The sequence below is a fragment of the Oncorhynchus keta genome, chromosome 5 (genome assembly GCF_023373465.1).
Source record: "Oncorhynchus keta strain PuntledgeMale-10-30-2019 chromosome 5, Oket_V2, whole genome shotgun sequence".
NCBI lineage: Eukaryota > Metazoa > Chordata > Actinopteri > Salmoniformes > Salmonidae > Oncorhynchus > Oncorhynchus keta.
This window is the reverse complement of record NC_068425.1, coordinates 20,163,449-20,307,627: the sequence shown is the minus strand read 5'-3', so window position 1 is coordinate 20,307,627 and position 144,179 is coordinate 20,163,449. Positions and strand designations below refer to the sequence as shown.

Sequence of the window (144,179 nt, the reverse complement as noted above, 5' to 3'; positions counted from 1 at the left end):
TCCAAGTTGTACAAAGGTCCACAAGGGGCTTTAGTTGTAGCCTAGTTTGTATAGATTGAACGCAACACAGCGGTTAAGAGAACCACATCTCTGTTTAACTTGACTGGAAGACAAATTCCTGTTTGTGATGTAGTTCATAGAGTTTCACTGTAATATACACACAGACAGATGGGTGCATGGTGAGTGAACAGACTGAAAAAAGAAAACACCTGCTTAGCACATGGCATTAGGGAGACCTGACATGGCTATCCCCAGAGCACGGTGGTGGGGCAGGCGGTTAAGGGCTGAGACTCAGCGATGCTGGTCCAAAGGCTCCCTAGAGAGAGTAGAGAGGCAGGAGGACAGGTCAGCCACTGTGGACAGAGTAGAGGGTGAGTCGGCTCAATAGGCCAAAAACAACACGCTCCAGCAGAGCCACCACCCAATCAGACACTGAATCAATAAGAGAGAGAGGAGCGAAGACCCTGGTTCACTAAGCATGAGTGTAAGGACATATGTGTGTGTTGAGGGGTGGTGAAGTGGGGTGTTAGACTGCAAGTCTAAGGAAGATAAGAGTCTATTTCTGGCCTGGCGTATGGGTCAGTAGTCAGCTCCCAACGGCTGGGGCTGGCATGATTGACAATGGCTAGCTACAAACCAATGCGCGACATTGGCTGGGAATAAGGAAGTAATTGCAAGTAATTGGTGTGTGGTTGAGGGATACATGATATGCTTCCTTGTACATATTTGTCACATGGTATAGGAACACAGAATGCAGAACACACACTACATAATGTAGAATATTCACTGCACACACCAAAGCTTCTCTGTATGTTTACAAATGTATTTTATATGTAGTTTATACGTGTTTATGTGAAAATAAAAGCTTAGAATGAAAATATGGTAGATCATTTCATTGTGCCCCTACTCTCTTCTTTTAAATTAGCTAATGAGGGAAAGTTCCTGTTGTGTATGTTTTATTAGTTCAATTACTTGCAGTGTTCTGCTATTTAACGGAAACTATTGTGTTCTTCAGCTCTCATCATTTCAACAACAACATCTGTTTGCTACACAGACTTGTCTTTTAATGCTTTGGCTTTATTCAATTAATGTAGAAGAGAAAACTCTTCCCCACATTAATTTACCATAACTAAGAGAGCTATCTGATGAGAATCAGCAAATCCAAATGAACTTTCCCAAGCCCAGCTAGACTTATATCATCCCTTATAAACCAGTCCCGCTGAAGGCTGGAAAAAGAGAGGCGTTGATAGGACTGGTTTATATGATACTACTCCATAGCATCCATAGTGCTACACAACACTTCATACACAAAGAGTCATGCACAGAGCATCACTGTAAGTTATGTATTGAATGTGTCTTCTATATGGAGACAATGTTCCAGTCCAAGCCCTTAAAACGTATTGTACTATGAGAGAATAAACTAACCTATCATACACAACCTCTTGGGCAGCATCTCTGTAACACGAAGGCAAGGTATCTGACATATGGGTGCATTTTTGACCCAACTCACGACTCTTGACTGTAAGTTCCCCACCTCTTGACATAAGGTAAATAGTGGGAATTCTTGTGGGTTAGAATGGAGGACCTTGGGGTTTTGTGGGTTTCTCTGAGGATGGTCTATCTGTGAGGTCTGGATCACTGATATCCTGGTCTAAGATAAGAGCTGGGCTGGGGCGATGCTTTCTTCCCTCCTGGATACAGGCAGCTGTTGGATGGGAAGTCTGTTGCCATGGTGAAGTGAAGCTGCTGATGCCTTACACTGCAAAGAGGCAGCAGGCTGGACTCTCTCTCTCTCTCTCTCTGTGTTTTCTTTTTTTACAGGTGACTAGCAGGAGAGTTTCTTTCTCTCTAAATTCTATTTCTCACTAATTAGCCGATGGAGGGAAAAAAGACATTATGTTCCTCAGGATCAGTTACGTGTGTGCTGATGTTTCTCCATCTTGCAATCTCTAACAGAGACACTACCTGGGTAGAGAGATATAAAGTACAAGAAGACTTGTGGTTTGTTGCAGAGCTAAATGAGAAGTGGGGTAGAAAAGCAGGAGATGTGCCCTATGGATTTATTGTCCTGCTGAAATGATCCCTTATTACTCTGTGACTGGAGTGGCCTCATCAAGTCTGCCTTTGTTGTATAATGCTCTATTCAGTCTTTCCCCAGCGCACACTGATTTACATTATTATTCTGTAATTGAACAGACAAACTGATTGATTGCAGCATACTTAACAGCCACACATTAACTTCCTCGGCGGTACTGTATTGGGGGCAGCGGCAGCCACAATCAGAACCCCACAATGAAAACTGGGGTTGATGAAAAAGTTAATTTCTACAAGTAGTCAACAAATCTCCAGTGGATATTAGTACTGTTGTTTAGAGCTATGGTCCACCGCAAAACTCAGCCCACTGTCCTTGTTACACAATATTTCATGTTTTTGGTGGTGTGTACATAACATTGGGGGAAAACACAATCACACGCCTGTGCACACACACACAGAGGGGCCCGGTTCCACGAGGGGGCCAAAGGGGGCTTAGCCCCCTCAGTTGAAAATTGTGTCACCTCATGTCTCTATATAAAAATAGCAAAAAAGTTCAAATGACTGAGTGTCATGTTGGCGCCAAATCTGTATCAGCACAATGAACAGAGCACGCCGCAGTGTGTGTAGGGGGCTATGGAAAGCCACTGGGTGGTTAGGTATGACTCCTTTGGGTTTCCATAAAAAGCGTGAAAAAACGCTTCTCATCTCTGGGTAGGCTATGTGAATAACGTGATGCGCCTGCGCGTGATTTATAAGGGTGGGGCCAGATTTACCGTTGAAGCAGCTTCACTCAATTCTGCCTCATGCCCCACCACTACAGAGTTTAGCTACTTAGCTAGCTGTAAAAAGCGTTAGTGTCATTAGGCTTAGTTTATTTAGCTAGCTCAAACTAGATAATCTGCCACGATGGATATCAGAAATGGGTTTCGCCAAAGTTTCCAAACAAAGCCAAAAGGAGAAGGAGAGCGATGAGCAGCAGCATCAAACCACCGAGGCCGCCACCAAGCCCAGCAGAGATGATGCTTCCGAGCTTCAAATAGCTCCGCATGCAGAGTCTTACCCACCCTTCCACAAGCGCCTCCAGGATAGTGCCTCCACAACCCCTCCACCTCCAACTGTTCCTGATGATCTTGGAACAGAGGAGACAGCCCAGACTAGCCTAGAATCCTACCCTAGCCATAAGATTTAGGTCTAAAAAACTTTAATCTAATAGCAACTGGTTCATAGAAAGAGTTTTTGTAATACTCAATTACTGCAGAATTGAATATAATCCCAATGCAAGAACCCAAATGACGCCCATGGGTATAGCTACATGTCGGTGTGTTTCATCATAGAACTACATTCTATTATGGTTTTCATGGTTGTAAATTAAACTGTACGTATTGGGAAAGTGTTTATGGTAGGCTGGCATTGCTTAATTGATTACCTGGGTCGAATTTGATCCACAAAAGTGTATTGTGCCATATCACAACATGTCGCTGTACAGTCGGGGCCAAAAGTTTTGAGAATGACACAAATATTAATTTCCTCAAAGTTTGCTGCTTCAGTGTCTTTAGATATTTTTTGTCAGATGTTACTATGGAATACTGAAATATAATTACAAGCATTTCATAAGTGTCAAAGGCTTTTATTGACAATTACATGAAGTTGAGGCAAAGAGTCAATATTAGCAGTGTTGACCCTTCTTTTTTAAGACCTCTGCAATCTGCCCTGGCATGCTGTCAATTAACTTCTGGGCCACATCCTGACTGATGGCAGCCTATTCTTGCATAATCAATGCTTGGAGTTTGTCAGAATTTCAGTTTTTTTTGTTTGTCCACCCGCCTCTTGTGGATTTACCACAAGTTCTCAATGGGATTAATGTCTGGGGAGTTTCCTGGCCATGGACCCAAAATATAATGTTTTGTTCCCCGAGCCACTTAGTTATCACTTTTGCCTTATGGCAAGGTGCTCCATCATGCTGGAAAAAGGCATTGTTCGTCACCAAACTGTTCCTGGATGGTTGGGAGTGTCACGACTTCCGCAGAAGTTGGTGCCTCTCCTTGTTCGGGCTCCTTGTTCACCGGCTTTCTAGCTGCCACCGATCTACGTTTCTTTTTCCATTTGTTTTGTCTTGATTGTACACACCTGGTTCCCATTATGTTATAATTTATTCACTATTTAACCCTCTAGTTCCCACATTGTTTTGTGCGTGTTTGTTCTTTGTTTAGTGTTTAAGAATTCTGTGAGCTGGTGTGTTTTCCCAGCTTGTTTCTTTTCGAGTAAAGTACGTATTTTACTCAGTTCTGTGTCCTGCGCCTGACTCCGTCCTAACCGCTGCACATTGACACTTGACAGGGAGAAGTTGCTCTCTGAGGATGTTTTGGTACCATTCTTTATTCATGGCTGTGTTCTTAGGCAAAATTGTGAGTGAACCCACTCCCTTGGCTGAGAAGCAACCCCACACATGAATGGTCTCAGGAAGCTTTACTGTTAGCATAACACAGGACTGATGGTAGCGCTCACCTTGTCTTTTCTGGACAAGCTTTTTTCCGGATGCCCCAAACAATCGGATAGGGGATTCATCAGAGAAAATGACTTTACCCCCGTCCTCAGCAGTCCAATCCCTGTACCTTTAGCAGAATATCAGTCTGTCCCTGATGTTTTTCCTGGAGAGAAGTGTCTTCTTTGCTGCCCTTGTTGACACCAGGCCATCCTCCAAAAGTCTTCGCCTCACTGTGCATGCAGATGCACTCATACCTGCCTGCTGCCATTCCTGAGCAAGCTCTTTACTAGTGGTGCCCCGATCCCGCAGCTGAATCAACTTTAGGAGACGGTTCTGGCGCTTGCTGGACTTTCTTGGGCGCCCTGAAGCCTTCTTCACAACAATTGAACCGCTCTCCTTGATGTTCTTGATGATCCAATAAATGGTTGATTTAGGTGCAATCTTGCTGGCGGCAGTATCCTTGCCTGTGAAGCCCTTTTTGTGCACAGCAATGATGGCGGCACGTGTTTGCTTGCAGGTAACCATGTTTGACAGAGGAAGAACAATGATACCAAGCACCACCCTCCTTTTGAAGCTTCCAGTCTGTTATTTGAACTCAATCAGCATGACAGAGTGATCTCCAGCCTTGTCTTCGTCAACACTCACACCTGTGTTAATGAGAGAATGACTGACATGATGTCAGCTGGTCCTTTTGTGGCAGGGCTGAAATGCAGTGGAATTGTTTTTTGGGGATTCAGTTCATTTGCATGGCAAAGAGGGACTTTGCAATTAATTGCAATTCATCTGATCACTCTTCATAACATTCTGGAGTATATGCAAATTGCCATCCTACAAACTGAGGCAGCAGACTTTATGAAAATGAATATTTGTGTCATTCTAAACTTTTGGCCACAACTGTACTCGCCATGTCTGAAGCGGGCCTATAGGCATATTTATTTGGCAAGACAACTGTGCATGTCTGCATCTCACAGTAATAGGCTGTGGGCTGTTTTGGTTATCTGGATCTCCATTCACCTTTTCTTTACTGTGTTTGTTTACTGTTAATGTAACTAACCTAATTATAGATTGTGTCTTTATCCATCTGATATTATGTTAATGTCACTAGTCTATTTATAGATTGTGTCTTTATCCATCTGATATTTAGTTTACTGTTAATGTAACTAGTCTAATTATAGATTGTGTCTTGTCTTTATCCATCTGATATTATGTTAATGTAACTAGTCTAATTATAGATTGTGTCATGTCTTTATCCATCTGATATTATGTTAATGTAACTAGTCTAATTATAGATTCTGTCATGTCTTTATCCATCTGATATTTAGTTTACTGTTAATGTAACTAACCTAATTATAGATTGTGTCATGTCTTTATCCATCTGATATTTAGTTTACTGTTAATGTAACTAGTCTAATTATAGATTGTGTCATGTCTTTATCCATCTGATATTATGTTAATGTAACTAGTCTAATTATAGATTGTGTCATGTCTTTATCCATCTGATATTTAGTTTACTGTTAATGTAACTAGTCTAATTATAGATTGTGTCATGTCTTTATCCATCCGATATTATGTTAATGTAACTAGTTTAATTATAGATTGTGTCATGTCTTTATCCATCTGATATTATGTTAATGTAACTAGTCTAATTATAGATTGTGTCTTGTCTTTAACCATCTGATATTTAGTTTACTGTTAATGTAACTAGTCTAATTATAGATTGTGTCATGTCTTCTTTATCCATCTGATATTATGTTAATGTAACTAACCTAATTATAGATTGTGTCATGTCTTCTTTATCCATCTGATATTATGTTAATGTAACTAGTCTAGTTATAGATTGTGTCATGTCTTTATCCATCTGATATTTAGTTTACTGTTAATGTAACTAGTCTAATTATAGATTGTGTCATGCCTTTATCCATTTGATATTATGTTAATGTGACTAGTCTAATTATAGATTGTGTCATGTCTTTATCCATCTGATATTATGTTAATGTAACTAGTCTAATTATAGATTGTGTCATTGTGTCATGGCTTTATCCATGTGATATTATGTTAATGTAACTAGTCTAATTATAGATTGTGTCATGTCTTTATCCATCTGATATTATGTCAATGTAACTAGTCTAATTATAGATTGTGTCATGTCTTTATCCATCTGATATTATGTTAATGTAACTAGTCTAATTATAGATTGTGTCATGCCTTTATCCATCTGATATTTATTTTACTGTTAATGTAATTAGTCTAATTATAGATTGCGTCATGTCTTTATCCATCTGATATTATGTTAATGTAACTAGTCTAATTATAGATTGTGTCATGTCTTTATCCATCTGATATTTAGTTTACTGTTAATGTAACTAGTCTAATTATAGATTGTGTCATGTCTTTATCCATCTGATATTTAGTTTACTGTTAATGTAACTAGTCTAATTATAGATTGTGTCATGGCTTTATCCATCTGATATTATGTTAATGTGACTAGTCTAATTATAAATTGTGTCATGTCTTTATCCATCTGATATTATGTTAATAGTCTAGTTATAGATTGTGTCATGTCTTTATCCATCTGATATTATGTTAATGTAACTAGTCTAATTATAGATTGTGTCATGTCTTTATCCATCTGATATTTAGTTTACTGTTAATGTAACTAGTCTAATTATAGATTGTGTCATGCCTTTATCCATCTGATATTATGTTAATGTAACTAGTCTAATTATAGATTGTGTCATGGCTTTATCCATGTGATATTATGTTAATGTAACTAGTCTTATTATAGATTGTGTCATGTCTTTATCCATCTGATATTATGTCAATGTAACTAGTCTAATTATAGATTGTGTCATGTCTTTATCCATCTGATATTATGTTAATGTAACTAGTCTAATTATAGATTGTGTCATGTCTTTATCCATCTGATATTTAGTTTACTGTTAATGTAACTAGTCTAATTATAGATTGTGTCATGTCTTTATCCATCTGATATTTAGTTTACTGTTAATGTAACTAGTCTAATTATAGATTGTGTCATGTCTTTATCCATCTGATATTATGTTAATGTAACTAGTCTAATTATAGATTGTGTCATGCCTTTATCCATCTGATATATATTTTACTGTTAATGTAATTAGTCTAATTATAGATTGCGTCATGTCTTTATCCATCTGATATTATGTTAATGTAACTAGTCTAATTATAGATTGTGTCATGTCTTTATCCATCTGATATTATGTTAAGGTAACTAGTCTAATTATAGATTGTGTCATGTCTTTATCCATGTGATATTATGTTAATGTAACTAGTCTAATTATAGATTGCGTCATGTCTTTATCCATCTGATATTATGTTAATGTGACTAGTCTAATTATAGATTGTGCCATGCCTTTATCCATCTGATATTATGTTAATGTAACTAGTCTAATTATAGATTGTGTCTTGTCTTTATCCATCTGATATTATGTTAATGTAATTAGTCTAATTATAGATTGCGTGATGTCTTTATCCATCTGATATTTAGTTTACTGTTAATGTAACTAACCTAATTATAGATTGTGTCATGTCTTTATCCATCTGATATTATGTTAATGTAACTAGTCTAATTATAGATTGTGTCATGTCTTTATCCATCTGATATTTAGTTTACTGTTAATGTAACTAGTCTAATTATAGATTGTGTCTTTATCCATCTGATATTATGTTAATGTAACTAGTCTAATTATAGATTGTGTCATGTCTTTATCCATCTGATATTATGTTAATGTAACTAGTCTAATTATAGATTGTGTCATGTCTTTATCCATCTGATATGATGTTAATGTAACTAGTCTAATTATAGATTGTGCCGTGTCTTTATCCATCTGATATTTAGTTTACTGTTAATGTAACTAGTCTAATTATAGATTGTGTGATGTCTTTATCCATCTGATATTTAGTTTACTGTTAATGTAACTAGTCTAATTATAGATTGTGTCATGTCTTTATCCATCTGATATTATGTTAATGTAACTAGTCTAATTATAGATTGTGTCATGTCTTTATCCATCTGATATTATGTTAATGTAACTAGTCTAATTATAGATTGTGTCTTGTCTTTATCCATCTGATATTATGTTAATGTAATTAGTCTAATTATAGATTGTGTCATGTCTTTATCCATCTGATATTATGTTAATGTAACTAGTCTAATTATAGATTGTGTCATGTCTTTATCCATCTGATATTATGTTTACTGTTAATGTAACTAGTCTAATTATAGATTGTGTCATGTCTTTATCCATCTGATATTATGTTAATGTAACTAGTCTAATTATAGATTGCGTCATGTCTTTATCCATCTGATATTATGTTAATGTGACTAGTCTAATTATAGATTGTGTCATGCCTTTATCCATCTGATATTATGTTAATGTAACTAGTCTAATTATAGATTGTGTCTTTATCCATCTGATATTATGTTAATGTAACTAGTCTAATTATAGATTGTGTCATGTCTTTATCCATCTGATATTATGTTAATGTAACTAGTCTAATTATAGATTGTGTCATGTCTTTATCCATCTGATATTTATTTTATGTTAATGTAACTAGTCTAATTATAGATTGTGTCATGTCTTTATCCATCTGATATTATGTTTACTGTTAATGTAACTAGTCTAATTATAGATTGTGTCTTTATCCATCTGATATTATGTTAATGTAACTAGTCTAATTATAGATTGTGTCATGTCTTTATCCATCTGATATTATGTTAATGTAACTAGTCTAATTATAGATTGTGTCATGTCTTTATCCATCTGATATTATGTTAATGTAACTAGTCTAATTATAGATTGTGTCTTGTCTTTATCCATCTGATATTATGTTAATGTAACTAGTCTAATTATAGATTGTGTCATGTCTTTATCCATCTGATATTATGTTAATGTAACTAGTCTAATTATAGATTGTGTCATGTCTTTATCCATCTGATATTATGTTAATGTAACTAGTCTAATTATAGATTGTGTCATGTCTTTATCCATCTGATATTATGTTAATGTAATTAGTCTAATTATAGATTGCGTGATGTCTTTATCCATCTGATATTTAGTTTACTGTTAATGTAACTAACCTAATTATAGATTGTGTCATGTCTTTATCCATCTGATATTATGTTAATGTAACTAGTCTAATTATAGATTGTGTCATGTCTTTATCCATCTGATATTTAGTTTACTGTTAATGTAACTAGTCTAATTATAGATTGTGTCTTTATCCATCTGATATTATGTTAATGTAACTAGTCTAATTATAGATTGTGTCATGTCTTTATCCATCTGATATTATGTTAATGTAACTAGTCTAATTATAGATTGTGTCTTGTCTTTATCCATCTGATATTATGTTAATGTAATTAGTCTAATTATAGATTGTGTCATGTCTTTATCCATCTGATATTTAGTTTACTGTTAATTTAACTAGTCTAATTATAGATTGTGTCATGCCTTTATCCATCTGATATTATGTTAATGTAACTAGTCTAATTATAGATTGTGTCATGTCTTTATCCATCTGATATTTAGTTTACTGTTAATGTAACTAGTCTAATTATAGATTGTGTGATGTCTTTATCCATCTGATATTTAGTTTACTATTAATGTAACTAGTCTAATTATAGATTGTGTCATGTCTTTATCCATCTGATATTATGTTAATGTAACTAGTCTAATTATAGATTGTGTCATGTCTTTATCCATCTGATATTTAGTTTACTGTTAATGTAACTAGTCTAATTATAGATTGTGTGATGTCTTTATCCATCTGATATTTAGTTTACTGTTAATGTAACTAGTCTAATTATAGATTGTGTCATGTCTTTATCCATCTGATATTATGTTAATGTAACTAGTCTAATTATAGATTGTGTCATGTCTTTATCCATCTGATATTTAGTTTACTGTTAATGTAACTAGTCTAATTATAGATTGTGTCTTTATCCATCTGATATTATGTTAATGTAACTAGTCTAATTATAGATTGTGTCATGTCTTTATCCATCTGATATTATGTTAATGTAACTAGTCTAATTATAGATTGTGTCTTGTCTTTATCCATCTGATATTATGTTAATGTAATTAGTCTAATTATAGATTGTGTCATGTCTTTATCCATCTGATATTATGTTAATGTGACTAGTCTAATTATAGATTGTGCCATGCCTTTATCCATCTGATATTATGTTAATGTAACTAGTCTAATTATAGATTGTGTCATGTCTTTATCCATCTGATATTATGTTAATGTAACTAGTCTAATTATAGATTGTGTCTTGTCTTTATCCATCTGATATTATGTTAATGTAATTAGTCTAATTATAGATTGCGTGATGTCTTTATCCATCTGATATTTAGTTTACTGTTAATGTAACTAACCTAATTATAGATTGTGTCATGTCTTTATCCATCTGATATTATGTTAATGTAACTAGTCTAATTATAGATTGTGTCATGTCTTTATCCATCTGATATTTAGTTTACTGTTAATGTAACTAGTCTAATTATAGATTGTGTCTTTATCCATCTGATATTATGTTAATGTAACTAGTCTAATTATAGATTGTGTCATGTCTTTATCCATCTGATATTATGTTAATGTAACTAGTCTAATTATAGATTGTGTCATGTCTTTATCCATCTGATATTATGTTAATGTAACTAGTCTAATTATAGATTGTGTCATGTCTTTATCCATCTGATATTTAGTTTACTGTTAATGTAACTAGTCTAATTATAGATTGTGTGATGTCTTTATCCATCTGATATTTAGTTTACTGTTAATGTAACTAGTCTAATTATAGATTGTGTCATGTCTTTATCCATCTGATATTATGTTAATGTAACTAGTCTAATTATAGATTGTGCCGTGTCTTTATCCATCTGATATTTAGTTTACTGTTAATGTAACTAGTCTAATTATAGATTGTGTGATGTCTTTATCCATCTGATATTTAGTTTACTGTTAATGTAACTAGTCTAATTATAGATTGTGTCATGTCTTTATCCATCTGATATTATGTTAATGTAACTAGTCTAATTATAGATTGTGTCATGTCTTTATCCATCTGATATTTAGTTTACTGTTAATGTAACTAGTCTAATTATAGATTGTGTCTTTATCCATCTGATATTATGTTAATGTAACTAGTCTAATTATAGATTGTGTCATGTCTTTATCCATCTGATATTATGTTAATGTAACTAGTCTAATTATAGATTGTGTCATGTCTTTATCCATCTGATATTATGTTAATGTAACTAGTCTAATTATAGATTGTGTCATGTCTTTATCCATCTGATATTATGTTAATGTGACTAGTCTAATTATAGATTGTGTCTTGTCTTTATCCATCTGATATTATGTTAATGTAATTAGTCTAATTATAGATTGCGTGATGTCTTTATCCATCTGATATTTAGTTTACTGTTAATGTAACTAACCTAATTATAGATTGTGTCATGTCTTTATCCATCTGATATTATGTTAATGTAACTAGTCTAATTATAGATTGTGTCATGTCTTTATCCATCTGATATTTAGTTTACTGTTAATGTAACTAGTCTAATTATAGATTGTGTCTTTATCCATCTGATATTATGTTAATGTAACTAGTCTAATTATAGATTGTGTCATGTCTTTATCCATCTGATATTATGTTAATGTAACTAGTCTAATTATAGATTGTGTCTTGTCTTTATCCATCTGATATTATGTTAATGTAATTAGTCTAATTATAGATTGTGTCATGTCTTTATCCATCTGATATTTAGTTTACTGTTAATTTAACTAGTCTAATTATAGATTGTGTCATGCCTTTATCCATCTGATATTATGTTAATGTAACTAGTCTAATTATAGATTGTGTCATGTCTTTATCCATCTGATATTTAGTTTACTGTTAATGTAACTAGTCTAATTATAGATTGTGTGATGTCTTTATCCATCTGATATTTAGTTTACTATTAATGTAACTAGTCTAATTATAGATTGTGTCATGTCTTTATCCATCTGATATTATGTTAATGTAACTAGTCTAATTATAGATTGTGTCATGTCTTTATCCATCTGATATTTAGTTTACTGTTAATGTAACTAGTCTAATTATAGATTGTGTGATGTCTTTATCCATCTGATATTTAGTTTACTGTTAATGTAACTAGTCTAATTATAGATTGTGTCATGTCTTTATCCATCTGATATTATGTTAATGTAACTAGTCTAATTATAGATTGTGTCATGTCTTTATCCATCTGATATTTAGTTTACTGTTAATGTAACTAGTCTAATTATAGATTGTGTCTTTATCCATCTGATATTATGTTAATGTAACTAGTCTAATTATAGATTGTGTCATGTCTTTATCCATCTGATATTATGTTAATGTAACTAGTCTAATTATAGATTGTGTCTTGTCTTTATCCATCTGATATTATGTTAATGTAATTAGTCTAATTATAGATTGTGTCATGTCTTTATCCATCTGATATTATGTTAATGTGACTAGTCTAATTATAGATTGTGCCATGCCTTTATCCATCTGATATTATGTTAATGTAACTAGTCTAATTATAGATTGTGTCATGTCTTTATCCATCTGATATTATGTTAATGTAACTAGTCTAATTATAGATTGTGTCTTGTCTTTATCCATCTGATATTATGTTAATGTAATTAGTCTAATTATAGATTGCGTGATGTCTTTATCCATCTGATATTTAGTTTACTGTTAATGTAACTAACCTAATTATAGATTGTGTCATGTCTTTATCCATCTGATATTATGTTAATGTAACTAGTCTAATTATAGATTGTGTCATGTCTTTATCCATCTGATATTTAGTTTACTGTTAATGTAACTAGTCTAATTATAGATTGTGTCTTTATCCATCTGATATTATGTTAATGTAACTAGTCTAATTATAGATTGTGTCATGTCTTTATCCATCTGATATTATGTTAATGTAACTAGTCTAATTATAGATTGTGTCATGTCTTTATCCATCTGATATTATGTTAATGTAACTAGTCTAATTATAGATTGTGCCGTGTCTTTATCCATCTGATATTTAGTTTACTGTTAATGTAACTAGTCTAATTATAGATTGTGTGATGTCTTTATCCATCTGATATTTAGTTTACTGTTAATGTAACTAGTCTAATTATAGATTGTGTCATGTCTTTATCCATCTGATATTATGTTAATGTAACTAGTCTAATTATAGATTGTGTCATGTCTTTATCCATCTGATATTTAGTTTACTGTTAATGTAACTAGTCTAATTATAGATTGTGTGATGTCTTTATCCATCTGATATTTAGTTTACTGTTAATGTAACTAGTCTAATTATAGATTGTGTCATGTCTTTATCCATCTGATATTATGTTAATGTAACTAGTCTAATTATAGATTGTGTCATGTCTTTATCCATCTGATATTTAGTTTACTGTTAATGTAACTAGTCTAATTATAGATTGTGTCTTTATCCATCTGATATTATGTTAATGTAACTAGTCTAATTATAGATTGTGTCATGTCTTTATCCATCTGATATTATGTTAATGTAACTAGTCTAATTATAGATTGTGTCTTGTCTTTATCCATCTGATATTATGTTAATGTAATTAGTCTAATTATAGATTGTGTCATGTCTTTATCCATCTGATATTATGTTAATGTAACTAGTCTAATTATAGATTGTGTCATGTCTTTATCCATCTGATATTATGTTTACTGTTAATGTAACTAGTCTAATTATAGATTGCGTCATGTCTTTATCCATCTGATATTATGTTAATGTGACTAGTCTAATTATAGATTGTGTCATGCCTTTATCCATCTGATATTATGTTAATGTAACTAGTCTAATTATAGATTGTGTCTTTATCCATCTGATATTATGTTAATGTAACTAGTCTAATTATAGATTGTGTCATGTCTTTATCCATCTGATATTATGTTAATGTAATTAGTCTAATTATAGATTGTGTCTTGTCTTTATCCATCTGATATTTATTTTACTGTTAATGTAACTAGTCTAATTATAGATTGTGTCATGTCTTTATCCATCTGATATTATGTTTACTGTTAATGTAACTAGTCTAATTATAGATTGTGTCTTTATCCATCTGATATTATGTTAATGTAACTAGTCTAATTATAGATTGTGTCATGTCTTTATCCATCTGATATTATGTTAATGTAACTAGTCTAATTATAGATTGTGTCATGTCTTTATCCATCTGATATTATGTTAATGTAACTAGTCTAATTATAGATTGTGTCTTGTCTTTATCCATCTGATATTATGTTAATGTAACTAGTCTAATTATAGATTGTGTCATGTCTTTATCCATCTGATATTATGTTAATGTAACTAGTCTAATTATAGATTGTGTCATGTCTTTATCCATCTGATATTATGTTAATGTGACTAGTCTAATTATAGATTGTGTCTTGTCTTTATCCATCTGATATTATGTTAATGTAATTAGTCTAATTATAGATTGCGTGATGTCTTTATCCATCTGATATTTAGTTTACTGTTAATGTAACTAACCTAATTATAGATTGTGTCATGTCTTTATCCATCTGATATTATGTTAATGTAACTAGTCTAATTATAGATTGTGTCATGTCTTTATCCATCTGATATTTAGTTTACTGTTAATGTAACTAGTCTAATTATAGATTGTGTCTTTATCCATCTGATATTATGTTAATGTAACTAGTCTAATTATAGATTGTGTCATGTCTTTATCCATCTGATATTATGTTAATGTAACTAGTCTAATTATAGATTGTGTCATGTCTTTATCCATTTGATATTATGTTAATGTAACTAGTCTAATTATAGATTGTGTCTTGTCTTTATCCATCTGATATTATGTTAATGTAATTAGTCTAATTATAGATTGTGTCATGTCTTTATCCATCTGATATTTAGTTTACTGTTAATTTAACTAGTCTAATTATAGATTGTGTCATGCCTTTATCCATCTGATATTATGTTAATGTAACTAGTCTAATTATAGATTGTGTCATGTCTTTATCCATCTGATATTTAGTTTACTGTTAATGTAACTAGTCTAATTATAGATTGTGTGATGTCTTTATCCATCTGATATTTAGTTTACTATTAATGTAACTAGTCTAATTATAGATTGTGTCATGTCTTTATCCATCTGATATTATGTTAATGTAACTAGTCTAATTATAGATTGTGTCATGTCTTTATCCATCTGATATTTAGTTTACTGTTAATGTAACTAGTCTAATTATAGATTGTGTGATGTCTTTATCCATCTGATATTTAGTTTACTGTTAATGTAACTAGTCTAATTATAGATTGTGTCATGTCTTTATCCATCTGATATTATGTTAATGTAACTAGTCTAATTATAGATTGTGTCATGTCTTTATCCATCTGATATTTAGTTTACTGTTAATGTAACTAGTCTAATTATAGATTGTGTCTTTATCCATCTGATATTATGTTAATGTAACTAGTCTAATTATAGATTGTGTCATGTCTTTATCCATCTGATATTATGTTAATGTAACTAGTCTAATTATAGATTGTGTCTTGTCTTTATCCATCTGATATTATGTTAATGTAATTAGTCTAATTATAGATTGTGTCATGTCTTTATCCATCTGATATTATGTTAATGTAACTAGTCTAATTATAGATTGTGTCTTGTCTTTATCCATCTGATATTATGTTAATGTAATTAGTCTAATTATAGATTGTGTCATGTCTTTATCCATCTGATATTATGTTAATGTAACTAGTCTAATTATAGATTGTGTCTTGTCTTTATCCATCTGATATTATGTTAATGTAACTAGTCTAATTATAGATTGTGTCATGTCTTTATCCATCTGATATTATGTTAATGTAACTAGTCTAATTATAGATTGTGTCATGTCTTTATCCATCTGATATTATGTTAATGTAACTAGTCTAATTATAGATTGTGTGATGTCTTTATCCATCTGATATTTAGTTTACTGTTAATGTAACTAGTCTAATTATAGATTGTGTCTTGTCTTTATCCATCTGATATTTAGTTTACTGTTAATGTAACTAGTCTAATTATAGATTGTGTCATGTCTTTATCCATCTGATATTTAGTTTACTGTTTACATTTACATTTAAGTCATTTAGCAGACGCTCTTATCCAGAGCGACTTACTGTAACTATTCTAATTATAGATTGTGTGATGTCTTTATCCATCTGATATTTAGTTTACTGTTAATGTAACTAGTCTAATTATAGATTGTGTCTTTATCCATCTGATATTATGTTAATGTAACTAGTCTAATTATAGATTGTGTCATGTCTTTATCCATCTGATATTTAGTTTACTGTTAATGTAACTAGTCTAATTATAGATTGTGTCTTTATCCATCTGATATTATGTTAATGTAACTAGTCTAATTATAGATTGTGTCATGCCTTTATCCATCTGATATTTATTTTACTGTTAATGTAATTAGTCTAATTATAGATTGCGTCATGTCTTTATCCATCTGATATTATGTTAATGTAACTAGTCTAATTATAGATTGTGTCATGTCTTTATCCATCTGATATTATGTTAAGGTAACTAGTCTAATTATAGATTGTGTCATGTCTTTATCCATGTGATATTATGTTAAAGTAACTAGTCTAATTATAGATTGCGTCATGTCTTTATCCATCTGATATTATGTTAATGTGACTAGTCTAATTATAGATTGTGCCATGCCTTTATCCATCTGATATTATGTTAATGTAACTAGTCTAATTATAGATTGTGTCATGTCTTTATCCATCTGATATTATGTTAATGTAACTAGTCTAATTATAGATTGTGTCTTGTCTTTATCCATCTGATATTATGTTAATGTAATTAGTCTAATTATAGATTGCGTCATGTCTTTATCCATCTGATATTATGTTAATGTAACTAGTCTAATTATAGATTGTGTCTTGTCTTTATCCATCTGATATTATGTTAATGTAATTAGTCTAATTATAGATTGTGTCATGTCTTTATCCATCTGATATTATGTTAATGTAACTAGTCTAATTATAGATTGTGTCATGTCTTTATCCATCTGATATTATGTTAATGATAATTATAGATTGTGTCATGTCTTTATCCATCTGATATTATGTTAATGTAACTAGTCTAATTATAGATTGTGTCATGTCTTTATCCATCTGATATTATGTTAATGTAACTAGTCTAATTATAGATTGTGTCATGTCTTTATCCATCTGATATTATGTTAATGTAACTAGTCTAATTATAGATTGTGTCATGTCTTTATCCATCTGATATTATGTTAATGTAACTAGTCTAATTATAGATTGTGTGATGTCTTTATCCATCTGATATTTAGTTTACTGTTAATGTAACTAGTCTAATTATAGATTGTGTCATGTCTTTATCCATCTGATATTTAGTTTACTGTTAATGTAACTAGTCTAATTATAGATTGTGTCATGTCTTTATCCATCTGATATTTAGTTTACTGTTAATGTAACTCCAGAGTCTAATTATAGATTGTGTGATGTCTTTATCCATCTGATATTTAGTTTACTGTTAATGTAACTAGTCTAATTATAGATTGTGTCTTTATCCATCTGATATTATGTTAATGTAACTAGTCTAATTATAGATTGTGTCATGTCTTTATCCATCTGATATTTAGTTTACTGTTAATGTAACTAGTCTAATTATAGATTGTGTCTTTATCCATCTGATATTATGTTAATGTAACTAGTCTAATTATAGATTGTGTCATGCCTTTATCCATCTGATATTTATTTTACTGTTAATGTAATTAGTCTAATTATAGATTGCGTCATGTCTTTATCCATCTGATATTATGTTAATGTAACTAGTCTAATTATAGATTGTGTCATGTCTTTATCCATCTGATATTATGTTAAGGTAACTAGTCTAATTATAGATTGTGTCATGTCTTTATCCATGTGATATTATGTTAAAGTAACTAGTCTAATTATAGATTGCGTCATGTCTTTATCCATCTGATATTATGTTAATGTGACTAGTCTAATTATAGATTGTGCCATGCCTTTATCCATCTGATATTATGTTAATGTAACTAGTCTAATTATAGATTGTGTCATGTCTTTATCCATCTGATATTATGTTAATGTAACTAGTCTAATTATAGATTGTGTCTTGTCTTTATCCATCTGATATTATGTTAATGTAATTTAGTCTAATTATAGATTGCGTGATGTCTTTATCCATCTGATATTTAGTTTACTGTTAATGTAACTAACCTAATTATAGATTGTGTCATGTCTTTATCCATCTGATATTATGTTAATGTAACTAGTCTAATTATAGATTGTGTCATGTCTTTATCCATCTGATATTTAGTTTACTGTTAATGTAACTAGTCTAATTATAGATTGTGTCTTTATCCATCTGATATTATGTTAATGTAACTAGTCTAATTATAGATTGTGTCATGTCTTTATCCATCTGATATTATGTTAATGTAACTAGTCTAATTATAGATTGTGTCATGTCTTTATCCATCTGATATTATGTTAATGTAATTAGTCTAATTATAGATTGCGTGATGTCTTTATCCATCTGATATTTAGTTTACTGTTAATGTAACTAACCTAATTATAGATTGTGTCATGTCTTTATCCATCTGATATTATGTTAATGTAACTAGTCTAATTATAGATTGTGTCATGTCTTTATCCATCTGATATTTAGTTTACTGTTAATGTAACTAGTCTAATTATAGATTGTGTCTTTATCCATCTGATATTATGTTAATGTAACTAGTCTAATTATAGATTGTGTCATGTCTTTATCCATCTGATATTATGTTAATGTAACTAGTCTAATTATAGATTGTGCCGTGTCTTTATCCATCTGATATTTAGTTTACTGTTAATGTAACTAGTCTAATTATAGATTGTGTGATGTCTTTATCCATCTGATATTTAGTTTACTGTTAATGTAACTAGTCTAATTATAGATTGTGTCATGTCTTTATCCATCTGATATTATGTTAATGTAACTAGTCTAATTATAGATTGTGTCATGTCTTTATCCATCTGATATTTAGTTTACTGTTAATGTAACTAGTCTAATTATAGATTGTGTCTTTATCCATCTGATATTATGTTAATGTAACTAGTCTAATTATAGATTGTGTCATGTCTTTATCCATCTGATATTATGTTAATGTAACTAGTCTAATTATAGATTGTGTCATGTCTTTATCCATCTGATATTATGTTAATGTTTAGTCTAATTATAGATTGTGTCATGTCTTTATCCATCTTATTATGTTGTAACTAGTCTAATTATAGATTGTGTCATGTCTTTATCCATCTGATATTATGTTTACTGTTAATGTAACTAGTCTAATTATAGATTGTGTCATGTCTTTATCCATCTGATATTATGTTAATGTGACTAGTCTAATTATAGATTGTGTCATGCCTTTATCCATCTGATATTATGTTAATGTACCTAGTCTAATTATAGATTGTGTCTTTATCCATCTGATATTATGTTAATGTAACTAGTCTAATTATAGATTGTGTCATGTCTTTATCCATCTGATATTATGTTAATGTAACTAGTCTAATTATAGATTGTGTCATGTCTTTATCCATCTGATATTATGTTTACTGTTAATGTAACTAGTCTAATTATAGATTGCGTCATGTCTTTATCCATCTGATATTATGTTAATGTGACTAGTCTAATTATAGATTGTGTCATGCCTTTATCCATCTGATATTATGTTAATGTGACTAGTCTAATTATAGATTGTGTCATGCCTTTATCCATCTGATATTATGTTAATGTAACTAGTCTAATTATAGATTGTGTCTTTATCCATCTGATATTATGTTAATGTAATTAGTCTAATTATAGATTGTGTCATGTCTTTATCCATCTGATATTATGTTTACTGTTAATGTAACTAGTCTAATTATAGATTGTGTCTTTATCCATCTGATATTATGTTAATGTAACTAGTCTAATTATAGATTGTGTCATGTCTTTATCCATCTGATATTATGTTAATGTAACTAGTCTAATTATAGATTGTGTCATGTCTTTATCCATCTGATATTATGTTAATGTAACTAGTCTAATTATAGATTGTGTCATGTCTTTATCCATCTGATATTATGTTAATGTAACTAGTCTAATTATAGATTGTGTCATGTCTTTATCCATCTGATATTATGTTAATGTAACTAGTCTAATTATAGATTGTGTCATGTCTTTATCCATCTGATATTATGTTAATGTAACTAGTCTAATTATAGATGTCTTTATCCATCTAGTCTAATTATAGATTGTGTCATGTCTTTATCCATCTGATATTTAGTTTACTGTTAATGTAACTAACCTAATTATAGATTGTGTCATGTCTTTATCCATCTGATATTATGTTAATGTAACTAGTCTAATTATAGATTGTGTCATGTCTTTATCCATCTGATATTTAGTTTACTTTTAATGTAACTAGTCTAATTATAGATTGTGTCTTTATCCATCTGATATTATGTTAATGTAACTAGTCTAATTATAGATTGTGTCATGTCTTTATCCATCTGATATTATGTTAATGTAATTAGTCTAATTATAGATTGTGTCATGTCTTTATCCATCTGATATTTAGTTTACTGTTAATTTAACTAGTCTAATTATAGATTGTGTCATGCCTTTATCCATCTGATATTATGTTAATGTAACTAGTCTAATTATAGATTGTGTCATGTCTTTATCCATCTGATATTTAGTTTACTGTTAATGTAACTAGTCTAATTATAGATTGTGTGATGTCTTTATCCATCTGATATTTAGTTTACTGTTAATGTAACTAGTCTAATTATAGATTGTGTCATGTCTTTATCCATCTGATATTATGTTAATGTAACTAGTCTAATTATAGATTGTGTCATGTCTTTATCCATCTGATATTTAGTTTACTGTTAATGTAACTAGTCTAATTATAGATTGTGTCATGTCTTTATCCATCTGATATTTAGTTTACTGTTAATGTAACTAGTCTAATTATAGATTGTGTCATGTCTTTATCCATCTGATATTATGTTAATGTAACTAGTCTAATTATAGATTGTGTCATGTCTTTATCCATCTGATATTTAGTTTACTGTTAATGTAACTAGTCTAATTATAGATTGTGTCTTTATCCATCTGATATTATGTTAATGTAACTAGTCTAATTATAGATTGTGTCATGTCTTTATCCATCTGATATTATGTTAATGTAACTAGTCTAATTATAGATTGTGTCATGTCTTTATCCATCTGATATTATGTTAATGTAACTAGTCTAATTATAGATTGTGTCATGTCTTTATCCATCTGATATTATGTTAATGTAACTAGTCTAATTATAGATTGTGTCATGTCTTTATCCATCTGATATTATGTTAATGTAATTAGTCTAATTATAGATTGTGTCATGTCTTTATCCATCTGATATTATGTTAATGTAACTAGTCTAATTATAGATTGTGTCTTGTCTTTATCCATCTGATATTATGTTAATGTAACTAGTCTAATTATAGATTGTGTCATGTCTTTATCCATCTGATATTATGTTAATGTAACTAGTCTAATTATAGATTGTGTCATGTCTTTATCCATCTGATATTATGTTAATGTAACTAGTCTAATTATAGATTGTGTCATGCCTTTATCCATCTGATATTATGTTAATGTGACTAGTCTAATTATAGATTGTGTCATGCCTTTATCCATCTGATATTATGTTAATGTAACTAGTCTAATTATAGATTGTGTCTTTATCCATCTGATATTATGTTAATGTAATTAGTCTAATTATAGATTGTGTCATGTCTTTATCCATCTGATATTATGTTTACTGTTAATGTAACTAGTCTAATTATAGATTGTGTCTTTATCCATCTGATATTATGTTAATGTAACTAGTCTAATTATAGATTGTGTCATGTCTTTATCCATCTGATATTATGTTAATGTAACTAGTCTAATTATAGATTGTGTCATGTCTTTATCCATCTGATATTATGTTAATGTAACTAGTCTAATTATAGATTGTGTCTTGTCTTTATCCATCTGATATTATGTTAATGTAACTAGTCTAATTATAGATTGTGTCATGTCTTTATCCATCTGATATTATGTTAATGTAACTAGTCTAATTATAGATTGTGTCATGTCTTTATCCATCTGATATTATGTTAATGTAACTAGTCTAATTATAGATTGTGTCATGTCTTTATCCATCTGATATTATGTTAATGTAATTAGTCTAATTATAGACGTGATGTCTTTATCCATCTGATATTTAGTTTACTGTTAATGTAACTAACCTAATTATAGATTGTGTCATGTCTTTATCCATCTGATATTATGTTAATGTAACTAGTCTAATTATAGATTGTGTCATGTCTTTATCCATCTGATATTTAGTTTACTGTTAATGTAACTAGTCTAATTATAGATTGTGTCTTTATCCATCTGATATTATGTTAATGTAACTAGTCTAATTATAGATTGTGTCATGTCTTTATCCATCTGATATTATGTTAATGTAACTAGTCTAATTATAGATTGTGTCATGTCTTTATCCATCTGATATTATGTTAATGTAATTAGTCTAATTATAGATTGTGTCATGTCTTTATCCATCTGATATTTAGTTTACTGTTAATGTAACTAGTCTAATTATAGATTGTGTCATGTCTTTATCCATCTGATATTATGTTAATGTAACTAGTCTAATTATAGATTGTGTCATGTCTTTATCCATCTGATATTTAGTTTACTGTTAATGTAACTAGTCTAATTATAGATTGTGTGATGTCTTTATCCATCTGATATTTAGTTTACTATTAATGTAACTAGTCTAATTATAGATTGTGTCATGTCTTTATCCATCTGATATTATGTTAATGTAACTAGTCTAATTATAGATTGTGTCATGTCTTTATCCATCTGATATTTAGTTTACTGTTAATGTAACTAGTCTAATTATAGATTGTGTGATGTCTTTATCCATCTGATATTTAGTTTACTGTTAATGTAACTAGTCTAATTATAGATTGTGTCATGTCTTTATCCATCTGATATTATGTTAATGTAACTAGTCTAATTATAGATTGTGTCATGTCTTTATCCATCTGATATTTAGTTTACTGTTAATGTAACTAGTCTAATTATAGATTGTGTCTTTATCCATCTGATATTATGTTAATGTAACTAGTCTAATTATAGATTGTGTCATGTCTTTATCCATCTGATATTATGTTAATGTAACTAGTCTAATTATAGATTGTGTCATGTCTTTATCCATCTGATATTATGTTAATGTAACTAGTCTAATTATAGATTGTGTCATGTCTTTATCCATCTGATATTATGTTAATGTAACTAGTCTAATTATAGATTGTGTCATGTCTTTATCCATCTGATATTATGTTAATGTAACTAGTCTAATTATAGATTGTGTCATGTCTTTATCCATCTGATATTATGTTAATGTAACTAGTCTAATTATAGATTGTGTCATGTCTTTATCCATCTGATATTATGTTAATGTAACTAGTCTAATTATAGATTGTGTCATGTCTTTATCCATCTGATATTATGTTAATGTAACTAGTCTAATTATAGATTGTGTCATGTCTTTATCCATCTGATATTATGTTAATTTAACTAGTCTAATTATAGATTGTGTCATGTCTTTATCCATCTGATATTTAGTTTACTGTTAATGTAACTAGTCTAATTATAGATTGTGTGATGTCTTTATCCATCTGATATTTAGTTTACTGTTAATGTAACTAGTCTAATTATAGATTGTGTCATGTCTTTATCCATCTGATATTTAGTTTACTGTTAATGTAACTTACTGTAACTATTCTAATTATAGATTGTGTCATGTCTTTATCCATCTGATATTTAGTTTACTGTTAATGTAACTAGTCTAATTATAGATTGTGTCTTTATCCATCTGAAATTATGTTAATGTAACTAGTCTAATTATAGATTGTGTCATGTCTTTATCCATCTGATATTTAGTTTACTGTTAATGTAACTAGTCTAATTATAGATTGTGTCATGTCTTTATCCATCTGATATTTAGTTTACTGTTAATGTAACTAGTCTAATTATAGATTGTGTGATGTCTTTATCCATCTGATATTATGTTAATGTAACTAGTCTAATTATAGATTGTGTCATGTCTTTATCCATCTGATATTTAGTTTACTGTTTACATTTACATTTAAGTCATTTAGCAGACGCTCTTATCCAGAGCGACTTACTGTAACTATTCTAATTATAGATTGTGTGATGTCTTTATCCATCTGATATTTAGTTTACTGTTAATGTAACTAGTCTAATTATAGATTGTGTCTTTATCCATCTGATATTATGTTAATGTAACTAGTCTAATTATAGATTGTGTCATGTCTTTATCCATCTGATATTTAGTTTACTGTTAATGTAACTAGTCTAATTATAGATTGTGTCATGTCTTTATCCATCTGATATTATGTTAATGTAACTAGTCTAATTATAGATTGTGTGATGTCTTTATCCATCTGATATTTAGTTTACTGTTAATGTAACTAACCTAATTATAGATTGTGTCATGTCTTTATCCATCTGATATTTAGTTTACTGTTAATGTAACTAGTCTAATTATAGATTGTGTGATGTCTTTATCCATCTGATATTTAGTTTACTGTTAATGTAACTAGTCTAATTATAGATTGTGTCATGTCTTTATCCATCTGATATTTAGTTTACTGTTAATGTAACTAGTCTAATTATAGATTGTGTGATGTCTTTATCCATCTGATATTTAGTTTACTGTTAATGTAACTAGTCTAATTATAGATTGTGTCATGTCTTTATCCATCTGATATTATGTTAATGTAACTAGTCTAATTATAGATTGTGTCATGTCTTTATCCATCTGATATTATGTTAATGTAACTAGTCTAATTATAGATTGTGTCATGTCTTTATCCATCTGTTATTTAGTTTACTGTTAATGTAACTAGTCTAATTATAGATTGTGTCATGTCTTTATCCATCTGTTATTTAGTTTACTGTTAATGTAACTAGTCTAATTATAGATTGTGTGATGTCTTTATCCATCTGATATTTAGTTTACTGTTAATGTAACTAGTCTAATTATAGATTGTGTCATGTCTTTATCCATCTGATATTATGTTAATGTAACTAGTCTAATTATAGATTGTGTCATGTCTTTATCCATCTGATATTTAGTTTACTGTTAATGTAACTAGTCTAATTATAGATTGTGTCATGTCTTTATCCATCTGATATTATGTTAATGTAACTAGTCTAATTATAGATTGTGTCATGTCTTTATCCATCTGATATTATGTTAATGTAACTAGTCTAATTATAGATTGTGTCATGTCTTTATCCATCTGATATTATGTTAATGTAACTAGTCTAATTATAGATTGTGTCATGTCTTTATCCATCTGATATTATGTTAATGTAACTAGTCTAATTATAGATTGTGTCTGTCTTTATCCATCTGAGTTTATGTTAATGTAACTAGTCTAATTATAGATTGTGTCATGTCTTTATCCATCTGATATTTAGTTTACTGTTAATGTAACTAGTCTAATTATAGATTGTGTCATGTCTTTATCCATCTGATATTATGTTAATGTAACTAGTCTAATTATAGATTGTGTCATGTCTTTATCCATCTGATATTATGTTAATGTAATTAGTCTAATTATAGATTGTGTCATGTCTTTATCCATCTGTTATTTAGTTTACTGTTAATGTAACTAGTCTAATTATAGATTGTGTCATGTCTTTATCCATCTGATATTTAGTTTACTGTTAATGTAACTAGTCTAATTATAGATTGTGTCATGTCTTTATCCATCTGATATTTAGTTTACTGTTAATGTAACTAGTCTAATTATAGATTGTGTCATGTCTTTATCCATCTGATATTATGTTAATGTAACTAGTCTAATTATAGATTGTGTCATGTCTTTATCCATCTGATATTATGTTTAATGTAACTAGTCTAATTATAGATTGTGTCATGTCTTTATCCATCTGATATTATGTTAATGTAACTAGTCTAATTATAGATTGTGTCATGTCTTTATCCATCTGATATTATGTTAATGTAACTAGTCTAATTATAGATTGTGTCATGTCTTTATCCATCTGATATTATGTTAATGTAACTAGTCTAATTATAGATTGTGTCATGTCTTTATCCATCTGATATTTAGTTTACTGTTAATGTAACTAGTCTAATTATAGATTGTGTCATGTCTTTATCCATCTGATATTTATTACTGTTAATGTAACTAGTCTAATTATAGATTGTGTGATGTCTTTATCCATCTGATATTTAGTTTACTGTTAATGTAACTAGTCTAATTATAGATTGTGTCATGTCTTTATCCATCTGATATTATGTTAATGTAACTAGTCTAATTATAGATTGTGTCATGTCTTTATCCATCTGATATTATGTTAATGTAACTAGTCTAATTATAGATTGTGTCATGTCTTTATCCATCTGATATTTAGTTTACTGTTAATGTAACTAGTCTAATTATAGATTGTGTCATGTCTTTATCCATCTGATATTTAGTTTACTGTTAATGTAACTAGTCTAATTATAGATTGTGTCATGTCTTTATCCATCTGATATTATGTTAATGTAACTAGTCTAATTATAGATTGTGTCATGTCTTTATCCATCTGATATTATGTTAATGTAACTAGTCTAATTATAGATTGTGTCATGTCTTTATCCATCTGATATTATGTTAATGTAACTAGTCTAATTATAGATTGTGTCATGTCTTTATCCATCTGATATTATGTTAATGTAACTAACCTAATTATAGATTGTGTCATGTCTTTATCCATCTGATATTTAGTTTACTGTTAATGTAACTAGTCTAATTATAGATTGTGTGATGTCTTTATCCATCTGATATTTAGTTTACTGTTAATGTAACTAACCTAATTATAGATTGTGTCATGTCTTTATCCATCTGATATTATGTTAATGTAACTAGTCTAATTATAGATTGTGTCATGTCTTTATCCATCTGATATTATGTTAATGTAACTAGTCTAATTATAGATTGTGTCATGTCTTTATCCATCTGATATTATGTTAATGTAATTAGTCTAATTATAGATTGTGTCATGTCTTTATCCATCTGTTATTTAGTTTACTGTTAATGTAACTAGTCTAATTATAGATTGTGTCATGTCTTTATCCATCTGATATTTAGTTTACTGTTAATGTAACTAGTCTAATTATAGATTGTGTCATGTCTTTATCCATCTGATATTTAGTTTACTGTTAATGTAACTAGTCTAATTATAGATTGTGTCATGTCTTTATCCATCTGATATTATGTTAATGTAACTAGTCTAATTATAGATTGTGTCATGTCTTTATCCATCTGATATTATTTTAATGTAACTAGTCTAATTATAGATTGTGTCATGCCTTTATCCATCTGATATTATGTTAATGTAACTAGTCTAATTATAGATTGTGTCATGTCTTTATCCATCTGATATTATGTTAATGTAACTAGTCTAATTATAGATTGTGTCATGTCTTTATCCATCTGATATTATGTTAATGTAACTAGTCTAATTATAGATTGTGTCATGTCTTTATCCATCTGATATTTAGTTTATGTTAATGTAACTAGTCTAATTATAGATTGTGTCATGTCTTTATCCATCTGATATTTATGTTAATGTAACTAGTCTAATTATAGATTGTGTCATGTCTTTATCCATCTGATATTATGTTAATGTAACTAGTCTAATTATAGATTGTGTCATGTCTTTATCCATCTGATATTATGTTAATTTAACTAGTCTAATTATAGATTGTGTCATGTCTTTATCCATCTGATATTTAGTTTACTGTTAATGTAACTAGTCTAATTATAGATTGTGTCATGTCTTTATCCATCTGATATTTAGTTTACTGTTAATGTAACTAGTCTAATTATAGATTGTGTCATGTCTTTATCCATCTGATATTATGTTAATGTAACTAGTCTAATTATAGATTGTGTCATGTCTTTATCCATCTGATATTTAGTTTACTGTTAATGTAACTAGTCTAATTATAGATTGTGTCATGTCTTTATCCATCTGATATTATGTTAATGTAACTAGTCTAATTATAGATTGTGTCATGTCTTTATCCATCTGATATTATGTTAATGTAACTAGTCTAATTATAGATTGTGTCATGTCTTTATCCATCTGATATTATGTTAATGTAACTAGTCTAATTATAGATTGTGTCATGTCTTTATCCATCTGATATTTAGTTTACTGTTAATGTAACTAGTCTAATTATAGATTGTGTCATGTCTTTATCCATCTGATATTATGTTAATGTAACTAGTCTAATTATAGATTGTGTCATGTCTTTATCCATCTGATATTATGTTAATGTAACTAGTCTAATTATAGATTGTGTCATGTCTTTATCCATCTGATATTATGTTAATGTAACTAGTCTAATTATAGATTGTGTCATGTCTTTATCCATCTGATATTTAGTTTACTGTTAATGTAACTAGTCTAATTATAGATTGTGTCATGTCTTTATCCATCTGATATTTAGTTTACTGTTAATGTAACTAGTCTAATTATAGATTGTGTCATGTCTTTATCCATCTGATATTATGTTAATGTAACTAGTCTAATTATAGATTGTGTCATGTCTTTATCCATCTGATATTATGTTAATGTAACTAGTCTAATTATAGATTGTGTCAAGTCTTTATCCATCTGATATTATGTTAATGTAACTAGTCTAATTATAGATTGTGTCATGTCTTTATCCATCTGATATTATAGTTTAATGTAACTAGTCTAATTATAGATTGTGTCATGTCTTTATCCATCTGATATTTAGTTTACTGTTAATGTAACTAGTCTAATTATAGATTGTGTGATGTCTTTATCCATCTGATATTTAGTTTACTGTTAATGTAACTAGTCTAATTATAGATTGTGTCATGTCTTTATCCATCTGATATTATGTTAATGTAACTAGTCTAATTATAGATTGTGTCATGTCTTTATCCATCTGATATTTAGTTTACTGTTAATGTAACTAGTCTAATTATAGATTGTGTCATGTCTTTATCCATCTGATATTATGTTAATGTAACTAGTCTAATTATAGATTGTGTCATGTCTTTATCCATCTGATATTATGTTAATGTAACTAGTCTAATTATAGATTGTGTCATGTCTTTATCCATCTGATATTATTGTTAATGTAACTAGTCTAATTATAGATTGTGTCATGCCTTTATCCATCTGATATTATGTTAATGTAACTAGTCTAATTATAGATTGTGTCATGTCTTTATCCATCTGATATTATGTTAATGTAACTAGTCTAATTATAGATTGTGTCATGTCTTTATCCATCTGATATTATGTTAATGTAACTAGTCTAATTATAGATTGTGTCATGTCTTTATCCATCTGATATTTAGTTTACTGTTAATGTAACTAGTCTAATTATAGATTGTGTCATGTCTTTATCCATCTGATATTTAGTTTACTGTTAATGTAACTAGTCTAATTATAGATTGTGTCATGTCTTTATCCATCTGATATTATGTTAATGTAACTAGTCTAATTATAGATTGTGTCATGTCTTTATCCATCTGATATTATGTTAATGTAACTAGTCTAATTATAGATTGTGTCAAGTCTTTATCCATCTGATATTATGTTAATGTAACTAACCTAATTATAGATTGTGTCATGTCTTTATCCATCTGATATTTAGTTTACTGTTAATGTAACTAGTCTAATTATAGATTGTGTCATGTCTTTATCCATCTGATATTTAGTTTACTGTTAATGTAACTAGTCTAATTATAGATTGTGTCATGTCTTTATCCATCTGATATTATGTTAATGTAACTAGTCTAATTATAGATTGTGTCATGTCTTTATCCATCTGATATTTAGTTTATGTTAATGTAACTAGTCTAATTATAGATTGTGTCATGTCTTTATCCATCTGATATTATGTTAATGTAACTAGTCTAATTATAGATTGTGTCATGTCTTTATCCATCTGATATTATGTTAATGTAACTAGTCTAATTATAGATTGTGTCATGTCTTTATCCATCTGATATTATGTTAATGTAACTAGTCTAATTATAGATTGTGTCATGTCTTTATCCATCTGATATTTAGTTTACTGTTAATGTAACTAGTCTAATTATAGATTGTGTCATGTCTTTATCCATCTGATATTATGTTAATGTAACTAGTCTAATTATAGATTGTGTCATGTCTTTATCCATCTGATATTATGTTAATGTAACTAGTCTAATTATAGAGTCTTTATCCATCTGATATTATGTTAATGTAACTAACCTAATTATAGATTGTGTCATGTCTTTATCCATCTGATATTTAGTTTACTGTTAATGTAACTAGTCTAATTATAGATTGTGTCATGTCTTTATCCATCTGATATTATGTTAATGTAACTAGTCTAATTATAGATTGTGTCATGTCTTTATCCATCTGATATTATGTTAATGTAACTAGTCTAATTATAGATTGTGTCATGTCTTTATCCATCTGATATTATGTTAATGTAACTAGTCTAATTATAGATTGTGTCATGTCTTTATCCATCTGATATTTAGTTTACTGTTAATGTAACTAGTCTAATTATAGATTGTGTCATGTCTTTATCCATCTGATATTTAGTTTACTGTTAATGTAACTAGTCTAATTATAGATTGTGTCATGTCTTTATCCATCTGATATTTAGTTTACTGTTAATGTAACTAGTCTAATTATAGATTGTGTGATGTCTTTATCCATCTGATATTTAGTTTACTGTTAATGTAACTAACCTAATTATAGATTGTGTCATGTCTTTATCCATCTGATATTATGTTAATGTAACTAGTCTAATTATAGATTGTGTCATGTCTTTATCCATCTGATATTATGTTAATGTAACTAACCTAATTATAGATTGTGTCATGTCTTTATCCATCTGATATTTAGTTTACTGTTAATGTAACTAGTCTAATTATAGATTGTGTCATGTCTTTATCCATCTGATATTTAGTTTACTGTTAATGTAACTAGTCTAATTATAGATTGTGTGATGTCTTTATCCATCTGATATTTAGTTTACTGTTAATGTAACTAACCTAATTATAGATTGTGTCATGTCTTTATCCATCTGATATTATGTTAATGTAACTAGTCTAATTATAGATTGTGTCATGTCTTTATCCATCTGATATTATGTTAATGTAACTAGTCTAATTATAGATTGTGTCATGTCTTTATCCATCTGATATTTAGTTTACTGTTAATGTAACTAGTCTAATTATAGATTGTGTCATGTCTTTATCCATCTGATATTTAGTTTACTGTTAATGTAACTAGTCTAATTATAGATTGTGTCATGTCTTTATCCATCTGATATTTAGTTTACTGTTAATGTAACTAGTCTAATTATAGATTGTGTGATGTCTTTATCCATCTTATATTTAGTTTACTGTTAATGTAACTAACCTAATTATAGATTGTGTCATGTCTTTATCCATCTGATATTATGTTAATGTAACTAGTCTAATTATAGATTGTGTCATGTCTTTATCCATCTGATATTATGTTAATGTAACTAGTCTAATTATAGATTGTGTCATGTCTTTATCCATCTGATATTATGTTAATGTAATTAGTCTAATTATAGATTGTGTCATGTCTTTATCCATCTGTTATTTAGTTTACTGTTAATGTAACTAGTCTAATTATAGATTGTGTCATGTCTTTATCCATCTGATATTTAGTTTACTGTTAATGTAACTAGTCTAATTATAGATTGTGTCATGTCTTTATCCATCTGATATTATGTTAATGTAACTAGTCTAATTATAGATTGTGTGATGTCTTTATCCATCTGATATTTAGTTTACTGTTAATGTAACTAGTCTAATTATAGATTGTGTCATGTCTTTATCCATCTGATATTATGTTAATGTAACTAGTCTAATTATAGATTGTGTCATGTCTTTATCCATCTGATATTATGTTAATGTAACTAGTCTAATTATAGATTGTGTCATGTCTTTATCCATCTGATATTATTTTAATGTAACTAGTCTAATTATAGATTGTGTCATGCCTTTATCCATCTGATATTATGTTAATGTAACTAGTCTAATTATAGATTGTGTCATGTCTTTATCCATCTGATATTATGTTAATGTAACTAGTCTAATTATAGATTGTGTCATGTCTTTATCCATCTGATATTATGTTAATGTAACTAGTCTAATTATAGATTGTGTCATGTCTTTATCCATCTGATATTTAGTTTACTGTTAATGTAACTAGTCTAATTATAGATTGTGTCATGTCTTTATCCATCTGATATTTAGTTTACTGTTAATGTAACTAGTCTAATTATAGATTGTGTCATGTCTTTATCCATCTGATATTATGTTAATGTAACTAGTCTAATTATAGATTGTGTCATGTCTTTATCCATCTGATATTATGTTAATGTAACTAGTCTAATTATAGATTGTGTCATGTCTTTATCCATCTGATATTTAGTTTACTGTTAATGTAACTAGTCTAATTATAGATTGTGTCATGTCTTTATCCATCTGATATTTAGTTTACTGTTAATGTAACTAGTCTAATTATAGATTGTGTCATGTCTTTATCCATCTGATATTATGTTAATGTAACTAGTCTAATTATAGATTGTGTGATGTCTTTATCCATCTGATATTTAGTTTACTGTTAATGTAACTAGTCTAATTATAGATTGTGTCATGTCTTTATCCATCTGATATTATGTTAATGTAACTAGTCTAATTATAGATTGTGTCATGTCTTTATCCATCTGATATTATGTTAATGTAACTAGTCTAATTATAGATTGTGTCATGTCTTTATCCATCTGATATTATTTTAATGTAACTAGTCTAATTATAGATTGTGTCATGCCTTTATCCATCTGATATTATGTTAATGTAATTAGTCTAATTATAGATTGTGTCATGTCTTTATCCATCTGATATTTAGTTTACTGTTAATGTAACTAGTCTAATTATAGATTGTGTCATGTCTTTATCCATCTGATATTTAGTTTACTGTTAATGTAACTAGTCTAATTATAGATTGTGTCATGTCTTTATCCATCTGATATTATGTTAATGTAACTAGTCTAATTATAGATTGTGTCATGTCTTTATCCATCTGATATTATGTTAATGTAACTAGTCTAATTATAGATTGTGTCATGTCTTTATCCATCTGATATTTAGTTTACTGTTAATGTAACTAGTCTAATTATAGATTGTGTCATGTCTTTATCCATCTGATATTTAGTTTACTGTTAATGTAACTAGTCTAATTATAGATTGTGTCATGTCTTTATCCATCTGATATTATGTTAATGTAACTAGTCTAATTATAGATTGTGTCATGTCTTTATCCATCTGATATTTAGTTTACTGTTAATGTAACTAGTCTAATTATAGATTGTGTCATGTCTTTATCCATCTGATATTATGTTAATGTAACTAGTCTAATTATAGATTGTGTCATGTCTTTATCCATCTGATATTATGTTAATGTAACTAGTCTAATTATAGATTGTGTCATGTCTTTATCCATCTGATATTATGTTAATGTAACTAGTCTAATTATAGATTGTGTCATGTCTTTATCCATCTGATATTTAGTTTACTGTTAATGTAACTAGTCTAATTATAGATTGTGTCATGTCTTTATCCATCTGATATTATGTTAATGTAACTAGTCTAATTATAGATTGTGTCATGTCTTTATCCATCTGATATTATGTTAATGTAACTAGTCTAATTATAGATTGTGTCAAGTCTTTATCCATCTGATATTATGTTAATGTAACTAACCTAATTATAGATTGTGTCATGTCTTTATCCATCTGATATTTAGTTTACTGTTAATGTAACTAGTCTAATTATAGATTGTGTCATGTCTTTATCCATCTGATATTTAGTTTACTGTTAATGTAACTAGTCTAATTATAGATTGTGTGATGTCTTTATCCATCTGATATTTAGTTTACTGTTAATGTAACTAGTCTAATTATAGATTGTGTCATGTCTTTATCCATCTGATATTATGTTAATGTAATTAGTCTAATTATAGATTGTGTCATGTCTTTATCCATCTGTTATTTAGTTTACTGTTAATGTAACTAGTCTAATTATAGATTGTGTCATGTCTTTATCCATCTGATATTTAGTTTACTGTTAATGTAACTAGTCTAATTATAGATTGTGTCATGTCTTTATCCATCTGATATTATGTTAATGTAACTAGTCTAATTATAGATTGTGTCATGTCTTTATCCATCTGATATTATGTTAATGTAACTAGTCTAATTATAGATTGTGTCATGTCTTTATCCATCTGATATTATTTTAATGTAACTAGTCTAATTATAGATTGTGTCATGCCTTTATCCATCTGATATTATGTTAATGTAACTAGTCTAATTATAGATTGTGTCATGTCTTTATCCATCTGATATTATGTTAATGTAACTAGTCTAATTATAGATTGTGTCATGTCTTTATCCATCTGATATTATGTTAATGTAACTAGTCTAATTATAGATTGTGTCATGTCTTTATCCATCTGATATTTAGTTTACTGTTAATGTAACTAGTCTAATTATAGATTGTGTCATGTCTTTATCCATCTGATATTATGTTAATGTAACTAGTCTAATTATAGATTGTGTCATGTCTTTATCCATCTGATATTATGTTAATGTAACTAGTCTAATTATAGATTGTGTCATGTCTTTATCCATCTGATATTTAGTTTACTGTTAATGTAACTAGTCTAATTATAGATTGTGTCATGTCTTTATCCATCTGATATTTAGTTTACTGTTAATGTAACTAGTCTAATTATAGATTGTGTCATGTCTTTATCCATCTGATATTATGTTAATGTAACTAGTCTAATTATAGATTGTGTGATGTCTTTATCCATCTGATATTTAGTTTACTGTTAATGTAACTAGTCTAATTATAGATTGTGTCATGTCTTTATCAATCTGATATTATGTTAATGTAACTAGTCTAATTATAGATTGTGTCATGTCTTTATCCATCTGATATTATGTTAATGTAACTAGTCTAATTATAGATTGTGTCATGTCTTTATCCATCTGATATTATTTTAATGTAACTAGTCTAATTATAGATTGTGTCATGCCTTTATCCATCTGATATTATGTTAATGTAATTAGTCTAATTATAGATTGTGTCATGTCTTTATCCATCTGATATTATGTTAATGTACCTAGTCTAATTATAGATTGTGTCTTGTCTTTATCCATCTGATATTTAGTTTACTGTTAATGTAACTAGTCTAATTATAGATTGTGTCATGTCTTTATCCATCTGATATTATGTTAATGTAACTAGTCTAATTATAGATTGTGTGATGTCTTTATCCATCTGATATTTAGTTTACTGTTAATGTAACTAGTCTAATTATAGATTGTGTCATGTCTTTATCCATCTGATATTATGTTAATGTAACTAGTCTAATTATAGATTGTGTCATGTCTTTATCCATCTGATATTATGTTAATGTAACTAATCTAATTATAGATTGTGTCATGTCTTTATCCATCTGATATTTAGTTTACTGTTAATGTAAGTAACCTAATTATAGATTGTGTCATGTCTTTATCCATCTGATATTATGTTAATGTAACTAGTCTAATTATAGATTGTGTCATGTCTTTATCCATCTGATATTATGTTAATGTAACTAGTCTAATTATAGATTGTGTCATGTCTTTATCCATCTGATATTATGTTAATGTAACTAGTCTAGTTATAGATTGTGTCATGTCTTTATCCATCTGATATTTAGTTTACTGTTAATGTAACTAGTCTAATTATAGATTGTGTCATGTCTTTATCCATCTGATATTTAGTTTACTGTTAATGTAACTAGTCTAATTATAGATTGTGTCTTTATCCATCTGATATTATGTTAATGTAACTAGTCTAATTATAGATTGTGTCATGCCTTTATCCATCTGATATTATGTTAATGTACCTAGTCTAATTATAGATTGTGTCTTGTCTTTATCCATCTGATATTTAGTTTACTGTTAATGTAACTAGTCTAATTATAGATTGTGTCATGTCTTTATCCATCTGATATTATGTTAATGTAACTAGTCTAATTATAGATTGTGTGATGTCTTTATCCATCTGATATTTAGTTTACTGTTAATGTAACTAGTCTAATTATAGATTGTGTCATGTCTTTATCCATCTGATATTATGTTAATGTAACTAGTCTAATTATAGATTGTGTCATGTCTTTATCCATCTGATATTATGTTAATGTAACTAATCTAATTATAGATTGTGTCATGTCTTTATCCATCTGATATTATGTTAATGTAACTAGTCTAATTATAGATTGTGTCATGTCTTTATCCATCTGATATTTAGTTTACTGTTAATGTAACTAGTCTAATTATAGATTGTGTCATGTCTTTATCCATCTGATATTATGTTAATGTAACTAGTCTAATTATAGATTGTGTCATGTCTTTATCCATCTGATATTTAGTTTACTGTTAATGTAAGTAACCTAATTATAGATTGTGTCATGTCTTTATCCATCTGATATTATGTTAATGTAACTAGTCTAATTATAGATTGTGTCATGTCTTTATCCATCTGATATTTAGTTTACTGTTAATGTAACTAGTCTAATTATAGATTGTGTCATGTCTTTATCCATCTGATATTTAGTTTACTGTTAATGTAACTAGTCTAATTATAGATTGTGTCATGTCTTTATCCATCTGATATTATGTTAATGTAACTAGTCTAATTATAGATTGTGTCATGTCTTTATCCATCTGATATTATGTTAATGTAACTAATCTAATTATAGATTGTGTCATGTCTTTATCCATCTGATATTATGTTAATGTAACTAGTCTAATTATAGATTGTGTCATGTCTTTATCCATCTGATATTTAGTTTACTGTTAATGTAACTAGTCTAATTATAGATTGTGTCATGTCTTTATCCATCTGATATTTAGTTTACTGTTAATGTAAGTAACCTAATTATAGATTGTGTCATGTCTTTATCCATCTGATATTATGTTAATGTAACTAGTCTAATTATAGATTGTGTCATGTCTTTATCCATCTGATATTTAGTTTACTGTTAATGTAACTAGTCTAATTATAGATTGTGTCATGTCTTTATCCATCTGATATTTAGTTTACTGTTAATGTAACTAGTCTAATTATAGATTGTGTCTTTATCCATCTGATATTATGTTAATGTAACTAGTCTAATTATAGATTGTGTCATGCCTTTATCCATCTGATATTATGTTAATGTAACTAGTCTAATTATAGATTGTGTCATGTCTTTATCCATCTGATATTATGTTAATGTAACTAGTCTAATTATAGATTGTGTCATGTCTTTATCCATCTGATATTATGTTAATGTAACTAGTCTAATTATAGATTGTGTCATGTCTTTATCCATCTGATATTATGTTAATGTAACTAATCTAATTATAGATTGTGTCATGTCTTTATCCATCTGATATTATGTTAATGTAACTAATCTAATTATAGATTGTGTCATGTCTTTATCCATCTGATATTATGTTCATGTAACTAGTCTAATTATAGATTGTGTCATATCTTTTTCCATCTGATATTTAGTTTACTAAGCCTACTTTGTTCTGTTCCCATTCGTTCATTCATTCATTCATTCGTTCGTTTGCAGTTGTGTCGGTATTCTAAGCCAAACTGCTATTCAGTATTTTTGTTGGTATGCATAAATAACTAGGCTACTACTTTCAGCATTTAGTTTGCATTATTTTGGCCAGACAGCTGTGTGTATGGCTGCAGTCACATACAGTAGGCTGTTTGTAATAGGTGAATGACCCTATCTACTGTATCTTGTAGCCGATATTCATTACTTGCTTTAGTGGGTAGGGCGCTGTCCATTGTGCTGATACAGCGCCTGTCACTTCAAAAGCACTCAATCAATGGTCTTGGAGTCTCTGCATTTGAACTTTATGTTTATTTTAGTATGTCGTGATATAAGAACAATTCAACATAATTCCAAAGCAAGAACCCCCATAAATTGTGGCACCTCACCGATTTCAACCGCCTTCGTCACTTCATCCTGTCACCATGTCTGACATACACAGAAAAGAACTGCCTATTTGTATAACCCTTTAAAAGTTTTACTGTGCTGTCTACTCTGCTGTCAGTCGCACACAGACACGACACGCCAGGTTAGGGAGCTGGAAATAGCAGGCGAAGTGGGTGCGCCCACACAGTAGTCTCTGCATGCCAGGCAGCTCAGCCATGTGATACTGTATGAAAATGGAGTGGCATACTGACGCATGCACTGCAGACACACACCAACATGTGAATGAAAGTTATTCCAAGTCAAAACCACCTATAGTGGTCTCAGGCTGTATTGGACTGCTGGAGCAAACCATCTATAGTGGTCTCAGGCTGTATTGGACTGCTGGAGCAAACCATCTATAGTGGTCTCAGGCTGTATTGGACTGCTGGAGCAAACCATCTATAGTGGTCTCAGGCTGTATTGGACTGCTGGAGCAAACCATCTATAGTGGTCTCAGGCTGTATTGGACTGCTGGAGCAAACCATCTATAGTGGTCTCAGGCTGTATTGGACTGCTGGAGCAAACCATCTATAGTGGTCTCAGGCTGTATTGGACTGCTGGAGCAAACCATCTATAGTGGTCTCAGGCTGTATTGGACTGCTGGAGCAAACCATCTATAGTGGTCTCAGGCTGTATTGTTTGGCTGCTGTGTGAGTCATTAATCACCATCTAATAAGCTGACACTACAAGGTTCAGTAGACTGGCCAAGGCTGCCACTCTGTCCACAATGCCAGTAAAGATAACTATGGGGATTGAGGGAGTGGGTGGAGGCACGCAGATTCAAGTAGAGAGCACCACTTAGATATTACAAGTCACACACAAAAGCAAACCAAACCATTGTATTATTTTTGAAAAACAATCAACTACACAATTTAGGACCCTGCACTGTAAAACCCCTTACAAAGAGTTTCTACAGTTATTTGTCTGAGAGCTTCAGCCCACATCTTCAAATTGGCTTTAAATTCAATTTCTGTGAAACACGCCTGTCGTACTATTGGAAGAGCGCATCACCATACACGTATCACAATTATATTTCTCCTGGTAGCCATACACTCCTGCACAAAAAGACATCACTCCAATCTATGAGTGCACAACCCCAACCTATGGCTAACTATTAACAGACTCAGTTAGCCATGCTGTATGAGATTGAAAAGCAGACAATAGCTTGTTGTCTTGGCACCTGAGATACATTGGGCAGATCTTAAAATGCCAGTGTCCAATTATGTTTGCTAGAAAAGGGAGGAAAACTCATTTTCAATCACTTACTGTAGCTGCCATGGTTTTGCTTGTTGATTTAAATATAGAGTTCAACAACGCTTAGTGGGAGTCGAAGTGATTGTGGTAATTAAGTCTACAATCTGTTCCCTCTAGTTCTCCTGTGTATTTCTGCCATTCACCTGCTCTGGACCTTTTATTTTATACTGGCTTGATTTTATCGCTGAATCATCTACATGGGACTCCTAATCCTTTAGTTTTGAGATGGTGTGTGTTGACTCGTTACTACCTGTAGCTCTCAGTTCTCTCTTCCATGGAGGCTAGCTGGTGCTGAAAAGGCGTCAGTGTCGGCACTAAGCTGAGCTCCCCGTGGATCCTGCTAAGTGCCTCGTATCAGTCTTCAGGGCATTCAACGCTAAATCCTGCTGAGAGCTCAATAAATCCTCACTCACTTCATCACACCGTCAATAATTTGACAAAGGCTTCTGAAGTGGTAGTACATGTACAGTTAAATCTTGATTCGATAAGTACTCAACCCCCTGAGTCAATACATGTCAGAATCACCTTTAGCAGTGATTACAGCTGTGAATGTTTCTGGGTAAGTCTCTAAGAGCTTTTCACACCTGGATTGTGCAACATTTGCCCATTATTCTTCTAAAAATTCTTCAAGCTCTGTCAAATTGGCTGTTGATCATCGCTAGACAACCATTTCCAGATCTTGCCATGGATTTTCAAGCAGATTTAAGTCAAAACTGTAACTCAGCCACTCAGGAACATTCACTGTCTTCATGGTAAGCAACTCCAGTGTAGATTTAGCCTTGTGTTTAGGTTATTGTCCTGCTGAAAGGTGCATTCATCTCCCAGTGTCTGGTGGAAAGTAGACTGAACCAGGTTTTCTTCTACGATTTTGCCTGTGCTTAGCTCTATTCCATTTCAGAGATGAGGTAGTCTTTCAAAAACCCTGTTAAACACTACTGCACACAGAGTGAGTCAATGCAACTTATTATGTGACTTGTTTTTTGAGGGGGACTCTGTTGTTCCATGTAGTGAATCTGTTATTCAATGCATTTGAATGGGCTAATAGCAGTAAGGCCAAAAATAAATTTTCATCAATAATAATATATACTTTTTTTATACTTCAAGGGGTCTTAAAATTCAAAATCAATCCCATATAGCTTAGTAGAACCCCCCTTAGACAGGGCTTAGAACTCCTGAACTTATTTAGGCTTGCCATAACAAAGGGGTTGAATACTTATTGACTCAAGACATTTCAGCGTTTTCATTTTTAAATAATATGTTGTTTTAAAAAAAATCAAAAAACATAATTCTATGACATTATGGGGTAGTAGGGGTGCTGGAAGTGCTGCAGCACCCCCTGATAAATATATTTACCCCTGAACAGACATAAATAAAAGCATTCAAAATACTACACCAGAAAGCATAATTTAGCCACAGAGGATCATTAGCTTCTAAAACAACAAATTGCTGTGGATTAAAGATTTATCACAAGCACTTACAGTTGGGAAGGCGGTCATATGAGCTGCACACGCACCAAATATAGAACAGCTTGTTGTGTTGTGGCCAGAGGCATCATGCCCATTATTAATGTTTTATTCATTCTTAACTAAACTTCATTTTTAAGCCCATATTTTATTGTAATTATTTATAAAAAGCCACATGAGGCTGCTGAGCAGAGGACAGCTCATAATAATGACTGGAAGGGAGTGAATGGAATGGAATTAAACAAATGGTTTCTATGAGTTCATAAGTTTGATACCATTCCGGCCATTACTAAGAGCCTGTCCTCCCCAATTAAGGTGCCACCAACCTCCTGTGCTGTCAACTGCATAGTTTATGCAGCAGTATCATCAGTGGAGGAGGAGAGTGTAAAGCAGGGCTCTCCAATCCTGTTCCTGGAGAGCTTCTGTCCTGTAGCTTTTCACTCCAACCTGAATTTGATCAAGCTATGTAGCCTATTGATTCCTTCTTGATGAAAGATAAAACAAAAATGTTTTGTTGTTTCTCTGTAATAATAGCCTCCTAGCAATTTTATGAAGATGGCTTTAGCTAGCCAGCTAGATCTGTTCCCGGTCTCCCAGCCTCATAACTAGCTACCAAACCATTTCAGGCTATCAATCAAGTTAAGAGTAGCTTGCCTATTTTAGCTGGCATTCCTTCTGGCAATGTTGCTAGACTATAGAAAAGCAAGCAATTCATTAATAAGACTCCTTTCAATCTTTTACCCAGATTTGAGCAAAAATGCATAGAAGCATATTTAGGGTTATGATACTCTACAACAGTGTTGCAGTTGTACTAAACAACTAAGGAAAATAAGTTCTCAAATAATCAATGTTCATCAATTAAAATTACAATTGAACAGGTTAAAAGGTATGCTTCATTAACCTACGCAGAAAAATAGACATATTTTTTACATAGAATTGGGCATAATGATTATGGTTCTAGATTACAGGAAAAAGCTGTTACAGTTGTTTGAAAAATTCTAAATGATCTATCTTCTGAAGGGGGTGGATCAGCACACCTACGGACCACCCCCATCCATCCACACAGACTTTGTGTCTCCTCTAAAATAATGGGTGCATGATTACCCTTGTTGTGGCCATAGACATATAATCCATAGAAGGGTTTTGGAACCTCTAACCCTGGCATTTTAACTGTTAAATTCATGGGTTCACTAGCAATGGCTGCCAGTCCTGACTTGAATGGGATCTACAATCTATGGATTATGTTTCTTTTGTTGGCTGTAGCTGTCATTTGCCCTTTCGCAAATGTCTAAATACAATCAGGAGAACAACATACCATTTGGAAACCCTACTGCTGAAAAGAGAAGACTAATCTGTCTGAAGAAGCTAACAAATGTATCCCCTCCACCCCGGTATATAAGCCCCTCTCTATGTCTCCAATGTCTTTAGCACATTCTTATCACTCAGAGACAGCTGTGTCTTTCATTGTGGGATGGAGGGCATTGTGAATGGCTCCTCAGGAACCTGGCTAGGTGCCCAACAATAAATGGCAACGAAGACCTTATTTAAATGGGCAGAGAAACATAATTAAGTTACAAATAGCAGGATGTTGATGTACACAACACTAGGCTTTCCAGGTATGAGGGTTTTGAAGGATAAGAGTCCTGCATGGTTATGTTTTTTATTTTTTTTATTTAACCTTTATTTAACTAGGCAAGTCAGTTAAGAACAAATTCTTATTTTCAATGACGGCCTAGGAACAGTGGGTTAACTGCCTGTTCTGGGGCAGAACGATAGATTTGTACCTTGTCAGCTCGGGGGTTTGAACTCGCAACCTTCCGGTTACTAGTCCAACACTCTAACCACTAGGTTACCCTGCCGCCCCATGTGCACAATGTAAGCTTCAAATCTAAGGGCAGAGGTTAATAAAGAGAAAATCTTGCCGAGAACACTTAGCTGCAGCTTAACGTCATCTCACATCGGAGGGAGACATCCTCTAGCTGCAAAAACAGCCCTCACAATGCATAATAGACTGTATTGCTCACAACAATAGCACTAAATCTATCATCATTTTTTTTGTGATAATCATCAATCTCTCTTAGCTGTGCCCTGGCTACATTATGCATCATGGATGAACAGCATCCATCTCCCCTGTATTAAGCTCTTGGTTGAGATGAGTTGCATTGCCTAAAAGCAGGTCATAAATACATACACCACACAGTGGATACTGATCCTTGAGGATACTGGATGTCAAAGACAGGAACATAAGGTGACGGATAAGCGACATATACCTGTTAAAGGCCCTGATTAAGCAACACACGTGCACCCCTCTTTTCCATAACAGAGCTGAATATGTAGGTCAGAGGCCCTGACCTCTGTCAACATACTGATCATCACAAAGCCTCATAACCCACACAGGTCATACAGCTAAGTCTATATTGCAGAGAGCTAAGGGTCAAACCACGTGCTTTGTTCCTCTGTGTTGAAAATCATAAACATGTCGGTATTACATGAGCTTTTCCATCTACAGGTTAAACCACTTCAGATTCATGGACATCCTCCACCCTCTCAATCACACACAACACAATATGTCTGGCCAATGTGCTTGTGGTGGGAAGCTTTTATAAGCATGTTACAGTATTAGTGACCACGTTGAAATGACACAACATCTAATTCCCCTTTTGTTATGATGGTTAAGTGACACACGTGATGCTCTCATGGCCAAATCCAGCTCTTCTGTCCTAATTGGTTTTTTTTTGCTGACGGCGCCTAGCTGAGCCATCTGGCTGAGTGGTTGTGAAGAGCGCAGCTGGGCAGCTATCAAACGGATGCAGTAAAATTATTTATATACTTGAGCTGTATAAGTGGGGTCAAGAGACACGATAGACAGAAAACTACAACTAATATGCCATTTAGCAGACGCTTTTATCCCAAAGCCACTTACAGACATGTGTGTATACATTTTACATACAGCATGGGTGGCCCGGAATTGAACCCACAACTTGGCGTTGCCAGCGCCATACTCTACCGACTGACTTCATGAAACGGAAGTGACTTTAGAAATGTATGACACCAGAGGGGATAATCCCTAAAACTCTTGATTGAGTCTGCCAAGGTTATTCACAAAAGGATGACATTCCTGCAGTATGGCAAAGAAATAAATCACATTTCCTCTTATTCAATCTAAATCAGTAAAGCGCATTCAGAGGATACGTTCAAGTAACTACAGTACCTTATTCACACGGAGGAAAGTATTTTTTTCAGTTCTGTCCTTACTTTAGATCCATTCAGGGAAAGGCTACATGAGTGTACAACAAACAATACATCTACAATCTGTGTGGTCATAATGTCCCAACCAAGCCAACGGGCTACTGCTGATAACACACTGTGTGGCAACAGCAACCCATTGACACATGCAAGTGGCTGACATTGTCACTGACCTTAGTTCTTTTGTTATGTCTTTGTTTTTGTATGGTCAGAGTGTGAGTTGGGTGGGTTGTCTATGTTCCTTTTTCTATGATTTGGTATTTCTGTGTTTGGCCTGGTATGGTTCTCAATCAGAGGCAGCTGTCATTCATTGTCCCTGATTGAGAACCATACTTAGGTAGCCTGGTTTCACTTTTGAGTGGTGGGTGATTGTTTCCTGTGTCTGTACCACACGGGACTGTTTTGATATTCGTTTGTTCATTCACCTTGTTATTTTGTATTTTTGTAGTGTTCAGTTTTCTATTTTAAAATGGACACTTACCACGCTGCACATTGATCCTCCGATCCTTCCTACTACTCCTCTTCGTCAGAAGGAGGAGGACAATCGTTACAGACATCACTACAACATGGTTCATTATTTTGCCACATTAGACAGTCAAACAGTATCAGGAGATGTGCCTCGGAACCCAAACAAAGATCAGTTCATTATGTGTCGACAATGCACTGGAACCTTAATGCACTTCAGTGTATTAGCAATTTAGTTCAGTGCTTCCAGTCTAGGCTTCAACCAGGTCATGCGGACCGTGTGTGTGTGTGTGTGCACAGTAGGCAGAAGGCAGTCAGTCACACAAGGGGCTGCAGGTGAAAGCTTATTAAGTAAGGCTGAACTCATTGACTGCTGAGGAGAGTCAGACATGAATCATCACAGATTCCCTATCACATGACCAGGGTCAACAAACACTATGTGGGTCACTCTTAGGCCATGCTGTGACCCAGTGGAGATTGTAGAGTGCTGGCAAAATCAGTACCCTACAGCTAAATGACAGATGCTGGAGTCATTTTTACTTTAGCCTGTGCATTGCATTGTTACACAACTAAACCCTCAAGTGTGTCACGCCTTGGTCATAGTATTTTGTGTTTTCCTTAATTATTTGTTCAGGCCAGGGTGTGACATGGGTTTATTGTGTTGTCTTATTGGGTTTTTTGTAGGCATTGGGATTGTGGTTGATTAGGGGTGTGTAGCATAGGTTTGGCTGCCTGAGGCGGTTCTCAATCAGAGTCAGGTGATTCTCGTTGTCTCTGATTGGGAACCATATTTAGGTAGCCGGGGTTTCAATGTGTATTTCGTGGGTGAATGTTCCTGTCTCTGTGTAGTGTTCACCAGATAGGCTGTAATTAGGTTTCACGTTCCGTTTTTTGTATTTATGAAGTTATTTCATGTATCGTCATTTGTTTCATTAAAGACATGAGTAACCACCACGCTGCATTTCGGTCCGACTCTCTTTCGACAAACGAAGAACGCCGTTACAAAGTGATTATTTATTAAGCTTATCATTAATATATACCTAGATCAAAGTATTTAAAGTATGAATACAATATCCTGGTAACATTGTCCTCAAACCCAATGGTGCAACACCAGAGGGAGAGAAAGTGACAAGAGTAGAAAGTAGTAGGACAGAACTAACCCTTGATTACAAAACACGGTTGTCCCATGTTTCCAATTGATATTTTCCAAGAGCAAGCAAAGGCAAGGAAGGTGGCAAAGAAAACCTCTTTATGTAGGAAAAAACCTTGAGAGGAAGCAGCCATTTGCAGGGGAATCTCATCCATCCTCTTCTCCTTGACCAGATAGAGCTTTGATTAGAATGTGTTTTACAGTAAAACTATATTCCCTGCCACTTGTTACATTTTATACAAGGCATTATAAAGCTATGAATAAATCCATAAATATTACTAACAGATACATAGCCATGAGTGCTTATGTGGAATATAAAATATGATAACCATGTTTGTGTACTCAAGCCTAGTCCATCAATCTTGGTAGCCTCTAAAGCAGGACTTTACACTGAGTGTACAAAATATTAAGAAACTGTGAAAAACCCAGCAGCATTGCATTGCATTGCAGTTCTTGACACAAACCCTCTGAATGGCACACATACACAATCCATGTCTCAACTATCTCAAAGCTTAAAAATCCTTCTTCAACCCGTCTCCTCCCCTTCATCTACACTGATTGAAGTGAATTTAATCAGGGACCTTAATAAGGGATCATAGCTTTCCCTGGATTCCCCTGGTTAGTTTATGTCATGGAAAGAGCAGATGTTCTTAATGTTTTGTAAACTCAGTGTATATAGACATATGTATTCTTTTTATTCTCGGATGGTACTGTTTGGACCTTACTCCCTAGAGTTGTTTGGGTCAAACTAGCATGCTGCTAATGATCTGATCTCCAATAGCTCTCCACATTAAATGTGCCATAGCAGTATGCATATGCCCATATATCCTGCCAAGCTCTTTCCCTGAGGTTATATCTAGCAGGGAAGGAACATGGAGTAAGTCCACCGTGACCTGGTAGAACCAGGTATTTCATAACAGAGCATCAAGGGATATAAGCAGTGGACGTTATGTAGAAACTGGTCATGAGGCCTGGAGGAGAAAAACACTCTCTAATGCAAAGCTTTGCCTGCCCTGCTGTGATTCTTGGGAGTCCCTGCAATCAACATTATCCAATGTGGATACAAAACATGTTGTAGACTGAGCCTCTTCAGAGCTCTGGGGTGGATCATTAGCCCCACTTCAAACTGAAAGCCAGACGTAGGTAGGTGTTGTTTACTGTATTCTAGGGTCATCTCCATGTTTATTTATTTTTCCAATATGTAGGCCTATAAGGAAGCATCCATCTAGGGCTAGTCAGAGGGCTGTGTTTTCTTTGTAAATAAATTTGATCATAAATGTGCTGTCTAGGGTCTCCATGGTGACCAACAGCAGTTGTGAGGTAACCATGCTTTTATGAAAGACCCGCGGCCTACTGTTGAGCCTCATTCAGAATCAGGCTTCACCCAATCAAATCTTGTTCAGTGTCTGAGCCTCAAGATTAAATTCCACATACATTACATCATCCTATAAGGTCTTGCTCCACTCGATGCTTGTCAAATGGAATACATTTTTGTTCTAGATCAACGTGAGCATTAGCAGCTTTGAAACCTAGGTCATTGAAACCTTGATGAGCGATAAAAGGACTGTCTATAATCTTGTAATAGAAGCTCTTTAAAATACAAAATGAACTTTTGTATACTTTTTAGCTAGTAGCTCTGAAAGTAGCACTCACAAGCCAAAAATGGTCCCCAAAAATTGCATACTACCTCACATATGTGCAGATAGGTGCACCACGTCATCGCTCTCTCTTGCTTTCTCTGCTGTATCCACTGAGCCATTGGGCCACCCTGCAACTTCATTGGATAATGCTGGGCAGGCCTCTTGCTAGCTGTCACACAAATGGCAAGGGGCTGAACCTCATTGACTGGAACTCAAATTGCTAAAGGGTTGGCACACATGGTCCAAGCTCGCAGTACTCTAAATGGCGGGCACAGCTTCCAGAAAACAGTCACCTTCAAACTAGGGATTTCGTGGCTAATTGAGGTTAAGACAGTAATTCCGCTCATAGAATATTCATGTACGAATGTATGAACAACACATTGATACATCTATCCCAAAACAGGAGGTTTAAAAAATACTTACTTAGTCGCCAAAGTACCAGTGCATGTCTTTAATTTAATTAAAACAACATACTCAATGAACTATGTATGATATGAGGAAGTAATCTGATGGGACACAGACAGTCTGGTGATGAAGTATCCTCCTTACCTTGGTCAGAGAGGAAGAGGTAAAGCGAGAGGGATAACTGGGCCCAAAATCTGTCTTCTCGAGTAGGTTGCGTTTTGAAAGTATTGAATTTGGTTAACAAAAAATGTATTGGCTTATTTCCTACGTGTGGCCTATTTGATCTAATAGACATTTCGTAATGCCAAGGTTGTTACGAGTGTACTGATATAAGTAGGACACGTGACATCCCGGCAACTTTTAGAAAAAAAACGTTATATCGGAGTTGTACCTGTTGTTTATGTGCATATCTGCCCTCTCATTGGCCAGAATAGTCCCACCTGATCTTTGCCTGCTCCCGAATGCCTTCCATTTCTGAAGTCATTTATTTTCATTGTTAGAGCGGCCACTTGAGTATCTGGTAAATATAATAGATAATATGTGCCTTGGTTGGCTCTAGTGTTGTGATGATGCTCCTCATATGAGAACAGCCTCATCATACCCTTGTAGTCACTGACGGAACGTCATACTTCAGAGAGAACGGCACTCTGAGATGAGCAGCAGCAGCACGTCTGTCTGCTTAATAAAGTGGTAAACCAAGATCAGCAGATAAAACGCCCCTGCCATGCTATAGTGCCTATGCTAACAATAAAGCAAGAATGCAAGGTCATGTTTGTGTACCTTACAGGCTAACCTTTTAACAGACAGAGAAAACATGGACCATGTTTTAAAGTACAAACAGAAGAAAAAAGAAAGTGTGACAGATTGATCGAAATGCCACCATGCAGACAGTGACATTCTGCTCAAGTGTCAACACTCTGACCTTGAAAGGTGAACCTAACCACAGTCCTTTAGTTAGTAATCATAGCAGCACCTGTTTCCCATCCATGCAGAGCCAACACATTTTATTTGCTTAGGGAGTAATTCCTTTGGCTGATTTTAATTTCCCTAAAAAAGAACTGATCAAAGTCAAGTCCTGCCCACACATCTACCTAAAACACATTCTGATCCACTATATCCCTAGTGCTGATGGTCAGTCCATGTCTTAAGACTCTAATAGAATAAGGGCATGCTGAAGCAGGGCAAAATGTAGTCCCAACACCAAATGCAATAAATTGCACTGGGCCTGCAGGAAAATGTATCTCCTGTGTGAGCTTTAGTCTGTTTACCTTTGACATGTTGACATACCCAAAACATCACTGCTCTAGAGGAGATCTGCATGGAGGAATGGGCCAAAATACCAGCAACAGTGTGTGAAAACCTTGTGAAGACTTACAGAAAACGTTTGACCTCTGTCATTGCCAACAAAGGGTATATAACAAAGTATTGAGATAAACTTTTGTTATTGACCAAATACTTATTTTCCACCATAATTTGCAAATAAATTCATTAAAAATCCTACAATGTGATTTTCTGGATTTTTTTTCTTTTGTCTGTCATAGTTGAAGTGTACCTATGATGAAAATTACAGGCCTCTCATCTTTTTAAGAGGGGGAACTTGCACAATTGGTGGCTGACTAAATACTTTTTTGCCCCACTGTATGCAGGCAGGTTTAAACGTGAGGAGATATAAAACATTGATGAAAATCCCTCCGGTCTTTAAAAAGAATGTGGAAGTACTTCTGAACTTCAGGGAGTAAGGTGGATAAGGGAAACCGTTTGATCAAACTTTCCTTTGTCATCTGTTCTGGAGTATAACTGTGACGCATCTGAAATCTGGCAACTATTAGGGGTTCCATGTATTACCTTCTGTGGAAAGGGTTCTACCTGGAACCAAAAGGTGTTCTTCAAAGGTTCTCATATGGAGACAGCCAAATAACCCTTTTTGGTTCTAGATAGCACCTTTTTTTCTAAGAGTGTATGCAAGGATGATCCATATGGCTTTCTCATTTTCCCATTGAAGAGTATGGTTGATCTTACCTGTCTGTTGTTCGTTCAAGACCCAAGGACTACGGTTACGGTGTGTCTATTCTGTTCAACTGCCTAGCCTGCTCTTGATACATTTCCTCTCCCCGTTTTTTCTAAGCAGAGCAGCTGTTGAAACTTAGAGCCTATAGGGAATCAGACAAGTGGTGCTGTTATTTCGACTCATGTGGCGGGCCGGACACAGTGCGCGCTAACCAAAGTTGCCAGGTGCACGGTGTTTCCTCCGACACATTGATGTGTCTGGCTTCCGGGTTGAATGTGCGCTGTGTTAAGAAGCAGTGCGGCTTGTGTATCGGAGGCTTTCAACGCTCGTACGGGAGTTGTAGCGATGAGACAAGATAGTAGCTACTAAACAATTGGATACCATGAAATTGGGGAGAAAACGGGGTAAAAAATATTTTAAAAATATTCACATCTATAGCAAGAAATTGTAAAAGAAAATAAAGATGAAATGTTGATCCCTGTGGCAAACAGATAAACAGATGTTCAGATGCTGCTGCTGTTGTTCAGGTACCATGGCAACACAGTCCTCAGGGTCTGGGCTTGACAACGAAATCACCCAGCAGGCACTCATTACAGATTAACACATCTCAGCACTTGATACATATATATATATATATATATATATATATATATATATATATATATATATATATATATACATACATATATATATATACACACACAGCCCCTAAGTAGTATCCACATGTGAGCCAGCGTGGTGAGGGCCTGAGGTTCCACAGAGTGAGAGGGACAAAGGAAGGTCATTCATGTCTCAGAGCTCCGGTAGTGCCCTATCAGACACAGACACAAACAGACAACAACATACCATTGAAATTTATGAGGTCTCTATTCCCTCGTAGGCAGTTTGTAAAAATTATTGCTCATGCCAAATGTTATGTTAAGAACAGAACTGACCCTCACGAGGAGTCAAATCAAAGAGGAGTCACTGTCAGCTAATCTCTAATCAAAAGGGGTTATATTCAGTACAGTACACCATCAACCCAAACTGACATAGTAACCTGGGGCCCATTACATTTCCTACTGAGCTGGTGTGATGTATTTAACCCTCACTGGAGTGTTAAAGGGGCAATCTGCAGTTACTGCCTCCATTTTTGACCAATAAATTAATAATATGTACCCATTGATTATTGAAGAATATAACTTAATTCAATTGTCGTACCCCATCAGAACGAAAAATAAAAGTTTGTTTTACGTCAATGTTTGTAAACTAAGTAAATGTAAACAAACACTATTAGCAGGGAACATCGACTAGTTTCAGCCACGGGATGAATTTTTCTTGAGAGGAATGTCAGAGGGCTCGAACATGACTTCACTGATAGCTACTTTATTGAGGAAAAATGTACTTAATATGACTGTGATATGTGGTGGTCCCACCTAGCTATCTTAAAATGAGTGTACTAACTGTAAGTCACTCTGAATAATAGTGTCTGCTAAATGACTAAAAATGTACATTTGTATACGATCACATACAGTGTGAATATATCTCTATTATATTATTGGGGCGGCAGGTAGCCTAGTGGTTAGAGTGTTGGGCCAGTAACCGAAAGGTTGCAAGATTGAATCCCCGAGCTGACAAGATACAAATCTGTTGTTTTACCCCTGAACAAGGCAGTTAACCAACTGTTCCTAGGCCGTCATTGAAAATAAGAATTTGTTCTTAACTGACCTGCCTAGTTAAATAAATGTTTGTTTTTTTAAATATGCGTGGGAATACTTTGGAACAGATTTCCAAAATGAAAATCACTTGTAGATGATTTGCTGTTTTTTTCCACATCTTTTAAGTAAAAAAAAAAAATGTTAAAGTATAATTTTGATATCATAGAAGGCCTGTCCATGCATCCATAGCTAATATCTATGAATTTGAATGTTTACATTTCTCCAGCCCCATCCCTCAGCCTTTTACCGAAACAGTGGCAGGAGAATGGTTTGTTATTGTTTCAACTGCTGATTGGCACTGTAAGGACATGTATGTTGTCTGTGAGAAGTGTCTCAGAGCTACTGTACTGCATTACTACTATGGGGATTGGGGAAGGTTTGTATGAGGACTAGGAGGGCAGAGGCAAATGGGTGTGGAAGTCCGCACACATACAGTTTTACCACTGTATGTATTTCTGTGGATTGAATACATGTTTTGAAATTAACAATACAAAGTAATTCAAATGAAAATGGCGATGCTATGACAAACTGCTGGGCGCCATGGACACCACATCAGTTCAGATCATTATCTAAACGAAAGAGAGAGAAGCAGAGGTCACGGGGAGCTTTATCTTACGATGTCAGATCATTTAATGGCTCCTAGTCAGAAAAGGCTAATTTAACGGCACAGGCTGAGCTCAGTCATAATAGACAGAGCACTAGATTCTCTCACATTCAGAAGAATAATACTATTCTAAACATTATAATGACCTAATTATACTGGCTCAGTGGCCACAGGGTCTTAAAGAGAACTAGGCTGAATGAAAACGTTTGATTAAGTGGTAATGAGGTGACTGTGAATTTGTCCATCTTCCATTTAATCAGAAGTCATCTGCAGCTTTATTTTTATGTAACGATCCCAAAGTTTTGATAGATATTCATTCAAATGTTTGAGGGGGAAACTAAACATTTGTCTGGTGTGTTGTAGTAACCTCTCTCAACATGTTCCACAGAAAAACTTGGTCACAATTTGTTTAATAAAATACAATGGAAAAACAACAGCTCTGACTTCATGTTTTCAGACTTTTCTGAATAATTTCTATATTGAAATAGAGTAGCAAAACAACACAGTATGAGACTGCTGCTGGTCAAACCACAGACATTTCAGTGTAAACTTTGGGCTGTTAGAAAACAGACTTTTTCAATATCAATATTTTAACTCAAGTTCCACCCGATATGACATTCTGTGAATATTGATATAGTTCAAGGAGTCCCGCTAGACTTTACAGATTTTGCAGATGAATGTTGAATAGCCCTTGTACTCTGTATTCAATACTGAACAAAAATATAAATGCAACATGCAACAATTTTACTGATTTACAGTTCATATAAGGAAATCAATCAATTTAAATAAATTAGGCCCTAAACTAATCTAATAACGCTGCCGTGCTATCGGGACTCCAGACTGCAACACTTATATCATACAAATCCAATTAAAGCTAGAAGTCTTCAAACGATCCCAAAGTGGGTCAGTCCTAAAGAGAGGCGCGGCTTCATGTGATGGTTCTGCCGTTACATTCTGGATGATTCATACGGGGTTAATTCTCTGCCAGCGGAATAGAGAAGATTCCAGAGTGTGCTTTATATCATCCGATGCACCAAAAAGGAGATAACTACTCAGAATCATGGAGCTTCTCAAGTCTGTGACTAATGATGAATGACCTCATTATTGTACATATTCTATAGCAGACTCTCCTGCTCTCCTCATCTTGGATTCCTGTGTGTGACCTACAGATGTCAGATGTTAATTTGACCCCTTCAATCGCAGGAGGAGAATAATCCCGCAGCAGGAAGATTTGAATATCGGGAGAAATATTTTGAATTGTCACCAGAGGGCAGCTGGAAGTAGTGTTTGTATACAATGCAGTACCATACCTCCATTGTACCTTCTGCAGGCTACAGCGCGTCGCTTGTGAATTCTTATGTGGATTATAATAAATGAACATATTTGTTGGAGGTAAATGTATATTTTGTTAAGGAAAATAGTTTTTTTAGATAAATTGTTTCATTATATGTTGAAGGCAAGCAATAAGCATAATAAATTATTGGTTTCCTCAGTGCCTGTGGGTCCAGTGGTTACAGCAACTGACCCCGGCACACATAGGCCCAAGTCGGCATGGGCCTGAATCAGGCTCACTTCCCTTCGACTTATGGATGAACTTATATTTCTGACACAGGGTTAAAACAAAAACAACTCAAAAGGTTAACAGTTTAGGCATTCATTCTGAGTGGTTAAGGTTAGGGCTATGGTTTGGGGAAGGCTTAAAACAAAATAATGAAAAACACATGCCTATGTTTCTTCAGTATTCATTAACTCAGCAAAAAAAGAAACGTCCTCTCACTGTCAACTGCGTTTATTTTCAGCAAACTTGACATGTGTAAATATTTGTATGAACATAACAAGATTCAACAACTGAGACATACACTGAACAAGTTCCACAGACATGTGACTAACAGAAATGGAATAATGTGTCCCTGAACAAAGTGGGGGTCAAAATCAAAAGTAACAGTCAGTATTTGGTGTGGCCACTAGCTGCATTAATTACTGCAGTGCATCTCCTCCTCATGGACTGCACCAGATTTGCCAGTTCTTGCTGTGAGATGTTACCCCACTCTTCCATCAAGGAACCTACAAGTTCCCTGACATTTCTGGGGGGAATGGCCCAAGCCTTCACCCTCCGATCCAACAGGTCCCAGACGTGCTCAATAGGATTGAGATCCGGGTTCTTCGCTGGCCATGACAGAACACTGACATACCTGTCTTGTAGGAAATCACGCACAGGATGTGCAGTATGCCTGGTGGCATTGTCATGCTGGCGGGTCATGTCAGGATGAGCCTGCAGGAAGGATACCACATGAGGGAGGAGGATGTCTTCCCTATAACGCACAGCATTGAGATTGCCTGCAATAACAACAAGCTCAGTCCGATGATGCTGTGACACACCGCCCCAGACCATGACGGACCCTCCACCTCCAAATCGATCCTGCTCCAGAGTACAGGCCTCGGTGTAACGCTCATCCCTTCCACGATAAACGCAAATCAGACCATCACTCCTGGTGAGACAAAACTGCGACTCGTCAGTGAAGAGCACTTTTTGCCAGTCCTGTCTGGTCCAGCGACGGTGGGTTTGTGCCCATAGGCGACATTGTTGCCGGTGATGTCTGGTGAGGACCTGCCTTACAACAGGACTACAACCCCTCAGTCCAGCCTCTCTCAGTCTATTACAGACAGTCTGAGGACTGATGGAGGGATTGTGCGTTCCTGGTGTAACTTGTTGTTGTTGCCATCCTGTACCTGTCCCGCAGGTGTGATGTTCGGATGTACCGATTCTGTGCAGGTGTTGTTACACGTGGTCTGCCACTGTGAGGATGATCAGCTGTCCGTAATGTCACCCTGTACTGCTGTCTTAGGTGTCTCACAGTACGGACATTGCAATTTATTGCCTTGGCCACATCTACAGTCCTCATACCTCCTTGCAGTATGCCTAAGAAACGTTCATGCAGATGAGCAGGTACCCTGCTCATCTTTCTTTTGGTGTTTTTCAGAGTCAGTAGAAAGGCCTCTTTAGTGTCCTAAGTTTTCATAACTGTGACCTTAATTGCCTACTGTCTGTAAGCTGTTAGTGTCTTAACGACCGTTCCACAGGTGCATGTTCATTAATTGTTTAATGAACATGGGAAACCGTGTTTAAACCCTTTACAATGAAGATCTGTGAAGTTATTTGAATTTTTACAAATTATCTTTGAAAGACAGGGTCCTGAAAAGGGATGTTTCTTTTTATGCTGAGTTAGGTATTCTTAGTGCTTGCAGGAGCATTGTAGCACAGTGGTCTAAGCAGTGCGCTCCAGCTCCGAGCCTCATGAGTTTGCAGCCAGTGCTGGGCGATATAGGCTGTGTTTACACAGACAGCTCAATTCTATTATGGGTTTTCACACCTTTCATTATGTGACAATGGATAGGCTAACTAACGGGTAGCCTACAGAATGTAGCCTGTTGGCATATAATCAAATAACAAGGGGACTATTGCAATCATCGATGGCACTAAATTATCATCAGCTGATGTCTCGTTATACCATCAATAGCATTATGGTTCACCTCATTACCGCTCGTTAAAAGATGATGTCGGTGTAACCCTTAGTCCTGCTTGAAACCAAAATCTTAAGATATGTTTGCCCTCTGGTTGGTATTGTAATCGGAACTTACTCCTTTTTGAACAACCTAAGGGTGATTTACCTATTTGACAAGCATTTTGTACAACAGAGCAAACGTATTTAATTGTTTACCGTGGCAAATCAAAATGCTATTCAATTATTATAAAACAACGGTTGTTGATGTGTATGGCTGCATTTCATTTTTGTACATTTCAATGTTGCGGTAATAGGACCTAGGCCTAGCGTTTGAGCAAGCGAGAGAGAAAATTATTTGGGTAGCAAGAGAATTCTCTTTTTCAGGCACTCACGGGGCTCATTTGAAATTCCCGATGAACCAAGTTAAGATCCGACATATGTAAGTGATCGTCCCAATTTTTAAAAATAGTCAATTCCAATAAACACTAAAAATCTGAGAAACATTGTTAGTTTGTCCCAAAACGGCATGTCTCATTCCACTCTTTTCTGAGTGTTCCCCCTGGAAAGGAGGGGTGGAGGTGTCTGAGTAGCAACCTGCATTGCTACTCGGATGAGTTCTGAGAGCACAATATCTAAGGAAGTCTCTAGGTTCTGATTGCCTGAGGTAGAGTATCTCATGATAAGCCGCAAACCACAGTATCTACCGAGAGAGTTTTAATCTGTATTTTTCGTAGCTGTCTACATACCACCACAGACCGATGCTGGCACTAAGACCGCACTCAGTGAGCTGTGTTCAGCCATAAGTAAACAGGAAAATGCTCCTCCAGAGGCGGGGGTCCTAGTGGCCGGAAACTTTAATGCAGGGAAACTTAAATCTGTTGAACCAAATTTCTATGAGCATGGTAAATGTGCAAACAGATGGAAAAAACTATAGACCACCTTTACTCCACACACAGAGATACGTACAAAGCTCTCACTCACACTCCATTTGAGCAAATCTGAACATAATTCTATCCTCCTGATTCCTGCTTACAAAAAAAAATGAAAGCAGGAAGCACCAGTGACTCGATCTATAAAAAAAGTGGTCAGATGAAGCATATGCTAAGCTACAGGAATCTTTTGCTAGCACAGACTGGAATATGTTCCGGGATTCTTCTGATGGCATTGAGAAGTATGCCACATCTGTCACTGGCTTCATCAATAAGTGCATTGATGATGTCGTTCCCACAGTGACTGTACGTACATACCCCAACCAGAAACCATGGATTACAGGTAACATCCGCACTGACGAAAAGGCTAGAGCTGCCGCTTTCAAGGAGCGGGACTCTAACCCGGAAGCTTATAAGAAATCCTGCTATGCCCACCGACGAACCATCAAACAGGCAAAGCATCAATACAGGACTAAGATCGAATCATACTACACCGGCTCCGGCGCTCCTCGGATGTCGCAGGGCTTGCAAACCAAAACAGACTACAAAGGGAAGCACAGCCGAGAGTTTCCCAGTGACACAAGCCTCCCAGATGAGCTAAACTACTTCTATGCACGCTTTGAGGTAAATAACGCTGAAACATGCATGAGAGCACCAGCTGCTCCAGACGACTGTGATCCCACTCTCCGCAGCCGATGTGAGCAAGACCTTTAAACAGGTCAACATTCACAAGGCCAGACAGAATACGAAGATGTGTACAACGAGCATGCGCTGACCAACTGGCAAATGTCTTCACTGACATTTTCAACCTCTCCCTGTTCGAGTCTCTAATACTAACATGTTACAAGCAGACCACCATAGTCCCTGGGCCCAAAAACACTAAGGAAACCTGCCTAAACTGGATCCTACACATCCTGACAGGCCGGCCCCAGGTGCAAGGGTAGGTAACAACACATCCGCTATACTGATCCTCAACACAGGGGCACCTCATGGGTGTGTGCTTAGTCCCATCCTGTACTCCCTGTTCACTCATGACTGCAGGGCCAGGCACAAATCCAACACCATCATAAAGTTTGCCCTTGACACAACAGTGGTAGGCCTGATCACCAACAATGACGATACAGCCTATAGGGAGGAGGTCAGAGACCTGGCCATGTGGTGCCAGGACAACAACCTCTCCCTCAATGTGATCAAGACAAAGGAGCTGATTGTGGACTACAGGAAAAGGAGGACCGAGCACACACCCATTTTCATCGACGGGGCTGTAGTGGAGCAGGTTGAGAGCTTCAAGTTCCTTGGTTTCCACATCACCAACAAACTAACATGTCCAAGCACACCAAGACAGTCGTGAAGAGGGCACGACAAAACCTTTTCCCCCTCAGGAGACTGAAAAGATTGGTCATGGGTCCTCAGATCCTCGAAAGGTTTTACAGCTGCACCATCGAGAGCATCCTGACTGGTTGCATCACTGCCTGGTATGGCAACTGCTCGGCCTCCAACCGCAAGGCACTACAGACTAACCGGTGCAACTACAGACTAACCGGTGCCCCCGCACATTGACTCTCTACCGTTACCACCTGTATATAGTCTCGCTATTGTTATTTTACTGCTGCCCTTCAATTACTTGTTCCTTTTATTTCTTATTCTTATTCATATTTTTTAAACTGCATTGTTGGTTAGGGACTTGTAAGTAAGCATTTCACTGTAAGGCTGTTGTATTCGGCACATGTGGGGCGGCAGGTAGCATAGTGGTTAGAGCGTCGGACTAGTAACTGAAAGGCTGCAAGATCGAATCCCCAAGCTGACAAGATGAAAATCTGTTGTTCTGCCCCTGAACAAGGCAGTTAACCCACTGTTCCTAGGCTGTCATTGAAAATAAGAATTTGTTCTTAACTGACTTGCCAAGTTAATTAAACAAATAAAAAGGATTGCTTACTGAATGCTTTGAGAGCCCATCCCCCTTCAACAGTGTGTTCTTAGAACAGGCTGTTCCTAACATCACCCATTCACACCCATGCATCATCACTTACACCTCTGGGGCTGTGAGAGCAACACACCAGCTCAGTATCACAGCCACCGGGGGACTATATATTCTCTTTTGCTATTGTTCTCCTAGTAGTGTTAGACATACAGGGGAATTTAGGGGGAAATTCTAAGTAAACACATACAGTGACAGGACTCTTATATTACTTTCTGGACTCTTTAATAACTGACAGTGTTCAGAGGGAGCTGAATTGCTGGGGGACACCGAGCCATCAGTAAACACAAGTTTCGGTCTGGAAAGGACAGGACTTTTGAAAGGGCCAAAAAGTAATAGAAATGAGGCCAGACTAAGCGAGGAAACGTAGAACATTCAACTAAACAGGAGATTAATTCAACTAGATTTGACCTTCAGGTTGAATGTCTGGAACCCAGGGAGGACTTATTTTATTTGACAACTTCCTGTATGTGACAACTCTGCACCAGAAAATATATAAAACATGCCTTTGGATGACAGAGATGATGACTTGAGACAACAGTGCGAAGCAAGGCTGCTAGATTAAGCTAAAGGCATACACTTTCTAGCCAACTCCACTCACCATTAGTAATAGGCATCACATCTGCCTTGAGAAGCAGCCTGGATGTTTTGTCTAGCTACCAGTTCCTCAACTTCTTCATAAGATCTTCAAAAAGGGAAGGTTTTCACCCTAGTTTTCACCCTAGTCATGAAACGTGAGAAACTGTGATAAGACTACTACAGACAGTCTCAATCCCATTTAGCACAATAGTACTCAAATGAGATGGCAATCACTCTATAACCCCCTCGTATCACAATGCTGCCATAATGCTACTGAAAATTACAATAATTCGGAGAACAGCACATCAGTAATCAACGCTTTGAATAATGATGAGGTTAATAAGGCATAAAATCGCTGCTCATTAAATAATTGTATCTGTTGTATCATAGCAACATTTTATCATCACAGCACAGTGAGTGAGCGAGCAAGTAGATGGGCAATTCCCCGGTAACAAAGACTTTTCACTTTCAAATGTATGCAAAACCAAAACCAGTGACTGCAACGTTAAAAATAAATAAATAAAACATTGTAATGAGGCTCTTTCAAGTGAATCATTGAGTATGACAGCTGAGTGCAAATCAAATCAAATGTTATGTCACATACGCGTGTTAAGAAGATGTTATTGCAGGTGTAGCAAAATGCTTGTTTCTCTAGCGCCAACAGTGCAGTAATATCTAACAAGTAATATCTAACAATTTCACAACAATGCACACAATTCTAAAGTAAAGGAATGGAATTAAGAATATATAAATATTTCGACGGATAATGTCAGAGCGGCATAGACTAAGAGACAGTAGAATAGGATAGAATACCATATGTACATGAGTAATGAGATGATTAATGCAAAATATGTAAACATTATTAAAGTGACTAGTGTGCCATTGCATGTAATATAGCAGGAGGGTCCACCCATGAAGACACACAGACAGACTCCTTAGCTGAGCTTTGAAGACAGAAGTCCTCCAGAAGAGAACTTTAGTGGAGAGGAAAGAGACTACAATGCCAGCCGGTGAAGGAGGGAGGGCAATGGGAAAATAAAGCCCTCTCTGCACAACACACTCATTGTCATTCCATGTAAATTCTCACTCAATGTCTATGTGGCTTAACGAGAGCCTAAGTGGCTGTGATAAAGAAGTAGCTGTATCCATAGATACACATATGTACTCTTTCGTACAGTATCTATGTCTATCAATAGCTCAAAGTACAGTATGTACTAAGGCAGAAGCCATACAAAGATATTGGAATGTATCACACAATGCATCAAGCATGCAAGCTCCCTTGTCAACACCTTTCGTAGGCATAAAAGCAAGTGAGCTTTCAATAAATTAATTCTGCCGTGCTCACTCAAGGTCCTAAGTGTTGTAAAATATGAGTGGTTAGTTGCTGGTCCTTTATGATCAGCATGGCATACCAATGATGTCATATAAGAAATTAACATGCAACTTGTGTTATCCTCATTTGACCTCTTGTTGCAGAGAATGTGGAATGCAAACTTGTACTGTTTGAGGTTTAAAAAGACTTACAAAAGTTTGTAATTTCCACTTAACAATTTCAAACTTGATTTGCCCTAACAAAAAAAATGTATCAACCCCTACAAAAATTAATTATAATCATTCACATTTCCTGTTGGTGCAGGATTCATTTTCCTACTGTGAGAAACAGGTCAAATTAAGATCTGTACATACATATTGCATAAAAGAACAGTCAACATAGATTCTATAGTACACAAACACATAGGCTGATTTAACAATCCCATACACAGAGCAGACAATTGCTTTTTTGTGTGCAAAAGGTCTTATGGAAGTATATCATGGGTACACAAAAATAATCTCACTGCAAACAATGCATCCTACATACACCTGCTGGTTTGGGCTCACTCCTATCCATCACCTCCCTCCTTCGCAATGGGATTCTGTCATTTGCATGAGTCTTTCTGATTGGCTGCTTTGAATTCACTCAGAGACACTCCACTCTCCTGATTGGACGAGAGCAGGAGGGGGCTTGGAATCTCTGATTGAGAAACACCATAAATAGCATGCACAGGCAACCAGACATACACAGATGCAACTGCCAGCTACTCTCAGTGATTTACTACTACAACCTACCACACTGTCCCTGTTCACTGACTAACTCCAGCAGCTTCTGCAGCAGAGTCCATCTTCTCCATCCTCGCAAAAGGATCAAGGAGAGTTATTTTGAAACAAAATCAGAATTTTAAGTCTTCAAAAAGAAGACAGAGGAAGAGAGAGAGCCAGTGTTAGAGGAAGTGTGTCAGAGGAAGTCATCATGTCTCTAGAAGTGAAGGAGAAGACTGAGGTGCGTCTGGTGTTCCTGGGTGCGGCTGGCGTGGGAAAGACGGCCCTGATCAGCCGCTTCCTCCTGGACACATTCGAACCCAAGCACCGGCGCACCGTGGAGGAACTGCACAGCAAGGAGTTTGACATCGGAGGGGCTAAGGTCACCATCCACATCATGGACACCAGCGGCAGCTACTCCTTCCCAGCCATGAGGAAGCTCTGCATTCAGAACAGCGACGCGTTTGCCCTTGTGTACGCCATCAATGACCCGGACTCCCTGGAGGCTGTCAAGAGCCTGCGAGACGAGATCCTGGCGGTCAAAGAAGACAAGTTCACACCCATCGTGGTGGTCGGCAACAAGACGGACCGGCATGGCGAGCGGACGGTGTCCAGCGAAGACGTGCTGTCCACTGTGGAGCTGGACTGGAACAACAGCTTCTTGGAGACGTCTGCCAAGGAGAACAACAACGTACTGGAGGTGTTCAGGGAGCTGCTGCAACAAGCCAACCTGCCCAGCCGGCTGAGCCCCGCACTGAGACGACGCAGGGAGACCTTCCCCAAAGACGGCAACAAACTGCCCCCCATGAACAAGACCAACAGCTGTCTCATTTCCTAAGGCAGAGGGGCTGGAGGGATGTGACATACAGACAAAGACAGACAGGGGACAGAGAGGCTGAGGATGGGGTCCCGAAACTGGGTCAGTGTTACAGACAAACACAGTGGTGTTGAATGTGCTACTACTGCTGCTGCTATAGACCGTGCTGCTGAGTTGGAGTCTGACGGCTTCAATTCCCTGTAAGCCTCCTCATCTAACCATCCTAAGTATCTCCACCACAGCATTTCCACTGAAGTAGAGGAACGGAACACTGACTGTTAAAGGGGAAGCGGAACTAATGACGTCACACAGGTGCGGGACATTGATAAAGCTGAAACTAAATGAGAAAAGTGCACCTGAATGTGGTGGTGTCATTGTTAAAAATATACTGTGACAGTGCAAAAGTGGCAATGAGCTTACTTTGTCAAGTTTTCAATCTATGTCCTACTATGTTACTGTTGTGTTTGCCTTTTGTAAGTGTCGACGGTGTTCACTTGCAATAACTGTGACGATAGACAGTTGTGACGAATTAGGCAAAAGCTGCATTTGGACATTGTGTCATGAGAGCTTTTTTATTCATCAAGTGAAGTTTCTTTGTGACAAATCTTTATTTTGCTTGTCATGGCAACAAAGCATAGTATGTTCTGAGTCAACTCTGGTTGCGTTCCTCATTCTATAATACCAATTTGTTGTTTGCCAATATTCATATGCACTTGGAGTTATTTTGCAGATATCATTATTTATTAAAAAACATACTAAATGTGTTAAAATATAAATTATATAGACTGTATTGTTTTTCTATGAATATTTGAAGTACATGTTGATGATTAAATCATGTTTATTCACCAAAACAGTATAACAAAGACGTTATGGCTTTATTACTTGTTGTATATATTGTCTATTCATGATAAATAAAATATTATTATATATCAAAGTATTAGTCATGGTCATTTTCAGTGGACTCATTTTGGCAGGTGCTTATTGGAAACGAAAGTGCAATAAACTAATGGCCAAGTAATAACACATCTGGTATGAGGTGTGACAAGGACTTATTTATCATGCAAACATCAAATCTCTTTACTCAAGTCAAAACTCAACAAGCCAGAGACTGTATAACAGACTAGCCCAGAGATTATATTTAGAACAACTTACAAAGTAATACCCCCCAAAAATCTGTCCATTTCCAGTATGATTGCAGCAGACACCTGGCCAAGCTCTGGAATAAATAAAAATAACATAAACAAGCATACAATCAACAAGACACAAATGTGGTTATGCTGACAATGAAATCAGCTTTAGTACCAGGGGTGTAGAATCATCCCAAAACATACCAGTATCACAAATCCACTTCCTCAAAATTCACTTCCTCCCAAAACCGTCAACAGGTATCCTTCCTCTTCAAGCATCTTCACCATCCTACTAGATTACGGAGACGCAATTTGTAGATCGTCAGGTAAAGGTGTTCTCGAGCGGCTAGATGTTCTTTACCATTCGGCTATCAGATTTGCCACCAATGCTCCTTAAAGGACACATCAGTGCACTCTATGCTCCTCTGTAAACTGGTCATCTCTGTATACATGTCGCAAGACCCACTGGTTGAGGCTTATTTATAAAACCCTCTTAGACCTCACTCCCCCCTATCTGGGATATCTACTGCAGCCCTCATCCTCCACATTCAACACCCGTTCTGCCAGTCACATTCTGTTAAAGGTCCCCAAAGCACACTCATCCCTGGGTCGCTCCTCTTTTCAGTTCGCTGCAGCTAGTGACTGGAATGAGCTGCAAAAAACACTCAAACTGGACAGTTTTATCTCCATCTCTTCATTCAAAGACTCAATCATGGACACTCTTACTGACAGTTGTGGCTGCTTTGCGTGATATATTGTTGTCTCTACCTTCTTGCCCTTTGTGCTGTTGTCTGTGCCCAATAATGTTTGTACCACGTTTTGTGTTGCTGTCATGTTGTGTTGCTACCATGTTGTTGTTGTCATGTTGTGTTGCTACCATGCTGTGTTGTCATGTGTCGCTGCCTTGCTATGTTGTCTTAGGTCTCTCTTTATGTAGTGTTGTGGTGTCTCTTGTCGTGATGTGTGTTTGGTCCTATATGATATTTTCTATCCCAGCCCCCGTCCCCGCAGGAATCCTTTTGGTAGGCCATCATTGTAAATAAGAATGTGTCCTTAACTGACTTGCCTACCTAAATAAAATATTAAATTAAAATGTTAAAATGTCACCAGTTACAGTAAGTTGTCTCACATTACCCTCTAGTGGTAGGCCTATATGTTTTTGACATTGCTAGTCTGTCACACAACGCACCTTGAAATCTATGGGGAAACCTGTTAGTTAATACAAAACCTGGCCAGAGCAGAAATAAAATATTAGGGAACCTCTCACTGTGCCAGACAAAAGACCATTGTTTGTGCTGCTCGGCAGGATGTCAACTTGTTCCTCCAATGCCCAGATCATTGACATGGCTAGTAACAGAAACCATTCTGCAGGGAATCATGTCTAGGTTCCATATGAAAAGAGTGTGAAATTCTCACATAAGGATCTACTTTCCTGATCAATGCATCATTAACCTGACACTGCCACAAATAATGTCAGTTATATAATATGGTTGCATGGACATTAGCTATCTATGTGAATTTCCTGTAACTATCTGTATCAACAATTACCAGCAGATAATGTTTCCATAGTAACAATCAGAATCCAGTATAAGTGTACTTAATGAAAGTTAAGACTGTAACAACTGTGCTCTAGTGATCATTCTAATATATAGTACTGTGCACACACATGCACACATAAATATGTTTCCCCTTTCCAACCACACACAGAGACATGGTGCATTGTTTCCCTCTGCCCAGACGAGGAAGTGACCTATGATCTGTGACACTCTAGTTCCTCTTTGGGTCCTGTTTAAACACACAGCTGTCGATGCACCAGCTAGTTCACACCACCAACACTTACCGACAGAGACCCACACTCAGGTGCGTACCACTCTCTCCGGGGTTGGAAGGGCTTCTGTTTACCATCTATCAAAACTTAAATGTACAATTTATTTTATAGGTGATGGGCCAGCTTACAGCTCCTAAATATTATGCATGCAAATTATTTTCTGTGATCCAAGACTTCAAAGGGCCAACATCAGAAGTCAGCACTTCTAGTTAAGAGATTCTATTACTAGTCTATAATGTCTTTATCATACCTTTTTACAGTTCTTATGAGTGGTGGTGAAGAATTTTAGCATGCGTATCCTTACCAATGCCTCCACTGCAAGGGATAAGAGTTTTCTAGTCCGTCTCTGCCCCTCAACTTGGTCAAAGCTCCTCAGTGATGAGTAGAAACCTGAGAAGTTTGGAACAAGTAAAGGGTCCCTGACTTCATCTGAAGAAGTTGTCTCACTGTACGGTCCACTCACTGCATTAAGTAGCTATACTACAACAACACAAACCAGAAGTTAATGTTCTCTGATCAAAGCGTAGATACAACTCAATGGTATTTTCTCCTGATCAAGTATAACAACTGACAATATTGGGATTGTACGATGGTCAAATAATTGTTTAACTACAAATCAATAGTTCTGGGATCTGATGAAGTTTGACCTGAATAATGTGAAGGGTTTATTTTAACAGAAGAGTACATTTATTGTTAAGACTAGAGATACTACAATTCTCCAGAATAAAATGTAACTGGTTACATTATTGAAAACATAACCATTTTGTTCACCAATAAAAAGTCTGGCAAAAACAAATGAAGCCAAATGTTTATTTTAACTTACAAAAAATTGGATGCACACACCAATTATTCGATTAAATCAAAAACTCATAAAATAGGCTACATCAAGATCAGACAATGAGAGTGGAGTAACAAATCAATGTGCTATCGGAAGACATGGATATGAGTTGGCATAGCAACAGCTATTTCTCTCCAAGAAGGACCTTTCCTCATGTCTGTACCACACACAGGTATAGTTAGCAGTTTACAATTAGCACATCCTACAGGATAACAAAGGAACGAATGTCAACAACAAAAGTAACAAAGAATGGTAAAGAGAAAGTTCTGCCGAATGGAATGCAACACATTTACATTAGCAGACTTTGCTGTACCAGAGACATAGGCACAAGCATTAAGAGCGTGTTTTTCTTCACATACATTATGCATTTGCCTCAGAAACATATCTCCCTGAGCTTAAAGCTCCAACAGAGGGTTCAGACATCTTTTCATAGGGGACACTAAATGGTAAATGGTCACGATTACAATTTCTATATTCAAAACCATGACCTCAGCATGGACACATAATGCATATATTGTCAGTCTTTCTGAATGCCAATGAGAAGCAACAAGACTATATAGGAAAGTCTACTTCAGAGTTAGGATGTCATATCCCCCTTTAATATAAAAGGTTAAATCCATTCAGATCATCATGACATTTGTTAGTTACACAGAGAACAGTTGACTGACTGGACCAATACAGTAACAATGACTCGGACAGTGTGTGGGATTCAAACATGGTGGGTCAAAATGTCCTAATCTGTGGCCTAATGTGTGGTGGTAGACAATACATGTGGTCTTATTAGATGTATTTGGTGAGTCAGCCTGAATTCACAAGGCTTAGGTGTCACACAGAACTGGTTGGGAGCTGCTGTACTAGGGTTCCTTTAGCTTTGTTCTCAGTAGGTTTTGCATTAACACACCTGCATCTAAATGCAAAGCAGTCACAGTGCTCGGTAGGCCTGGAGGGTCAGGGGTGTGGGGGGAAATGATTCAACCAGTAAGTGATGTTATTGGGGAGATACTTAAAAAGAGTGAAATAGGGTCAACGTCCTTCATAACGGAGAACTGAAGAAAAAGCCATCATTAGATACGTTGACAGTGGCTAGACCAGGGGTGAGCAATCATTTTGGCTCGAGGGCCACATCGGGATTTCAACATTTATCAGAAGGCCGCACAGATTTTTTTCAAAAGCAATTTGTGGGCCAGAAAAAGGTCAGTTTGAAAACAATAATATCAGTCTATTATAATATCTACATACTTTTCATCTGGCTTCAGACGTTCAAGAGTGGCCTGGAGTTTTTGACCCAAAATAATATATATTTTTCCCACCCCTGGGCTAGACAAGGAAAGCTAGTTTTCATCATAACACTCACCCTACACCTTTTACTCAGGTGGGAAAAACAGTGAACAGTGAACCAACAAAATAACAAATCCCTTCATATCTTGAAGCATGGAGGAATTAAAAAATACATCAAAACTTCCATGGAGGTGAGGTACAGTAATTCATGCATTGCTGGTTTGCCAGACCTTAGCATAGTAAGGCAAAAAAAAACAAATGACCTGACAACAAATATGCCCGTGAAATCAACCTTTTAGTATTGCTCAACTTTTTGTTTCTTTTATCGCTTTTATTGAGCAACTCCATGTTATGTTTCGCGCACTAAAAGCTGATGAAAATGCATTTTATTGGTTTGTAAGAGGGGATATGATGACGGTACTCCCCCTCGTCCTAGTCATCGGAACTAGGCTGTGTGTGAAGGTGCAGACAACAGGGACAGTATGCATTTCTAGCACTGTGGAGAGGAGGGGAGCATAGCGTATATACCACCGGTTTTCTCCTAACACCTCACCTATAGCACAAACTCAACCCTGTCTCTGGCCTTAGTCGTCCACCGTGATGTTGCGGAACAGGTAGGCCATGGACTCCCCGTTGTGGATGCGGCGGATGGCCTCGGCCAGGATCATACTGACGTCCACTGTCTTGATCTTGGGACACTGGAGCTTCTGTACCTCGTGAGGGACGGTGTTAGTCACCACCACCTGGGGGGCAGAAAGGCAGGGAACAGAGGAGGAAACACCATAATGAAGGTTGGCCGTGTGCAGTAGACCACCTGCTGGGTGTCCACGAACAGTGTTGATGTTACATGTAGAATCGCTTGAAAATAAATATAAAATGATGGACGATGTACTGTGGTCAAAGGCGATAGGACGGCCGGGCCACCCGCTGCTTTCAACCGTTCGTCGGTGTGGTCTATTTAGTCTCATTCCCAGACCGAACTGTGCCTGACTACCATATCTTATAACAGCCTTTATACAGGCGATGAAACATCCTACGAATCAAGTTGCAATATCTTGCACACAGGTGGTACATAGAAAGTGTTGGCACTGCCTTTCTGTTGTAAAGTGATTGAAAAGCTTTTAGGATGAGGAACTGAGCACTTCCCCATTCAAGATGTAGTGATAAATTCAGAACACAGGGCTGCTGTTACAGATGTAGGATCTTAATTTGATCACCCTGTTGCAGGAAATGTAATGCAAGAAATCTAAAACTTGTAGTGTAATTGAAGGTTAAAAAGGCTTCTGAAGTTTGTCATTCCCACTTGATTTTCCCCTCATGAAAAATGTATCAACCCCTCAAAAAACTAATTAATTAAACAAAATTAATTATAATCCACATAATAATTCACATTTCCTGTTGCTGCAGGAATATTTTCCTGCTGTAGCAGACTGCCTGAAATGAAGATCCTACATCTGTATCTCACCTCGTCGATGGCGGACTCCTCAATAAGACGGGGGGCATCGGCAGACAGCAGCCCATGTGTAGCCATGATGTAGATCTTATAAGCTCCTCTCTCCTTCAGAATCTCAGCTGCCGCCACAAAGTCCTCCACGTCGTCGATGATGTCATCCTGGGAAAGAACGGCAACCATGGGATTGGAAATGATGTACGCCTGTAATTCCTTCATCCATAATCTAAGGCTGTCATATTCTGTTATTAAATACAATGTGGCAAAATGTTGCAAATTCATTTCAAGTGGCTCATTTTAGCACAGACCTTGCAGTACAAAACCACAAATGGCCCAAATAAATGGGCACATTTCTTACAACAATGATGGCGATTCTTCCTCCCACATCTCCTACAACAGTGATCGGGGGCTTCTCCTTGGCCATCATTACTGAAAAGGAAGAACGAACTGGTCACTGCTAGTAATCACATACAGTATCCATAGGCATAAACAGTCAAACTAATGAGGATACATCTCAGAGTAGATTGGGTAAAATGGGTTCAAAAGTATGAGCTTTCCACAATTACAAAGTCCAATTTCAATCATTGTTATGATTATGTATTATTCAATTAATAGTTAATGTTCCATGCAATTCCCCCCCTTCTGGGTAACTGACTAAAATTCTCTTTTCAAAATGAGATGTAATTGGGAAATTAGATCAATTCTGTCAATTGTCCAAATTATAACCTTATAGATTTAAATTGAATGCCAAACTCATTCCAGCACAAGGATAATCAACATGACAAGCTTTTTTCCCAGCATACCCAATCAGACGCTGATATTAAATTGCCTCCACTACACACTGTCTGCTCAGAGCTCAGTGCAGACATTTGGCAACAGTTTGCATATAGCAATATGCACAACCTAATCTTGTCGTTAATCCATCAAAAACGATAGAGGCAGACAAGCACTGATGAGGTAATCACACGCTTACTAATGTTCCAGGTTTGTCTTATTGAACACTACTGTTGTCAGTCAATGGGGGAAGCACACAATCAGCGGATGGACAATCAGCCAGTCAGAGTGGGGAAGCTGATTGTGGGAGTGGAAGCTAGAGATGAGCAGGGAACACAGGTTCATGCCAGGAACACATTCCTTCCTGGAACACATGCCTTCCTTACAGGGGACCACACACAAGCAATAATAAGCACTGGAACATTTCAGCTTTTCAAAATGCATCAACATCACCACTAGGTCTTAAAACCTTCTGTAGTCTTGAAGAGGTACTACCTAGAATATATTCAGGTAGAATATAGAAATGAATCAAAACGATCTGGTAAAAACTATAGTTAGCCCTACACATATGTTAGAGATAAACTTGTCTTGGATATATGAGGCAAGAGTTGAAAAGCCTGAAGATCTCAGCAATCCTCTCAATGATGCTAGAAGCCAGCATTGCTGGGCTAAGGAAAACATATGCTATAATACAACTAACATGTGATAGTCATGGTTTGAGGTATATAAAATCAGATTTGCATATTCACACCCAAACCAGTAGATGTGTTGTTATTGACATGTAGGGTCCACGTTTAGGATTTACAGTTATTTAAATGTGGGAAGGCCCAAGGTGTGTGACACAGCAGCCCACTGGTTTGTATGGGCAGCAGGGAAGAGGGTGAACACAACATAACCCTGACCTGACCTACTGTGGTGTACTGTACTGTGTGTTCAGCAGCACACACAAGAACAACATGTTGCCACCCACCCAAAAATCTGGATCTTTGCTTTAGATTCTGAAAAAAAAGATTATCCTGTTTCCTCTTCCTATCATGATGTATTAGGCCTATATATCAACGGCATGCTTAATTAGTATTCAAAACATGCATTTCTGAAGGCCAGGTGTTAATCAGACTCCTTCGGGCGAGGCTTCAATAGGGAAGCATGATGTGTTGATTGGCAAGATGAGTCCGGATGAAAATATAAACATGTATCTGGGAGAAATGGTTCCATTTGTCAGATGATTGAAGAGAGTCTCGCAAAGCAACTAACGGAGGGCTTTCAGGCCATCTTGCAGAACAATCTGAAGTCTCTGCCTCTGACACCGGCACACTGCTGGAGACCTGACTTTGGATCAAGGAAGACATTGATCCATTCCTGATGAGGATCTCATCTACAGTATGCAGTGAGGGTACATAGGCGTCAGTACACCCATTATGGATCTGTAGCGCTGGACCACATCAACTAACTGATCCAGATCATTTGTAATTGGTCCATTGATTGTCTTTGTTATGCTTTCCTCAATCACAACTGAGGACCTTGCACTTAAGACTGTTTGTTGGCAAGATGATTCGAAAACCCTTGATCACTACATGCACGCATTTAGGAACCATTTGGAGAGGAACCATTTGGTGGTCAAAAGGGAATTAAGTTTACGGTCGTACTTGGGAGCTCTATGCCTGGGAACGGAGCTTGTTGTTTGCTGCCAGCTATTATCAACAAATAAACACCACGTTAACACACATCTACAGAGACTGGACATAACAGACTACGAAGACATGAAGCCAGGACTGGGAAAATCCTCTTACATGAAGCAAAATCTTTAAAGCTAACCCGTGAAGAATCCAAAACCATTCCTCTAAACTTATTCATTCAAGAAATGTGTAAGACAGTTTGCAACTGACCCAAGCTTACAATAAGAGGATTTTTTAAGTCAAGGATAATTAATTGAGTAAATAATACAAATATTATTACAAACACTAAAACTGAAGGGGGACACAGCCAGTTGGCATAATAAATACTCTGGAGTCATTTGCCAATGACACAAAGCCCAGACAGAAAGTCTGACCATGTTGTCAGACCCGACTGTTTTAACAGCCTTACCGCAAATGTACTGAGAAAATGAGACATCTCCAATATCAAGTTACTGTCATTCTCTCAAAATGAAAAACAAAATGTATGTTCTCTTATTCAAAATGTCATTTTTAAACATGCAAATCATTCTAAAACGATTTGGTATGAATGCCTTTACATTTTAGGGAGGCTAATAAGAGCGTCTGCTAAATGACTTAAATGTAAATGTAAGGTCGCAACATTAGTAGAGGCAGTGTATGTGTGGAATTAGAACGTGCAGTAAATAGGCTACACAATTCAAGATCCTTTCAAAATAATGTCAGGTGTTGAAATGGTTATAGCAGAATCATCACTTATAAAGCTGTTAGTGCTGACATTAAATCCATATGATGAGGATTGTGCAATGGATATTTTGGGAGTTTGAAATAATTATTCAAATAATTCAGAGACTTGAACATTTCACACTACACTTAACATATTTTTGGATGCAACCATTGACTAGTACAGGCATCTATGCATCCATCTATATCTTACAGACACAGCCTGACCAACACTAAAGAATTGGGGAAGCTACAGACAAAGATACAGTTTCAATTTGATCTGATGGCAGACTAACGACAACTACACCTGGCTAGTTACCAAGCTATAAGCTATATAGGGCTTCTAGAGAGGTCTTACAAGGCAACTCCAGCCCAGGGTGTCCTGAGGTGTTACGGACACAGGGGGGAGAGTGTCGTCCGTCCGCCATGTCAGACTCTGAACACTGAGCCTCGCCATGCATCACTGCCAGGCCCAAACGCAGTCGCTCTGCATAGGACTGAGCTCTGAAAGACAACAGCAAGAAAACACTGGAGAAATGCAGAAACCCTTTTACATTATGTACATTATATGATCACACTCCAGGCCTCCGTAACTAAATAGTATGTTACCTCTTAGCAGCAGACGGTGACTTTGCAACAATAATGGCGTTTCTGTAATCTGGGACCTGAAGGGAAGTGAGAGGAGCCCACATTTGACATTGAATAGGCTGCTGAGTGTAGTTTACTATCTTACAACTTTACTACCAGGCATGGCACATGAGCTAGAGTAAGATGGTTACCTCCTCCTGGATGTACTGAAGCAGGAAGGGGGAGGCACGCAGGTTGTCCACTGGAAAACTGAAGAAGCCCTGAATCTCCTTCTGATGTAAGTCCATGGTGATGATGTGAGTTAAACCTGGAAGGAGAAAGAGAGAGGATGAGAAAAGAGACTGAAGAAACAGCAGACTGCTTTTAACAGAGGGTGCAGAATGAGAAATCAGCCACAGAGGCAAGTTTAAAGGGAAATGTAAAACATTTTCCACGTTGAATTCCTCTCCAGCACAACCCCAACATCAACACGTGAAAATGGCACGTTTCTGTTTTGTAGTAAAATAAATAGGTGGATACGTGCTTCCAATGACATCATCAACCAATTAGTAGACAATTAGAAGTCAATGCCTCCTCATTATTGGTTAGAATCACATGATGCACACCGCTGACGACTTTGGAAACACTTGTCTTCCTCTATATTTTTTTCCACAAAACGAAATACAGTGCCTTGCGAAAGTATTCGGCCCCCCTGAACTTTGCGACCTTTTGCCACATTTCAGGCTTCAAACATAAAGATATAAAACTGTATTTTTTTGTGAAGAATCAACAACAAGTGGGACACAATCATGAAGTGGAACAACATTTTATTGGATATTTCAGACTTTTTTAACAAATCAAAAACTGAACAATTGGGCGTGCAAAATGATTCAGCCCCTTTACTTTCAGTGCAGCAAACTCTCTCCAGAAGTTCAGTGAGGATCTCTGAATGATCCAATGTTGACCTAAATGACTAATGATGATAAATACAATCCACCTGTGTGTAATCAAGTCTCCGTATAAATGCACCTGCACTGTGACAGTCTCAGAGGTCCGTTAAAAGCGCAGAGAGCATCATGAAGAACAAGGAACACACCAGGCAGGTCCGAGATACTGTTGTGAAGAAGTTTAAAGCCGGATTTGGATACAAAAAGATTTCCCAAGCTTTAAACATCCCAAGGAGCACTGTGCAAGCGATAATATTGAAATGGAAGGAGTATCAGACCACTGCAAATCTACCAAGACCTGGCCGTCCCTCTAAACTTTCAGCTCATACAAGGAGAAGACTGATCAGAGATGCAGCCAAGAGGCCCATGATCACTCTGGATGAACTGCAGAGATCTACAGCTGAGGTGGGACACTCTGTCCATAGGATAAATCAGTCGTATATTGCACAAATCTGGCCTTTATGGAAGAGTGGCAAGAAGAAAGCCATTTCTTAAAGATATCCATAAAAAGTGTTGTTTAAAGTTTGCCACAAGCCACCTGGGAGACACACCAAACATGTGGAAGAAGGTGCTCTGGTCAGATGAAACCAAAATTGAACTTTTTGGCAACAATGCAAAACGTTATGTTTGGCGTAAAAGCAACACAGCTCATCACCCTGAACACACCATCCCCACTGTCAAACATGGTGGTGGCAGCATCATGGTTTGGGCCTGCTTTTCTTCAGCAGGGACAGTGAAGATGGTTCAAATTATTGGAAGATGGATGGAGCCAAATACAGGACCATTCTGGAAGAAAACCTGATGGAGTCTGCAAAAGACCTGAGACTGGGATGGAGATTTGTCTTCCAACAAGACAATGATCCAAAACATAAAGCAAAATCTACAATGGAATGGTTCAAAAATAAACATATCCAGGTGTTAGAATGGCCAAGTCAAAGTCCAGACCTGAATCCAATCGAGAATCTGTGGAAAGAACTGAAAACTGCTGTTCGCAAATGCTCTCCATCCAACCTCGTTGAGCTCGAGCTGTTTTGCAAGGAGGAATGGGAAAACATTTCAGTCTCTCGATATGCAAAACTGATAGAGACATACCCCAAGCGACTTACAGCTGTAATCGCAGCAAAAGGTGGTGCTACAAAGTATTAACTTAAGCGGGCTGAATAGTTTTTCACGCCCAAATGTTCAGTTTTTGATTTGTTAATTTTTTTGGAAATATCCAATAAATGTCGTTCCACTTCATGATTGTGTCCCACTTGTTGTTGATTCTTCACAAAAAAATACAGTTTTATATCTTTATGTTTGAAGCCTGAAATGTGGCAAAAGGTTGCAAAGTTCAAGGGGGCCGAATACTTTCGCAAGGCACTGTAAGTGCGCCATTTTCACATATATTGATGTTGGGGTGGGGCTGCTTACAAATATGAAGTTGAAATATGTAGACATTTTCCTTTAACACAGATGGTCAAGGGCAATGTAAACAGTAAACTGTTAACACTTGCAAACAGGATGTAATTACCTGCTTTGGCTAGCATGGAAGCCAGCAGCTTGCACACTATGGAACCCCTTTTTCTCATCTTGCACTGCTTGCTGTAGGGGAAATAGGGAATGACCCCAATTATGTTCTTTGCACAGGAGGTCTTAAGGGCGTAGGCCATGATCAGCAGCTCCATGATGGCCGTGTTGACATCTCTGGTTAAAACAAGGGAAAAGTGTCAATAACAAATAATGGTCACATTTATGGTGCGGTCAGTGCAAACTCATGCTGAGCAACTCTCCAGCAGAGGGCAACAGCATATGCTCAGTACAGCTTGTGCACGCCAAGTCAGATGACAGATAAGAGGATGGCTATTAATAACACTGGTAGCTATTCATATTATGGTAGATGAGCTTGTGCCTGATTTATAGTGTGTCAATCAAACAGGTTTGAATATGGATAATGCAACCTAACACGTGATATGACTGTGTGAATACCCCTCCTACAATATAGATTGATATGCATAGTCCTAAAGGCTGCACCACATTACACACACAGTATAGGTTTGTGTGTGTCCTAGAACAGAAGTGTGGAGGAGATGACATATTTCAGTCTACTCACCTGGGTATGGTCTGGATGATGAAGATAGTTTGGCCGCGAACAGATTCCTTCACGTCTACTCTGGTCTCTATCAAGGGTCACATAAAGTTGAATCAACAGCAAGTGTGGGTAAAATGCTAACTTTGACACTTACAGCTCCCCAAATGTGCCTAGACTTGTTTATGTCAACTAGGGCATAACACTCAGTTCAGGCATAATTATCAAGCCATTGTAAATACTCATCTGTAACATGTCATGTTTTCCAAAAGAGAAAAATGCTTTGTATCAGGCCAAACAAATAGGCTGTCCTTTGTATTAGCAGAGTAGGCAGAGTGACTGGGTTTCAACTAGGAGTTGGAACTGGTTCAGGGAACAGAACCAATGTTTTTTTTTGAGGAACAGAATCGGGAACAAACGTGATCTATACTGTTCCAGAACAGAACAGTTATTTTAAAAGTATGGGAACCGGTTAATAACATTATTTTATGTTCCAGGCATTCTTTTCCAGCCCCACAAAAAAATGCAATGAAGTGCCTATGCAAAGCCCTCCCTCTCTCGCTCTCAATTTCAATTCCATCTCGCACGCTACACTTGTCTGTCCAATCCATGTAAATAGCTTGCCTGCTCCATAGCAAGCTATTCTATCCGCACTAATTGGTGGTGATTTAATGTCCAACTAAATGTTTTTAAAAAACTTCAATTTCAGGAGGTTTAAAAAGGAACAGAAATGAATGATACTGTTTTTTTGTTTAGAAAAGGTTCACAAAAGAACAAAAAATAAAATTGATGGTTCTGTTCAGAATGAAATGATTGGAAAATAATTTTGGTTCCAACCAATTATTTATACAGTGCATTCGGAAAGTATTCAGACCCCTTCACTTTTTCCACATTTGTTACACAACCTTCATCTAAACTTGATTACATGTTTCCCCCATCTACACACAATACCCCATAATGACAAAGGAAAAAAGTTAACAAATTAGTGCAAATATATTACAAATAAAAAACAGAAATATCACATTTACATAAGTATTCAGACCCTTTACTCAGTAATTTATTGAAGCATCTTTGGCAGCAATTACATCCCTGAGTCTTCTTGGGTATGATGCTAGGGGTATGATAAGCTTGGCACACCTGTATTTGGGGAGTTTCTTCAATTCTTCTCTGCAGATCCTCTCAAGCTCTGTCAGGTTGGATGTGGAACGTCGCTGCACAGCTACTTTCAGGTCTCTCCAGAGATGTTCGATCAGGTTCAAGTCCAGGCTCTGGCTGGGCCACTCAAGGACACTTGTCCCGAAGCCACTCCTGCATTGTATTGGCTTTATGCTATGGGTTGTTGTCCTGTTGGAAGGTGAACCATCACCCCTGTGGTTCCAGGTTTCCTCCAGACGTGACGTTTGGCATTCAGGCCAAAGAGTTCAATCTTGGTTTCATCAGACCAGAGAATCTTGTTTCTCATGGTCTGAGAGTCTTTAGGTGCCTTTCGGCAAACTCCAAGCGGGCTGTCATGTGCCTTTTACTGAGGAGTAGCTTCCGTCTGGCCACTCTACCATAAAGGCCTGATTGGTGGAGTGCTGCAGAGATGGCTGTCCTTCTGGAAGGTTCTTCCATCTTCACAGAGGAACTCTGGTGCTCTGTCAGAGTGACCATTGGGTTCTTGGTCACCTCCTTGACCAAGGCCCTTCAACCTGATTGCTCAGTTTAGCTGGGTGGCCAGCTCTATGTAAAGTCTTGGTGGTTCCAAACTTCTTCCAATTAAGAATGATAGAGGCCACTGTGTTCTTGGGGACCTTCAATGCTGCAGAAATGTCTTGATACCCTTCCCATTTACATTTACATTTAAGTCATTTAGCAGACGCTCTTATCCAGAGCGACTTACAAATTGGTATCTGTACCTCGACACAATCCTGTCTCGGAGCTATACGGACAATTCCTTTGACCACATGGCTTGGTTTTTGCTCTGACATGCACTGTCAACTGTGGGACCTTATATAGACAGGTGTGTGCCATTGCATGTCTAATCAACTGAACTTACCACAGGTGGACTCCAATCAAGTTATAGATACATTTGAGTCTCATAGCAAAGGGTCTGAATACTTTTGTAAATAAGTGATTTCAGTTTCAAAATTGTAGTACAGTTACAAACATTTCTAAAACCCTGTTTTCACTTTGTCATTATGGGATATTGTGTGTAGATTGAGGAGTTTTTTAATTATTATTATTTTTTTTTAGAATATTGGCTGTAACGTAACAAAGTGAAGGGGTATGAATACTTTCCGAATGCACTGTATACCAGTGGAGGCTGCTGAGAGGAGGACGGCTCTTAATAATGTCTGGAATTGAGTCAATGAAAAGGTATCAAACACATGGTTTCCATGTTATTATTCCAATAATTATGAGCTGTCCTCCCCTGTTATATACATAATTGGTTTCAACTCACCTCTATTGGACTCTTGATAGACCACCGACTTGCCCAATTCAACTCCTAGTCGTCTGTGAAAAAACACCAGACAAATCAGTACAAGAGGTATGACACTGTGATGTGTCTTATTCAGACAGGACAGAGGCCCTGCATGGAAACTGATCCCACTCTAACTAAGCCTGCTGTGCCGCTACCATTTGAAACCCAAGCAAACAAGCAACATGTTGTAATGTGTCACATTGTAATTCAGTGACAGTGGGCCCACTACCTTGCATATCTAGTAGACATGGGAAGAGTTCAACTAGATCACAGGCACTCGCTCCCTGTTTCAATGTCACTAACGTTAATAACAGACAGTTCCCAGTTTCACACAGCGGAGACACCCAACATTGTCTCACATTAAATCAATTCCCTTAAGCCTCAATGTCATTGTCAACATCTAGCAAATGACCAACTCATAAACTCAATCGATTAATGACAGTAAGCAAGACCCTTGGCTAAAATCAAATGACTTCATCTGTGGCCATGCACCTGCAAACACCAGCATACACATTTTAGCGAGCTAGCTAGCAACATTATCTGGTTAGGTATCTATCATAACACGTATATTTAGCCGGAACAACAAAATATACATACTCAGTTATCTTCTTGGCTAGTTCTGTACATGCTGCAGTAGAATTGGCAGAAAAGACCCGATAACCACTTTTTGCGACATTCATTCTGGCAGCTGGTTAGCTAGCACCTGTGTAACCAGCTAACTAGCTTCTTCTCAAACTAACGTTACCACACTTGCAGCTTGCTAGCAAGCTAAGCTAAGTGTTAGGTAGTCATGCGAAGAAAGATACAAAAACGTGCAACGTTGATGTTAAAATGCACTTTGTTATTATTAGACCTTATTAAATCCAGTATAAATATAATCTCCCAAGATAGTTATGCTCGTTGAATGAAATAAATTGCTTGCGGCTAGCTCCTCTTTAGCTTTGCTGTATGTCTGACTGTGTGTGGTTGGCTGGCTGTGCAAGACATGAACAACACCGAAAAAACTATCCTGAACCGAATCATAATACCAATCGGGTGGTATTTTTTATTTATTTGACAGACCTGCCGCCTGTTATTAGATGAGCTAGCAATGTATGTATTTTTTTGTTGGAAACCGGAGTGTTTTTTAATCAATAAATTATATAGATTCCTGCACTGGGAGTCAAATAGCCCAAAGGCTGGCAGACAGCGATATTAAGTCGTTTCATTTCACCGTCCATCTTATTCTAATGTTATATTTTATTTAACCAGGCAAGTCAGTTAAGAACAAATTCTTATGTAGAATAATGGCCCACCCCAGCCAAACCCGGACGACACTGGGCCAATTGTGTACCACCACCCTATGGGACTCCCAATCACAGCCAGATGTGAGTGCCTGTGATACAGCCTGGATTTGAACCAGGGAATGGAGTGACACCTCTTGCACTTAGACCACTGCGCCACTGGGCTGAATTTGTGAATGAGAGGCTTGTAAGAAGCATGACTCTTTGGAGAATTGAGTTCATCATTTGCTGGTCCTGCATGCTCTGGGCATTACTTACTCAAATGAATTAAATTAGTCAAAAGATTTGTTATTTTGACTGAATGAGTTGAAAAGATCAGGAGCTTGCAGGGATTTGTAGTCTTGTATGATGTCTACTTTGGCGCTAATGAGCTTTTTTGATTATTTTCACAATGCCCTAAAAATCTGAATGCTTTTCCTCTCAATATCCCCTCCCATACACACACACACAAACATGAAGCATTTCACTACACCCACAATAACATCTGCTGAACATGTGTATGTGACCAATAAAATTTGATTTGATGAACACACAAAAATAGAAAATAGGCAAGTACCAATTTGGGTGGGGAGGGAGAGGGGAGAGAAAGAGAGAGAGGGGGGAGAGGTGTGTGGCTCCTCCTCACTCTGTGTGCACTCTCTTCCTCTCGCTTTTTAGTGTGTTCCTCATTCACTCACTCAGAAAAGGTTGTGAGAGGGTCTCTCAGCCAGAGAAGGGTAATAAAAAGGGGATTGTTTGAACAGAGAGACTGTGTAAACAAAGGGAACTGGGTTGTGTTCTTGGGGACTCTTATCACCTGTCTACAACACACCACTCCTGCAGCATTATAGGACTCCTGGATGGAGAGGCAGCAGGGAGAGATAATGGCAGATCGCCTGGAGCGCCTAGATCCCCTCTGTGACTCAGAGAGAGAGATGATCAAGGACACCTGGGCCAAAGTCTACCAGAACTGTGATGATGTCGGGGTGGCCATTCTCATCAGGTAAACTTTACCTATACTCTCTTTCCCTTGTTTCTTGCCTATAACATCTTGAAATTGTCAGTCTAGAGACACTGAAAAACTTGCCTAGGTGCACCCATTTCCATTTGGGGAGTTATGGAGGGCTGATGACAGAAGAGCTGTAACTTACTGAATGCTGACTGTTTCAACACACACAGCACACATTGCTGAACAATATAACAAACACACACACACACACACACAGAGCTGGTGATTGCAGTCCCCTGACCAGTGGCAACAGCTTCTGCCACCACAGGGAGCAAAACTCTCAGCAGCATCTTGTTATCATAGGGATGTTCAGGGCCTCAACCAAGGCCAGGCTAAAGTTTGTTTCTCCTTAATTATTACATTGCCAACATGGAAATTGCACATGGCTCCTTATCTTGCTCACTGGTTGTTTTACCAAATTGTGTTGCAATAGTTGAGGGTAATAAATAACAATGTTCTTGCAACCTAGATTACAATCTCTCCGTGACCCTTGCATGATCCCCACTATAATGAAGGGAACTGAAAGTAATTTTAACAACGTGTGAAGATTGTAACATGATGATTGACTTGACTTTCATGCTCTCAGTCTGTTAGAGAGAGCGCCATCACTCATATCTGAGCTATTGCATCTCAAATTGGCTCCCTTCCTATCAGTTGGCAGAATCAGAGGGGAAAGCGTGCAGCTCAATCCATCTTGCTGCTTATTCCAATCTGACATATTTGGCTCTGCAGGTGCTCCCTCTGAGGGCAGATCATGTTTCACATATCTGCAGAACAGGGATTTCTGACCTGACTCACTGAACCCTCACAGGGACGTCTCTGTCTAATCCCTCATTGAGCCTCGTGAAGATCAGTGATCAGGGACATTCCCTCCATTCATCATTACATAGTGGACAGGAGGTCATTATACTGTATCAAACCATTAAAAGTCAGATAGCTTTGGGTATACTACCATCCATGACTTACTGTATATATATTACAGCAGACAAGCAGTAGCTAACCTCTGTGACCATTTGTGATGAGCACGGTCTTTGTAGTGGTGATGTTTGCACCATGATACAGCATTGCCCCTCACGAGTCAATAACTACGTACCAAGAGAGTTTTCATCTATATTTTTTATAGACTTCTATTTACCACCACAAACTGATGCTGGGACTAAGACCGCACTCAATGAGCTGTATAGGGCCATAAGAAAACTAGAAAATGCACATCCTAGTGGCTGGTTATTTTGATGCAGGAAAACTGAAATCCGTCTTACCTCATTTCTACCAGCAGATCTTTATTAGAATTTTTAAAAAATTAAAAGCTACAGAATTGTTTCACTGGCACAGACTGGGGAGGAGTTTATCACATCAGTCTCTGGATTACAGGCAATATCCGCACTGAGATAAAGGCTACAGCTGCCGCTTACAGGACTAAGAATCCTACTACACCGGCTCTGTTGCTCGTCGGAGGTGGCAGGGTTTGCAAACTATCACGGATTACAAAGGGAAACCCAGCCACGAGCAACCCAGTGACGCAAGCCCCCCAGCGCAAGCGCTGACCAGCTGGCAAGTGTCTTCATTGACATTTTGAACCTCTCCCTGAAACAGTCTGTAATACCTACATGTTTCAAGCAGACCACCATAGTCCCTGTGCACAAGAATGCCAAGGTAACCTGTGTAAATGACTAGCACTCACATCTGTAGCCCTGAAATGCATTGAAAGGCTGGTCATGGCTCACATCCACACCATCATCCCAGACACCCTGGACCGACTCAAATTCGCATACCTCCCCAACAGATCCACAGATGACGCAACCTCTATTGCCCTTTCCCACTTGGACAAAAGGAACACTTATGTTAGAATGCTGTTCATTTACTATAGCTCAGCATTCAATACCATAGTGCCCTCCAAGCTCATCACTAAGCTAAGGGCCCTGGGACTGAACACCTACCTTTGCAACTGGATCCTTGACTTCCTGCCGGGACATCCCCAGGTAGTGAGGGCAGGCAACAACACATCCGCCACACTGACTCTCAACACAGGGACCCTCAGGGTTGCGTGCTTAGTCCCCTCCTGTACTCCTTGTTCACCCATGTCTGTGTGGCCATGCACGACTCCAACACCATCATTAAGTTTGCCGACGTCACACCATTGAGAGCATCTTGACTGGCTGCACACCACTTGGTATGGCAACTACTTGGCATCCGACCATAAGGCACTACAGAGGGTAGTGCGGACAGCCAAGTACATCACTGGTGCCGAGCTCCCAGCCATCAAGTACCTCTATACTAGGCTGTGTCAAAGGAAGTCCATAAAAATTGTCTAAGACTCCAGCCACCGAAGTCATAGACTGTTCTCTCTGCTACCGCACGACAAGCGGTACCAATGCACATATTCTGGAATCAGCAGGACGCTGAACAGCTTCCACCCCAAGCCATAAATCTGCTAAATAGTTAGTTAAATAGTTAAAAGGACATCATCTTGGTCATAAATTGCAATGCTTTCATTTGATGCAATATTTTAATACCGGTACTTAAATATCTTAAGCCTCAAATTGCTCTGAGGCATTCCAAATGCCTGTAGTATTACATGGTGACATGGAACACTTACAAGGAGCAAACTTTAGCTGTCAAGGGGTCTTTGAATCTTTGGCATCTTTGGAGATTTGAAGGCATGTTCAAGTATAATGTTAAACCTCAAACCTCAACTGCTCTCTCTCTCTCTCTCTGTCAGTTTAATACTAAAAGCTATGCGTGGTTAATTTATCTATCTAAATAACTAAAATATCCCATGTGAAATACCCATAGCTCTTTGAAAGTGTTGCATCAGGGATGCATCTCATTTTATCACATTCCAGGGTATACATATGTAGTTGCGTTTGCATTTATCAAATACCTATACAATTTCCACTCAGGGCAAGTATGTCACATTTAGAACGGCCATGTAAGTATCTCAGAAATGAGCCCTATCCCAGAGTAGGATTAACAGGCTGATGATTATAAAACACTAATGAGACTATTTATATGCAGCCACCATAGATCAAGGGAGAGATTAAACACCACTGTCTTCACTACTTATGAGTGAAACAGAGGATCTGGCTTTACAATTGAAAGTCATTGCATAGACCCTCCATTTTAAGCAGAAGAAAATGAGACACCCCCTCCTCTGTCTTCCTTGTCTGCTTTCTCCCAACACTTGATGTCACAGGTGAAGGTAGTGAAAGCCATGTGCTTTCATCGAAACACAATGGCTTCCCCATAAAGCTTCCATTTTCTGTTATGGGTTTCAAAAGGATAGAGGTATGGGACATCTGGAAAAGATACACACAGACAGCTGTATTGTATCTGTCCTGGTCACTGTAGGCTGTAGTTTATTGCTCAATACTATTCTCTTTCACAATGTGTTCTCCAGTGTTCAAACCAGTTTATTCCACAAAGATAACCTATTTCATCATTGGAGTTATTCTGTTTTTATATGGTAGAGAATTAGATGTGTGGTACGTAAGGTATATATATATATATGTCTTATCCTAATACATTGTTTGGGTGTTTACAAGAGCTGACATGAATACACAAATACTGTAGCACAACAATGTTGAACATGAGTGTGGGTGTAGGTGCATCCGGCCAAACCAACCATATGGTATATCCCTATGATGTAGAGCTAATTGTCTCCAACCCCGACAGTAACACAGTGAGAGGGAAGCAGCAGATGAAGTCACTGCTGCCTGAGTACACACAGCCATTCTGACCGTTTATTTCAGTGTGTAATTACACAAGCAACCAACTAACCATCTGAATTTCATTAGCGCACTTCACTGTTGGTCTGCTAATCCTATGGCCAGACATGGAGATGATGAAACACTAGCTTTGTGAGTTTTAGGGGAGAGCTGTGCAGTTTGTATACAGTCACTGTCAGCCACTGAGACCAGACATCAGGGACCACATTGGAAACAAGTGGAATCGTTATACCGTGTTATCGCCTGGGTTGTACCCAGTGCATATTTTTCCAAATAAATAAATCACCTGGACCAACATGTCTCCTAGACTCAGGGGAACATAGCAGTAGCCACCAAAATGCCAGGATGTACATAGACCACAATTCTATCCTCCTGATTCCTGCTTACAAGCAAAAATTAAAGCAGGAAGCACCAGTGACTAGGTCTATAAAAAAGTGGTTAGGTGAAGCAGATGCTAAACTACAGGACTGTTTTGCTATCACAGACTGGAACATGTTCTGGGATTCTTCCGATGGCATTGAGGAGTACACCACATCAGTCACTGGCTTTATCAATAAGTGCATCTCGGATGTCATCCCCACAGTGACTGTACGTACCTACCCCAACCAGAAGCCATGGATAACAGGCAACATTCGCACTGAGCTAAAGGGTAGAGCTGCCGCTTTCAAGGTGCGGGACTCTAACCCGGAAGCTTACAAGAAATCCTGCAATGCCCTGCGACGAGCCATCAAACAGGCAAAGCGTCAACACAGGTGTAACGCCCGGGGTGTAGTGGGTGAGAAGTCAGGCACAGGAAGCAGAGACTACAGGGTAGTGCTATATCGTTTAATGCACAAAAACCGGTGAACATACACCAACCCCACGGAACACAGGGCGGACACGAAAAACAAATGCCCCAAACACGGGGGACTTAAACAGTCCAGCAAAACCCCAAGAACATGGGCAAACCGAGACACACAGACATGTACACCCGTACACCAAACAATCCCGCACATCAATCCCGCCTGCTGGTAAATAAAGCCCGACCAATCAGCCTAAAATGAACACAGGTGAAACCAATAAACAGAAAGGGGGAAAAGGGATCAGTGGCAGCTAGTAGGCCGGTGACAACGGCCGCCGAGCGCCACCCGAACAGGAAGGGGAGCCACCTTCGGTAGTAGTCGTGACAACAGGGCTAAGATTGAATCATTCTACACCGGCTCCGACGCTCGTCTTATGTGGCAGGGCTTGGAAACTATTATAGACTACAAAGGGAAGCACAGCCGCGAGCTGCACAGTGACACGAGCCTACAAGATGAGCTAAATTACTTATATGCTCGCTTCGAGGCAAGCTACACTGAGGCATGCAGCTGTACCGGACGATTGTGTGATCACGCTCTCCGTAGCCAATGTGAGTAAGACCTTTAAACAGGTCAACATACACAAGGCTGCGGGGCCAGACGGATTACCAGGACGTGTGCTCCGGGCATGTGCTGACCAACTGGCAGGTGTCTTCACTGACATTTTCAACATGTCCCTGATTGAGTCTGTAATAACAACATGTTTCAAGCAGACCACCACAGACCCTGTGCCCAAGAACACAAAGGCAACCTGCCTAAATGACTACAGACCCATAGCACTCACGTCCGGAGCCATGGAGTACTTTGAAAGGCTGGTAATGGCTCACATCAACACCATTATCCCAGAAACCCTAGACCCACTCCAATTTGCATATCGCCTAAACAGATCCACAGATGATGCAATCTCTATTGCACTCCATACTGCCCTTTCCCACCTGGACAAAAGAACACTTATGTGAGAATGCTATTCATTGACTACAGCTCAGCGTTCAACACCATAGTACCCTCAAAGCTCATTGCTAAGCTAAGGATCCTGGGACTAAACATCTCCCTCTGCAACTGGATCCTGGACTTCCTGAAGGGCCACCCCCAGGTGGTGAGGGTAGGTAGCAAGACATCGGCCACGCTGATCCGCAACACTGGAGCTCCACAGGGGTGCGTGCTCAGTCCCCTCCTCTACTTCCTGTTCACCCACAACTGCACGGCCAGGCACGACTCCAACACCATCATTAAGTTTGCAGACGACAGTGGTAGGCTTGATCACCGACAATGACGAGACAGCCTATAGGGAGGAGGTCAGAGACCTGGCCGGGTGGTGCCAGAATAACAACCTATCCCTCAACGTAACCAAGACTAAGGAGATGATTGTGGACTACAGGAAAAGGAGGACCGAGCACGCCCCCATTCTCATGGACGGGGCTGTAGTAGTGGAGCAGGTTGAGAGCTTCAAGTTCCTTGGTGTCCACATCAACAACAAACTAGAATAATCCAAACACACCAAGACAGTCGTGAGGAGGACACGGCAAAGCCTATTCCCCCTCAGGAAACTAAAAAGATTTGGCATGGGTCCTGAGATCCTCAAAAGGTTCTACAGCTGCAACATCAATTGCCTGGTACGGCAATTGTTCGGCCTCTGACCACGAGGCACTATATAGGGTAGTGCGTACGGCCCACTACATCACTGGGACTAAGCTGCCTGCAATCCAGGACCTCTACACCAGGCGGAGTCAGAGGAAGGCCCTCTAACTCAGGTTTTTTGTTAACTGACAAACATTTCTTCTGCCTTATCAGCTAGAAGAAATGTGTGCTTTTACAAACACTGTTATCATGTATTTGTATAGCACATGCTTATGCTCAGGCCATGGTTGAGTAAATGAAGCATAACCTGTACAGAACCTGGACAGTGGTTAAACATTAAAAGGGAAAACATGCCCCGCAGCTGTGTCAACACGCTCCAACTATGTTTACTTATAATATCTCACTGGGCCAAGTAAATGCACCTCCTTTCTTCTACAGGCTCTTTGTGAACTCCCCCTCCTCCAAGCAGTACTTTAAACAGTTCCAACAGGTGGAGGACCCTGAGGAACTGGAGAGGAGTGCCCAGCTCAGGAAGCACTCCCGCAGGGTGATGAACGCCATCAACACCCTGGTGGAGAACCTCCATGACGGGGACAAGATGGTATCTGTTCTGAAGCTGGTGGGCAAGGCCCATGCACTCAGACACAAGGTGGAGCCTGTCTACTTCCAGGTGAGGAAGAACCAGGCAACATGTTTACACATAACCATTACCCACAGGCACACCAAAGCAAATGTATTCCCTCTCTCTCTTTCTCAGATCCTGTGTGGGGTGATTCTGGAGGTGCTGGTTGAAGATTTTCCTGATTACATCACTCCAGAGGTGGCAGTGGCGTGGACCAAACTGCTGGATGCCATCTACTGGCACGTGAAAGGCGTGTATGAGGAGGTGGGCTGGGCCTCCAGCTCTGCTGTGTGAACCATCTGTCTGTCTGTGTCAAAGTAACCGTCAGTGACTACTGAGACTGACTACTACTGGGCCTTGGCTTAGGAGCAGGACGATCTACGTCTGACCATTCAAGGGAAGAAATGTATCTTTCCAGAGCTCATAGAATCTTCCTATGTATCATCATGACTCCCTCCCTTTATCTGTCCCATGCCCCCACTGTAGGGTGTGTTATTCTGATGGACTCTCTTATGAACGATGGGGTGGTAGTTTGTGCTGACTTTGGTTGGAATGTGTGTGAATGGACATATGTGTGTATGCATTTATGTTTGAGGTAGAGAATAAGCCCTACACAGACTGATAGAATCTTGGATGTCTCTTCAGCTACATTGCCATGAGATTATGTTGAAGATTGAGGATTGGCAGACATAAGAACTGTATTATGCCATAGAGACAGTCTAAACGTACACTCTCTTACACATTTTTATCTTTACACCAAAAACAGATATACAGGGGAGAGAATGTCTTCTGCTAATCACTCAGTTGTTAACCTGCTTTGTGCCTTTCTTTATTTCTGACACTGACATCAAGATCTTTGTTCATTTCATGTGATGCTTTGTTGGTGTTTCCTGGGCAGTATATTGTATTTCAGAATCGGTCACCCTTCAGAATCAGATCCACTTCACTGTCTCACAAAATGAGAAATAACTTGTGAGGTGTCCACATTTAAGCAATGTAAATGTTTTTTTTTTTTATCAATCCCTGTATCTGCATAATAACATAATAAACCAAAACAATGATATCTATAATGGAAATCATGACAAGCATATTATTCTCAATCCCTTGTTTTTCACTGTGAGGTATTAGCACTCCCTTTCCTCCTGCTGTGGCCTACTCCCTGTGAGTCAGCAGTCCTAGCGATAGGTGGATTAGCTGGAGGCCTAAAGGTATTTATACCTCCCATGTCACGAGACACTCAGAGAGAGTGTTGCTCGGTTCTGAATCCAACCACCTCTCCCTGCACATCATTGATTGTTGTGGGAACACAAGTGCACATGTGGCCTTTCACACCAGCATCAATAAAGACGTGTGTACCGTATGTGCTCCCCCATACCAACCTACTGTATATAGATATCATTACACAATAGAAGGTGCAGTAACAATACATTAGTATAATGAGTCTGGATTACTCCATGACTTCTATGAAGATGCAATAGAACTACTAGTGATATGTTATTTACATAAATGCCGAATCTGATACTGAAAGCAATGACATGAACATGAACACACACAAACATTAAGACAGCTATGCTTTGTCCCCAAAATGGAAGCTTAATCTAGGTTTTCATTACATAAATTATTTTACACAAGATCAAGTTCAAGTAAACTCAATAATTCTAGTAGCCTACAGGTGTATGCATTCTTTGTTTAATATAAGCTACACACTCTACTCTGTCAAATCCCTGAGACATTACACAATAAAGACAAAACACTCATTATGACTTTAAGCATGAGAGTATGCTACCACAGCAAAATCAGGGTCCATGACAGCGTTGCAGTGCTAGTTCAACCCACACCACATGAATGGCCACAGCACATAATGCCCCTGTAAAGCTACACTAGTGGCGATGGAGGATTAAAAGGTTGAGCTCAGACCACAAACACTACTTTCTGTTCACCTACTGCCCCTGCAACAGGGCCTTCCCCTGATCTGAGCTAATCCCACAGGCTAATCTTGCCACTAGCTTGAGAGCCACAGGAATCATTCTACTCTCCCTCAATGGGAGGAATAGTCCCAGTGTTCTAACCCAGCTGCAGTCCCAAAACGGGATACATGTGATAGGACCATGTGCACCACTACGATGGTCCTCACCACTATTGCTGTCATCCTATACAGAAAGTTCTCAAACCGAGTCGAACCGTAAGTACTCTTGTTTTTACTCTCTCATCCTCTGCCTCTTGCTCTGGTCACGTTCACTTCTTGAGGGAAAACCTAGTTGATAATACACAGAGCCACATGTATCTGGTCACATGTACAGGTAAGGTTGACAGATTTTGTGAAATGTATCTTGGTTGGTTCGATATTTTATTTTTTTATAGTTTTTGGTTGCTTTGTACTTACCTCTTATGTCACGGTGTTATGTCACACAGTGCATCAGAACTGTTAACGGTAGTGTATTTTGATACTGCCATGGAATTCTCTCATGGGATTTGTGTACTGTTTGTAAGTGTTCTCATGCCCTTCATAGAACATTACAGCAAATACCTCAATAGCACTGAGTGTTAATTATTTGAACAGATATCTAATTACCAATCAAACATGAAATCAAACATTGATCAAAATGTGATTACTCTAAGGGGCAATCATCTAAATGCTATATAAATTCTGCTATATCACTGAAACTATCCTGAAAGTCATAGCTTGTCTTCCTCAAATAATACACAATCTTGATCTAACATCAAGTGGACAGTTTCCAGGTTAGCGCTGCGGCTGCAACCTGGACTCAGGGGTAGGCGTAACATAGTAAACAAGAAAATGACTATATATTACCAAAATTGCATCTAATGTAAGGATGAATAAAGAAAAATGCATCTGAGCTCTTGAGCAGAGGGCTGCTAGTTGACTCTCAGCCCCCTTGGCTCTGCATGACCACTCACACGGCAACGGCAAATAATGTCATGTGGCTGCAGCAACATATCAAGCTCAAAAGCATGGACACATATTCATTATCTGATATCAAATTAGGATTCATAGTTTTATCAGTCTTACTGACAAGGCAAGGATTGTAATGAAGCTGCAATATATGCTAACTTCAACAACACTGGATTTGTTACGAATTCCAATTTGTTGTGGCTAATGTTAGCTAGGTGGCTAACCTAATGTTAGCTAGGCTAGGGGTTAAGGTTAGGGGTTAAGGTTAGGGATCAGGTTATGGTTACTGTTAGGGTTAAGGTTAGGGTTCATTTTAGGATTAGGAGTTGGGTTAAAGGATTATGGTTGAGGTTAGCTAATATGCTAAGTAGTTGCAAAGTAGCTAAAAAGTAGTAAGTAGTTAGCTAAAATGCTAAAATTGTCCATGATGAGATTCAAACACGCAACCTTTGAGTTGCTAGACGTTCGCATTATACAGCCCTCCTTTCATTTTTTTGCCTTCAGTAACCTGCTGTATTATGTAACCATACCAAACATAACATACAGTATTATACTAATTTGAATGTCTCAGACAGAGTGACTATATATTAACACATTTTATCAGTCTTACTGGCAAGTCAAGAATTATAATGAAGCTTCAATGTGCTAACATCATCTCCCATTTCAGGCACAATGTTGATGATGCCAATGAGGTGCCCTACATGAAGAGCAATGGAGTCGACCCTAAGAAATAACAACGCTCACAGCAGATGTAGCTCTAGTCTACAGTCTACATGGTACATAAAAGTAGAATAACAAGTAGCCTACAGAAGTGAATGCTGTCTGATATTTCAAGATGTGGAAAGGAATGCAAGAGGAGGGGAAGAGAGAGGTAGGGAAAATGGAACATGTGGCAGAAGTAGAGATGCATGAAGTGAGAAGATGTATGCCCGTTCCACATTTAGCTTTCAAGTACTCACCACTATGCTGCTCCCACTAAATGATTTAGTGGCAGAACAACAATCCATCAGCTCTGTGGAAGGTTATTATAAATGCATTACCTCCCCAAGCCTACCAGTTCAATGGAGTCGTGCAGGGCCTCATAAATATGGGTCAATAAAGGGACACACACAAAAGACTCGGGATGAATGAAATAGGCTTTATTGTTTTAGTGTGAACTTTCACCCTACCTGTGCGTAGAAGCTCTCAGATCTGAGGCGGGTCTTTTCAAATGAAGAGACGTGAGTTTATTAATTTATTCATAGCATGATATCTCCCTAAATTATTAATGTCCCCCCGCATGTAAGCTTTTATGCGCCCTCTTTTCTCTATTTTCTTCCAGACACGAACTGAAGACAGGTCTTCACCTTGATGGCTACACATCTGGTGAGTTCTCTCAATGGCTGCATTCTATGTCTCAAACTTAAACACCAGAAATGGAAAAGTACTACTGAATTACTACTCATTACTACTACCTGAGATCTACACAAAACCTACTGGTTTTACTACTTGATTGCTATTGAGATGTGTAGTAAACCAGCAGTGATTTATGTAGTAATTTAAGTAGTAATGAGTGATCCATTGAGACATTTCACTACTGGTGAACACTACATATTTCCTATTCAAGTCAATATATAATTCTTCCTTGATGACTACTGAGCTTTTGGGTATCTGCTACTTAAACTTCTTCGGGATCAGTGTCCACAGGACAGTTGAGCTAACATAGGCTAATGCAATTAGCATGAGGTTGTAAGTAACAAGAACATTTCCCAGGACATAGACATATCTGATATTGTCAGAAATCTTAAATTCTTGTTAATCTAACTGCACTGTCAAATTTACAGTAGCTATTACAGTAAAATAGTGCCACACTATTGTTTGAGGAGAGTGCACAGTTTTATTATTTATTAATAAACAATTTAGGCACATTTTGGCAGTCTTGATCCAAAAACTTTACATAAATACAATGGTTCATTGGATTTGTCTAAAACTGTGAGCATGCACCGCTGCCACCTAGTGGCCAATATCGAAATTGCACCTGGGATGGAATAATACATTATTGCCTTTCTCTTGCATTTCAAAGATGATGGTACCAGATCTAATGTGTTACATTCTCCTATATTCCTTTCACATTTCCACAAACTTCAAAGTGTTTCCTTTCAAGAATATGAATATCCTTGCTTCAGGGCCTGAACTACAGGCTGTTAGATTTGGGTATGTCATTTAAGGTGAACATTTTTCAGATCCTCTTTTTTTGTGGCAGCCACGTTTCTCCACCACGTAATCTTTTAGAAAATAAAGACAAGCAACAGAGACAACAAAATATAAACCATTATCAATCATTTGCTGTCAGAGATCATAAGACAACACAGAAAAACATTTGCATACAAACACACATACTTATTAGCTAGCATGACGAAAACAGAGGCTTCATAGCTACATTCCAATGGGGCTAGCAAACAACTAGGCTAAACACAACACTGTTTTGGCTAGCATTCTTTTTGATGTGGTAAAAAGTTATTTAAACTGCTAAACAACAACATGAAACTATTCAGAAAACATAAACAAGAGTTAAACTTACAGATGGTGCCAGCATAAAGGCTATGAAAGACAGGATGGAGAAGGATGGAAGATGATTACATCCGGAATTGTCAAAAACGGTAGCTAGCCAACAACATCCAACTACTTCCTGTTTTACATTTACATTTACATTTAAGTAATTTAGCAGACGCTCTTATCCAGAGCGACTTACAAATTGGATTTTGCCTTCATCTGCGGTTGCGAAAAGCCTGTGTAATCTGGCAATAGTTTTGAAATGACTTATTTCCTACCAACATCAAATAGTAAAAACTATACCTGATTACTATTGAAAACCCTGTGTGGAAAAGCTGTAGAATTTTGACTACATATTTACAACCTGCATCATGTAGTAAAAAGCTCTACCTGATTATTACTGTAATAACTACTGTTTTCATGCTGAACACTACAAAACTCTACTTGTGTATCTTGAGTCGTGCATAATCTACACAATCCTTACAAGTCTCTACATAGTCACTACTGCACGAATAGGTTTTGTGTAATAATTCAGTAGTACTTTTTCATGAGGGCTAATTTAACCAGTGGTGTAAAGTATTTACAGTAAGTAAAAAATACTTTAAAGTTTTGGGGTATCTGTACTTTACTTTACTATTTATATTTTTGACAACATTTACTTTTACTTCATTCACTACATTCCTAAAGAAAATAATATACTTTTTGCTCCATACATTTTCCTTGATACCCAAAATTTCTCGTTACAATTTGAATGCTTAGCGGTACAAGAAAATGGTTCAATTCACAGACTTATCAAGAGAACGTACCTGGTCATCCCTACTGCCTCTGATCTGGCAGACTCACTAAACACAAATGCTTAATTTGTCAATTATGTCTGAGTGGCGGAGTGTGCCTCTGGCTGTCAAAAAAGAATAATAATAATAAGGAAATCGTGTCATCTGGTTTGCTTAATGTAAGGAATGTGATGTATTTGTACTTTTATTCAAGTATGACAAGTATACTTTTTGCATCAATGTACTTAAGTACATTTAAACCCAGATACTTTTAGACTTTTACTCTCAAGAAGTATTTTACTGAGTGCCTCACTTTTACTTGAGTCAATTTCAATGAAGGTATCTTTACTTTTACTCAAGTATGATAATTGAATAGTTTTCCACCTCTGAATATACCACTGCTGATTGAAGCTCCTTGCTAACATGTTAACTCCTGTGCTTTGGGTATTTTTCCAGTCTAGTTTGACAGGCAAACATCCTATAACCTAAACCCCAAAATGGATATGTTACAGACAACAGCAGCAGCTCCATCTCAGTCATCTGGAATTGATGCAGCTGGCTCCATTGTCTCTCCAGTGTTCAGAGACTGTGCATTGCCATGTGAAAAGCAACTGGAATTTATCACATCTTCAATCCCCCATCTGTCCCTCTAATGTTAGAGGAGTCCCAGGAAGCCTCCCTCCTCCTTCTTGAGGCAGGAGAATTCAATTTCTGGGAATGAAACCTCAACCAATAACATCTTGGTGGAGGTGAATCTACAGTCCAACATCTTGGTTTATTGTGGGTTTCTTGTTTTGTACAGTTGGACGTTTTCTTAAGGCTTAAAGTAGGCCAATGGTCAATGTAAAACTGTTGGAAAGTGTTCCGTGCCTCAACAAACAGTTGTTGTTTTTTTATTGTCATTTTTTGTCTTTGAGCAAATAGGGCTGTACAGATTTGTGTCCATTGAGTAAATTATAATGGCTTTTAAAGAAGAGGCAGAACTTTAAAATTATGCACTTTAAATGGTAGGATGTTTTTGGTAATCTTTCACATTCCTAAAGTGACCTAAATCTTGTTTTGACTGAAACAAGGAGCTTTGGATAAGCAATATATTTCAAATGAATCGCTTGAACCCATAAATATTTGACCAAATGTCAGAGAACATAAATGTCTTGTCGTGAAGATGTGTGTGCCATGGCTACTCAATCTAAAGAGCAATGGAGAGAGGCATCAGTTTTGTACCTCTCTGTCAACCCTCTCCAGTCACAATGCATTGCTATGTGATGAAAGAAAGCATGCAATGAATCACCTCTTCCCCTACACCTTTAGCATCCCGTTGGCCCATTAAAGGAGCAACAGTCAGAAAGAGGTGTGTTACTAGTCTGCCTGTGTTCAAAACACAGCTCCAACTTTACTTGACATTCTTAGAAGCAGCTAGGTGTCACCTTAGTAAACGTCTGCCTTGAGTCAGAGCTTGGTGATGATGGTGGTTACTGGTAGGACGGTTTGTTACAGAATCGACTTTTCTTTGACATGTCATCTTACAACCTGCTTCTTCTCTCTAAAGCAAAAATGGTGTATGTTCTTTGCTCTCCCCACCTGATCAAATAAAGAGATTGGAAAAATGTATTTAGTTTGTACGTACTTTTATGGCCTTGGTTTTAATTTTCCCTTGTTGTAGAATACGTACTCCCAAATGTTGCATTGTATGTACTGCATGATGACTATTACTGTATTACCACTTATAAGAGACCCTTCAACATGTAACATACACAGTCTGAGATATTAAATCTGTTCATGCTTGTTTTTTTAACCACTCCAAACAAGAAGAATTAAGCAGATACCTCAGCAAGATGTCACCTGACCTCATAAGGATAAAACAGTGATCATTCCACTCCACAGTATTAATCCACAAACGTGAGCAGGTAAATATAGCTCTGCTGCTGACACAACAGCCTTGTGTTATTTACTTCCAATCTCACCAGCCGTCAACATGACAGTGGTTACTATCAAATCATTAGACTGGCAAATGACCCCACAAATTGATTGAAGGACATTGAAAAAGGTCCATAAAGAAGTGTTTTGGAAGACGCACGGCTCTCGCCCTTCGCCTCTCCCGAGTCCATACGCGAGCTGCAGCGATGGGAAAAGACTAACTACCCATTAGATACCACAAAATTGGAGAGAAAAATGGGTAAAAAAACAACAGCAAAAACAAGAAGAAGCCTAACGAAAACACCTAGGCAACACAATATTAGCAAAGATAATAACACCAGTTTCATGACAATGGCAAGATGTTCCTGAATAAATAGTTTGCGGCATGACGGCATTGAAAATAAGGTATAGCATAAGGTATCGAAGACTTTCATTGCCTCTTATCTCCCCACCTCCGTCAAAACTACAAAGGGATGGCAATACCCACTAGAGATAAATGGAACAGTCACTGTTACAACAACCATGAACAACCCCAAAAGTGGTGGTTCGAGGTCCCTCGGGGGGTTGTTAGTAGGGCTGTTACTGCCCCACTAGGCACACTCTAGTTGAATCAACATTGTTTCCATGTTACTTCAATGAAATTACGACCAACCGCCACACCAGCAGTTACGAGTGACTGTTGAGGTATATAGGCTTCTCCAAAACTGCTTGCTGATGGTCATTAGCAGCCTACCAAACCTGCTGACAGCCAGTCGTTAATGGCCTGGTACTCAGCGCTCTGTTGTCCCGCTAATCACTCTGGCATCAATTCAAATGCGATTGAAAATCAAATCAAACACTTCATGAGAGCCCTGCCATTCAGAGTTTGAGCGGAATATATTGTGTTCATATAAACCCATGTTGAACAACATTTCTTCAGGCTATGCTTTGAAAAAAGAGTTTCGATGGCTTATATTAAAAAGAGGAGGATCCCATACGCTTTCTATAGGCGAGGCCTACTACACTGTATAAAAATATAAATATAACAAATGTTTTGGTCCCATGTCTCATGAGCTGAAATAAAAGATCCCAGAAATGTTCCATATTCACAAAAAGCATATTTCTCTCAAATGTTGTGCACAAATTTGTTTACATCTCTGTTAGTGAGCATTTCTCCTTGGCCAAGATAATCCATCCATCTGACAGGTGTGGCATATCTGAAAGCTGATTAAACAGCATGATCATTACACAGGTGCACCTTATGCTGGGGACAATAAAAGGACACTCTAAAATGTGCAGTTTTGCCACACAACAGAATGCCACAAATGTCTCAAGTTTTCCAGGAACGTGCAATTGGCATACTAATTGCAGGAATATCCACAAGAGCCCTTGCCAGAGAATTGAATGATAATTTCTCTACCATAAGCTGCCTCCAATGTCGTTTTAGAGAATTTGGCTGTACGTCCAACTGGACCCACAACTGCAGACCACGTGCATGGTGTCGTGTGGGCAAGCGGTTTGCCGATGTCAACGTTGTGAACAGAGTGCCCCATGGTGGGGTTATGGTATTGGCAGGCATAAGCTACAGACGACGAATACAATTGCATTTTATTGATGGCATTTGAATGCACAGAGATACTGTACCGTGATGAGAGCCTGAGGCCTATTGTCATGCCATTCATCTGCCGCCATCACCTCATGTTTCAGCATGATAATGCATGGCCCCATGTCGCAAGGATTTGAACACAATTCCTGGAAACTGAAAATGTCCCAGTTCTTCCATGGCCTGCATACTCACCAGACATGTCACCTATTGAGCATGTTTGGGATGCTCTGCATGTTGTGTTTATATTTTTGCTCTGTAAATAATTACTACTGTCTAAATAAAACATATTCTAAATACTTCACCAGAGAGCATGACTGAGCAACATAGGATCATTAGCTTGTTTAAAAAAATAGCTATGGATAGTTTCAAATGACAAGTGTGTAAGCCTATGCTTATTTGGGAATCACGGAATTTGGCAACATGAACGGCAATATGTCTAGCTGATTGAGTTGCGTCTGTCAGTGACAAGCATCTGAAATATGTGTGAAGATAATATGTCTTGAGTGTAATTTAAAATGTTGCAACAAGGAGGGGAGGGGTGGGTGGAGAAGACATGTCTCTCTCCAGAATGCATGCACTCAGCTCTCTAGAATGCATGCACTCAGCTCTCTAGAATGCATGCACTCAGCTCTCTAGAATGCATGCACTCAGCTCTCTAGAATGCATGCACTCAGCTCTCTAGAATGCATGCACTCAGCTCTCTAGAATGCATGCACTCAGCTCTCTAGAATGCATGCACTCAGCTCTCTAGAATGCATGCACTCAGCTCTCTAGAATGCATGCACTCAGCTCTCTAGAATGCATGCACTCAGCTCTCTAGAATGCATGCACTCAGCTCTCTAGAATGCATGCACTCAGCTCTCTAGAATGCGCTCAGTGGTCTGCTAACAATTATTGCGCATTCATTGTTTCATTACGTGAATTGTTTGCCCTTTGATTGTTCATTTTTTTAGCAATTCCCCGCTACATACAGTTGAAGTCGGAAGTTTACACACACCTCAGCCAAATACATTTAAATTCCATTTTTCACAATTCCTGACATTTAATCCTAGTAAAAATTCCCTGCCTAAGGTCAGTTAGGATCACCACTTTATTTTAAGAATGTGAAATGTCAGAATAATAGTAGAGAGAATTATTTATTTCAGCCTTTATTTCTTTCATCACATTCCCAGTGGGTCAGAAGTTTACATACACTCAATTAGTATTTGGTAGCATTGCCTTTAAATTGTTTAACTTGGGACAAATGTTTTGGGTAGCCTTCCACAAGCTTCCCTTGATAATTTTGGCCCATTCCTCCTGACAGAGCTGGTGTAACTGAGTAATAAGGAAATTTTATGGCTGTTTTGGAGCAGTGGATTCTTCCTTGCTGAGAGGCCTTTCAGGTTATGTTGATATAGGACTCGTTTTACTGTGCAAATAGATACTTTTGTACCTGTTTCCTCCAGCATCTTCACAAGGTCCTTTGCTGTTGTTCTGGGATTGATTTGCACTTTTCGCACCAAAGTACGTCCATCTCTAGGAGACAGAACATGTCTCCTTCCTGAGCGGTATGAAGGCTGCATGGTCCCTTGGTGTTATACTGCCGTACTATTGTTTGTACAGATGAACGTGGTACCTTCAGGCGTTTGGAAATTGCTCACAAGGGTGAACCAGACTTGTGGAGGTCAAACAAACAAAAATCCAGAGGTCTTGACTGATTTCTTTTGATTTTCCTATGATGTCAAACAAAGAGGCACTGAGTTTGAAGGTAGGCATTGAAATAAATCCACAGGTACACCTCCAATTGATTCAAATTATGTCAATTAGCCTATCAGAAGCTTCTAAAGCCATGACATAATTTTCAGGAATTTTCCAAGCTGTTTAAAGGCACAGTCAACTTAGTGTAAGTAGACTTCTGACCCACTGGAATTGTGATACAGTGAATTATAAGTGAAATAATCTGTCTGTAAACAATTGTTGGAAAAATTACTTGAGTCATGCACAAAGTAGATGTCCTAACCGACTTGCCAAAACTATAGTTTGTTAACCAGAAATTTGTGGAGTGGTTGAAAAACAAGTTTTAATGACTTCAACCTAAGTGTATGTAAACTTCCCGACTTAAACTATATGTCCCCAGTAGGCCAAAAAAATTACAGTTTCTCATCAATCTACACACAATACCCCATAATGACAAAGCAAAAATAGGTTTTTGGAAAAAATGGAAATAACACATTTACATAAGTATTTAGAACCTTTACTCAGTACTTTGTTGAAGCTCCTTCGGCAGCAATTACAGCCTTGAGTCTTCTTGGGTATGATGCTACAAGCTTGCCACATCTGTATTTGGGGAGTTTCTCCCAATTCTTCTCTACAGATCCTCTTAAGCTCTGTCAGGTTGGATGAGGAACATAGCTGCACAGCTATTTTCAGGTCTCTCCAGAGATGGTTGACCAGGTTCAAGTCCAGGCTCTTGTGTGGCCCCTCAAGGACATTCAGAGACTTGTCCCGAAGCCACTCCTGCATTGTCTTGGCTGTGTGCTTAGGGTTGTTGTCTTGTTGGAAGGTGAACATTCACCCTGAGGTCCTGAGCGCTCTGGAGCAGGTTTTCATCAAGGATCTCTTTGTACTTTGCTCTGTTAATCTTTCCCTCGATCCTGACTAGTCTCCCAGTCCCTGCAGCTGAAAAACATCCCCACAGCATGATGCTCACACCACCATGCTTCACCGCAGGGATGGTGCCAGGTTTCCTCCAGACATGACGCTTGGCATTCACTTCATCAGACCAGAGAATCTTGTTTCTCATGGTCTGAGAGTCTTTAGGTGCCTTTCAGCAAACTCCAAGTGGGCTGTCATGTGCCTTTTACTGAGGAATGGCTTCCGTCTGGACACTCTACCATAAAGGCCTGATTGGTGGAGTGCTGCAGAGATGGTTATCCTTCTGGAAGTTTCTCCCATCTCCACAGAGGAACTCTCATGCTCTGTCAGAGTGACCATCGGGTATTTGATCACCTCCCTCACCAAGGCATTTTCTCCCGATTGCTCGGTTTGGCCGGGAGGCCAGTTCTAGGAATAGTCTTAGTGGTTTCAAACTTCTTCCATTTAAGAATGATGGAAGCCACTGTGTTCTTCGGGACCTTCAATGCTGCAGAATAATGTTTTGGTGCCCTTCCCCAGATCTGTGCTTTGACACAATCCTGTCTCGGACAATTCCTTCGACCACATGACTTGGTTTTTGCTGTGACATGCACTGTCAATTGTGGGACCTTTATATAGACAGGTGTGTGAATTTCCAAATCATGTCCAATCAATTGAATTTACCAGAGGTGGACTCCAGTCCAGTTGTAGAAGCATCTCAAGGATGATCAATGGAAACAGGATGTACCTGAGCCCCATTTTGAGTCTCATAGCAAAGGGACCCGTTGTCATTATGCGGTATTGTGTGTAGAATGATGAGTATTTTTTTGTATTTAATCAATTTTAGAATAAGGCTGTAATGTAACAAAATATGGAAAAAGTCAAGGGGTCTGAATACTTTCGGAATGCACTGTATCCAGTGGAAGAGTCATTAAAACAGCTGTATGTCTCGAGCTCACTGGCGTGTTAGAAACTCTGAGGCCCTGGAACAGGCTAGTTGATAAAATGTTGCAAGTTAGCTGCAGCTTCTGGCCACACCAAGTTGATGTTTTGATACAACGTGGCACTTCACTAGTAAGATATATAGAAAGGCAGGCAGACAGTCGGAATAGAGAGATGAATGTGATTGAAAGAAACAGAATTTTCAACAAGATATTTTCTGCCATCTTTATTTGTTGGCTTTAGGCCTCTGTATTTTTACCTAGTTGTGTTTTACTCATTCTCCTGAGGATACACTGGCCAATCAGCGGTCTTTATTTAACTAGGGAAGTCAGTTGAGAACAAATTCTTATTTACAGTGACGGCCTAGGAACAGTGGGTTAACTGCCTTGTTCAGGGGCAGAATGACAGATTTTTACCTTGTCAGCTCAGGGATTCAATCTAGCAACCTTTAAAAAAGCGAGACGGAAAAGCTGCTTTTAACATACTTAATTAAATTGTTTTGTTTTAAATTATAAATGAACATACTTAATTAAATTGTTTTGTTTTAAATTATAAATGAATGTTTGAAAATTGAGAAAGAGGAGTTTGACTGCTTTTTGTGCCCAAAGTCAACCTTTAAAGTTAATTTGCTAGATTTTACCATTGCTTATGACGTGTTCATATGCTACCTGCGGGGTCCCAACTAAAAAAAGAAAAACATAAAGTAATTATTGACCTGTTCTGAATATTGGAGTCGCATCATGCAGCCTTAGAATGTATTAGAAATTCAAACATATAGCTTAAGATTTGTATCACAACTAAAGTTGCATAAATAATTAACCATATAGGAGGACCTGTTTCCAATGATCACTTTGTTAACAATACAGAATAACTGCATGTGCGCACTCCCTCTGAAACCGTTTTGGAAAAATATATTTAAATCAAATCAAATCAAATGTATTTATATAGCCCTTCGTACATCAGCTGATATCTCAAAGTGCTGTACAGAAACCCAGCCTAAAACCCCAAACAGCAAACAATGCAGGTGTAAAAGCACGGTGGCTAGGAAAAACTCCCTAGAAAGGCCAAAACCTAGGAAGAAACCTAGAGAGGAACCGGGCTATGTGGGGTGGCCAGTCCTCTTCTGGCTGTGCCGGGTAGAGATTATAACAGAACATGACCAAGATGTTCAAATGTTCATAAATGACCAGCATGGTCGAATAATAATAAGGCAGAACAGTTGAAACTGGAGCAGCAGCACAGTCAGGTGGACTGGGGACAGCAAGGAGCCATCATGTCAGGTAGTCCTGGGGCACGGTCCTAGGGCTCAGGTCCTCCGAGAGAGAGAAAGAAAGAGAGAATTAGAGAGAGCATATGTTTTAATATTTTATTCAGCTATATTCAATTCAATTGTATTCCTCTTACTATAAAATAATATAACATAATGCCATAGGAATTATAAGCAAATCTTGTCCGCTAAATGAACTAGTGTAGCCTACAGTCATATTGCATAGCCAGATCAGGGCCTAACATAAGGGCTTAAATCAACAATGGACTAAAGAAACAAATACCAAAAGATAGTTTTTGGGTGGAGTTTTCCTTTAATTCATCTGTTCGTGCCACTGAGATTTTGTTGGGTATAGTTTTTACAGTCCATCACCACCACTGACTGAATGATTAGCTTTGTAGACCCATTAACAATGTTGTTATATAATCATTTATGTGGGGCGGCAGCGTAGCCTAGTGGTTAGAGCGTTGGACTAGTAACCGGAAGGTTGCGAGTTCAAACCCCCGAGCTGACAAGGTACAAATCTGTCGTTCTGCCCCTGAACAGGCAGTTAACCCACATTGAAAATAAGAATGTGTTCTTACTTGCCTGGTTAAATAAAGGTAAAAAAAATAAAATAAAAATTACTTCGCTCATGTACACCAATAGTGACCTGCAATTAAACAAAAAGTATTTAGCTAGATAAAAGCAATATTTGTTATTCTATATCCTGCTATTATGTACAATAATAACTGATATTTTGAAATGTTCTAACCTGAAACGCCACCTGGTGGTGACCAAACATAATGTTTACCAATAATTTACTGGTAAACAGGGAGTGTACGTTGAAAATGCTACAACAGAGGAACCTGCGGGTAAAACACTCTGATAAAAGCACATGGATTGGTATTATATTAACTTAAATTGGGGGATGGTTAGATTTACTCTAAATATCTAAGTTAGTATTCAGTCATTCAACCTGGTCAATCAGAGGGAGTATGTTTTGATTTGCTAGCTAACGTTAGCTACACAGTTAACGTTAAATGCCTTCATGATGAGACAACCGCCTTTCCATGTCATTTGAATGTAGCTAGTGCTGGTTGTAACGTTACTGAGGCTGAGTCCACACTCAGCATTATTTGTCCGTTGTTTCCAAATATTTAAAAAGGTAGCTAGTGACCAAATATACTAGCTAAGTTTGTGAACGAATAGCTACAGACATTAGCTTCTATTCGTCTAGCCAAAGCAAATTTGCAGACTTGTTGGGATTTCCCTGTGATTTCCCTTCGCTTCTAATGACGCCTCCCCAGGGAGTAAGACTCCAGGCTTTATGTGTGAACGTTCATAACCCAGCTGTGTCTGTTCTATCCTTACATAGGACATAGATGATATGGACGCTGATCTCTTTGGATCAAAGAAAAAGCCCAGTTCAGCCCCAGCTCAGAGTAAAGGCTCCGGCATTGGAGGACCTACGAAAAATCCTCCTAAATCAGGAAACAAGTTAAAAGGAGGAGGAATCTCAGATGAGCTACACATTGAGGAGAAGAAGCCAAGTTCATCGACAGCACGTGGCTACAAGAGGTTCAGCTTCACTGGTGAGGTGACTGTCCTGTCTGGGTCTTTGGCTAGTCTGGCTACACCATTTAGGTTATCAATGACCCGGGCCACCAAATTAGTATTAATACAATGCAAATATACATAATTGTACATTATTTCTTCCTATTGCTGCATTGCTTCAGATGATGATATTCTTGCCCCAACAACAGACACAAAAGGTACCAAAGCTAACAGTTGGACCCATGTATAGACCACAAAATATCAGGTCAACTGTAAAATCCATTGGAGTGGCCCTAAGTGTAGAGTTCTTAACACACCATAAAGCATATTAATATCAAAACAGAATCCCCAGCTCTGGTATCATATCTGTTGTCTACAGACTTTGGTGACCCTTTGGCTGACCTGTTAGATGATCTACCCATAGAAGACAAAAATGAGCCAAAAATCATCAAAAAAGCTCCTCCAGAGAGATCAGTGCTGCCCCCAGACTCCCCTATCATAAAGAAAAAAGAAACAGGTTGGTGAACCTTTTTGTGTGTTTTATTTGTGAATTTATACATTGTAACACACCCAAAAGAAGAGCGAGCCAGAATGTATCAAATGCATATATTTCTCCTGTAGCCTCACCAGCTCCAGTTCCAAAGAAGCGGGACGAGCTTACGTTTGATGATGACGAGGATGACCTAATGGATGCATTGGGGTTTGGGGAGAGTCCCAAAGAGAGCCCTAAGAAGAATTAAATCGTGCTCATACCAAAGAACGAGAGGTAGGGTCTCAAATGCCTCAGTCAACATCATCAGTTCCAACCAAGGCTATCACAAAACCTATGGACTATGATAAACCCAACAAAAAGTTAATTGGAAATGCACCCTCCCTGTTCCTCAGCGCTGACTGTCTATAGCAGCAGTGAGCTCCCTCAAAGAGCATGCACCAGGCTAGATGAGATTCTGGGGCGTGGGACGTCCCCTCGCCTTCTGGAACGCCCTCTAACAGGGGAGATGAAGGACCCTCCGCGGGAGCAGGAAAAGCAGAAGCATCATCAGGAGACCCCCAAACCTAAAGGTAGCTAACACTCCATGTTTTTGTATTTAAAGTGTGATATGGTATTCTTGAATGAAATGAGATTTGATGTTTCCCTTTGTCAGACCCCTTCCTAGAAGAAGAGCTGACGTTTGGTTCCTATCAACCTACACTGGTCACTACACCTGAGGGACGCCACTCATGCAGACAGTCGGTCAGGTAAGTCAGAGCTCTAGCAGAAGCCCTCCTCATAGTTTGTTTTGGTCAAAGCCTGGATCAACCAAGGTTGGGTCAATAAAAAGTCCATCATATTTAGATATAATCTGAGTTCCTGAAGATTATCTATGTAAATTAATGGACCAGAGTGTATGTCAAAGGAAATGGCCACCATCTAAGATTAGCCACTCATTTTCAGATTCTCTACTGAGGACAACAGTGCCTCTTCTCCTGAGAAGAAACCCAAACCCATCACCCCCACCACGCTCACCCCTACCTTCCCCCGGCCTGCTGCAGACTGGCTGGGGCTCTCGCAGGTAGATGATGAGGAGAAGGAAGAGCCCCCGCCTGTACCAGAACCCTTGAAGACCCCCTCCTCTTCGTCAGTGGGAAGCAAACCCTCCTCGTCTGGCAACCTCATTCCACAGCCATCGACAGAGACTCCAAACACCTCCTTCAAATCCCCCAAACCAGTAGGACCCAGTGTAGAGGTCTCTACAAGCCAAAAGGACGAAGATGATTGGCTATCGCGGGCATTGAGCAGGAAGAAGACTCAATCATCCACACGGTCAGAGGAAAAGAGGACAACCCAGGAAGACTTTCTGGGGTTTGGAGACAGGGTGGATCTGGAGTCGTTTCTCAGGTAAGGCTATAGGACTAGGGTACTCTACATTGAAGGCTGTGTCATACTACTACAGTTCTAGAGAAACACCTACATTAGAAGCAACTGCTTACATCTCAGTATGTTGACATTGATTGTCTGTTACTTCCTCAGCAAATGTAGTTCTTCACCAGCTTCCAGGAGGAAAGATTCATCCACCCCCAACAAGGAACCAGGGTATGATCAACCTTAATCTAAATAGCTGTGATGTATAATATCTACCACTGCAATATTGCTCCAATGTGCTATTTGAGTTCTGGTGCTTTTGGACATTGAGGTCAGGATTATGTTCCTTCTCTTCAAGAGATTCTCCTCTGACCAGGGAGCCCTCCCACAGACAGCCCAGCCCTACTGCTCATTCTACCCCAGTGAGAGAGGACCAGTTCAGGTATGTTACTCACTCCCATCTTAGAGGACCCAGCTAACCATGTCCCTTTTCCCTCTACGTTGTGCTATTCAACTTCTACCTCATGGGAAGCATCTTTTATAACAAACGTTTCGTTTTTCCAAGCCAAGTCCCTTTCTAGTCATTTGGCTGACCCAAAGCCTACTAGAATGTCTACCCCTATCCCAACTGACCCTCCTGAGCAGATACAGGAAACCAATCACACATTCACTAGTGACCCAGCTGAGCCAATAGGGACAAAGAGTCATGCCCAGCCCCGACCAGCTCATTCCACTGCCGAAGAAACTATCAGGCAGAATTCGCACACAGACCACACCCCTCACTCACCAACACCTAAGACCCGTACTGAGCTTGTCTCACATCCACAACCCACAGTCCTGTCAAAGGCACACATCAGCTCTCCACTCCCCACAGATACCAGTCGAGCAGTCCACTCATCTCTTCCACAATCCCCCACAATAGTCATCCAACATCCGCCCACCAAACCTCAACCTTTCTCTTCCTCTCAACTAGTCTCCCCCTTTCTATCCACAGCTGTATCTGCTAGAGTAGGCTTCTATCCTGACCAGACCGCTCTCCCCTGCCAACCTCTGCTACCATTAGCTTCTCCCTGCCCCCGCAGTACCATCCACCAGCCCTGCAGGATCACAGGGAGCCAGGATGGCCAAGTCGAGCAGAGCTGCCCCCTAACTACCCTGCCCAGCCATGGCAGTCTTTCTGGCCCCATGCCCCATGCTATGATGCCTGGCTCAATGCGGTGTAGGTACTCTTAGGGAAACATAGGGATGGATAGCTTATGGACAGTAGTCATTTGAATAACTTTCTAACTGTATTCATATTTCTAATAGTTATGCCTCTAGTTTCTTATCAATCACTGGCATTGATAATGGGCAGATTGTCCTGATTGGCATATTACTGTTCTTGGTTTCCCAGTGCCACAGCAAAGCCAGATGCAGAACACTGCACCTGCTGTCCAACCACAGGTATGTAGAGGCTTTTCTATATTTCATTTATATGCCCTGTTGTCATTATGGATGATTTGTATGGAAACCATAAGTCACTTATTTCATTATTTAACTCTTCCTCTCTTTTAAACAGATGTCTCTTTCAGCCAACAGTTTGCAACAGCTCTTACTACAACAGCAGCAGGTAAAACAATTATCCAATCACAATGACCTTTTCAGTTGATGGAAACTCTGTGTTTTATCAGTTGTTCTCTTTTGAGAGTCTTCGTTAACTTTACTTTGGGATCCGTCTCTGACCGTAGTTGGCGTCCCAGCTGCTGGGGTTAGGGGGAGCTGTGGATGAAGGTGGGCTGCAGAGACAGAAGAGAGAGACTGAGAAGCAGAATGGACATCTAGCTTTACAGGCCCGCATCATCAAACTGGAGGGACAGGTATCTATCAACTGTCTTTTTGACAGTGCTCTTCCTCTTTCTGCCACTTCCATAAACATTCAGCTCTGAAAACTGCATCTTCTCTTCCAGGTGAGATCTCTACAGCAGGAGCTAGACCAGAACCAGATGTTGCTGGAGAGTGTTCAGCAGAGACACAAGCAGGACACTGAGCTCATGGAGAACACACACAGGTATGACAGGAGCCCGGAGACCTATAGAGGTCCTGCCACCACCACAGACTGAATCACTACCTCTTTACCCAAAAGAGTGTGTGTGTGCATCCACCAGGGCTCGTGTGAAGCTGCTTGACGAATCCGCGGCGCAGCGAGTAGCACGGGCACGACAGGAATGCGAGGACCTAGCAGAGCGCCTAGCCACGGTCTCACATATAGCTGAACAGGAGTGTATGAAGCTGCAGGCACAGCACCAGCGCAGACTGGCCCAAACCCAGCAGGACAGAGACCGAGAGGTGGAGAGACTCAGAGACCTACAGAGGTAGGGGGCTGCAAGATACCACATTAGAGAACAAGAGATGCCTGTATTTTCTCCCTAAAGCCCAGCTATGTTCACTGCCTGTGGATAAAAGAATGTATGTTATCTTTATATTTCCATAATGTTCCTTAATTTTTATTTGCTCTGTCACGGTTTATATTTTGGAGATGAAGAAAGACCACGAGGATCAGGTCCAGAGGCTGAAGAGATTGATGCTGTGACCAGTGCCACATCACAAACCAGGTCACACATGCATTTCTACTCAATGCTAATTTTTAACCATACTCTGCTTAATCTCCGACTGTTGCATAAGAATTATACAGAGGACATGCTACATGTAACCAAACTTGTAACTTACTACAGTTGACATATAGTCTCTCTCATTCTGTGTATTGTTGTTGTAGGTCCCTGACAGTGGTGATTGAGCAGATGGAGCATTTCTCCCACAGGCTGGGAGACCTTTCGTGTCGGGTGGAGAGCACCCATGAGAACACTGCCCAGGGGCTGGAGCAGGGGGCACGGCAGAGAGACTAACAGCTCCGAGGTTTCATACCACTACTCAGTTTTATGAAAAGAAAACAATGATTTTCATAATACAGTAGTCTATTTATTTTCCCTTCAGTCAGTGAGAATGACATTATGTGAAAGTCAGCTTGTCTACTCGTTTCAGTGATGCAAGACAGTCTGGGCCAGCAGCAGAGGGCCATGGCAGAAGAAGGAACAAGGCTCAAAGAAGTCATCGCCAAGATGGACACCCAGTTGGCTGAGCAGCAGAGGCAACTAGAGAAGGTCAGGAGTCAGGTTAGGTCTTTGTTGACTGTGCTTCTGTGACAGGTCATCATTGTAAATACGATTCTTAATTGACTTACTTGTATAAATAAAAATGTTGCCATGTCACTCTGGAAGAAAATGGGATTGTAAAGGAAAATGTGTCTTGAGTGAATTCATTTGAGGTTTTGTGTGTGTCAACACAGGGCTCCAGACTAACGTTTTCTGTTGGTGGCACCACGCCCCTAATTTTTACAAATTTGGCACCATCTTATAAAATCATTCACAATGCTTTATCATATATGCAGTCACTTTAACTATACATCCATGTACATACTTCCTCAATTGGGCTGGCCAACCAGTGCTCCCGCACATTGGCTAACCGGGCTATCTGCATTGTGTCCCACCCACCAAACCCCTCTTTTAAGCTACTGCTACTCTCTCATGTATGCATAGTCACTTTAACCATATGTGCATACAACCTCAGCCTGACTAACCGGTGTCTGTATATAGCCTCGCTACTTTTATAGCCTTTCTTTACTTACCTATTATTCACCTAATACAGGCTCTAACCAATAGTGCAAAACTGTAAGTAAGCATTTCACTAAGGTCTACAGTCGTGGCCAAAAGTTGAGAATGACACAAATATGATTTTCCACAAAGATTGCTGCTTCAGTGTCGAGATATTTTTGTCAGATGTTACTATGGAATACTGAAGAATAATTACAAGCATTTTATAAGCATCAAAGGCTTTTATTAAGTTGATGCAAAGAGTCAATATTTGCAGTGTTGAGCCTTTTTAAGACCTCTGCAATCCACCCTAGCATCCTAACTGATGTCAGCCCATTCTTGCATAATCAATGAGTTTGTGGGTTTTTGTTTGTCCACCCGCCTCTTGAGGATTGACCACAAATTTTCAATGGGATTAAGGTCTGGGGAGTTTCCTGGCCATGGACCCAAAATATCTGTATGTTTTGTTCCCCAAGCCACTTAGTTATCACTTTTGCCTTATGGCAAGGTGCTCCATCATGCTGGAAAAGGCATTGTTTGCCACCAAACTGTTCTTGGATGGTTGGGAGAAGTTGCTCTCTGAGGATGTTTTGGTACCATTCTTTATTCATGGCTGTGTTCTTAGGCAAAATTGTGAGTGAGCCCACTCCCTTGGCTGAGAAGCAACCATGTTTGACAGAGGAAGAACAATGATTCTAAGCACCACCCTCCTTTTGAAGCTTCCAGTCTTATTTGAACTCAATCGTCATGACAGAGTGATCTCCAGCCTTGTCCTCATCAACACTCACACCTGTTTTAACAAGAGAATCACTGACATGTCAGCTGGTCCCTTTGTGGCAGGGCTGAAATGCAGTCCGTCTGGTGTTCAACCTTCCCAAGTTCTCCCACGTCACCCCGCTCTCTCCACTGGCTTCCAGTTGAAGCTCGCATCCGCTACAAGACCATGGTGCTTGCCTACGGAGCTGTGAGGGGAACGGCACCTCAGTACCTCCAGGCTCTGATCAGGCCCTACACCCAAACAAGGGCACTGCGTTCATCCACCTCTGGCCTGCTCGCCTCCCTACCACTGAGGAAGTACAGTTCCCGCTCAGCCCAGTCAAAACTGTTCGCTGCTCTGGCCCCCCAATGGTGGAACAAACTCCCTCACGATGCCAGGACAGCGGAGTCAATCACCACCTTCCGGAGACACCTGCAACCCCACCTCTTTAAGGAATACCTAGGATAGGATAAGTAATCCTTCTCACCCCCCCCCCCTCTTAAGATTTAGATGCACTATTGTATAGTGACTGTTCCACTGGATGTTAGAAGGTGAATGCACCAATTTGTAAGTCGCTCTGGATAAGAGCGTCTGCTAAATGACTTAAATGTAAATGTAATGTTTTTGGGGGATTCAGTTCATTTAAGGCATAAAGGGACTTTGTAATTAATCTGATGACTTTTCATAACATTCTGGGGTATAGGCAAATTGCCATCTTACAAACTGAGGCAGCAGACTTCAAAAATGAATGTCATTCTCAACTTTTGGCCATGACTGTACACCTGTTGTATTCTGCGCATGTGATAACTTTAAGTGTAACAGACAGATGTTATTCAATAAGTTACATGTCTAAGCAGGATTCTATTTTTTTATATGCAACCTAATCCAGTGAATGTCATGAATTGTTGGTTCACAAGTCAAAATAGGGCTCCAGAATATAGACATGAATGTACCTTCATCCTTGTGCGCCAATATTATGTAGGCGCTAATTCACCACCTGAGGAAATGGAAACCCTAAACACCTATTGCTAGAAGCATGCATTCATCTAACAGTAAAGGTAATGTCCTAAAAAACAGTTCACTTTGAACTCAGTAATGATCATTAAGAAATGTGTTATACCTACAGAAAGCAGAGACCCCTCCATTTTTAACATAACTAGCTTGCTTCCAAAGTGATTTTCACCGCAAATGCATGAGGCTCGCTCATTACAGCATCCAGCACCATTGAAACAGGCAGGTACAGTGGCACAGACATTTGAGGTTAATGCACTTCACTGTTGAACAACTTCATGGTTTTATCCACCCCAAAATTGAATGTTTTGATTGAGGTGACCAGGTAGAATGTGCAGCTCGCACCAGTGCCACCAATAAAAGATGTACTTGTACAGCCAAATCAATATTATATTCACAAGGTTGTTTTGAGTTGCAGAGTTAAAGTTTCCTTCCATTTCTCCAGAATGTTAAATATGACGATTGTGTTGTAGGAGCGCTGGAGTGAATGCAGAGCAGGCTAAGGCCGACTCATCTCAGCGAGGCCTGGACGAGGAGACTCTTTAACTCAGCACATTAGCATTGAGAGGAGCTGGAGAGGGCAAAAGCAAGACATACTGAGGGAGTGTTTCCCAACCCTAGTCCTCAGGTTGGGGGTACTTGAGGACCAGGGTTGAGAAACACTGACTTCGAAGACCCCTACTCCCCTCCATGTCTAGAGTGCCTTGGAGGAGCAGCAGCAGGTAATGCAGTGCTGTGCAGAGGAGAGAAGGAAGCTGGCGGCTGAGTGGACCCAGTTCCACACCCAGGAGAAGCAGAGCAGGAGGCCAGCCGGGCACTGCAGAGGGATGCCCAGAGGGCTCCATCATCAGCATGGCACAGGTACTGCAGACTAGGGGCTAGGATAGGACAAGAGGCTTGTATGTCTAGCATTGTCATATGCAAAATGCCAGTTTTACCATGTTCAGGCAATAAGAGTTCACCTAACCCAATTGTCATTACATTTCACTCACTTGATCTCAAGCAATTGAGATTTGCAGTTTTGAAACAGGCTTGTCTTCTGTAATCACCAAGAACAGGTGGACCTGAAGCTGCACGCTGGGGAGCTAAAGCAGCATGAGGCGGCTGTAGCACGGGAGAGGGAGGCTCTGGAGAGACAGCGGGAGGAACTGGACAGGGAAAAGGAGGCTGAGTGGTACAGGCCTGCAGCTGAAGACATGTGCCCAGGAGGTAGAGGCCTTCAGCAAGGTCTGGACCACAACCTCATCACTGTTAGCTAGCTATTGGGTTGACAGTAATGTATATAAATCATTGGTTGTTGTATGCGATAGTGGAGGTAGCACAATGTGACTGGGCGCCCTGCGTCGGTATTTGCAGCTGGCATCAGAAAAATATGAGGGGGAGAAGGCCCTACAGGAGTCCAGACAGGTGGAGACTGAGCATCCACTCCCAGATGGAAACCGAGACAGCAGGAGCAGCATCTCCATCAGGTCAATAAGTGTGTGTGTGTGTGGGGGGGGTATACCAGCCAATCTCCCACCAGCCTCTGCTGGTACACATCAGGAACAGCGCATTATGGTTGGAATGATTCCATTCCAGCCAGCCCTCCTATAGCACCTTTGAATTGTATACAATGCATATCCAGACTCCTGGAGATGTTAGTGTATCAACTAACCATTTCACCTTCTGCAGGAGTGAAGATGACTGAGCCGCGTAGAGCAATGGAGAGACTCAAGCACAGCCTCCCAATCACTTCTTTCCCTCAATCTATGGCCCCTATATTCACAGGTGGGCTGAGCCTTTTACAAAACAATATTTGTCAAATTAACACAGAACAACATATTTTACAATATTTTCAATACTGTAGACCATTGTTGGCAGTACCTCAAATGGCCTCCAACAAGGCTATTTGCCAGCCCTCACCACTGTTCTCTAGTCTGGATTTTACAGAGCTCCAGGCCAGGTTGGCCCTGCTCAGGCACACAGCAGAGAGGGTAACTAATACATTAACCAAATCGAGTGCTTACATTACAATCAGTTTCAAGTTGGACAGTTGAGCCAATTTCTGAGGGCCAAAGCAGTTAACAGAAGTCAGCTTTGAATATTACTGTTGATGGTCTAGTAAAGATGGAAGCAGATTAGTTTCAAATCTTTATTGTAGATAAATGTACTTGTTTTATCTTCTTAGGATCGTGACTTTCTGCAGGACGAGCAGTTCTTCCTGGACACACTCAAGAAAGCACCTTACAATTCAGCCTTTCACACTGATTAACTGTGGGGATTAGAGCCCTGTGACTTTCTGGTTTTAAGTACGCCATTAAAATATGACATTTTTTAATGTTTGCATTGAACTAGTTTCTTTTAGTCAGTCACTGATCATTCATTTGGTGAATTTCAGTTCTTGAGTTCGGTCCTTGGCACAACATCTTTGACCCCATTACCTAAAATGAAAAACATCTAGTAAGCCAAGGAAGGGCTCCAACAGGAAACGGTTACCTTATAAACCAGAAAGTGAGTACATATGGATCTCCCATCAAGCCTCAGGGGTTTCTGTAAGTCAACACTGCTGTTCAGACAGGGATAACATGTTTCATCACAGGCTTGTTACCCTCTTCACATCTGCCATTACTCATACCATTTAATTATCAGCCATAAGACTAATTCAGTTCATGTAGTTACCTGATCCCAATGGCATTACTTGCTGTATTTTTAGGGGTTCACATCCAGGTTGGCAGACCTGTAAAGAAGTTATATTAATTTGGTTCAATGCTACAATTGCCAAAAGCATGGTGACATTTAGGGCTGTGAATTTCTCAGAGCAGCTTTATCCAGCGTCAGTTATCGCATCAGACGGCACTTCCTATGCAGCATTTTCATCTCTGAAACCACAGTCACCATTATATCCACTGTTAAGTAAACCGAAAACCTAGCTGAGCACTTACCAATTAACTGTCCTCTTGACCCACCGGCACTATAAACATTTGAAATATTAATACATGTTCATCATGGTAATACTTCAATGAATCATTATCCCACAATATGAATCTCCCATCAAGTCTCAGGGGTTTCTATAGGTCAACACTGTTGTTCAGACAGGGATAACTTGTTTCATCACAGACTTATTACACCCCCCACAGATTGAACACCATTACTTAACAATCTGACCACTTAATGTCAAAAGTAGTGGTTACCTGCTCACATGGGAGTGACTTCATTGGAACATTTATGGAATCACACCCAGGTTGGCAGACCTGTAAAGAAATTACCATGTTTGGTTCGAATTAGCACAACTGTCAAAAGCCCCCAAAAAAAAAAAAAAAATCGTACCGCCACATATTCTCTACACTACATACGTTCGAAAGATTGAAATTGTGCTTAAGGGTAGGCATTTATACATTTCAAACGTCATAACCCCCCACCCATGTGACCAATCTTGGACCAGTATTTGAATTTCCAGGGGCAGACCTCTGTGCATTTCAGAGCATCTTCAGTGCAAAGTAAAACTAAGCCATGTCTCCATTTGAGTCACAAGAGACCAGAGGTTCTAGCCAAGTACCTACCAAGCAACTGTCCATTCACCCTCCGAGGCCACAACACTACAAGACAGGGTATCAATTAGTCCATTACGGCACGAGTTCAATTAATGATCTTACTATGCAACATGGCTACATATAACACTGAGAAACTACGCCACACAATACGGTCACTCAACTGACTACTGCCAAAAACGTACCCATTCAAATCACGAGTTTTCCATCAAATCTCAGGGGTTTCAGTAAGTCAACACGGTTGTTCAGACAGGGATAACTTGTTAATTAAGCTAGGCAGACACTTCAGACCTGCTCAAATCTGACTGTCAAACAGCCCAATTTAAAACTGGTCAAACGTAAATCATGGATATTGTTTTACCGCTTGAGTTGACACAGCCCATAGGACTTCCATCCACGTGAGTTAAGATGGGAGACCGTTCAAACGGCTCTGAAAGGTGCAGACAAAAATCAGACGGATACATAGCTAACCACATACAATCTACAGTGGAAACAATGTTTCCGCGCCGCAAATGTTGACGCAGACCACGTTCCCGCACCTCAGGCGACCTGCACCAGTGATTACAAAAACAACAAAAAAACTAACTAAAACCCGTTAAGTGATAAGGAAAATCAGGTAACGTATGTTCGAACCTGATCTACAGAAACACCAGGGTTCTGAATGTTATTTAAACAGGCCAGGCCTAGACTTTGTCAGAAAGTTAGCTAGCCATGTGGCTAGCAGTTAGCAAACTACCTCCTTTTGCACATGGCTAACAGTGGATACTTACAATTTACGCTCATGGTGGCTGGTTGACACTGGAGTTCGTAGTGTCTTTTAAGCATTTTGCTATGAGTTGGTGCAGATAGTTACACCCCCCCCAAAAAAATAAAAAAAAATAATAGTAATTCAGCCCGCCACATATTCTCTACACTACATACGTTCGAAAGACTGAAATTGTGCTTAGGGTAGGTATTTATACATTTCAAACGTCCTACCCCCCATGTGACCAATCTTGGACCAGTAGGGAGTGGGGTTTGAGTTTCCAGGGGCAGACCACGTGGAGCACATATCAGGAAGGCTACTCAGTCAGCCGTTGGGTTGGGTGACTTAATGTTTTCATCAGTGGTTGCAATCTGTCTCAGTGAATGCACCTATTAATACATATTTGTGATTTCATTTTCATATTTTTCTTCTTTCTTTGCCCTCTGTTGCAAGCCAGTGTCCATTGGTGCACATTTATGCACGTTTGGCACACTGGGGGGCATAAACTCCAGGACATAGCAGGCATATATCCGACTTTGTGAAATAATAATGGAAATATATATACCGGTAGTCTAGACCTAAATGATTGAACAACATGGGATATTCTGACCATATAGCCTTCAAATAGACAAATGAGTGCCTTGGTTTGAAAATACCTCATTGCATTTGGTGAGGCTATAAGAGAGTAATCAATCTAAAGCATTGCAATCTCTCGTCTTTCCTAATAATATTCTAACATCAATATATCATATTATTTGCTACTGGTAAAATAGGGCCTTTACCACGAGGTAAATAGCAAAGCGGTAAATAGGCCTAACTGATCAACAATGTAACAATTAACCTGCAGCAAAATTGGTTATTTACCGCTTTGCTAATATTTGCTCAAGATGCTAAACATGTATTATATTCCATGAGAAGAGGTGGATTCCTGACATGGGGCACCTTGTCCAACTTTAATTTCTCAGTGTGTGATTCCCCTTTTAGTCACTAGGGAGAGACCTTTCAACAAGGAAAACAGCTGGTTGACTCCGGGTCCAACAGCAGTCAAACAGGCAGGGGCAGCCAGCCAGCCGCAGTCATCCTCATCAACCGCACGCCGATCTGCGGATCACATCGTCCACGGGATGGATAACGACATGGCCGAAACGGACCCATCCCGTCAGCGCAATGGTGTCGTGGAAGGGCTTTATGGAGAATTCACGGACTCGCTCAATTCAAAGGTCAGATATTCTGTGAGCTTGACTGAGAGTGCTCTCACTATACAAAAGATATCATCGTCACTTGAACAGGATGAGGTGGTTTTCCATTTAGCTGACTGTCTTGGCTGCCGGGCTTATAAAGTGGAGGACGAAGCGGACGTTGGGGCGTTCTTTACAGCCTATTTCTACCCGTTCAAGAGGCGATGGATAAGCACAGGCATGGCCCGGCAGAAAGTAGAGCGGTGCTTTCGGGTCGCACTGGTCCAGGACCCTCTTACTAATCTTGAAGAGGCAGAGAGATGGGCGCGTGCCATCAGAGAGGCTTCTATCCGCCAGATACCCCGACGACATGGTGAGAAGCAAGGCTGCATAGTTTAAATAAAACAGTTGTTTCTTTCTGGTATAGTTATGTTTGATGAGGGCGTAGGTTCTAATTAAATTTTGCCAAATGGCATCAAACTCTAGGCTATTTATATGAATAACCTGAAAAGTCTGTCATCATTGCGATATACTGTGGGTCTATATGTTTCCTCATTTATTTCGGGGGAATTGTATACTTTGCCCAGAGAAATGGGGCTTATAAATTCAGTTCAAAATGTGAGGGTAACTTTCCATCCCCTTTATCCCATACTGCACCTAAGGTCCAGTAATTCACAACCTGCTTACTCGGTTTCTATAGAATATGATAGGCTTAAGTGCCAACTGACTGGGTAAGCTTGGAGAAGGAAATGGAATGTCCTGGAAATGGAATGTCTTTAATCTCTCACACCCAAGAACCAGCTTTACCTGCTGTGGAAGGATGACTGCCAGTTACCTTTCTCAAGAGTGAAATCATTTGCATAGATTTGCAACTGTGAAATTTCTGTATAATTTGTCAGGGGTAATTTAGTCATCGCAAAAGCAACATAGCTGAACCCAAGTACTCAAGTGATTGAACTCATAGTTTTTCATCTAATGGTGCTTATGCCGGTTGTCTTGGATCAGGAAAACCCTTATTACAACACAACCGTATTCAAATGCCTGCTTTTGAAATCTTCAGTCCATGTCATAGACTTAGGTCCATGTGCAGAGACCCGACTGGCCCTACTGAATCAGTTCTGAACATGAAACAGAGTGCTGCTGATGCTAGTTACCCAGTTATCACTCACTGAGGAGATCATTTGGTGTGGATGAAGCTGCCACAGGGAGAGCCATATGCAAAATACTATGCATATGACATTCTGTCAAAATATCGCACATTATCTTGAATTGAGTTTATCCAAGTTATTGCTACAAGATGAAATGTCTCACATTAATGTGTGCTTCGTTAAATTGCATTATTAGATTGGTTTTATTAGTTTATTCGAATCCCCATTAGCTCTTGCGAAGCAGCAGCTATTCTTCCTGGGCTCCACACAAAAACATAGAACATGACAAGAAACAAAAGACTGATAGGCTGATAGACAAGAACAGTCACACAAATAAGATAGGAGTGCATGTGCCATGGGCCTAAATAGGCAGAATGTAAGGGAATTTCCATCTGAACAAAAAGGAGAGCTGTCGAGGATATAGTCAATCATAAATCTAATCGGTTTAAGTTGCAAGAAGGAGACACCCTCCAACATAGAAACAAAAAAAAAACCTTCTAACGGTCCTTCTCTGAGAAGGCACTTATATATTAATCAAACAGTACCAAATATTCTCTAAACATCAGCCCGAGAGCCTTGTATGAAGTCATAATAAAAGACAGTGACTTTGCCAGCTGCTACAGAATCACACAGTGTTCATAATGTCCTTGTGTCCCTAGTCCTTGTTTCTTCAGTAGCTCTGGCATCAATCACTATCGAACGATATGAGAACAATCCATAACATTCAGTGACAGGTCTAGTGACCATCAACCCCTACACAAATGAGTATCATAAATAGAGCACTGGAAATCATGTATTACAGAACGGGAAAACATACATATGCTAAGCATTGTGTTAATTATCTTAACTGAATAGCAACTTTTTTCATCTTAAATATTTCCCATTACACAGAGTGAAGATAATTGTCCATAAAACAGGGGTGCCTGCCTATTATCTGCATAGGGGCCCATGCTTAGGGGCACTCTCTAGACCCCTCAGTGGCATAGTTATCGAGGAAACGGATATTTGATTTGGCAGTGACGGATTTGGAATGTTGGTTGCCATAAATGGAGTCAGGTGTTGGTGGAATAAGGAATGAGGTCGCCCCGTGAATTGCCCTTTAGGTGTCCAAGGCAACTGAGACAAGGGTCTTTGTGTGAGTTGCACCTTAGGCCTGGACCCAGCAGGAGTTGGACTTTCAGAGCTTTGACAAGAAGACAGATGGTAACCTGACCTGAGAGGTAACTGGTAGCATTCTCTCTGGCCTGCTGAACATTTTTAAAATGTCAATTCGCACATATTAATGAAGTGTCTATCGATAGCCACTGATGATAAGCCATTGAAATGCCAACAATTGATGAACTGTGGCATGACTCAGGATTCCTGCTCTAGTACAAGAAGGCTTCTCCATCTGTAGTACAGTGACTACTGCATAATGGAATGATATCATTAATTGATATGTTTTTTTAGCATTCAAGATTCGGGCCAGACAATAATACAGTATTCAACAGAATATATTATGTATTTTAAATGATTAATGTGAAGCTAATAGATGCAACAAAATACGCCACATTAATTTTTGTTCTGGAGCAGGGGTGTCAAACTCATTCCATGGAGGGCCTAGTGTCTGCAGGTTTTTGTTTTGCCTTTCAATTAAGCCCTAGACAACCAGGTGAGGGGAGTTCTTTACTAATTAGTGACCTTAATGTATGAGGGACAGGGGGCGTATGAAAGTCAGAGGTTGTATGAACGTCTGAGAGACCGACTAATCCCTGAAGGGATATTTATGTTAATTAATTTCATTTTATCTGGTGATGCAGCTGGATAGGTTGGATTAAGAAGGTAATTAATTTTTTTCCTATAAGGTTAATGTTTAGGGAAAGCTATCATACACTTTCAGTGCGTAATACCACATCAATTTGTTGAGACTGTAGATGCTAGATATTCCTTTTCCAGCTGTTTTTTTTGTGGTTCAGTCACAGGTTGACTGTGTAAGAACTGCACAGTGTGTGTTTAAGTATCTGCAGTCTAGCATTCAGTTCCTGTCACAGCCAGGTCATAACCGACTGAATGAGGTGTAAATAATGAAATCCTCAAACAATGTGATGTACCTTTGCACATCAAAGGCCATGGAAGGTAATATCCTGCTATTTGCAATGCTTAGAGGTACCATGAAATGAATGTCTGCATTTTTGTAAGGAAATTCAGTCTGTCTTGACCTTCAGGAAGGTAAAATGTTTTCAGTGTGAACTTATACGACTAAAACCAGATAGAAAATATCTATATATTTTTAAATAAGATCATCTTTGAGAACTAACAATCACCAAAATAAAAACTCAGGGAGAATCTAAAATGTAAAAAAATGTCATGGCCCCATTGATTTTGTTATAAAGTTTGAGTCACTCAGATAGCATAAGAACACAACAAAAGCCATGGCAAAATGTGTAAAATAGCAGGAAATTAGCTTTAAAACGTCAAAATGTTGTCTCTCTGTGTGTGTTCCACGGAGAGGGTATGTATCTGTCACTGTGATATCGCCCTACGGCCCAATGCTCTGCTGACGCCCCAGTGTCTCTCAGTGATGGAGACAAGAGCTGAACGGTGCCCCTGCTACATCAGTGGCCTCTCACCCTAGCCAGGCTGGTCCCCCGGAGCCCTCATCTCCTGCTCTGCTCCCTCAGACAGGCCTGCCTGTGACAGGCTGTCAGGGCCCCTGGCTCTACCTCTGTGGGCTGGGTGTCTAACCCCCAACCCTAATCTTGGACTCACTCAAGCTTGTTTGCAGATATGCCAGCTATGTCTGAGTCATGAGGTAGTGTTACACCTTGGGGACACCTGAGACAGCAACCTTTCACTTAAAGCCATTTCTACCAGCATTGTCTTTTGTTTTCCTCAGTGTTCTGGCTAGTTTTCACTTATAGTGATGTGTCATAGCAATAATGCAATAATGTGTGGACATAATGAGAGATATTATGTTCTAAATTCATGTGTTTAGTAATGCTATATTTATTGCTTTAGTAATAGATTGAATATACACAGCAAAGTTGATCAGCTAATCAGTTCCATTCATTTGATCCCAGCCTCAGTACTTGTTAGTACTCAGACTCAGCCACCTCACCCCTCTGTTTATGCATTTCCTCAGAGAAACACACACACTAGCTTGCTTGTCAGACAGCCCTTCAGCATGAGTCAGGGTCACATCTGCCCACAGGCACTTAACCACACACACACACACACACACACACAGCTTCTTTACTGGCAAATCGTTAGTATTCAGCTAACCACAGTTTGTGGCCATCAGCTATCCTTTAGCTCGAAAATCTATCGCCAGTTTTGTCTTAAAATAAATACATTCGTGTTATTTTGAAAGAATATCTGTCAAATAATTTGCTTACAGCAGCTGGTCACAATGCGGACACGATAATGAACGGAACATACTGGACCAATTTTTCTCTCCATGTCCCTGGATTTCAACTGCTCTCTGGACATTCATACCTGGATCTCACAGCTCAGCTAGCTGCTATCCGTGTGACTATCTGGGCAATTTTTCTCTCCATGTCCCGATTCCTGGAGAACTCACAGCTAACATCAATTATTCCGGAGCTAGCCAGCTCCGTCAATCACTCCTGAGTTCCATCAATCACTCCTGGGCTGCAGTCACCTATCCGGACCCGTTTTACTGCCTACGCGGAGCCCCACCGGGCCTTCACAACTGGACTGCCGACGTTATCTACCCGAAGGAGTTATCCGGCTGGCTCCTCCGTCGCGACGTTACCTGAACGCCTATCTGCGGCCTGCTAACCGTTAGCTGTCTTACCGGCTGCTATCTGAATAGACAATCGGACAATTTATTTATTTTTATTATTATTATGTTTTCCTCTTGGGCCTCTATAACTATATATATTGTTTTTATTTTTGCTGTTGTTGTGTGATTTGGATTAATCCCCTCTACCACACGGAACCCCACTAATCTACTGACGGAACGCAAGAGGTGGCTAATAACAGACCTCCATCCTATGCTAGCTTGCTACCGATGGCCTGGCTAGCTGTCTAAATCCCCGTGACCCCCAACCAACCTCTCCACTCACTGGACCCTTTTGATCACTTGACTAAGTATGCCTCTCCTTAATGTCAATATGTCTTGTCCATTGCTGTTCTGGTTAGTGTTTATTGGCTTATTTCACTGTAGAGCCTCTAGTCCTGCTCACTATACCTTATCCAACCTATTAGTTCCACCACTCACACATGCAATGACATCTCCTGGTTTCAATGATGTTTCTAGAGACAATATCTCTCTCTTCATCACTCAATACCTAGGTTTACCTCCACTGTATTCACATCCTACCATACCTTTGTCTGTACATTATACCTTGATGCTATTTTATCGCCCCAAGAAACCTCCTTTTACTCTCTGTTCCAGACGTTCTAGACGACCAATTCTTATTGCTTTTAGCCGCACCCTTATTCTACTCCTCCTATGTTCCTCTGGCGATGTAGAGGTGAATCCAGGCCCTGCAGTGCCTAGCTCCACTCCTATTCCCCAGGCGCTCTCTTTTGACGACTTCTGTAACCGTAATAGCCTTGGTTTCATGCATGTTAACATTAGAAGCCTCCTCCCTAAGTTTGTTCTATTCACTGCTTTAGCACACTCTGCCAACCCGGATGTTCTAGCTGTGTCTGAATCCTGGCTTAGGAAGACCACCAAAAATTCTGACATTTTAATTCCAAACTACAACATTTTCAGACAAGATAGAACTGCCAAAGGGGGCAGTGTTGCAATCTACTAGTTCTGTCCTACTATCCAGGTCTGTACCCAAACAATTTGAACTTCTACTTTTAAAAATCCACCTCTCTAAAAACAAGTCTCTCACCCTCTGCCCCCAGCTGTGCTCTGGACACCATATGTGAACTGATTGCCCCCCATCTATCTTCAGAGCTCGTGCTGCTAGGCGACCTAAACTGGAACATGCTTAACACCCCAGCCATCCTACAATCTAAACTTGATGCCCTCAATCTCACACAAATTATCAATGAACCTACCAGGTACCTCCCCAAAGCCTTAAACACGGGCACCCTCATAGATATCATCCTAACCAACTTCCCCTCTAAATACACCTCTGCTGTCTTCAACCAAGATCTCAGCGATCACTGCCTCATTGCCTGCATCCGTAATGGGTCAGCGGTCAAACGACCTCCACTCATCACTGTAAAACGCTCCCTGAAACACTTCAGCGAGCAGGCCTTTCTCATCGACCTGGCCGGGGTATCCTGGAAGGATATTGATCTCATCCCGTCAGTAGAGGATGCCTGGATTTTTTTTTTAAATGCCTTCCTAACCATCTTAAATAAACATGAACCATTCAAGAAATTTAGAACCAGGAACAGATATAGCCCTTGGTTCTCCCCAGACCTGACTGCCCTTAACCAACACAAAAACATCCTATGGCGTTCTGCATTAGCATCGAAGAGCCCCCATGATATGCAGCTGCTCAGGGAAGCTAGAAACCATTATACACAGGCAGTTAGAAAAGCCAAGGCTAGCTTTTTCAAGCAGAAATTTGCTTCATGCAACACTAACTCAAAAAACTTCTGGGACACTGTAAAGTCCATGGAGAATAAGAACACCTCCTCCCAGCTGCCCACTGTGCTGAAGATAGGAAACACTGTCACCACTGATAAATCCACCATAATTGAGAATTTCAATAAGCATTTTTCTACAGCTGGCCATGCTTTTCACCTGGCTACTCCTACCCCGGTCAACAGCACTGCACCCCCAACAGAAACTCGCCCAAGCCTTCCCCATTTCTCCTTCTCCCAAATCCGTTCAGCTGATGTACTGAAAGAGCTGCAAAATCTGGACCCCTACAAATCAGCCGGGCTAGACAATCTGGACCCTTTCTTTCTAAAATTATCTGCCAGAATTGTTGCCACCCCTATTACTAGCCCGTTCAACCTCTCTTTCGTGTCGTCTGAGATTCCCAAAGATTGGAAAGCAGCTGCGGTCATCCCCCTCTTCAAAGGAGGGGACACTCTTGACCCAAACTGCTACAGACCTATATCTATCCTACCATGCCTTTCTAAGGTCTTCGAAAGCCAAGTCAACAAACAGATTACCGACCATTTCGAATCTCACCATACCTTCTCTGCTATGCAATCTGGTTTCAGAGCTGGTCATGGGTGCACCTCAGCCACGCTCAAGGTCCTAAACGATATCTTAACCGCCATCGATAAGAAACATTACTGTGCAGCCGTATTCATTGATCTGGCCAAGGCTTTCGACTCTGTCAATCACCACATCCTCATCGGCAGACTCGACAGCCTTGGTTTCTCAAATGATTGCCTCGCCTGGTTCACCAACTACTTCTCTGATAGAGTTCAGTGTGTCAAATCGGAGGGTCTGCTGTCCGGACCTCTGGCAGTCTCTATGGGGGTGCCACAGGGTTCAATTCTTGGACCGACTCTCTTCTCTGTATACATCAATGAGGTCGCTCTTGCTGCTGGTGAGTCTCTGATCCACCTCTACGCAGACGACACCATTCTGTATACTTCTGGCCCTTCTTTGGACACTGTGTTAACAACCCTCCAGGCAAGCTTCAATGCCATACAACTCTCCTTCCGTGGCCTCCAATTGCTCTTAAATACAAGTAAAACTAAATGCATGCTCTTCAACCGATCCCTACCTGCACCTACCCGCCTGTACAACATCACTACTCTGGACGGCTCTGACTTAGAATACGTGGACAACTACAAATACTTAGGTGTCTGGTTAGACTGTAAACTCTCCTTCCAGACCCATATCAAACATCTCCAATCCAAAGTTAAATCTAGAATTGGCTTCCTATTTCGCAACAAAGCATCCTTCACTCATGCTGCCAAACATACCCTTGTAAAACTGACCATCCTACCAATCCTCGACTTTGGCGATGTAATTTACAAAATAGCCTCCAATACCCTACTCAACAAATTGGATGCAGTCTATCACAGTGCAATCCGTTTTGTCACCAAAGCCCCATATACTACCCACCATTGCGACCTGTACGCTCTCATTGGCTGGCCCTCGCTTCATACTCGTCGCCAAACCCACTGGCTCCATGTCATCTACAAGACCCTGCTAGGTAAAGTCACCCCTTATCTCAGCTCGCTGGTCACCATAGCATCTCCTACATGTAGCACACGCTCCAGCAGGTATATCTCTCTAGTCACCCCTAAAACCAATTCTTTCTTTGGCCGCCTCTCCTTCCAGTTCTCTGCTGCCAATGACTGGAACGAACTACAAAAATCTCTGAAACTGGAAACACTTATCTCCCTCACTAGCTTTAAGCACCAACTGTCAGAGCAGCTCACAGATTACTGCACCTGTACATAGCCCACCTATAATTTAGCCCAAACAACTACCTCTTCCCCAACTGTATTTAATTAATTTATTTATTTTGCTCCTTTGCACCCCATAATTTTTATTTCTACTTTGCACATTCTTCCATTGCAAAACTACCATTCCAGTGTTTTACTTGCTATATTGTATTTACTTTGCCACCATGGCCTTTTTTGCCTTTACCTCCCTTCTCACCTCATTTGCTCACATTGTATATAGACTTGTTTATACTGTATTATTGACTGTATGTTTGTTTTACTCCATGTGTAACTCTGTGTCGTTGTATCTGTCGAACTGCTTTGCTTTATCTTGGCCAGGTCGCAATTGTAAATGAGAACTTGTTCTCTTTTGCCTACCTGGTTAAATAAAGGTGAAATAAAAAATAAAAAAATAAATAAGAGACACATTTTAATACAATGTGTAGACACGACAAACCTTGATCACATCGTTATTGGATCATATTGATCAGATCACATGTTAGCGCAAGGTGTAAACAATGCTATAATGAACCCTGTATGACTGCTACTGAAACCTTTGTAACTATCAAGCTCTGATAACCAACATCAATTCGGATAGCTTTGCTTTCGTGCTGTATCCATGTGAAGGAGTTTTTTTTCCTGTGATAAGTGAAATACAGAGCTATACAGTATTTCTAGTTGCTGTCCATAGGTGCACAAACGTACACTTCTTTTAATGTCAACTCGATATGTTTTCTATACCCAATTTTACCATAGATAGACCTAATAATGATAACCGGTCTTTGACTGATTAGATCACCTGTGAGCACATATGTTAGAGCCCACCTCTTATTGACCCAGAAACCATGGAAATGCTTCCTCGACATATACTCAGAGGCTCCTGGGAGCTGAAGGCTTTTGAACAATGGGAGGCCCTATGTTTGAAAGTAACGTTACCAAGTTAATGAGTAGACCGACGTCTAGATTGCGTCTTTAGTTTTAGCCCCAAGCAACCATTAATGTACTGCTACAGGAGACTGAAGTAGTCAGGAGACAGGAAACACAGCAGAATACAGCAGAGCATGATATTGCTTACATGGAAATATCTCATGTTCTGTGGTGGTAAAGGTAGTGCTGAATTCCTACTCACAAGCTGTCAGGGGAGGATGTTAAACCGCCTCTGTATTTGAGGCACAAGGACTACAACATTGGCTTTGACCCCTGAGGAGGCAGCGATTGTTCTGTCATCCCTGAACTGTTTTATCGAAACCTTTATTTGGCTCATTGTATTGAGAGCATTTTATAGAGCTCATTTGACCTTAAAAGTTATGTACCAAACGGCAGCATCCACCATTGTGTCTGAAAGACATGTAGTCAGAGCCTTTTGTGTATAAAAGCCACATTGTGTAGTGTGAAGAAAAAAATACAATGTCAACCCTTTGTATGAATGGGGAAGAGTTAGCAAGACTGTGTTTTGATACTGTCTTAATACTGCTCTTTCTGATGGTTTCACACTTCACTTTGAGATATTTCGGTACCTCTGCTGTCCCTGCACATGAGCCAAATGAGTAGGAGGTGCCACTCCAGGTCAGCCGGCTGGTAATTGGATTTCTGGGCAGGGACAGGGGAGGCCATTTCCGCTCAGACGGCACTGGGCATGAACCAGACAGAGGGGCCTTGTGTGGAGGGACAGTGGCACAGCAGGGTAAGGGTGTACTGGTGCCAGTCCTGTTGGCATGAGGCTACAGGATGGAATTCACAGAGCAGCGCGATGGCTGTTTCACTGCTCCCAGGGGTCCAATTAGGCCCATGGGACCGGTCCCAATGCCCAGCAGAACCGGACTCACACTCACTGGTGAGAAGTTGCTTCCGCATGTGGCACATGCAGGGTTCAGAGGATAATGCTCAACTGCCAACCTTGATCCGGTATTGATAATGTCTGACAGGGTTCATTTGAGTCTGAAGTACTACTCATAACCACAAACAAGTGGAATCTCTGTAAGGATGACCCCAATTAGTCGATTGGTCGATTGTTTGGTCGATAGGCTGTTGCTTGACCAAGATTGTTTTAGTCGAGCAGTGGCAAATATATTAAAAATAAATTATGTGGACTAATCCATTTTGAGGCCTCAGGGCTGGCAGACCACAGTATTAATTACCATAATTTCTCATTTGGAATGTTTGTTTGTTTATGGTAATTTATGTTAATAGATTCAATATCTTATCATACTTACAGGTCCTGGGTGGCACAGCGGTCAAAAAGCACTGCACCGCAGGACTGAGGCATCACTACAGCCCGGGGTTCGATCCCAGGCTGTGTCACAACCGGCCGTGACCGGGAGCCCCATAGGACTGCTCACAATTGGTATGGGAGGGTATGGGAGGGTGACCGGTGCGGCTTCCCTTGGCTCATCGTGCTCTAGTTTCCTCTGACACATTGGTGCAGCTGACATTCGGGTTAAGTGAGCAGTGTGATAAGAAGTAGGTGGCCAGGCGGGTCATGTTTCGGAGGACCTTCGCCTCTCCCGAGCCAATTGAGGAGTTGCAGAGCTGAGCCAAGGGACCTAATTTGGGGAGTAAACGGGGTAAAAAAAATATGCTTGTGACTGTCGGGCCTGGTTAGTACTGGGACGGGAGATCGCCTGGGAATACCAGGTGCTAAAAACTATATTATTATTACAGTCTTACCGTTGTCATTGTAGGAGTGGAAACGTTGTTGGCAGAATGCACATCCTAAGTTTTAGTTTATTTCATTCCATTTGCGAGTTGTCAATTTATTCACTGTCTTTTGTTTGAAGCGCTCCTGTCAATCTTGAGTAAGGACATGCACCTGATTACACATAGAAGTAGGCCTAGGCTACCTGGCCTGCACACAAATGTAGACCTATAAATGTGCCCATTTGGGGATCTGATACTATTTCTGATTGTCTTAACTCACAATCACTGTGGAGCTTCTCAAAGTCATCTTTCCTTCGCCTCAAACAGCAAATAAACACTCTGTTTTTACATCCATTGAGAATCACAATAGTTCGTTAACATAGCCTAATTGAGAAATTCGCTCCCTTTTGATAACCACTCAGCATGAAAGGGTGAAAAAATCTCATGCTCTGATCCGGTTGAAACGTCATAAAATAGGCCTGCCTGATTACTTCTTATCCCTTGTGCAAATAGCCTACAGCTGTGTCTGTTTGGGAAACTCTTAGAGCCCAGGATATTTTTACATATTGGCAATGGCAATAGAAGTTATTTTTTTATTTGATTAATTTTCATTAAGATAGAATTGTGATTAACCACATGACATTGATTTTGAGACACGAGGACTTAAATTACTTAAATTACTTTTCCACGAATATGTGCCTATGAAAATCATAACTGGCACGCAGATCAGGAGAAATGGTATGATAACTTGGCACTCCAAATGGAAAAGGCTGCCAACCGCTGGTGTATTCTATTACTGGCAACTTCAGGAGCATAATGGCAGAATCTGCGAAGCCCAGCAGCAGCGAGAGGAGGAGGGTCGGGTCAGGAACAGGTTAGGCTTATTGATCTCTGGCTTCCTCTTTAGTAATTTGTGTGTCTTCATTTTTAATCGCAGTGCTTAAAGCATCAGACAAGCTAAGTAGCCTGCATATAGTTGTTTTTATTCAAACATAGGGTGTGTCTATAAATGGAAAAATACATGTTTTTACATTTGGAACAATCTATTGGTCGAAAGAACAGACGACTCTCGACTAAGATTTGTTTTTGTTGGGGACAGCCCTAAATCTCTCTTATGATTTAGAAGACAGTGTGCAGAAAGACAAGGGCATCTACAGTAACTACAGTGTCAGAGGCTAGGAGTTCATCCTGAGTTAAAAACAACTGTCTCTGAAATTATCTCTCATGGCGCTCTGCAACATCTGAACAAGTTCTGCCAGCTTTTAATTATTCCGTTGGTGTCTGGTAATAATTCTAAAGATAACCACACAGATCATAACAGAGTAGCATTATTAAAGAAATTCTCTGGTACTTGTGTATACGTTTTAGCCAGTAGTTCTGAAAGTAGCACTCATGAGCCAAAAGTGGTCCCCAAAAATGGTGTACTACCTCACATATGTGCAGATATGTGCACTACGTCATTGCTTTCTCTCTTACTCTGCTCTGTGTGCATCTTGCTAGCTTTCACTCATATTGCAGGGGGCTGAAGCTCATTGGCTGAAACTCAAATTGCTAGGTGTCTGGCTCACGTGTGGGAAAATGTAGGAAAAATGGAGCAGCACAGAAAAACTGTCGCTTTAAAACTAGGGATTTGTGGCTAATTTAGGTAAAATTGCAGATTGACACATCCAGCCCAAAGCGGGAGGTTTAAAAGTTCCGGAGCATATCTTCAACTACAACTTTAGGCGAATGAGTTGAGGTGGCATGTGTTTTGTTAGACTTACATTTCTGGGGAAAAATAAGTGGATCACAAAAACAATAACGTTAAGCACCATCTGTGAGTGAATGGTGTCACTGCCCTTGGCATCACTGTTTAATGCTATCTTTTTGAACAATGGTTTTCTGCCAAGGGATCGAGAGGGTAGAGACTAATTTCATAACCTCTTTGACATGTCTGAGATTGATGTCAGAAAAACATTTTGGAAGACAATGGAGAGTTGCATGATTGATGTTTCCTTGATACTAGAAAATTAAGTGGAGCAATTATTCCCATGACAACTTGAGAATACCAACTCACAAACTATTCATTTTTCCCTCTTCTGTTTATCTACATCTTTCACTCCATTGCTCTCTTTTTCTAATATCTCTCTCTCTCTCTCTCTCTCTCTCTCTCTCTCTCTCTCTCTCTCTCTCTCTCTCTCTCTCTCTCTCTCTCTCTCTCTCTCTCTCTCTCTCTCTCTCTCAGATGTGAAGTACTATGAGGTACGGCGGCCCTGCAGGGTCATGGTTCTGGTGAACCCCCAGAGTGGGCGGGGCCAGGCTCTCCAGCTTTTCTCCGGGCAAATCGAGCCCATGCTCACCGAGGCTTCAGTCCCTTACACATTGGTCATCACTGGTCAGTCCCCTACACACACTGGTCATCACTGGTCAGTCCCCTACACACACTGGTCATCACTGGTCAGTCCCCTACACATTGGTCATCAGTGGTCAGTCCCCTACACACTGGTCATCACTGGTCAGTCCCCTACACACACTGGTCATCACTAGTCAGTCCCCTACACACACTGGTCATCACTAGTCAGTCCCCTACACATTGGTCATCACTGGTCAGTCCCCTACACACTGGTCATCACTGGTCAGTCCCCTACACACACTGGTCATCACTGGTCAGTCCACTACACACACTGGTCAACACTCAGTCCCCTACATACACTGGTCAACACTCAGTCCCTTACACACCTACCTGCTTGAGCCCTATTATCTCACTGTCCTGATTGTGTGCGTACACACACACACACACACACACACACACACACACACACACACACACACACACACACACACACACACACACACACACAGACACAGTGTTTGACTCTGCACTGCCTTGTCAGATCCCCTGCTCCCAGTATTATATACTCTCAACTGCTTTTCACTAACAGTAGCAGTGAGTTCAAAGTCACTGAACTCTGCATAACCTTTCACTGAATAAAAGTCAGGTATCTTTGAGCAGCAGGAACAATCCAAGGAGCCAGAAAGACTTCAGAAATCACTTCAGCTACACATTAACTCCACCACCTATACTTCACCATCACCCAGTATAGCTGACAAGAAGCTATCTCTGCCAGCGTTACAAACCATCACCAAGACACCTATGAGTTGTTCAATGCCTTCTTAATCTTTGAAACAACTGAAAAAGGAGAGAACAGAGAGAGAGGAGAAAGAGTGTGAGTTCAGTCCCAGGGGACCCAGGCCCCAGGTTAGCATCTGGGTGGTGATGAAAAAATACAGTCTAATTACGGCGTGACGATGCTGACCTGGGACTGCTGGGAGCTGGGGCTGGGAGAATAGCACTGCTAGCACTGTTTCCCTCCACTGCCTGGGTACTGTAGCTAGCCTGTCTGAGTGGATTAACCGGCGCCACCTCGCTGCCCTGCCTGGGTACTGTAGCTAGCCTGTCTGAGTGGATTAACCGGCGCCACCTCGCTGCCCTGCCTGGGTACTGTAGCTAGCCTGTCTGAGTGGATTAACCGGCGCCACCTCGCTGCCCTGCCTGGGTACTGTAGCTAGCCTGTCTGAGTGGATTAACCGGCGCCACCTCGCTGCCCTGCCTGGGTACTGTAGCTAGCCTGTCTGAGTGGATTAACCGGCGCCACCTCGCTGCCCTGCCTGGGTACTGTAGCTAGCCTGTCTGAGTGGATTAACCTGCGCCAACTCGCTGCCCTGCCTGGGTACTGTAGCTAGCCTGTCTGAGTGGATTAACCGGCGCCACCTCGCTGCCCTGCCTGGGTACTGTAGCTAGCCTGTCTGAGTGGATTAACCGGCGCCACCTCGCTGCCCTGCCTGGGTACTGTAGCTAGCCTGTCTGAGTGGATTAACCGGCACCACCTCGCTGCCCTGCCTGGGTACTGTAGCTAGCCTGTCTGAGTGGATTAACCTGCGCCAACTCGCTGCCCTGCCTGGGTACTGTAGCTAGCCTGTCTGAGTGGATTAACCGGCGCCACCTCGCTGCCCTGCCTGGGTACTGTAGCTAGCCTGTCTGAGTGGATTAACCGGTGCCACCTCGCTGCCCTGCCTGGGTACTGTAGCTAGCCTGTCTGAGTGGATTAACCTGCGCCAACTCGCTGCCCTGCCTGGGTACTGTAGCTAGCCTGTCTGAGTGGATTAACCGGCGCCACCTCGCTGCCCTGCCTGGGTACTGTAGCTAGCCTGTCTGAGTGGATTAACCGGCGCCACCTCGCTGCCCTGCCTGGGTACTGTAGCTAGCCTGTCTGAGTGGATTAACCGGCACCACCTCGCTGCCCTGCCTGGGTACTGTAGCTAGCCTGTCTGAGTGGATTAACCGGCGCCACCTCGCTGCCCTGCCTGGGCCTACTGTAGCTAGCCTGTCTGAGTGGATTAACCGGCGCCACCTCGCTGCCCTGCCTGGGTACTGTAGCTAGCCTGTCTGAGTGGATTAACCGGCGCCACCTCGCTGCCCTGCCTGGGTACTGTAGCTAGCCTGTCTGAGTGGATTAACCGGCGCCACCTCGCTGCCCTGCCTGGGTACTGTAGCTAGCCTGTCTGAGTGGATTAACCGGCGCCACCTCGCTGCCCTGCCTGGGTACTGTAGCTAGCCTGTCTGAGTGGATTAACCGGCGCCACCTCGCTGCCCTGCCTGGGTACTGTAGCTAGCCTGTCTGAGTGGATTAACCGGCGCCACCTCGCTGCCCTGCCTGGGTACTGTAGCTAGCCTGTCTGAGTGGATTAACCGGCGCCACCTCGCTGCCCTGCCTGGGTACTGTAGCTAGCCTGTCTGAGTGGATTAACCGGCGCCACCTCGCTGCCCTGCCTGGGTACTGTAGCTAGCCTGTCTGAGTGGATTAACCGGCGCCACCTCACTGCCCTGCCTGGGTACTGTAGCTAGCCTGTCTGAGTGGATTAACCGGCGCCACCTCGCTGCCCTGCCTGGGTACTGTAGCTAGCCTGTCTGAGTGGATTAACCGGCGCCACCTCGCTGCCCTGCCTGGGTACTGTAGCTAGCCTGTCTGAGTGGATTAACCGGCGCCACCTCGCTGCCCTGCCTGGGTACTGTAGCTAGCCTGTCTGAGTGGATTAACCGGCACCACCTCGCTGCCCTGCCTGGGTACTGTAGCTAGCCTGTCTGAGTGGATTAACCGGCACCACCTCGCTGCCCTGCCTGCCTCCATTTAGAGAATGGAGCCCTGCAGAACTATCATGTCATCTACTAGTCTATGCCAGAGGACTAAGGCACTCTGAGAGGATCGTCTTTCGGCGTGGGAGTAAATCTGGGGTTTTCTGTGGTGTGTGTTCATGTGCTTGTGTGCACCTGCATGTGTGTCTCCCTCAGAAACTGAGGGAGCTCATGTGGAAAACAGTTCACTGTTCAAGTAGGTATGTATTCAGAAACTGAGAGCAGAAAAACGTTATATTGGGCATCTAATGTGATATGTATCATCCTAACCCAAAAGGGACCTTGGTTCATATTACATTAACAGAGAGTAACTACCAAGCTATAGCTCATCAGAAGAGAGGATTACATAAAATCCAGAAAGTCAAGAGATAGTGAGGTAGCCCCTGTCTATGTGTGTTTATGTGTGGCAGTGACCCTGTGAATAAGGAGAGGGCTGGGAAGTGCAGCCTCAGCCTCCAACCAGCAGCATAGAGTGCTGAGTCAGCCGCAGCAGCCTCCCTCTGCTTTTGCCTGACAGCACAGGACCACATCACTCCGCTCTCAGTCTCCCCATACATACCAAACATCATGGACTTAAAGGAAACTCAGTGGGTGATGGAGGGCAAGGGGACAGGTATATGTTATGCTAGGAGAGGAGAGGAGGAGAAGAGGGGGGGTGGATGTAGTAATGGAGTGTCTGGTCATTTTTCAAACCTCAACACATACGGTAACTCAAGCAGAAAAGTAATGCCCTTGTGATGACAATGCCTCAACACACCCACAGAGACACAGGCATAGACACACACAATTGCAATAACAAACAAACACAGTACTGCCTTTAGCAGAGCTGATATTTGCTGCAGAACACAAGTCTCAGCTGGCAGAACTGTACTAGACAGTGTGCTTAGGGGGGATCCAATAAGACCCCCTGCAGCGCGACTGTCTCAAGGACATCTCCAATAAAACTCCACTAAACAAACAGAGTCGGCCCCAGTCGTCACATCAACTATCACAGCAGTGGCAGATGTTTGCACTAAGGCCTGGCTGCTTTGAAGACTGCCATCGGCCAGTTGAATAGCCACTGCACGGTCTAATGATATGTATGGACTGATAGAGGGAAATTGAATCCCCTTTCTCTCCCATCCCACTGATCCCTCCCTGGGGGCTTCTGGTGAAGGGAGGCCATCTCTCGGACCTTATTCCTTCTCTATTTCCTCCCTCCTCCCTGTCCCTCTCTCTCATGGCGTTTCTCTCTGTCCCCCATAGAGCACCAGAACCATGCGAGGGACCTGGTGAGAGAGACTGATCTGTCACAGTGGGACGCTCTGGTCATCCTGTCAGGGGACGGGCTGCTGTTCGAGGTGCGCCAAGTATAGACACTGCATGAACACATTTCCAGCATAGCTAACTTGTCTAAAGTTTCCCTAAGACTGTTTGAATAAGCAGTGGGGTTTGTGGGGTACAACTCTCAGTTGGAGGGTCATGGCCTGATGCTTGTGTGTGTTTACCTGTTCGGTCAGGTGTTGAATGGTCTTCTGGAGAGAGAGGACTGGGAGGAGGCCATCCAGACCCCACTGGGCATCTTACCAGGGGGCTCGGGCAACGCCCTGGCAGCCTCTGTCCACCACTACACTAAGTAAGTCCACTAATGAGACATTTAAATGCATAGAGTACAGTAGAATGGAATGTGACAAAGAAGGTGATTTATCCCTTTTCTATGGATGTAATTATCACAGTAGCTGACTGGGCAGAGTAGGCACATTTCTCCAGAGACAAAGGAGAGAGATAGTGTCTGCTTCAGCTTCACACTTCATAAAGTCCAAGAAGAGTCATTATTTGAGGGTAGCTGATAGCTACTTTTAATGGAGTGATGTAATGGGTTCTAGAGCAACTGGAAATTCAGTGGACTACTACTGAGGTAGTGTCTGGACCCCCTTTATTACTGCTGTTTGTGAAATATGAGCCCCCTACATTTACAACATCAACAGAAAAACAACACCAAAATACACAGCGAGTTGTATAACATCAGATACCTATCACAGTTGAATAAAGCTTTGCAGCCTATGAACAACCCTAACCCTAACACCCCAGTTCAACTCAAACCAAGCTAACCCTAGCCACAACCATTATCCTAGCCATAACCCTTACCCTAGCTTCATGTCCACACCCCAGTTCAACCCTAACCCCATTATCTTACAGTCAGACAGTGCAGATGGTTATGTTTAAAGTACTGTAACTGTCCAGTGTTTCCAGATCTCTATGAAATATGACCTATAATTAATTACTAAATTAGTTAAATAGTGTTCCTTCCAAAATAATTGTAATTAAGAATGTTAAAAAGCAGCTGTTCTGTGTTGGAATGGTGTGGGCATACCCCAACAACAGAATGGTGTGGGCATACCCCAACAACAGAATGGTGTGGGCATACCCCAACAACAGAATGGTGTGGGCATACCCCAACAACAGAATGGTGTGGGCATACCCCAACAACGGAATGGTGTGGGCATACCCCAACAACGGAATGGTGTGGGCATACCCCAACAACGGAATGGTGTGGGTGTACAGTGTACCGGTCATTAAAAATATGAATGTGAGTAAACTGCTGATTGGCCAGCTCATCCTCCTCTAGACTGCTGATTGGCCAGCTCATCCTCCTCAGGAGTATGACATCATACTCTATGAGGAGATAGCAAGCATTTTTGAAATGGTCAGTTTGAGTTTTTCTCCCAGTTATTCTTTGGCCAGTGAAACGAGTATAGGACGAGTCAACAACATTATTTGGGTATGAGTTAGCAGAATATGAATTAAATTAAATGTGAGATTTTCACTGGACAGTTACTTTAAAACAATGGGATTAGGGTTTAACCGGCTTGTGGACATGAACCTAGGGTTAGGGTTATGGCGAGGGTTAGGGTTGCTGCTGTAAGTACAATGTATTACCATTCTAGAGTTAGGGTTAGGGTCATTACTTTTAAGTGAAGGAGTAGCTCCGGCTCAATTGAACCACAGACTGATACCTAACTGCCTCAGTCTATTGTGAGCTGACTGCTACTCCCTGCAGGTCTCCCCCGGCCTGGGGTAAGGAGCTGCTGCTGAGCTGTGGCTTCCTGCTGTGTAAAGGCCTGGTGACTCGGCTCGACCTGGTCTCTGTCCACCTGGCCTCCAGCCAGCGCATCTTCTCCTTCCTCTCCCTGGCCTGGGGCTTCGTGGCCGACGTCGACATCGAGAGCGAGAAGTACCGCCTCGTTGGCCCCATGCGATTCCTGGTTGGTACGCTGATGCGCCTGGCCTCCCTCAAGGTATATCAGGGTAGGCTGGCATACCTGCCTGCTCCTCCCTTCACACCCCAGAACTCCTCCCTCTGCTCCTCTCTACCCTGTGGGCCCAACAGCTCCCCCAATCAGAACTCTCGCCACAACCACATCACAAACTCCAACCACAGCACAAACTCCAACCACAACACCGCCCACAACTCCTCCAACATTGCCATCACAACCATGAGGACCGAGCCCCAACCAGTCAACCAGAAGGGGCCTCCTGACTCGCTCCTAGCAGACCTGGAGCAGCCGGTGCCTGATCATTGGACAGTAGTGAATGAGGAAGACTTTGTACTGGTATTGGCCATGTTCCAGTCCCACTTGGCTGAGGACCTGTTTGCCGCCCCTGGGGCCACAGCAGACGACGGCTTCATCCACCTGTTGTATGTGCGTGCAGGCATCTCCAGGCTAGCTCTGCTCACACTCTTCATGACCATGGAGAAGGGAGGGCACCTGGCTATTGGCTGCCCACACCTTGTGTATGAGAGGGTGAAGGCCTTTCGCCTGGAGCCTCTGTCCCCCGAGGGAGCGATCACTGTGGACGGGGAGATGGTGGAGTACGGGCCAGTACAGGCCCAGGTTCATGAAGGAATCGCCAGGCTCATCTCAGGCTGAGAATCTACTCTGAGAGTTTGTCCTCCCCACAACTCTGACTTCTCGCTCCCTTTCTTACTCTGTCTACTGTATATACAAAGTGCCAAAGACATTATATCAGCCTTTGGAAAATCCCCCCTCTTTTTTTCTACAGATACATTCAGTATCTATCTCTGTGTCCTGTTGTTTAGAGATCCCTCCCTTTCCTCTCCATGCTTCATTCAGGGTCAATGCCATGGATGTTCTTTCAGCTGGCTGGTCTCAGCTAAGAGTGTGTGTGTATGACAGTGTGTGTATGATAGTGTGTTTTGAGCGGTGTGTTTAGTAGGGAGGGGCCCACTGCTGAGGAGTACCTTGTGTGCTCCGCTGTCTGACTTAATGAGTGTGACACACGTGAAGAGAAGCACATTCTTCTGTCCCGCGAGGAAGTGGCAGGCAACCAGCTCTACGTCCGCTATCTAGCCCCGGGGTAATCATTCTGTGGAGGATGAGACACGGGCCTGACATGTAGGCCTTCCCCCTCAGGATATACTGTTCGAGTCATGGGTGTAGGTTCTCTATGGAGAAGCACAACGTTGGAAAATGCAGCATTGTAGAACAATGATATTAGGTTACTCTTCTCCCTCTCACCAGTGAAAACCTCTCCTTTACCTCTGTGTTTAATGGATGGGGTGGAAGGGGTTAAGTGCTAGTGAGGTCGTGTTAAAGCAGCATGGAGGTTCAGGAACCTGGCCAGCTGAGGTTGCCTTCTTATATATCTGGCCTGTCTCCTACCCTGCTGCTGCTGCAGCTCAAACCAACATGCTTCTTGGACCACCTTCTTACTAATAATAATAATAATAATAATTCTTCCTGACACAAACACACCGGCTTGACACTCCCTTTCAGATCTGGAGCACTCAGCAAGGAGGGGGATGGTCTCGTCTGCTACATATGACCCCTTCTGGCTGTGTTAAGGTTGTACTCCCTCCTCCTTCACAAGATGTTGGAGCCATCAGCACCTTATGTGTCCTTATTCTGAAGCTTTATGGGTGAATGAAAAATACTAGCGGATAGAACTACAAGCAGTTGAAGAAGATACAGGACCATTGTCGATTTTTATGAACGGTTTTATTGTAGATAAAAGAATATAAATATTTCTGTTGTTTTCTGTCCAAGCACACACTAAGAAGGGAAACATGGTTTTGCACTACGCAGCACTGCATGGGTCAGTGGGTTCTGCACATTGATTCGATCAATAAGAGTTGGAGTGACCAGGCCAGAGTGCTGCGCTCTCTACTGGGGCCTTTATCTTGTCGGGGTGGAGATGATGAGCATTAGTGCACTGGAGCAGAGACGAGCGCAAATGTGAGCATTATCATCAGTTCTACTCGCACCAGTTCATGTCAGGTCGGGTTCACCCCAGAGATATAATAATTACTGGTTTAACTAATCCTAGAGCACACACTTGGTTTGGTTTGGTTTGGCTCAAAATGTCATATGGGTGGAAGGGTTTTAATGTACTGTATAATGAATCTAAAAGGATGCTTAAAATGCCTCTACTTGAAGGTATGCTGACTGCAGATGTAACATTATCTTCTCCCATTCTGATTTCAATCTTCCATGTCTGTGCCTGTACCTGACTTTGATATGCCTTTAGATAAAGAAAAGTTTGTTTTATTTGTCACATGCACAAGTACAGTGAAATGCTTAACTTGAAAGCGCTACCCAACAGTGCAGTAGTATATACCTCAGGTACGGTAGCTCAGTAGTATATATATAAAAAAAAGTATAATTCATAAGAAGAAAAAAAACAAGGGGGAAAAAACGAGAAAGAAGAAAGAAGAGAGGAAGCTATATACAGTGTCAGTGCCATTACCAAATGTACAACGTACAGAGATATTGGAGTATTGAGGTAGATAGGAAAATGTAGGCAGGGATTAAGAGAAAGGGACTGGAAGCAGGATAAATAATTTGTTATTATAATATTAAACATACTGTATGATACCTTTTACCCCATACATACCTATCTACCTACCTAATCCTCATTTGCCAGGCTCTGCTGGTGGTGTTGGCAAGGTCATAGACCATGCATACACAAGTTTAAGCACATATCCAAATTGAGAGATTAGCTATGCAAATTCTTTCAATGTGGCCCGTTCTGGGACACCTCACTGCTCTTTATGCAGTGGGAGGGGTCCCCCTAGTGGATTTACCTTAACCAGTCATTGCAGTTCAAGTGGTGGAAGTTCTGACATAGTACTTGCACATTTGTTTCTATGGTACAACAGTAGTACTGTATAAAATGTTATGATAGCTCACTTTCATTATTTGTATGTTTGGTTGCATTGATTCACTAGCATACTGGTATCCAGGTTACGAAAAAAATGACAAGCCATTTGAATTAAACTACAATCACTTATCATATTGCCATCTGAATATCAAAAACCTGCATTTGAATCACTTCAGGTACGGTGGTAGCTCATGCTAGACTGTGTATACTGAGTATCATCTCCCCTCAATCGAATATAATCTCTCCTCAACCGAACAGACAAGCGACATCCATTGCTGACCCTAGTGACTGTTATGTAATATGTATGAAAAACAACTGGTCTCAACACATCTGAGTGGAGTAATTGCAATTGTGTTGAACTACTGTTATCTTCTCTGTCCTGTACCCTTGGCTGATAGGGTGGACTGTGGAGTGACTACATCATAGTACTGTTATTAATATTCAAATACTGCTGTAGTCTTCTCATTGCATTCATGTCCTTTTTTAAGTCATCATTCCCGTGTAGGAGAGAGATCTATATTTTTCCAGGGTTTCATTTAGTAAGAACTACAACTAAATACATGAATCATGATGTATCGTCTGAATTGTAATAAAATTCCAAAATTCTTCAAGAGAATCTGTCTTGTTTGTCATTAGCAACCATCTTTTCCAGAGAGCATTAACAACGTTAATTGTCTTTTTAGTTTTTATATAAAGTGAAAATGATAATCCAGTGTTTAATATTGTCCATTACAGCTGTTGTGTATTTGAGGGTGTATTAAAGTTCTACTTGTAGGACCAGACTAATCTTATCTTTATGATAGCAGTGTTCCAATGTCAGTACTGCTGACAGCTTCTCTACCTCTAACCATGGATACCCATTCTAAATATCCACCTGTTGAGAGAGTAACCACAAAATAATATCATTTGTAGGCCTATACTGAGCAGACCGGTATAGAGAACTTGGCTGGAGCAAGAGTTGACCACAATTACCCCATGCCTACTATATCTCCCAAATATACAGGAGAATATCCACTTTGCCATGTGTCAGTCAAACTCAAGGGATGACGATAGAAGCTAATACGCCGAGTTGTGGAAACAACTTCTATAATCTGTCACGTGACATAGTAATAGTCACTGGCTTTATAATGAAGAGGTGTACGTCTTTCAGGGCACGCAAGAGAGAGAGGAGGGAGGAGAAAGAGAGGGTGAGATAAGACAATAAGGCAGGTAGAGAGAGTGTTCGGATGAGATTGCATCAGGTAAGTAAAGCAACGTTATTTTCAGTTACAGTGCTCTTGTTGGTTACCATATAAATTCAGAGTATCTGCATATGAGTATCTGCATATCATGGCAAACAAATATCGAATGGCAGAGGAAAAAACATATTGTAAATTCATTACATTCAGTGTGTTAATTCTCTATTTTATGGTACATTAATGCTCTATTCTGTGGTACATTAATTCTCTAGGCAAGTAATAAACAGGTTGTCACCACACTGCCATTTGTGCGTAAAGCAGCTGACCTCAGGTCGCTTCATTTCTGCTTCTAGTTAATTGCTCTCCACTCTCCATCGCTTCAAATGCTATTATTTCGTTCCTGAGTACCGACGTCGTACTATTCATATTCTAAATGGTCAAATGACTCACATATACATGGACCACATCCTATAAATACGGATTCTACTCCCTCTTGGTCATCTGTGCACAGGCTGTCCCAACAAGAGGAGGAAACTGAAGATTAGCCTTCGTGTAACAGCCAATAGAGAAGACTTGTGCAAACAAACAACAATAGAAGGAACGGAAGAATATCGAAGTAATCCAACCGGAGTTATAAAAGTTGTAAAATGTCTCTAGTGGGCGCCTTGCCTTTCCTGAAACCGCGCCTATCCCCTTCTGTTTCTCCTGGGCGCCAAAGAAGACACACACTGCCAGCAAGCGAGTTCCGACCGCTCAACACGCAAGATGCCATCAGCGTGTTCGAAATCGAGAAAGAGGGTAAGTTGTCCATAAATTCAGTTATAAATGTTTGTATGTATTATGTGTTATGAATTAATGGCACGAATATACAATGTATGAGCGTTATCAGGGGTACTCAAATCGCGCGTAAAACTCGTACCAACAGCCTCTCCTTGGGCTTTACGCACGTTGACTGGGCGCGCCAGTCTGTCTCTTCCTTTCCATAACACTTTGTATTAATCCCTTGTTATAGGTTTAATGCACTGATACGGATCCGCCTTGGCATTCTTAAATACAGTGAGTTCAAGGATGACGAAAACGTGTCTCTCTTTTCCTCCGCCAGCCTTTATATCTGTGTCAGGAGACTGCCCGCTCCACCTTGATGAGGTGCGTCATTTCCTCACGCTGTGTCCAGAGCTGTCCATGGGCTGGTTTGAGGAGGGGAGACTAGTAGCCTTCATCATTGGGTCCCAATGGGACCAGGACAGACTCACCCTAGTAAGACACTTCTATGATGTTATATACTATTGATTCATAGGTCATTTACTCTATATCTTACTGTGTTTTTGTTAGCTCACTGATATTTTTTCTCAATCAGGTGCTCTGACATCACCATACATATTCTTGAATGAACTCTACTTGAGCTACATTTGCATTTTTCCTTTGCTGCAGGACGCCCTAACTCTTCACAAGCCCAAAGGTTCCACAGTTCATATCCATGTGCTGGCGGTCCACCGGACCTTCCGGCAGCAGGGCAAGGGTCCTATCCTGATGTGGCGCTACCTGCAGTACCTACGCTGCCTGCCCTATGTGCGCCGTGCAGTGCTCATGTGCGAGGACTTCCTGGTTCCCTTCTACCAGAAGTCTGGCTTCAAGGTGCAGGGCCGCTGTTCCATCACAGTGGCATCACTGACCTTCACAGAGATGCAGTACCCTGTGAGGGGCCATGCCCTGATGCGGCGCAACAGTGAAGCTATTGGTTTTCCTCAGACTGTGTTATTATTGGAGGAACCGATTCAGAGGAGTGAGTCTGCATTGTTATTGGAGGAACAGACTCAGAGGACTGAGCCTGAGTCTGCTGATGTGTAAATCTTTTTTTACTCAGTCATATATTAGATTCCTGTTGTACATATCAACTATGATGTAAAATAAAGTGATGTAAACATTTACATTTATATCTAAGATGGTAGTCTAAAGTGCACACCATACATGCATGACCAATGCAGGGAGTCTTTAAGCTTTATTACAATGTTTTAATTTCAGATACCTAACGTTAGTTAATATGTGAATATTTCAATGTTAACTAGCTACATGCTAATGAATGTTAGAACAAATATTGTGTGAATTCTGTCTGTGTGAGATTATATTTTTACTGCAAATGTTCCCGTTTTATTTATTGTAAGTTTTGTCTGAAGGTTTGGGTTGCAAGCCCCCTCCTCTCTGACGGTATATGGACGGACGTCACTGACTACCAGGCTTTAGCAGCTCAACCGTGCCTCTTTATCTCTATTAGTGGGCATTAGGTATACTGTAAACGTCTGAGGACTTACAAGAGGATCCTTTCATTGGACTGCCAGTAGATCTAGTGACTTAACAGTCTGTCCAAGCACACACGAGGAAGAGGATCCTTTCATTGGACTGCCAGTAGATCTAGTGACTTAACAAGCCCATTTTCACACAATGACAAAAGTAGGCTACATCCACACCAATTTGGATTAATCTGTTACTGAAACTGTTTGTCTATTAATTTCCCTTTGGGTCAAATGTGCAGAGCGTTAATCAAACCATGTAATATCTTCTCTTACTCTACCAGAACCTGTCTTACCCTTGAAACCAATCATATCTTTAATAAATATGTTTTTGTACTGTTTTTGTTATTAAAAAATATAATAAAGATGATAATGTATTAACGTTCTGAGCATGTTCAATTTGCATGACTTCAGTATAATAATTAAATTTACTGTTGATTCATTTAACTATATTTATTCATAAGAATGTACAACATCATACGCATACTTTGGCTGTGTTTACACATGCGGCCCAATTCTGATCTTTTGCAAAATTATTGGTCCAATAAGTGGGAAAAGATCCGAATTGGGCTACCTGTGTAAACGCAGCCTACCATTTTTCACGACCCAGAACTAAAGCTTGCGTGAACATGGCCAGCTACTGGACAGCAAAGACTACTGGACAGCAGCTTTCAATCTATAGCTAGAGGACTCCTCATATCTCCAGGCGACTTCAACCTACTTACGTCTACCTTCGGTTAATTTCTTTCCACTTCTTTCTTCCCCTCCTTGCCTCTTCTGACTTCACCCTTTCCCGGACCCCTCCCACTCACAAGGCAGGCAATACGCTTGACCTAATCCTTACTAGAGGCTGTTCGCCTACTAATCTCACTGCAACCCCCCTCCAGGTCTCAGATCACTATTTTGTTTCCTTTTCCTCTGACCCAACCCACTCAGCCCCTACCCAGATGGTCATGTGCTGTCGCAATCTTCGCTCTCTCTCTTCCACTACTCTATCCTCATCTATCCTATCATCTCTCCCTTCTGCTAAATCTTTCTCCCTCCTGTCTCCTGATTCTGCGTCTTCAACCCTAGTTTCCTCCCTTTCCGTATCTTATGACTCGTACTGTCTACTTTCCTCCCGGCCGGCTCAGCCCTCCCCTCCAGTTCCATTGCTGAGAAAATCATTGCGATCATACAGAACAGGGCGAAAATCGAGGAAAGCTAAACTTCTGGAGGACCAATCCTCCTTTCATTCCCTCCTCTCTACATTTTGCTCCTCTGTATCTGCTGCGAAAGTCACTTTCCATCACTTCAAATTTCAAGCTTCTTCCTCTAACCCTAGGAAACTCTTTTCCACCTTCTCCTTCCTCCTTAATCCTCCACCCCTTCCTCATCCCTCTCTGCAGATTACTTTGTCAACCACTTTGAAAATAAGGTTGATGACATCAGCTCCTCATTCACTCAGCCTATTGAGTCTATTGGTCCCACTGACACAGAAGAACTATGCTACGCATTGACCTCTTTCTCCCCTCTCTCTCCAGATAAAATCCTGAGACTAGTGGGGTCCTGAGACTAGTGGGGTCAAGGCCACCCGACAACCTGCCCAATCATCCCCCAGCCCCCCTTCTCCTGACCATCTCTGTGGAGACCTTCTCACTTCCCTCATCAACTCATCCCTGGCCACTGACTGTCTCCCCTCTGACTTAAAAATGTCCGGAGTCTCTCCCCTCCTCAAGAAACCAACACTTGACCACTCTGACATCAAAAACTATAGACTGGTATCCCTTCTTTATTTTCTTTCCAATACAATTTAGCATGCTGTCTCTGACCAACTCTATCGCTAGCTCTCTCAGAATGTCAGTCAGGCTTCAAGACAGGTCCCTCAATTGAGACTGCTCTCTTCTGTATCAGTGCGGCTCTCCTCACTGCCAAAGCTGACTCTCTCTCCTCTGTTCTCATCCTCCTCCTAGATCTGTCCACTGCCTTTAATACAGTGAACCATCAGATCCTCCT

At 39.2% G+C, this 144,179-nt stretch overlaps 5 protein-coding genes, 1 long non-coding RNA gene, 2 other non-coding genes and 1 pseudogene across 16 annotated transcripts; 6 read left to right on the top strand and 3 right to left on the bottom strand.

Moving 5' to 3' along the window:
- The first annotated feature begins 61,933 nt into the window (after positions 1-61,933).
- LOC118384800 (ras-related protein Rap-2a-like) lies at positions 61,934-63,647 on the top strand. The gene has a single exon (XM_035771528.2). It carries the CDS (start codon positions 62,147-62,149, stop codon positions 62,771-62,773), a length of 627 nt encoding a protein of 208 aa, XP_035627421.2. The 5' UTR covers positions 61,934-62,146; the 3' UTR covers positions 62,774-63,647.
- A 2,856-nt stretch (positions 63,648-66,503) lies between these two features.
- On the bottom strand, positions 66,504-79,508 carry LOC118384688 (phosphoribosyl pyrophosphate synthase-associated protein 1). Of its 3 annotated transcripts, none has more exons than XM_035771419.2 (11): positions 79,066-79,508; positions 78,448-78,500; positions 76,029-76,095; positions 75,450-75,622; positions 73,202-73,317; positions 73,032-73,087; positions 72,781-72,926; positions 71,694-71,738; positions 69,632-69,702; positions 69,289-69,435; positions 66,504-68,566 (listed from the first exon to the last, which is right to left on the bottom strand). In XM_035771419.2, exons 1-11 carry the CDS (start codon positions 79,146-79,148, stop codon positions 68,408-68,410), a joined length of 1,116 nt encoding a protein of 371 aa, XP_035627312.1. In that variant the 5' UTR covers positions 79,149-79,508; the 3' UTR covers positions 66,504-68,407. The 3 variants fall into 3 exon arrangements, with proteins under 3 accessions (XP_035627312.1, XP_035627314.1, XP_035627313.1); XM_035771421.2 differs by having other exon boundaries at positions 79,322-79,503; XM_035771420.2 differs by lacking the exon at positions 71,694-71,738 and having other exon boundaries at positions 79,066-79,500.
- A 912-nt stretch (positions 79,509-80,420) lies between these two features.
- Positions 80,421-88,591, top strand: LOC118384689 (cytoglobin-1-like). The gene is made up of 3 exons (XM_035771422.2): positions 80,421-80,733; positions 87,320-87,551; positions 87,639-88,591. The coding sequence occupies exons 1-3, from the start codon at positions 80,591-80,593 to the stop codon at positions 87,795-87,797; spliced, it is 534 nt and encodes a 177-aa protein (XP_035627315.2). The 5' UTR covers positions 80,421-80,590; the 3' UTR covers positions 87,798-88,591.
- An 808-nt stretch (positions 88,592-89,399) lies between these two features.
- Positions 89,400-95,333, top strand: LOC118384687 (uncharacterized). 7 transcript variants are annotated; one of them, XR_004825865.2, is made up of 4 exons: positions 89,400-89,685; positions 91,085-91,193; positions 91,739-91,782; positions 94,179-95,333. It is a non-coding gene; the product is annotated as an uncharacterized LOC118384687 (long non-coding RNA). The 7 variants fall into 7 exon arrangements; XR_004825868.2 differs by having other exon boundaries at positions 91,085-91,288; XR_004825867.2 differs by having other exon boundaries at positions 91,085-91,637; positions 94,235-95,333.
- A 6,996-nt stretch (positions 95,334-102,329) lies between these two features.
- Positions 102,330-113,136, top strand: LOC118384685 (fas-binding factor 1-like; annotated as a pseudogene).
- Positions 113,137-113,609: 473 nt separating this feature from the next.
- LOC118384805 (small nucleolar RNA SNORD49) lies at positions 113,610-113,682 on the bottom strand. Its single transcript, XR_004825928.1, has one exon. It is a non-coding gene; the product is annotated as a small nucleolar RNA SNORD49 (small nucleolar RNA).
- Positions 113,683-113,849: 167 nt separating this feature from the next.
- Positions 113,850-113,921, bottom strand: LOC118384814 (small nucleolar RNA R38). The gene has a single exon (XR_004825937.1). It is a non-coding gene; the product is annotated as a small nucleolar RNA R38 (small nucleolar RNA).
- Positions 113,922-116,090: 2,169 nt separating this feature from the next.
- Positions 116,091-139,334, top strand: LOC118384195 (sphingosine kinase 1-like). Its single transcript, XM_052519033.1, has 5 exons — positions 116,091-116,642; positions 129,608-129,757; positions 133,802-133,896; positions 134,056-134,171; positions 135,597-139,334. Exons 1-5 carry the CDS (start codon positions 116,216-116,218, stop codon positions 136,465-136,467), a joined length of 1,659 nt encoding a protein of 552 aa, XP_052374993.1. The 5' UTR covers positions 116,091-116,215; the 3' UTR covers positions 136,468-139,334.
- Positions 139,335-139,858: 524 nt separating this feature from the next.
- LOC118384683 (serotonin N-acetyltransferase) lies at positions 139,859-142,561 on the top strand. The gene is made up of 4 exons (XM_035771417.2): positions 139,859-139,959; positions 140,408-140,694; positions 140,999-141,153; positions 141,328-142,561. The coding sequence occupies exons 2-4, from the start codon at positions 140,544-140,546 to the stop codon at positions 141,742-141,744; spliced, it is 723 nt and encodes a 240-aa protein (XP_035627310.1). The 5' UTR covers positions 139,859-139,959; positions 140,408-140,543; the 3' UTR covers positions 141,745-142,561.
- Positions 142,562-144,179: the final 1,618 nt, after the last annotated feature.

Coding starts and splice junctions, on each gene's coding strand:
- LOC118384800 (XM_035771528.2), top strand. CDS start 62,147: ATGTCTCTAGAAGTGAAGGAGAAGACTGAGGTGCGTCTGGTGTTCCTG.
- LOC118384688 (XM_035771419.2), bottom strand. CDS start 79,148: ATGAATGTCGCAAAAAGTGGTTATCGGGTCTTTTCTGCCAATTCTACT. Junction 69,703..71,693: donor CCCAGGCATAGAGCTCCCAA/GTACGACCGTAA, acceptor CTTCCTTTTCAG/TAATGATGGCCAAGGAGAAG. Junction 68,567..69,288: donor AGGAGTCCGCCATCGACGAG/GTGAGATACAGA, acceptor TCTGCCCCCCAG/GTGGTGGTGACTAACACCGT.
- LOC118384689 (XM_035771422.2), top strand. CDS start 80,591: ATGGAGAGGCAGCAGGGAGAGATAATGGCAGATCGCCTGGAGCGCCTA. Junction 80,734..87,319: donor GGGGTGGCCATTCTCATCAG/GTAAACTTTACC, acceptor TTTCTTCTACAG/GCTCTTTGTGAACTCCCCCT. Junction 87,552..87,638: donor TGGAGCCTGTCTACTTCCAG/GTGAGGAAGAAC, acceptor TCTCTTTCTCAG/ATCCTGTGTGGGGTGATTCT.
- LOC118384195 (XM_052519033.1), top strand. CDS start 116,216: ATGGATAACGACATGGCCGAAACGGACCCATCCCGTCAGCGCAATGGT. Junction 116,643..129,607: donor CCAGATACCCCGACGACATG/GTGAGAAGCAAG, acceptor TCTCTCTCTCAG/ATGTGAAGTACTATGAGGTA. Junction 129,758..133,801: donor TTACACATTGGTCATCACTG/GTCAGTCCCCTA, acceptor TGTCCCCCATAG/AGCACCAGAACCATGCGAGG.
- LOC118384683 (XM_035771417.2), top strand. CDS start 140,544: ATGTCTCTAGTGGGCGCCTTGCCTTTCCTGAAACCGCGCCTATCCCCT. Junction 140,695..140,998: donor GTTCGAAATCGAGAAAGAGG/GTAAGTTGTCCA, acceptor TTCCTCCGCCAG/CCTTTATATCTGTGTCAGGA. Junction 141,154..141,327: donor ACCAGGACAGACTCACCCTA/GTAAGACACTTC, acceptor CCTTTGCTGCAG/GACGCCCTAACTCTTCACAA.